Genomic DNA, 129,165 nt, shown 5'->3' with positions numbered 1-129,165 from the left:
TATGATTTGTAGTATTTTTGAGTCTCCAACGAGCCTCACAATGATTTATAGTGTTGTTCGATCTTTTAACTATGATTTATAGTGCTTTGCGGTCTCCAACGAGCCCCACAACGATTTGTAGTGTTTTTCGGTCCTTTAACTATAATTTAAAGTGTTTTCGGGTCTCTAACGAGACCCACAGCGATTTATAGTGTTGTTGGACCTCGCTATAGCGATTTGTAGTGTTTCTCGCTAAACACTATAACGATTTATGATACAAATCGCTATCCGAATCAGGACCAACTTGTCAGGGTCATATCTCCCTAACCAGAGATCGGATTTCAAATCCGTAAAAAGTGGTGTCTTTGTTATGAAGTCTAGTTTATTCCTGTAAATTTTCAGCGATTTCTATGGTCATTTGATACCTCATTTGGATCTAAAACTAGACCCCTATCAGTCTGCCTTATTTGAGTGACATAGGTTTTTATTTCATTTTGTAAGAGTCATATCTCCCCAACAGAAGATCATTTTTCAAATCCGTAAAAAAGGTTTTCTTTTTCTATGTGTCTAGTTTATATCTGAAAAGTTTTATAACTTTTTATGCTCATTTGATATTTCGAACCTGTTAAAAACCGAGACATGTTATAAAATGTTATAAAACTTAAAAAGTTTGAAACTTCCTTTATGTGTCTCGATTTTTAACAGGTTTGAAATATCAAATGAGCATAAAAAGTTATAAAACTTTCTAGATATAAACTAAACACATAGAGGAAGAAAACCCTTTTTATGGATTTGAAAAATGCTCTTCCGTTGGGGAGATATGACTCTTACAAAATGAAAAAAAACCTATGTCACTCAAATAAGGCAGACTGATAGGGGTCTGGTTTTAGATCCAAATGAGATATCAAATAACCATAGAAATCGCTGAAAATTTACAGGAATAAACTAGACTTCATAACAAAGACACCACTTTTTATCTTTGGTTAGGGAGATATGACCCTGACAAGTTGGTCCTGATTCGTATAGCGATTTATATCACAAATCGCTGTAGTGTTTAGCGAGAAACACTACAAATCGCTAAACACTACAGCGATTTGTGATACAAATCGCTATCCGAATCAGGACCAACTTGTCAGGGCCATATCTCCCTAACCAGAGATTGGATTTCAAATCCGTAAAAAGTGGTATCTTTGTTATGAAGTCTAGTTTATTCTTATAAATTTTCAGCGATTTCTATGGTCATTTGATACCCCATTTGGATCTAAAACCAGACCCCTATCAGTCTGCCTTATTTGAGTGACATAGGTTTTTATTTCATTTTGTAAGAGTCATATCTCCCCAACGGAAGATCATTTTTCAAATCCGTAAAAAGGGTTTTCTTCCTCTATGTGTCTAGTTTATATCTGGAAAGTTTTATAACTTTTTATGCTCATTTGATATTTCAAACCTGTTAAAAATTAAGATACATAGAGGAAGTTTCAAACTTTTTAAGTTTTATAACATTTTATAACATGTCTCGGTTTTTAACAGATTCGAAATATCAAATGAGCATAAAAAGTTATAAAACTTTCCAGATATAAACTAAACACATAGAGGAAGAAAACCCTTTTTACGGATTTGAAAAATGATCTTTCGTTGGGAAGATATGACTCTTACAAAATGAAATAAAAACCTATGTCACTCAAATAAGGCAGACTGATAGGGGTCTGGTTTTAGATCCAAATGGGGTATCAAATGACTATAGAAATCGCTGAAAATTTACAAGAATAAACTAGACTTCATAACGAAGACACTACTTTTTACGGATTTGAAATTTAATCTCTGGTTATGGAGATATGACCCTGACAAGTTGGTCCTGATTCGGATAGCGATTTGTATCACAAATCACTGTAGTGTTTAGCGAGAAACACTACAAATCGATAAACACTACAGCGATTTGTGATACAAATCGCTATTCGAATCAGGACCAACTTGTCAGGGCCATATCTCCCTAACCAGAGATCGGATTTCAAATCCGTAAAAAGTGGTATCATTGTTATGAAGTCTAGTTTATTCCTGTAAATTTTCAGTGATTTTATGATCATTTGATACCCCATTTATATCTAAAACTAGACCCCTATCAGTCTGTTTTATTTGAGTGACATAGGTTTTTATTTCATTTTGTAAGAGTCATATCTCCCCAACGGAAGATCATTTTCAAAATCCGTAAAAAGGGTTTTCTTCCTCTATGTGTTTAGTTTATATCTGGAAAGTTTTATAACTTTTATGCTCATTTGATATTTCAAACCTGTTAAAAATCAAGACACATAGAGGAAGTTTCAAACTTTTTAAGTTTTATAACATGTCTCAGTTTTTAATAGGTTTGAAATATCAAATAAGCATAAAAAGTTATAAAACTTTCCAGATATAAACTAGACACATAGAGGAAAAAAACCCTTTTTACGGATTTGAAAAATGATCTTCCGTTGGGGAGATATGACTCTTACAAAATGAAATAAAAACCTATGTCACTCAAATAAGGCAGACTGATAGGGGTCTGGTTTTAGATCCAAATGGGGTATCAAATGACTATAGAAATCGCTGAAAATTTACAGGAATAAACTAGACTTCATAACAAAAACACCATTTTTTACGGATTTGAAATCTCATCTCTGGTTAGGGAGATATGACTCTGACAAGTTGGTCATGATTCGGATAGCGATTTGTATCACAAATCGTTGTAGTGTTTAGCGAGAAACACTACAAATCGCTATAGCGAGATCCAACAACACTATAAATCGCTGTGGGTCTCGTTAGAGACCCGAAAACACTATAAATCATAGTTAAAAGACCGAAAAACAATACAAATCGTTGTGGGGCTCGTTGGAGACCCCAAAGCACTATAAATCATAGTTAAAAGATCGAAAATACTATAAATCATTGTGAGGCTCGTTGGAGACCCAAAAATACTACAAATCATAGTAGAGACTCATTAGAGAATCAAAAAAATCATAACAATAATTTGCTGAAGAATATTGCCAATCAAATAACGATTTGTTGAAGAAGTGCTACAACAGTCATGATATGGGGGCCAAAATCAGAACATTTATAAAATCTGGATATAAGGTTCTGGTATTTAATCAAAATAAAATAATAATTGACCATAAAAAATTTTGAAAATTTACAGGGATGAACTAGACACATAAACAAAGAGAACCCGTTTTACAGAATTGAAAAATGATCTTCCATTAGGAAAATAAAATTCAAACAAAATGGATTAAAATTTGAGCCGTTAAAATGACACAGGGTGACAGGGTTATGGTTTTTGACCCGAAACTAGTACGAAAACACCATAGAAATCGCTAATATTTGGTATGAGAAAACTAGATTCAATTTAGAAAACAACCCTTTTTACGGATCGGAAAGATCATCTCTGGTTAGGGAGAAATCACTTCCGCAAGTTGGTCCTGATTCTGCTAAAATCCTGACGGTGCAAAATAACAGGTTTTGAATCTCGATTTTTAAAGTCGGTCAAACAAACTCAGAATGATCTGATTTTTGGTGAAGAGCATGAAGACATATGCATAAAGTTGCAGTAAAAATTTAAAATTAAAATGAGCTCTGGTTACATACAAATCGATAGATCTAAAATACACAAGAATTCAAAGTATAATCTAGAAAGCAACTGAACATGATGAAAGCAAACTGCACATGCGTGGATGTTCAAACATGAGATCTAATGCCTTAAAATATGAATGGGTAAAAACTTTGAATCAGACTCCACAACTCTTCAAGTTGAATGATGCTACCCACGTTGGGAGGAGCCCCCAGATCCCTCTCCTATAAGGGTAAAAACTCTGAATCAGGATCTACAACTCATTTAGTTGAATGATGCTACCCACGCTGGGATGAACCCCCGGACCCCCCTCCTGTAAGGGCAAAAACTCTAAATCTGACACATAAGTAGAGAGAGAAGGGAGAGAGAGTGAGAGGGTTGGTGTTCATGGCCTTCTCCAGGAGGAACCCTTTACCTCCCTTGATTTCTTCTCTAGAGAGAGAGAGGGTTTTACAGTGTTTTACGAAGAAGGAAGAAGAAGAATATGACGATGGAGCAATGTAGGATCGTCTGTTGGATGTGCACAGAAGTAGAAAGAGAAGAGAGAGAGAGAGAGAGGGTTGTTGTTCATGGCCTTCTCCAGGAAGAACTCTTTGTTTCCCTTGATTTCTTTTCTAGAGAGAGATAGGGTTTTACAGTGTTTTACGGAGAAAGAAGAAGAAGACATGTTTGTCCTTTTTTTGAACAGAAAAAGAAGAAGACTTTGAAGAGTCAACATCATCCTCGACTTTCTGGATGGAGGACATGTTTGTCCTTTTTTTGAATTGTTTGTTTTTTCTTTTTTGAATGAAGGGCATTTTTGTCATTTTCTCAAACCATCACTTTATGAAAAGAATAGCAAGAAAGGGTACTTAAGTCTTTGCAACAACACCAGAGTCTGATGCAAAGTTATGTCAACATACACGGGAATACGATCCCCATGTGCTTGTATACGTGGTGCTCATTCAAAGCCCCGAACACAGACGTGGGATTCAGTGAATCATCGGGGGCGAACATACACAACCCTCTCCTCATTCGAAGTCCTTTCATAGCATGGCACCCACTTGTCGCACATCTGGTGGTTTCACCCAAAGCTGCGCACTTCGAGGCAACGACTTTTGCACATCGCCTCATCTGAATTCCTTTCGCCCGCATGGGTTTAATTGTTTCTGTCTTCCGACTCCTCCAAAGGCGTGACCGATGAATCGATCGTCCACGTGTTTGCCACATTTGAAAGTGATTTGGCACCGTCGCCCACAGTACCTTCCGTCGAATGGGACTAACCGCTCCCACGCTCTGACTCCTTCGGAGGCATGTGTTGTCGTAACTGCTTTCTTTGCCTTAGTCGTGTGATCTTCGGTTATTTCTTCATTTGGGTCTTACAGGCCTTTCCCACCCATCTAGCTTGACGTTCCTGGCGAGCCAGTAGGAATTAACTAGCTCTTCAAACTGCCAAAGGGTAGCATCACGCTCTCAACTATTCTCAGTCTTGGGTAAATCTTTTCAGTTGACTAAGAACTCATGAAATCGGGCTTTCTTGCCATGGCCCTTCCACCTATGGCTAAGGATTCGATCTACTTGCCGATTGTACTACATATTTAGGTTTGGTAGAGCTTGGCTGGACACTCCTCGTGCCGGCTCCTCACCATTGTCATGATAAGGCTTTAAGAAACTTACATGAAAAACTGAGTGCGACTTAATCCTTGAAGGTAACTCCAACCTATAAGCCATTGTGCCTATTTTCTTAAGCACTTTGAAGGGTCCATAATATCTTGCAACTAAGCCATGGTGAACCAACTTGCTACTGATTTTCATCTAAATCTGAGAGGTAAATTTAAGCATCACCAAGTCTTTTTCCTTGAACTCTAAAGGCCTTTTGTTTCAGTCAACTTCCTTCATTCTTTTGACAGCTTTGGCCAAACAGTCGCATCCTCGTCTATAGCCTTCCTCCTATCACGAATAATTCTAACTGTTGCAGGGCACTTTCCCTGTTCAGTAAGACCCAAGTATATAGGAGTGAGGGGTTGTTGCTCCATCACAACTTCGAAGGGACTCTGCTCAGTGCTGGTATATTTTTGCAAGTTGTAACAAAAGTGAGTCATTTCAAGAAGAGTCACCCAATTCTTTTGGTTCACAGTCACATAGTGCCGCAAGTATTCCTCCAATATTGCATTTATCCCCTCAGTCTATCTGTCGCTTTGCGGATGATTGCTTGTCAAAAAGTTTAACTTAGTGTCAAGCAACTCGAATAGACAAGTCTAAAACCGCCTAGTAAATCTGACATTACGGTCACTCACTATGTCAATAGGGATGCCCCAATACTTTACCACATTGCTGAAGTAGAGTCTAGTTGTTTGCTCAGCAATGCATGCCTTCAGAGCTGGGATGAATGTCCCATACTTAGAGAACCAATCAATCACCAAAAGAATTAAACCTATATCGTCCACCTTCGGCAATCCCATAATAAAATCGAGAGACACCCTCTGCCAAGGTCGATCTGGAATGGGGAGCGACTGAAGTAGCCTGCTTGACCGCAGTCGCTCCACCTTGTCTTGTTGGCATAATAAGCATGCTCTAACATAATTTTGACATCGCCTTTCATTTTTGGCCAAAAGAACCCTCGATTCACCAAAGCTAAAAAGGGACCATCCTTAATCTCTTAAATAGATCCCCTTAAGCATTTGCTCTAAAAACAGTCTTGTCTTATAGAATTTTCTTGTTGACCATCAAGTCTCAGACAATTCACCTTTATGTGATCTACCAGATGAAGATGTGTTAATTATAAAGGAAAAGCCTTCATAAAAATTGTATTTTGATGGGGCATCACAAAACAACAAAGTTGGAGTTGGCATAATATTTATTATGCCCGAAAACACTATGATACCCCATGTATATATAATTCCTACCTCTTGTTCTAATAATGAGGCTAAGAATATTGCTCGCTTTAGGATTATCAATTGCAGATACCATAGAAATAAAGAAACTTGAAGTTTATGGTGATTCATAGTTGATAATCAATCAATTGAAAGGCATATATGAGGTTCAAAAACCCACTCTTGTGTCTCATTACTTAAAAGTAAAAGGTTTACTGAATAATTTTGATGAAGTCAACATTACTTGTATACCAAGAAGTTTTAATTCTCAGGCAGATGCACTTGCAAAGTTAGCAGCATCATTTGACATCAGCAAGGAAATATAAGAAAAAGTCTCGATGGCATTATATCGCACACTACCAAAAGATCAAGAAATGCAAATTTCATAACCAAGTCAGCAGCATGTTCCTAATGCATCTGTGAACATCATCACTTATATAGATGACACAGACCTGTGTGATGTTACTAGAGAACAACTTATTTAGAAATTGCATTACAAAGCAATTACACATAAAGAGGATATGTTGGAATCATCCTATCTGGGGCAAAAGAGTATTTGCATGCCTTCACTCTCACGAGTGTAATAGATTTGCCTTCAGTAAGCTATAAGGCATTAATAGTAGGATTAAAAATAGCTAAAAAAAAAAGAATTTGGTGTCTCATCATCCATGAAAATTATCAAGTCAAAAGGGCACACATCGATGCTTTAAATGGCATTGAATGACCTCAATTTACCATATATCATAGGATACTCAAAGAACTAGCATATTCATTTGATATCCTAACTTTTGGTATAAATGACCCAATTTCACTTGATCATGCTCTATAATTATCTCGATATGCCAAAAAGGCCTCGATTCCAAAAGAAAGTGAATTTCAAATAAGTATAGGAACTCAAAAAGTCCAATCCAGGATGTATAATTATATGTCAATACCATTTAGGCCTCATTCCATGCCAAAACATATTGAGCATGAAGGCAATATAATGGAGCAAGCAAAACCTTTTCAAAGAGCTAGCATAGTTAGCCGAGCAGAATATAGAGCAACCTATCAATCACAGCCAAATGAAATCATCTCTCGAAGCATACAAGATAATGTACAATATTCTAATTTTATAAAAGTTCAAAGTTCTTAAAGTAGTTGTTCCCAAATCCCTGACGAGGATGAGGTAGCCACAGTTAATATGGTATCAGTATAATTCATTGAAAAGGATTGGAAACAACCTATTTATGACTACCTACAAAAGGGGAAATTACCTCAAGAGCGAGAAAAACGTATACAAATCAAAAGGATGGCCCCCCAATTCGTGATGCTAAATAGCACCCTCTATCGAAGATCTTATGATGAAATTCTTTTGAAATGTCTCACAAGAATAGAAGCTATTATAGCATTGCATGAAGTACATCAAGGACCTTATGGTGCTCACCAACTCGATCCAAAATTGGGTAATCAATTACGAAGAATTGATTACTATTAGCCCATCATGATGTTAGATGCAATTAATTTTGCATGAAGTTGTAAGGTTTGTCAAATTCATGGTGACCTTATACACCAACCACATGACTACTTACATGCCATGGCCTCTTCCACTACAACAAAGTAGTAGATTAGCGACGACCACATTCCGTCGCTAATCCGTCGCTACGCATGTTAGCGACGGATTAGCGACAACAAGGCGACGGTATGCTTACGTCGCGAATATTTCGACGCTAACTGGCGACGGATTTATTCTGTCGCCTGGTTCGTCGCTAATTGCGACGGACTAACGAGCGCTATATTTCGTCGCCAATCCGCCGGTACTAAACGGCGACCATGGCTTGGCGACGGATTTACTTCCATCGCTATGCCGTCGCTAGATTTATATGAATAGCGACGGATGGTTCCGTCGCAAACACGAAAAAAAATTAAAAAAAAGTTATTTGAAAATTAAAAACCAAGAACAGTATAATTTATATTTCCTGTACAATTTATATTTCTTGTAAATAAAAAACAAACCACACAAAAAATTCCATATAACAAGAATCTACAACAATTAATCGTTCCACCTTAAAATTAACAAGTTTAATTATTTACAATTCAGCAATTACAATCAGGAAACATAAAAAAATAGAACTTCTTCAACACAGTTCTCTAATCATTACCAAGATTTTGTGTGTCTTCTTGTTCATTGTCTTTATCTGTCCCTTCAGCTCCACTACGCTGATTATCGCTAGCAGCCTACACAAGAAAAGAACAGTCAGTATTGATAAACAAAATATAATGAAATAAATTATACACTATATGTGATTCTATCATGTGCTCATGTGTGATCTAAGACAATAAAAAAACTCTATATGTGATTCTATCATGCTCATATGTGCTCTAAGGCAGACAAAAAGTTATATATATATATATATATATATATATATATATATATATATATATATATATATATATATATATATATATATATATATATATATATGTGATTCTATCATGCTCATATGTGTGCTAAGGCAGTTAAAAAATTGAATATGTGATTATAGCATATTCATATGTGTTCTAAGGCAGCTAGAAAAACTCTATATGTGATTCTACCATGCTCAGATGTGCTTTAAGGCAGGCAAAAAACTATATATGTGATTCGATCATGCTCGTATGTGTGCTAAGGCAGTCAAAAAATTGAATATGTGATTATAGCATGCTCATATGTGCTCTAAGGCAGGCAAAGCAAAAAAATTTATATGTGATTTTATCATAAATGATATATGTTCTAAGGCAGTAAAAAAACTCTATATGTGATTTGTGCATGCTCATATGTGTTTTAAGGTAGTCAAAAAACTAAATACGTGATTATAACATGCTCATATGTGTTCTTAGGCAGTCAAAAAACTGAATATGTGATTATAACATGCTCATATGTGCTCTAAGGCAGGCAAAAAAACTTTATATATGATTATAGCATGCTCATATATGCTCTAAGGCAATAAAAAAACTCTATATGTGATTCTATCATGCTCATATGTGTGCTAAGGCAGTCAAAAAACTGAATATGTGATTATAACATGCTCATATGTGTTCTTAGACAGTCAAAAAACTGAATATGTGATTATAGCATGCTCATATGTGTTCTTAGGCAGTCAAAAAAACTTTATATGTGATTCTATCATGCTCATATGTGTTCTAAGGCAGTCAAAAAAACTTTATATGTGATTCTATCATGCTCATATGTGTTCTTAGGCAGTCAAAAAACTGAATATGTGATTATACCATGCTCATATGTACTCTAAGGCAGTCAAAAAAACTCTATATGTGATTATAGCATGCTCATATGTGCTCTAAGGCAATAAAAAAACTCTATATGTTATTATAGCATGCTCATATGTGCTCTAAGGCAGGCAAAAAACTCTATGTGATTCTATCATGCTCATATGTGCTTTAAGGCAGACAAAAGGTTATATATGTGATTTGATTATGCTCATATGTGTTCTAAGGTAGACAAAAAACTGAATATGTGATTATACCTGAGAGGGATCTGGAATCGAAGATCTCCTGTTTAGAACAAGATTGTTGATCTCATTTCGAAGAAAGGGGGCGACGATGTATTGGAAGTAGTTATTCAGTGATTCATTAACGATCTGGCGTACATCATCACCAGAAAGAATAGTCAGCTGCTTGGAGCTTATGTCGGCGCAAGAAGTCGGTGAGCCGTAACTGGAAGAACCAATAACTGGTGAAGTGTTCATATTACTCTCAAACCCGAACACGCGACCTTTTTTGGGTTCACCTGCTGCAGTCACCCATGCTGTAGGATCAAATGATGGATGTTGAGTAGCGTCATCGCCATATCGCTCTATCATCTGTTGCTCATATGCCTCCTACAAAATAATGTTTAAAGTATTCATTAATAATTAATGATAACATTATGATAACTTGCATATATATTGCAATGATTATTAATAGAATTAATACATACTGTTGTCGTTCTCGCCTTCTCTGATACGAAAACTCCCGTGGTCTTCCGTTTATGTGTTTCAACAAACACATCCTTATATGGTACACTGCCTCCTTTTTTTGCTTTCTGCGAAGTTAAATAACAAAAGATTTAGTACACAAGTTTGCAACAATACTTATAAAATTAATATTATATATTAATGAGTTATCATTTTCTTCAGGTGGCTCCCAAATGTCCTAGATCCACCTGTGTGTAGATGGGCTTCGGGCATCTTCGATCGATTTTGTGCAGCCTTCGCAGAGCGATTTCTAAATGCATCTCCCGCCCACTTATCGCACATTTCATCCCAGTAATCTCTCCTGATAGTAATAGGACCATGGCCCTTCCATAGTAATGGATCATCTACTACGCCAGATGCTTTTTTTGCTGCAGTCTTCATAGTGTGCAGCATGTCTGCAAATCGATTGGCAGCCACCTTCTGCCACACCTTCCTTGCATCATTTTCTTCCACCGTAGTTGCGAAGTGATTCGAAGCCTACAAATATTTTCAGAAAGTTAGTAGACATTACTTAAATAAATTAAATATGAAACACATTAACTATGAGGAACAACTGTATACCATGAATGAGGACCACAATCTGTCTAACACCTCCTTTGGGTACTCTTTCCATTGAGCAACTGGTCCTGGTAGATGTTGAAGAAGTGAATTCCTAATCTCTCGTACTACTTCTTGTGGTTCAAACCTCATGCTGCACATGAATTGTTACACAGTAAATATCAATATAAAATATTTAAAAGATATGCAATAATTGAAAACAAAATACTTATGGATGATTATCGATATACACTATTCGAATGAGTATTCTTGTGCCAGCCTGAGAAGACCCGGTTGCCTGTGTCGGCTCTTGACTTATGTGATCAACTAGTGTAGGTGGGTCGTGTACAGGCGCAACATCATCTGTAAAAAAATATATTAGAAATTCTCAGAATGCGCATTTGAACTAATCAAGCATCCAATTAGTTATATGATATACCTATCACAGGAGCCCATGAAGATGAAGGCTGAGCCTGGCTACTACTGGATGAGCGACCACTATAACCTCCATGAACCATATTCTAACAAATAACATATGTCATACAATATATTCAAATAATTCACATCAAGTATTACAATGCATTCAAGTCATTCACATCAAGCATTGCAATGCATTCAAATCATTCGCATCAAGTATTGCAATAATTCAAATCATTCGTTGCATAAATTATAATACATTCAAATAATTGAAATCATTCACATCAAGTATTGCAATGCATTCAAATCATTCGTATCAAGTATTACAATACATTCAAATAATTCAAATCATTCACATCAAGTATTACAATGCATTCGAATCATTCGTATCAAGTATTACAATACATTCAAATAAATTTTTTAATCATTCACACCAAGTATTGCAATACAACTCACATCAAGTACTGCAATGCATTTAAATAGAGGTTTTTAGTATAAGATTTTGCTCACTAGCTTGAGAATTCTTCCTCGTCACTAGTTTGACTTTCTTCTTCTTCTTCTTCTTCATTGTTTGCCCATCCACTTGGTACATCATTTGGATCACATTCCTCTATGAATGTTTCATCGGCCAATGGAGATATGACATGCATATCATGCGCAACATCGTGACCATAAGCGAAGTCATAGACATCATCTGATTGATAGTAATCGTTGTCTTCAGCTAACTCATCTTCCTGTAACTGATCATACTCGGGGTATAGTTTGGACTTCACCTTGCAAACTGCCCACCATTCATTTCTATCTGACTTTTTTATACTCGGATATGAAGTATAATAAACTTGTTGAGCTTGCGAGGCTAATATGAATGGTTCATATATTCCAAACCTGGATTTATGATTCACCTCCACAATGCCTGAAGCTTTGTCGAGTCTTGTTGCAGTTGGATCAAACCAATGACACTTGAATATCGTAACCCTGTTATTCATGCCTAAGTAAGTCAACTCCATTATTTCCTCTATAACACCGTAGTAATCATGTTCATTTTCACCGTAGCTGCTACCCTTGACACACACGCCACTATTTATCGTTGATTTGTTTATACCGTAGTCTTTTGTATAGAATCGATAACCATTTACGATATACCCGTTGTAGCATTGCACAACTTTGGTCGGACCATTTTCTAAATCACATATTCCTTGATCTTTAACATCACCATGGCGAACCTACGCACAGACATAAACAATGATTGTGATCACGATCAATTAAGTAGCTTAGTGTTGTTTATAAGTACAAAATTTATGTTAGCTTCTTTACCAACTGTTTCAACCACTCCACAAACTTAGTTTCACGCTCTTTTTGTACTTCTGCATCAGTGAGATGTGAAACTTTGTTTTTCAACTCCAGATCAAATCGTCTGCAAACCACAAATACTTATATTACCGAGCCATGTATCCACATATAGAACATAAAAGGATTTATAATTGAGTTGCATATACATATACTTACTCGATGTATGGGTCGATCGCTGAGCAATTAAAAAGAATATAGATGTGTGCTGCATCTTGCTCTCGATTTGTCAATAGCCTTGATCGGCAACTACCAAATGCATGCCCAAGTGGTTGAAATATCGACAGCTTGTCAGCTACAGTTACTTGTTCTCCATCATCGTTACGGGGCGGGCATGTGTAACGTGTTGGAATATGAGGTTCGAAGTACATAGATGAGAAATTTGAAATTTCTTCTAAAGTGTACGTCTCACAAATAGAGCCTTCTACTCTTGCTTTATTACGAACCTTTTTTTTTAGGTCGAACATGCATCTGACAAGAATATACATTTCAAATTTTAAATATCTGTCATTAAAGAGACAAATATAAAAAAACATATACCTTTCAAATGGGTACATCCATCGATATTGCACAGGGCCACCAACCCTTAGTTCATATGGCAGATGTATGATCAAATGTTCCATAACATCGAAAAATGCTGGCAGAAATATCTTTTCTAGCAGACAAACAGTGGTGATGACAGAGTCCTCGAGATTCTTTACATCTGATACAACGACATCCGATGCGCACAATGTTCTGAAAAATCCGCTCAACTCAGACAATACCCCCCATATAGGTTTGTCTAACATATCATGGAATGTTAGGGGTATCAATCGTTGCATAAAGATATGACAATCATGGCTCTTCAACCCATATAACTGTCCATCGTCAATCTTCACAGCTCGAGCAATGTTAGAGACATATCCATCTGGAAATCTCAGTTGTCTCAACCATTGACATACATGTTTTATTTGATCAGGTCTGAGCACGTACTTCGCCTTTGGTTTCAGTACTTTGCCATTATACTCTTTGAGTTCCAATTCTGGTCTTTTACATATTAATTTTAAATCCATACGGGCCTTCGGATTATCCTTCGTTTTTCCTTTAATATTCATTACTGTATTGAACATATTATCAAACACATTTTTCTCTACATGCATCACATCCAAATTATGTCGTATCAATAGGGTCGGCCAATACGGTAGTTCCCAAAAAATAGATTTTTTCGTCCAATTATGATCCTTCCCAAATCGACGGAAGGGTGTAGGACTGCGGGCATCTGTTAATACATCTCGAAAGTATCACAATCTTTTTAGAATCTCTATGCCGAACAATCTTGAGGATGGACCTTCTGTTTCAGTTGTGCCTGCTTTAAATGCATTCTTTTGATGTCGGAACGGATGATCGCTGGGTAGAAATCGACGATGGCACTCAAACTAGCAAGGCTTCCTTCCATGCCTCAATCTAAAAGCTTTGGAATCCTCCATGCAGTACGGACAAGCCAACCTCCCATGTGTGCTCCAACCAGATAACATACCATATGCAGGGAAGTCACTGATTGTCCATAGAACAGCGGCCTTCATGTTAAATTTTTGTTTTTTGTGGGCATCATACATGGTAACACCGTCATCCCACAGTACTTTTAGTTCATCAATCAATGGCCTTAGATATACATCAAGATTTTGGCCAGGTGAGGTCAGACCAGGGATCAACAGAGACAAGAAAAGATTTGGACGTTTCATACACAAGCTTGGTGGAAGGTTGTATGAAGTTACAAATACTGGCCAGCATGAGTATGGAGTTAATCTACCCCCAAATGGATTAAATCCATCTGTACATAGACCGAGTCTAACATTTCGCACTTCCATTGCGAAGTTCTGATGAGTACGATCAAAGTGCTTCCAAGCTTCAGCGTCAACAGAATGCGTGATCTTGTTTTCATCGTGCCGAACTTTATTTGCATGCCATCTCATGTGTTTAGTTGTCCTTGAAGACATATATAATCGCTGCAATCTAGAAGTGATAGGAAAGTAGCAGAGCGACTTGTATGAAATTTCCTTTGATCTCGTGCTACCATTGCCTCTTGTCTTTGGCTTGAACCGAGGATGCCCACATGACGGGCATGATATGTTGTTTTCCTGCTCCTTGAAATACAACATGCAGTGATTTGGACAAGCATCAATCTTTTTGTAACCCATACCTAGAGCGTTGACCATAACTTTCGCACGATAGAAATTTTGTGGCAATTTCTCATCTTTGGGCAACATACTCTTCACAATCATGCACAAACGGTCAAAACATGATTGACTCAAATTATACTCGGACTTTAAATTCATTAGTTGAAGAACTGCAAACAAGATAATGTGACTCTCACAACCGTTCCAAAGTGGCTCATCAGCATCTCTAAGTAAATCATAAAATCTACTAGCTGTATCGTTTGATGATTCTTCATCTACGGCAGTTCTTACATCACTAGAACTCATAGCAGAACCCAGTTCTGTTCCTGCGGCATCAAATATCAAATTCGTATATGGATTATCGTGCACCACATTCACCCGTGCATCAAAATCGTTTCTAAATTCTTCTCCATGAAACGTCCAGTTCTGATAATCACTCACAAAACCCTTCCTGTATAGGTGATGTCTAACGCCATGAGGTTCTACAAATCGATTATTCTTACAAATCTTGCAGGGACACCTAATCTGACCTGTGGGATCTACTGTACTGACATTTGCCGTTGCAAATTCAATAAAACTGTCAACACCATCCATATATTCATGCGATAACTCATTGTCCACTATCCTACGGTACATCCATTCACGGTTTGCAGTCATTTTGTCGTATGATGTTACGAATAGTATCCTAACCAGTTAAAAGAGAACCATCAGAATGCTATGATGAAGAAAATATCAAATTTATCATGCAATATATGATGTCATACAATCACAAGAATTGTGATACATGCATTGATAACTTAATATTTTCATGTGCAAACTATTCATGACACGATACATTCATTTGAAGCATGCTTTCAGTATACAATTTCACATGGAAGACATAATCAAATTGAAAGTAACTACATGTAAGCATGGATACAATCACATCAAACATTGCAATACATCGAAATAATTCATATCAAACAAATGTCAAACATGTACCTGCAGCAAACACACTTCAATATCCCACTAACTACTACCATGCCTAGCATGGACTGCGTACTCCAAAAATAAGAACACTTCCATATTCATACATTAAAATCATGCTCAGCATGATCTCCGAACTCCAACAAAGCAGTCCTAGATATCAACAAGTGAGTGTGTGAACAATAAAGTGTTACATTCAATAAATTAAATAACATGTGATGTGCTTGCATCACTTACTCACCACGGGTATTTACTCGATTTGCATTGTTTTTGTCACTTACTTACCACGGGTGGCGGGGCACAAGCGAGTTCCGTTGAGAAATCTGCAAAAAACATTGTGTTAAAATGAATATTGAAGCTAATTAGGGAAACACAAATACTTATGCAATGCAAAAAACAACTAAACTGATGATGATATATCTAATGATGAAATGCGATAAAATAAAGTGTGCAAGTAATATACTGCAATGAATATTGAAGCTAATTAGGGAAACACAAACACTTATGCAAAGAAAGCAAAAAGACTAAACAGAACTTTTACAAGAATGAAAAACTAAAAGATTAACAAAAAATAGCAGAACAAGAAATGCAGACAAGAAATTATCTAAACATGAAATGCAATGATGAAAAGCAAACACAGAAAAATGAAACAAGAAAATAACGAGAAAAACACAATTGGAAATTGAAATACAGGAAAACAGAAAAATGAACTTGTAAAAAAATTCAGGAAAATAAAATTTGAATGAAATAGACTTAAAAAAATCAGATAAAAGCATGAAACATAAAACTGGACAAACAGAATTTTGAATGAAAGAAAAGAAAACAGGTAAAAATTAAAAACAGGAAATTAGAACCTAAAAACTGTATTTCGTCTGCTGGAATATTTAAGTCAAGAGTAAATGCAATGGCTGCACCATTCTTATTATGTGCATCATTAGTGCACATATTCACTTCTTCAGATGCATCGATAGTACGAATGTTCATTGCTCCATGACTTTTCAATGATTGAGATACATCATCTTCACTACAACTAATTGCTATGCTTAGCACTGTTATGAGCAAAATATCAATTTATGTCAGCCAGCGCATACATTTACTATGATTTATTCAAGATGCATATAACAGTGGCTACCGATTAGTTAAGCAAGTCAAAGAAATGATTGAATGAATCACAGTATCAAAGCAACAACATAATAACTTACAAATTGATAATAACAAACAAACCGTATCTCACAAATTGACACTAGAAAACACATAATATCTTACAAATCGATATACAACAATTCAGCATAATATATTACAAATCGGTATACGGTAATTCAGCATAGTATCTTACAAATCGATATACGACAATTCAGCATAATATATTATGAATCAATATTAACAAACAAAATAATATCTCACAAATCGACACTAGAAAACACATAATATCTCATAAATGGATATACAACAATTCAGCATATTATATTACAAATCGATATGGTAATTCAACATAATAGCTTACAAATCGATAATGATAAACAAAACCATATCTCACAAATTGACACTAGAAAATACATAATACCTTACAAATCAATATACGACAATTCAGCATAATATATTACAAATCGGTATACGGCAATTCAGCATAATATCGTACAAATCGATATACGACAATTCAACATAATATATTACAAATCGATATTAACAAGCAAAACAATATCTCACAAATTGATACTAGAAAATACATAATATCTTACAAATCGATATACGACAATTCAGCATAATATATTACCAATCGATATTAACAAATATAACAATATCTCACAAATCGATACTAGAAAACACATAATATCTTACAAATCGATATACGACAATTCAGCATAATATATTACAAATCGCTATTAACAAACAAAATAATATCTCACAAATCGACACTAGAAAACACATAATATCTTACAAATCAATATATAACAATTCAGCATAATATATTACAAATCGATATTAACAAATAAAACAATATCTCACAAATCGATATACATGTTACTATAATCGTGATTTGTGTTACATTGCATATACTGAGTGAATGGACGATACAGGATGAGGTAGAGGCCCTTGCTCGCATCTGTAATCAAGCATTTTTGTCAACAAATCCCACCGCCTTACAAATATCTTCAAGTTTCCAACCGTCAAAACGATAAAATCTACATGCAATAACAAAACAATGCCTTAATGACACTCACGGCGACATACGTTCTTCAACAATAGCATGATGGCATGAAAAAATACTCACCACGCTTTAATGACACTTGTTAAAATGTTTGTGCGTCATTGCTTTTTTCCATACTGCCTAACGAAAATGAAGAAGAAGAGAAGACTGTAAAAAGAGATGACCGACAAATCTCTCTATGACACCCACCAATGATCGAACCAGTCGTTCAATTTATAGCTATCTCCACGATGTAGAAACGAACCTGAAAAAGTTTTCTATCTAACATAAGGCAGGAACAAGAAGGCAACCATGTATTGTAACACAAGCCAAAAACAAAGGCGGAACACACAAATCTATTTACGGGAAGTGGGAGGACATTCTCGTCCAATGCATATCTATCTTACGGGAGAACATTTCAGTAAAAAGCATATCTACCTTTTTTATATGTTATTTTATTATAAAGTCATCGTGGGCAACATTGGCATATGAATTATCATGGGTCCCAAGATATTCCTCTGTACACATCGAAACACGCGAATTTGTGTTCTTCGGAGAACACACAACACCCTCTCCCTTTGGGAGGAAGTGTAACAAACGCCACCCTTTTATATAAAGTAATAGATAAAATTTTAACAAATATTGGGGAAAAATACAGATTATTTTTACTACTCTTTTTAATTTTTTAAAGTGGTTTTTGTGAGGTTTTTCTCCAAAACCCAAGAAAATGGAATTTTTGAAAAATCATTGGAGAAAAAAAATTCAGATTCTTTTTTACATAAATATATTTAATTTGCTTTTTTCTTTTTTCTTTTTATTTCTTAAAGTGGGTCTTTCACTCTTTTGTGAGGATTTTTCCCAAGAACCCCGAGAAAATGATTTTTTTTTTAAAATCTCATCTTAATTTAGCATTGACTCTTGACAATCAACTGTCTTGGATTGGTAGGCATTTATGGGAAGGCAGCGGTGAAGCAAAAATCACTGTGAAATCACCTATCTCATCCCTTTAAAACAGAACCACAGAAACGGGAGATGTCTGCAGCACGATACTGCAACTACTTGAAAGCTTGAGAAGAGACGAATGACTACTTAGAACGGCCCACCCTCATTTCCAAAATGCAGAGAACTACCGACCTCTTATTTTATGATTTTCATCTGTGAATTGAATAAGCAGATGTGCCTTCATAGCCTGTTGACATGTTCACCACTGTACCCACAACTCCTTTGACCGTTTTCTTCGCCCGTCCGAAGCTTTTCCGACGAGAATTCCGACCACTTCTCGACCACCATCTTCATACCAAGGAAGAGTCTTCCTCCCTTTACAGGAGCAGATTTGTTGGTGGGGAGTCTTGGTTTCTTTTGGTCGGAGGACGAAGGGGGAGTTTGACACCCAGAGTTTCGATGCCGACTCTTGTGACTCCCGGCAACGAGCTCGCTTACGACGTCGCCGTTTCCGCTCTCACTGCCGGAGTGGCGCTCGCGCTTCTGCGTTTCTGGGATGAGGTTGCGAAGCGTAGCGTGATCGATCAGGTGATTGTCATTTTCCTTCTTTTCGTCCCTCCTTCTCCACGTTTTCTTTTTATGGCTTTCTTTTGGTTGGTTATCTTGGCAAGTGCTTAAGAAGGTGAAATATGAGTTGGGGATACGGAATTCTGCATGTGCGAGGGGTAATTTAGGAGGGGTTGTTTGTGTTTGAGAGTTGCCCACTTGTTCTACTTGGTGGTTGAGTTGATGAGTAGCGTAAACATGAAGAATTCACTTGTTTCGGAGCTTGGTGATGGCTAAAACATCTTATGTAAAGATTTTTTTTTTTGGAATTGAGAGTTTTGGCTTTGGGGGACTTGGTAATGGCCTAATGATATAGTGTAGTGAATGTAATTCATGTAACCACTTTCTCTTTCAAGTTCAAATCCGATTCACGGTATACTGATTATGGTCTTTTGTTGGGAGTAGTTTTGGGGAATCTAGCTCTTTTAGTGAAAATTATACAGCATCATGGTTCCATGTGTGCAATGGTTTAAATTTTGTTGCTGTAACAAGTCTTTGGGAAAATCTTAACACGTGCAGGAGGAGATTAGCACGAATTGGACTGATTTTAAGAAGAAAACGGATCTTTACTGTGAATGGTGCATAATATTACAAATAGGGAGCACAAAGTAGGGTTCGGAAGAGCAGTAGTAGAGAATAGAGATGTTCCTTCGTCTCTTTACCTAAAATGAATGCATTAATGGGATTGGTTGCATTGGGGCTTAGGGGGGCCTCACACATTGAAGAGTTTTCGAATGGGGCTTTGATGGCTTAGCGAGCCTAACTTTGTGGATCTAAGTCGGGTATGGTGGGAGGAGGCTCCTTGTTTCGAAAGATGGACTGCATTGAGAATTCATTCCAAACTATCATCAGTGAGAGCTAAGTTAATTGAATGGAACAAGCACCATTGTCAAGCTAAATTCAAAGATATCAACAAGTGGGAGTCTAAATTGAATATGTTGCAACACATGGAGGAAGATGGGGTCGATATGGAGAGGGTCACCACCATCAAGATGAAAAAGGAAAAATTAATATTCGATATTTGTGAATGGTGGACTCGGAAGTGCATTAGATGGAAGTAAAGGGCCAAGGCGCATTGGCTTAAGTTAGAAGAGCTCAACACCAAATTCTTTCACATGTGTGCATTGAATAAAAGGAGAATGGCCCATATTCCATCTAGGGAGATTGAAGGAGTGACTTTCACATGATTGCACATTCTTTCCTGTGGAACTAATTATTTTAAAGAACAATTCTCCTATGTTGTTGATGCTTCTTATGATATGTCGGGTATGAATTTTAAGAAATTGAATGAGGCTGCCCGTGTATGTACCATTGGGCCTTTCTCATTGGAAGAATTGAAGCATGCGATGTGGAGTTTGCCCAATGGCAAAACCCTGGGTTTAGATAGTTTCCCATCGAATTCTTTAAAGAATCATGGAAATGTGTTAAAGGGATCTCCAAATGATGGCTGAATTTCACAATTTTGCAAAGCTTCCTCAAACATTGGGTAAATCAATGCTTATTCTCATTCCAAAAGACCCTTTTGCGGAATTGATTGAATGGTTTAGACCAATCTCTTTGATGGGGACAGTCTTCAAGATTATATCCAAAGTACTCACATCAAGACTCAAGTTCGTGGTTGGGGCCCTTATTTCAGAAGTGCTTTCATTCTCTGAAGAAGGTTGCATGATTCTTATGTTGTTGCTCATGAAGCCGTGCACTCCATCAAATTGCCAGGTAAGAAATCTTTCATCTTGAAAATTGATTTAGAAAAGACTTTATTCTTTGGATTGGCGCTTTCTTATAAATTGTATAAATCATATGTGCGTGGGGGGTAAATGGCTATCATGGTTCCAAAGATTGCTTAATACCTCATCTATTGTGGTGTCCAATGGGGAAAAGGGTGACCTCTTCAAAACCTAAGAGGGAGTTGCGCCAAGGAGACCCTCTCTCTCCACTACTCTTTATTTTGGCTTTGGAAGCCCTCTCGGTTATGATTTCTTTGGCGGTGACACAAGGAAAATTCGTGGGCTGCAAGGTCTCGGACAGTGTTATTAGAATATGGATCGGATATGGATCCAATAGAGAATCCATATCCGATATAGCCTCTTATACATGTATATGTAATATGTTTCTCTTGTAAAGGGCAGTTTTGTCCATGTAATATTGTTTTGTAACCCTATTAATGTTAATGAAGGATTAGTGCAGTAGTGTGGCTGCCGATTCCCAACAAGAACCAGAGAGTTCTATCATGGTATCAGAGCAGCGGCAATTCTGGGCGTAAAAGTGTCTTCATCGGGAACGTGAAAGGGTGAGTTAAGCTGAAGCGCATCAATTTCACATCACCTTCTGCTCACGTCTGAGTTCCCTAAGCGTCATCAGTCTGCTAAACAGCTTCACGACACTTTTTGGCCATGATCTGCCTTTTGGTCACGCCTGCTCCATTGGCCACGATCTGCCTTTTGGTCACGCCTGCTCCTTCTCTTCTTCAGACGAGTTCACAAGATCTTCATAAGAGCCGTGAAAAGCCGAGTCCTTCAGCCGAGAGGGGGGTCCAACGTCTCTATGTGGGACCCCCTTTAACAATAAAAAGAAAGAAATAAAAAACAGAAAAAGGAAAAAGAATAATGAAAAAGAAAAGGAAGCATATCTAGGATATGCGTGTACATGTGAAATGACATAAATACCCCTATCGGGTATTACAATATAAATATATATATTTATATATATAGATAGACATATAGACATATATATGTCAATATATATGTGTATATGTCATAATCTAAATATATAAATATATATATATATATACAACATATTTTAACACTTGGTGGGAAGAAAAACTATCTTATGACCCTTAAAGATAAATGTGTACGTGTTCCTACGGCCATCATGGATGGTCTTAAGGTCAAACTGCCAAGGACACCCCAAAAGGATGTGACACGCACTCATAGGGGTCACATCACACCACACTTCATCGTGGTAATACTCCCCCATGGAAAACCGAACTAGACAACGTAGGGTGATAGGTACCTCGTTTCCTTTCTTGAACCATGTCATCTTATAAGGTTGGGACAATTTTTTTGTTTTTAGGTTCAAGGTAGACACGACACTTTCGGACACCATATTCTCGCACGCCCCGGTATCAATGATAACATCACACACGCGCCCCTCACAGTTGCACCGGGTTCTAAAAATATTATTCCGCAACCAGTTTGTCGGTGCTGACTCTCGGGATGTGGTCAAAACATGACGAATGGTTAACAAATTTTTGATGCTGCCATCGAACTCTACGACTTTCATCCCATCATCTCCCTCAACAGGCGACTCACCTTCGCTCTCACTATTGGACGCAGACTCAACAATTCCCTCTGCTAGATGGGTGTTCTTACTCATGGTAGGACACTTGGACGCAACATGACCAGACTCTTGGCACCTAAAACAACGAATGGTAGACTCAGTGGGATTACCTTTGGATCTGGTGTGGTATGCGGGTCCAGACTGATCGAGTTTGCTAGGGTCGACTCCTGGGGTGGACTTTGAGTCTTCTTTCCTAGGGGAGCTCGCTCCCCTGGTTGGGAAACTCGACTTCGGTTGACTGGACTGATCACTACGAGATGTCCTATGTTCCTGCCTCCTTTTCAGTTTCTCCTCCACATTCATGGCATAACTACTTGTCTGATCCAATGACTCGACTGTGATGCAATTGAAGTCGTCAGAAATAGCAGGACGTAGACCAGAAATATACCTCGTGACCTGCTGGCGGGCAGTCTTCTCGATCTGCACTCGTAGGGAAAGACTATAGAACTCAACAGTGTAATCTGCCACAGTATTGGTGCCTTGACACAGGGTCAGGTACTCCTTGTAGGCTCTCTCGGCGTGATCTGACGGCACGAACTTAGATTACATCAACCGCTGCATCTTTTCCCAAGTCTGTACGTGATCTAAACCCTACCGCTTCCTCGTTCTCTGCAGCTCAACCCACCATGTTTGTGCTAGGCCTCTCAACCGGGTAGAGACTAGGGAGACACAATGGTGCTCGGCGACATCGTGGTAGTCGAAGAAGAACTTGACGGCATATGACCAATCGAAGAACTGCTCCGCATCAAACCGACCTGCGAACTCTGGAAGCTCCAACTTCACAGGAGGAGTGGCCTTATGGCCTTAAAAGAAGAGCCACCTAGGGGCTCCCATGGAGTCGTTGGGAGCCCCCAACGGTCATAAATGTGACCGTTGGGGGCCCCATCAACTCCATGGTGGGGCCCCTTTTAGGTGGGCAAAAATATAAAAAATAAAAAGGAAAAAAAGGAAAAAAGAATTTACAAAAAATAAAGAAAAGAGACAAGTACCCCTATCGGGTACTTGTGAAATGACTAAAATACCCCTATCGGGTATTTTAGATAATACATATATATATATGTATATAAACATATACATATATATGAATTATATATATTTTAACACCCTCCCTCAAGCTTTACGGGGATATAACCGAAAGCTTGTTAAGGAGAAACAAAAAACGAGGAGCAGCAAGGGCCTTAGTGAAGAAGTCTGCCAACTGGTACTCAGATGTGACGTAAGGTAGTGCTATGGTTCCTCTCAGGTATTCATCACGTACGTAATGGCAGTCCATCTCAATATGCTTAGTACGCTCATGGAAGGTGTGATTGCTTGTAATATAAATTGCACTTTTGTTGTCACAACACATCTTTGAAGGAGTAGAGATGACAATGCCCATATCACTGAGGAGACTTCTTAGCCATACAAGTTCCATGGTTGTAGTGGCCATAGTACGATATTTCGCTTCCGTTGAGGACAATGATACTTTGTGTTGCTTCTTGCATCTCCAAGAAATCATAGTCACCTAAGAAAACACAAAATCCCGTAGTTGAGACTCGGTCATTGGGATTTCCTCCCCAATCAGCATCAGTATAAGCAATTAAATCAAGTGATGAAGAGGAGGAAAGAAAAACTCCCTTAGTTATGGTGTTTTTGATATATCTGACGATTCTTAAGATTGCACTCATGTGCACGGTTGTAGGTGCATGTTGAAACTGACTGACAGAGTGGACAACATGAGCTATGTCTGGCCGAGTAATGGATAAGTAGGTTAGAGACCCAACAAGTTGCCGGTAGGGAGTAGGATCCTCGAGAGGTGTTACATCTTCCAACCTTAACTTTGCATTGATGACTTCAGGGGTTTCTGTCTTCTTATCATCGGAGATACCAGATTTAGAACAAATGTCAGCAGCCAGTTTCATTTGAGAGAGAATGTACCCTCAAGGAGAGTACGCCACTTCAATCCCTAAAAAGTATCTTAAGAAACCAAGATCAGACATGTCAAAATGTTCTTTTAAAACTTTCTTAATATCATAAATTCCTTGCTCATCACTTCCAGTGATGATCATATCATCAACATAAAGTAGTAAAATAACTACTGAAGACCCTGCACTTTTCACAAACAAAGCAGTGTCAGTATAACATGAACGAAAATTCAAACTTGTCATTACATTACTAAATCTATCATGTCAAGCCTTTGCGGCTTGTTTTAAACCATATAATGCCTTTTTAAGTTTGAGAATTTTATTTTTACCAATATATACTCCTGGTGGGGGATCCTGTAATGAGATATTGCGGAAATATAAAGAGTGCATACAAGCACATACAACAATGAATAAAAGAGAAAATATCACAAGTCCACGAAGGGACAATACAAGCACAAACCTTTAAGAAGGCAACAATATACAAAACCTCTTATTGAAAAGAGAGAGGAGCTCTCCAAGATGAGAATACACAAGGGGATCACCCCTATTTATACAAGAGGAGGAGGAAAAAGGAGGGCCAAAGGGCCTCAAAAGGAGAGCCAAAAGGGGGCTCCCATAGAGTCGTTGGGAGCCCCCAACGGTCACATTTGTGACCGTTGGGGGCTCCAACGACTTCTATGTTGGAGCCCTTTTAGGTCCTTAAAAAATAATAAAAAAAGAAATGAAAAAATAAAAAATAAAAATTACATTTGTTCAAAAAAGAAAAAATAGTTGTTTTCTAAAACAACTATGAAATTACAAAAATACCCCTATCAGGTATTGATGTAATAAACATAATATATATATATATATATATATATATATATATATATATATATATATATATATATATATATAATAGGTACATTTTAACACCCCCCCTCAAACTTTACGGGGGAAGGACGGAAAGTTTGCCGAGAAGAAACATGAACCGAGGAGCCGGAAGAGCTTTAGTGAAGAAGTCTGCCAACTGATATTCTGAAGTGACATATGGCAGAGCAATAGTTCCTCGTAAAAATTCGTCACGAACATAGTGGCAATCCATTTTGATATGTTTTGTACGTTCATGAAAAGTATGATTGCTTGCAATATAGATGGCACTCTTATTGTCGCAACACAGCTTGGAGGCTTCAGTAATATCAACTCCCATATCTTTAAGCAAACTGCGAAGCCATACAAGTTCCATTGTTGTGGTTGTCATTGCCCGGTACTCAGCTTCAGTGGATGATAGTGAAACTTTCTGCTGCTTCTTGCATCGCCAGGCAATCAATGAGTCTCCTAAAAAGACACAAAAACCAGTAGTTGAGACTCGATCATTGGGATTACCTCCCCAATCTGCATCAGTATAAGCAAGAAGATTCAAAGGGGAAGAGGAGGATAGAAATAGCCCTTTATTGATGGTATTCCGAATGTAGCGAATGATTCGGAGAACCGCACTCATATGCACGGTTGTAGGAGCATGCTGAAATTGACTGACTGAGTGAACCGCATGAGTGATATCTGGTCTGGTGATGGTTAAATATGTAAGAGACCCAATGAGTTGTCTGTACGGTGTAGGATCTTCCAGAAGAACCCCATCCTCTAACCGCAACTTGGCATTAATAACCTCGGGAGTCTCTACCTTCTTATCATCAGAAATCCCAGACTTAGAACATATATCTGCAGCAAGCTTCATCTGTGACAAAATATATCCTCTAGGAGAATATGCAACCTCAATTCCAAGAAAATATCTGAGAAAACCTAAATCAGACATATCAAAATTATCTTTTAACATATTTTTAACATTAATAATACTACTTTGATCATTTCCAGTGATAATCATATCATCAACATAAAGCAACAAAATTACGATACTAGAACCTGCATTTTTAACAAAAAGAGCAGTGTCAGTATAACAAGAATGAAATCCTAATTTTATCATGATATCACTGAAACGATCATACCAAGCCTTAGGAGCTTGTTTAAGACCATATAATGCCTTTAAAAGCCGAAGTGTTTGACCTTGCTTAATATTTATTCCGGGTGGTGGATCCATATAAACTTCTTCACTTAAACTTCCATTTAAAAAAGCATTTTTTACGTCAAGTTGATAAATAGGTCATTTTTTGGTTGATGCGACAACTATTAAGGTTCTGACACTTGTCATACGAGCTACGGGGGCGAATGTTTCTTCGTAATCAATACCATATTCTTGGGAGTATCCCTTAGCAACCAATCTTGCTTTATATCGTTCCAAAGAGCCATCGCTTTTAGTTTTAACTTTGAAGACCCAACGACAACCAATAGGTTTTTTGTGTGAGGGTAGATCAACTACTTCCCAAGTATTGGCCTTTTTTAAAGCATTTAGTTCAACTTGCATTGCTTCAACCCAATGAGGTATAGATTTAGCTTGATTATAGTGAGTTGGTTCAAAATAAGAGTGTAGAGTTATCAAACATGCCCGATAGTTGGGAGTTAAAGAGTCATAGGAGACAAACCTATTTGGGGGTATTGATATTCTAGAAGAATGCCTAACTTGTGGTTCTTCAATGGATTCAGAAATTTGAGAGTATTTTTCGAGGGCACTAATAGGTTTTTCTTGATTTCTTCTTGAGTAAACATTTATATTGGCATTGCTATCATGAACATTTGTATTTGAATTACTATCATTTGAGAGTGTTATGTCAAGAGGGGATACCTCGTGAGTGTCATCTATGTTTTCAAGAGAATCTTCTTGTATGTCATCAATAAGATCATATAAGAATACATAATCGATTTCATTTGTCTCTTCTATTTTATCAAAACCGTTTTCTTCTTCGAGAAATGTTACATCTTTTGAAACATATAGTTTATCATTCTTAAAATCATAACATCTATACCCTTTTTTATTTTCACCATATCCAAAAAATACACATTCAATTGCTTTGGGAGATAACTTATCCCTTTTATGTAGTAGGACAAAACATTTGCAACCAAAAATACGAAGTCGATTAAAATCGGGTGAAAACTTAAAGAGTTTCTCATAGGGAGAAGCATTTTTTAACTTAGAAGAGGGCATTCTATTGATTAGATAGGTTGAGGTAAGAACGGCTTCCGCCCAAAATTTTTTTGGAATATTTCTAGACACAAGCAATGTTCTAGCGGTTTCTATAATGTGCCTATGTTTCCTTTCCGCTAGGCCATTTTGTTGAGGAGTCCTAGGACATGACTTTTGATGACAAATGCCATTTTGGTTTAAATAGTTTTGGAATTCGTGAGATAAGTATTCACCACCGGAATCGGATCTTAAAATAGATATGTTACTTTGAAATTGATTTTGAACCTTTTTATGAAAATCTTTAAAGAAAGTAAATACTTCCGACTTATGACTAAGGAAATAAATCCAAACATACCGAGTAAAGTCATCAATAAACGTAACATAATATGAATAACCCCCTTTAGACATAACCGGAGAAGGACCCCACACATCCGAATGCACCAATTCAAAAGGCCTTGATGAGAAAAAAGATCTAGTTGGAAAAGGAATAGACTTCATTTTTCCAAAAATGCAATCTTTGCAATTAATTTCTTTTTCCTTACAAAATTTGTTTCCAAAAGGAAAGAGATACATTTTGGAATAACTTGGATGACCAAGTCTTTTATGCCAAGTTTCCATATTTTTTTCTTGGACATAAGAACAAAAAAAGTTTGTAGGGAGATCAAGATGGTCCATATAATAGAGGTCTCCCTTTCTATGGCCTTGCCCAATCCGCTTCCCGGACCGGAGATCCTGCACAAAGCAACCATTAGATGAGAAAGATATTTCACATCCATGGTCGGCAATTTGAGAAACCGAAAAAAGGTTTAAATTTAATTTGGGAACAACTCTTACTTTTGGAACACAAAAATTTTGAGAATCTTTAAAAGAGCCAATACTTGAAATTTTCAAAAAGGTACCATCGGCCGTTGAGACACAAGAGTCCTTTGAATTGATGCAAACATCACTAAGTGCATTCTCATGAGGGGTCATATGAAAAGAAGCTCCGGAATCAAGGATCCAAGAATACGTACCGGGTGATGATGTTGAAGCAATGGCCGCACCCGATGTGGAGGAAGAAACTTTAAGCATTTGTTGGAGAGCCATAGATATTTGTCCAAGAGTTTCTTTAATGTCATTGTTTTTGCCTTCATCTTCTTTGGAGGTGGTTTCTTCAAGAGAGGCTACTTTAGGCTTGAAGGCTCCCATAAGCTTTGGACAAACGGGTCTAATGTGACCCGGCTCATTGCAATAATGACAAACAATCATTTTTCTTCCTCTATTGTAGTTCCCTTGTTTCCCAAAATGAGGAGGCTTATAGGTTCTAACATTGTTACCCGGTTTGGATACGGCAAGGACTTCATCAACATGCTTACTCATGCCAAGCCTTGTCTCCTCTTGAGTGATTTCGGCAATAGCATCCTCAATAGGAGGAAAAATAGATCTATGGAGAAGTGAGGATCTCACTTGCTCAAATTCGGGGCGTAGCCCAAAAAGAAATTGAAACAATCGCTCTTGTTCCATTTGTTTTTGTCTTAAATCAACATCTTCCATAGAAACCCACTTTGGCTCTAAAAGAGCCAATTCATCCCATAGTGGGTTAAGGGCACTATAGTAGTCTTGAATGCTAGAATCACCTTGCTTGGTGGTTCTAACTTTTTCTTGCAAGAAGTATGCTCTTGCAAGATCCTTTTGGGTATACATACCCCTCATAAAGGACCAAGCCTCATTGGCTCGACGAAATTTAGCTATATTAGCACATACCTTAAGCTCCACATTGTTCATAAACCACGCAAGGATTTTTGCGTGATTGCTTTCCCAATCTTCTACTTCCTTTTGATGATTTTCAATGGCCTTGAGACGAGCATCTCCCTCAAGAGCTTTTTCTTGATCTTCTTCCATTTTTGTGAGCATAAGCTTAGGTTCTGGAACGGTCCCCATGACATAACCCCAAAGCTTCTTCCCTTTGAGATTATTCTCCATTGCCGATGCCCACATCATATAGTTCTTTCCATTGAGTTTGAAAGAAAGATCAATCTTTGTCTCCATGATGTTGCCAAGAAGTGAGAAGATGTCCACCAAAATAAGAGATACACGAACCACACCTTTCCTTCAAGAATCGAGTGGCTCTGATACCATGTAATGAGATATTGCGGAAATATAAAGAGTGCATACAAGCACATACAACAATGAATAAAAGAGAAAATATCACAAGTCCACGAAGGGACAATACAAGCACAAGCCTTTAAGAAGGCAACAATATACAAAACCTCTTATTGAAAAGAGAGAGGAGCTCTCCAAGATGAGAATACACAAGGGGATCACCCCTATTTATACAAGAGAAGGAGGAGGAAAAAGGAGGGTCAAAGGGCCTCAAAAGGAGAGCCAAAAGGGGGCTCCCATAGAGTCGTTGGGAGCCCCCAGCGGTCACATTTGTGACCGTTGGGGGCTCCAACGACTTCTATGTTGGAGCCCTTTTAGGTCCTCAAAAAATAATAAAAAAAGAAATGAAAAAATAAAAAATAAAAATTACATTTGTTCAAAAAAGAAAAAATAGTTGTTTTCTAAAACAACTGTGAAATTACAAAAATACCCCTATCGGGTATTGATGTAATAAACAGAATATATATATATATATATATATATATATAATAGGTACATTTTAACAGATCCATGTAAACTTCTTCATTTAATTCGCCATTTAGAAATGCATTCTTAACATCTAGTTGATAGATAGGCCATTTTTTCACTGACGCAATGGCAATAAGAGTTCTAACACTAGTCATTTTAGCAACAGGTGCGAAGGTTTCTTCATAATCTATACCATATTCTTGAGCATATCCTTTAGCTACTAACCGTGCTTTATAATGTTCTAATGAACCATCACTCTTAGTTTTAATTTTGAAGACCCATCTACATCCAATTGATTTCTTTCCAGTGGGTAACGAAGTTATTTCCCAAGTTTTTGCCTTTTCAAGGGCATTAAGCTCTAAGTTCATGGCTTCAACCCATTGGGGAATGTTTTTTGCCTCATTATAGTGTGAAGGTTCATGAAATGAGTGCAACGCAATTAGACACACTCTATATCTTGGAGTTAGGGACTCATAGGAAACAAACCTATTAGGAGGATTGGAGATCCAACCGGATCTCCTTAAAGAGGTTTCTTCTATGTTGGATCCTTGAGAGTATTTTTCTAAGGCGCTCATTTGAGTTTGTTGACCACGCCTAACATAGGTTTGGATTGGTCTATCACTTTCATCTATAACATTGTCAAGAGGAATATCCTCTAAGTCATTCAAAGACTCATTAGAGATTTCCTCTTCTCGAGCAGTCTCATCTTCTTGAGATAGAAGATCAAATAAAAAAGCATATTCACTTTCGTCAATATATTTAGTTTTCACAAAACCATTTTCATTTTCCAAAAAGATTACATCTTTGGATACATAGAGTTTGTTATTTTTCAAGTCAAAACATCTAAAACCCTTTTGATTTTCTCCATATCCCAAGAAAACACATTCAATAGCTTTAGGAGATAATTTGTCCTGTTTATGTGTAAGGACAAAACATTTACATCCAAAAATTCTTAATCTATTGAAATCGGGTGTTCTTTCAAATAGTTTTTCATATGGAGATGTATTTTGTAAGGATGAAGATATCATTCTATTTATTAAGTAAGTTAAGGTTAAGGGCGCTTCGGCCCAAAAACTCTTTGGACTTTCTTTGGAAATAAGGAGTGTCCTAGTGGTTTCCATGATTCGGCCAAGCCGTTTTGTTGGGGAGTCCTAGGACACGATCTTTGATGACAAATTCCATTTACTTCTAAATAATTTTGAAATTCATTTGATAAATATTCTCCACCCGAATCAGATCTAAGAGTAGAGATATTACTTGAAAATTGATTTTAAACTATCATATGAATTTTTTTAAAGAAGTCAAAGACTTCGGATTTTAAATTGAGAAAGTAGATCCATACATACCTAGTGTAGTCATCAATGAAAGTAACGTAATAGGAGTACCCTCCTTTAGACATGACCGGGGAAGGACCCCAAACGTCCGAATGGACTAACTCAAAAGGTCTTTTGGACACAAAAGTTCGGTTTGGAAAAGGAGTGGATTTCATTTTGCCAAAAATACAATTCTTGCAAACAAAATGTTTCTCATTACAAAATTTCTTTCCAAATGGAAAGGAGTACATTTTTGAGAAACTTGGATGTCCAAGTCTTTGATGCCAAATTTCAATATTTTTATCTTGGACATGGTTACAAAAAGAGTTAGTGGGGAGTTTCAAGTTGCTCATGTAATAGAGATCTCCCCTCCTATGGCCTTGCCCAATCTGCTTCCCGGACCAGAGATCCTGTATAGAGCAATCCTTAGTTGAGAAGGAGATTTCACATCCATGATCACATATTTGAGCAGCAGAGAGGAGATTTAAATTAAGTTGAGGTACAACTCTCACGTTTGGCACAAAGAAATCTTTTGAAAAGTTTAAAGTTCCAAAACTTTTTACTTGTAAAGATGTACCATCGGCAGTTGAAACATAGGAGTTTTTATAATTATTACACAAATCGGAAAGCTCATTTTCAAGTGGGGTCATATGAAAGGAAGCTCCAGAGTCAAGGATCCAAGAAGACATACCTGGAGGAGAGGAAGAAGCTATGGCGGCACCCGAGGTTGATGGTGTCTTGAGTAGAGTTTGTAGTGCTTCCGATAGTTGAGCAAGAGAAAAAGATTCCTTCTCTTTGATGGTTTCTTCTTTCTTTTGAGTAGCTTCTTCAACGGAAGCAACCTTATTTTTATGCCCTTCATTCAACTTAGGGCAATTAGGTCTTATATGACCCGGCTCTTGACAATGATGGCAAATGGCTTTTATATAGTTGCCATTATAATTATTTTGCCTTCCAAAATGTGGAGGTTTGTAAGCTTTCATATGGTTGCCGGGTTTTGATACGGCCAAGACATCATCTCCTCCTTTAATCATGCCAAGACGAGTTTCTTCTTGGCATATTTCGGCTATGGCATCTTCCAAGGGAAGAGGCTTAGATCTATGTAGGAGGGAAGATCTAACTTGTTCATATTCGGGCCTAAGCCCATGTAAAAATTGGAAAAAGTGCTCTTTTTCCATTTGTTCTCTCCTTAATTCCACATCCACACTAGAAACCCATTTTGGTTCTAGTAAAGATAGTTCATCCCATAGGGGACCAAGAGTGCTAAAGTAATCCCTTACACTCATTTCTCCTTGCTTGATAGTCCGGATTTTTTCTTGAAGAAAGAATTGACGAGCAAGGTCTTTTTGAGTAAACATACCTTTCATAAAGAACCATGCTTCATTAGCCATCCGAAACTTGGCAATGTTGGCGCAAATCTTGAGCTCCACATTGTTCATGAACCAAGCAAGAATCTTGGCATGCTTACTTTCCCAATCTTCCACTTTAGATTGGTGATTTTCAATGGCCTTCATGCGGACATTTCCTTCAAAAGCTTTTTCTTGATCACCATCCATCTTAGTTAGTTGGAGTTGTGGTTCCGGAATGGTGCCCATAACGTATCCCCAAAGTTTTTTACCTTTGAGGTTGTTCTCCATGGCGGCGGCCCACATCATGTAGTTGGAGCCATTGAGCTTGAAGGAGAGATCAATCTTTTGTTCTCCTTCCATTTTAATCACTCACAAGAGGATAAATGAAGAGAGATACAACAAGAAAAAAATATAGCTACACAACTAGATATATTAAGAAGAATAGCATACACAAGGCTCTGATACCATGTAATAAAATATGCGGAAAAGCAAAGAGTGCATTAAGCACTTACAACATCCACTAATGAACAAACAAAAGGGCTAACACCCAAACCCACAAGAGACAACACAACATAAAAATATAAATGTCTCTTATTGAAAAGGCAGAGAGAGCTCTCGACAGTGAAAAATACAAGAGGGGTTCACCCCTATTTATACACAAAAAGGAGAGGAGGAGTGACCTTATAGCCTTAAAAGAAGAGCTACCTAGGGGCTCCCATGGAGTCGTTGGGAGCCCCCAACGGTCACAAATGTGACCGTTGGGGGCCCCATCGACTCCATGGTGGGGCCCCTTTTAGGTGGGCAAAAATATAAAAAATAAAAAGGAAAAAAAGGAAAAAAGAATTTACAAAAAATAAAGAAAAGAAACAAGTACCCCTATCGGGTACTTGTGAAATGACTAAAATACCCCTATCGGGTATTTTAGATAATACATATATATATATATGTATATAAACATATACATATATATGAATTACATATATTTTAACAGACCCTTCCCGGGTCGAGCCGACAAGGCCGGGTCCTGCAGTACCGACCCGGCCTGTGGCGGGTCCCCCGCGATGCGGGGCCATGAGCTCACCTGGTCGGCAGGACCCAACGTGACACTGGGGCCCTGCTGGCCAGGTCTGACTGGCGACGGGGTTCCAGTGACCTGAGTCCACGAACCCTGGCCTGCAACTGGACCCAGCATGACGTTGGGGCCCAGCAGGCCCGGGTCGACCCGCGACGTTGGGGCAGATGGGTGTCGGCTGCCCAGATTCATCGGAGGTGGATCGGCTGTGCGAACCACAACCGGTTCAAGGTGTTGAGGAGGTACCGAGGTCGCGGTGATGACACAGTCAGGCTGACGGATCTGCTGGTCTGGGTTGACTGTCACAGTTTCAATGAGGACGACAGCTTCGTCGACCGGTCCTGAACCCCTTTGACGTGGGGTTTCCGTGTGGGGCTCCATCTGCGACTCGATGACCGCGATCCGAGTTTCAACCCCATCGAGTCGTTTTGACATGCTCGCCACGTCTCGGCTGACACGGAGCAGATTTTCGTCCATTCGGGTCATCATCTCCATCATACGCGACATTTGATCGTCGTTGTCGGTGTCTTCCTGCTCCTTTTCCTTCGCCGGATCGTTCCTCATGTTTGGTGGCATGCTGCCGGCAACGAAGGATGCCCGGTGCTTTGATACCATTTGATGCAGGGGACGTCAACTGTTGCAGCTCTTGGGTATTGAATGGAAGAACTCGGCTCCCACGTCGTGCAAGGCACAGAGATAGCAAACGACAACCACAGAAACTCGGCTTGATCGTTCCTTGATGTCGACTGACAGAACACGATTCTAGTATTCGTGCAATATGCAGAAAGAGAAAGGTAAAGGCCCACCGAAAACGACCTCACGTCGTTTAACACACAGAAACGACCACTTGAATGCCACCAACCAAAAAGTTGAAACTTTATTTCAATGAAAACCTTGATTGAAACAAATGACTGAATTTAAACAATGATAATATCACCAACGACAATGCAAAACAGTCTAATGTAATTAAACTACTGACAGGAAGAAAACAAAGAAGGAAAAAAGTTGTTGAAAGGGGAAAACTGTCAAAAGAAAGGCTGCAAACAAAAAATAAAGAATAAAAGAACTACAGGAAAGGAAAAGACCGCTGCTGCGGTTTCTTAAATTTCTCTGTCCTCCGCATGAAACCCTAGAGGGGTTTTTAAAGGCTTTTGGCTGGATCCAAGTATCGGGTCTGGCCCCGGACCCGATGTCGCTCCGGTGTGCTGCTGGATCTGGAGTTGTCTGTCCCGTACTCTCTGGGCTCATGATCTGGAATTGGCACGCAACGGGACCTCTTCCCTATGTCTTGGAACCAATATCTGGATTGGATCTGATTCCCAGAGTGTAGATCTGGTCTCCGGCTTGGGTCACACTGTATGGATCCGGGTCCATTCCTGCTCTGCATCACTAGGGATCTTCGCCTTAGACAAGAACAACTCAAAAAGGAACAAATTCTTTATGTTCCTTAGGTCTAAGGTCCAAATTTAAAGGGGTGAGAATGATTATACTCCATAAATCCAAAATTTCTTCTCTCCGTGAGACTCTTATCGAGGTAAGTATGAAGGAAGGAAGATTGAAGGAGGATAAGGAAGACAAAGTTAGTGACACCAATCTTATCGCCTCCAAACCCGATGCCACCTCCAAGACATATAGACCTCGACATTTTGGAAAACAAAACAATGCAGGATTTAGGGAAATTATTTGTCACTTTTGCAATGAGCCGGGACATATAAAGTTGGCTTACCCAAAGTTGAAAAAGGTGGCTTCGGTTGGAGACCCTTCCAAACAAGCAATTGTTAAAACACGTGAGAGAGAGAGAGAGAAAGAGAGAGAGAGAACTCTTCTTGAGAAATCGGCAGCCCAAAACTGTCTTGGTTGCTGCACTAGTGCTTCATTAGTATAGCGTTACAATTATCTTTTACAAGGACAAAAGTGCCCCTTATAAGTAACACATGTTACATTATAATACAACTAAAGCAAAACTCATGAATGGATATGGATCCGATATCGGATTCATATCCAATCCATATTCCACATTCTAATACCCTCCCTCAAGTTGTGCATGGGGTTGAACCATGTGCAACTTGTTCTTCAGATACCAGAAACGGTGACTTGTAAGACCTTTGGTAAACATATCAGCAACTTGGTCTTCTGAAGGCACATAAATTGGTTCAATCTCTTTGTCAGCTATCTTTTGTCTGATGAAATGTTGATCGATTTCAATATGTTTAGTCTGACTGTGATGAACGAGATTGAATGCAATTTGTATATCACTTCTATTATCACACATAAGTGTCGAATTTGAGATATCCTCTCCCATCTCTGTAAGAAGATGCCTAATCCAGGTCACTTCTGCTGTGGTAGCTGCCATAGATCTATACTCTGCCTCTGTGCTAGATATTGCCACAACCTTCTGTTTTCTGCTACTCCATGAGACAAGATTTCTCCCAATGACAACACAGTATCCTGAAACAGACATTCTCTCATCTGGATCCCCTGCCCAATCTGCATCTGTATAGGCCAGTATGTCATGTTTTGGTGATTTTCATGAAGGTTGAGTATATGTGAGTCCATCACCCACCGTTCCTTTTAGATAGCGAAGGATGCGTTTGACAGCATCCATGTGACCAGTCTTTGGTTCATGCATGAATTGAGATACTTGATTGACAGAATACACAATGTCTGGTCTAGTGAAGGTAAGGTATTGTAGCATACCTTCTAAACTCCGATACTTGACTGCATCAGGATATAACTCACCATCACAAATACTGAGCCTTTGGTTAACAACACTGGGTGTGGGTAGAGGTTTACAATCTGTCATTTCTGCTTTAGCCAGAAGATCAAGAGTGTATTTTGTTAGAAAATGACATATATATGTATATACTGAATATATATATATATATTTATATATATATATATACATACTTTTCGTAATACAAGAGTATGTATATGTATATATATATATATATGTATATAACTATATATTTAAAGTATATACTTATATTCTTGTAATACTTTTTTTTTTATTTATTTTTGTAATTTTATTTCTTTCTTATTTTTTGTCTTTTTGTCAAACAGTCATAATTGACTAGAGCTGTTGGACTGTCAAAACAGCCAACAACCTTTTTGTCAGGTTCTGTCAAACAGTCAAAATGTTGACTGTTTGAATAGAGATGTTGGGCTACTCCCAACGGCTCTAATTAGAGCTGTTGGGAGTAGCCCAACAGCTATCCCAACAGCTATTTTAATAGCTCCTCTCATGTAACCTCTCTATAAATAAGGGCATGCTGCCCATTGTAATTTATATACAAAGGTAGAGGGTTTTACCTCTTACATATTCAGATTCAAGTGCATTTATGCACTATTCTTATGTTTGTGCTGTGGAGCATTTTGTATGCTATTTTGGTTTACCATATTGGGTGAATGTATGTTTTGTCAAGTTGTTTGTAGACTTGATTGTGTGAAAGACTCTTTACATGGTATCAAAGCTTGGTGTATGATCAACCGTGCATTGGTGAGCTGCCTCGTAAAGCATGCCTTCTTTCTTTCGTGATTGTTGAATCCAAAGAAAAAAGGAACCACCGGGGATTTGTAAGAGGTACTATTCTTGAACCCACTCCCAAAATTACATTAGGTGAAAATGACGTTGAGACTAGTCTTGAAGAAAAAAAAAAGCCATGAAAGAATACTACAAAAAATTAGATGAATGAGAAATGAAAAATGCCAAAATTCTTTCATGGATGCTTAGTGGAGTTGAGACAAAAATTGCCTCAGACCTTTTGTGTTACAAAAAGGCAAATGAAGCATGAGAATATCTTAGAGGTATGTTTACCGAAAAAGATATGGCTCACAAGTATTATCTCCAAGAAAAAGTTAGAAACATTAAACAAGGAGATAAGAATATAAGAGATTATTTTATGGAGTTATCTTCCATTTGGACCCAACTTGCCCAATTTGAACCCAAATGGGAAGGAAAGTGTATAGAAATGCGGAGAGTTCAAGTTGAAGAAGAGAGACTTTTCGCTTTTCTCTATGGTTTGAGACCCGAGTTTGAACAAACAAGGGCCTCCTTGCTATCATCTTCATCACCTCCTCCTATTCATGAGATTCTCACTAAACTTAGTGGAGAAGAGACTAGGCTAAACATGAGTAAAAATGTTAGTGTGCTTGCTACTTCTAGCAATGGTCAAGAAGAGTATTGCGCACTTGCTGCATCAAAACCAGGACACTATATCAAGCCATATAAACCTCCTTATTTTAATAAGAATCGAGGAGAATAAAAAATCATTTGCCATAATTGTAATGAGCCCGATCATATTAGGCGTCAATGTCCTAGATACAAATATAGGCCTCAAGAAAAGCGTGTTGCGGCTGCACCATCAAAACAAGATGAAGATACTTTGAATCTCAAAGACCTCACCAAATCATTATCTCAACTGACGGAGGCATTACAACCACTGCTTAAAGGATCTACCTCAGGAGCGGCCATTGCAACCTCTTCTACTCCTGGTATGTGCTCTTGGCTTCTTGATTCAGGAGCTTCTTTTCATATGACCCCACATAGATCTATACTATCCGAATGTCAACCTAATTCAAATGCATCATTTGTTTCCACTGCCGATGGTACTGCCTTGGAAATAGAGGGTGTTGGGATTTTTAAAAATGATTTGTCAAAACATAACAACTTTTATATTCCGAAAATAAGACTTATACCAAAACTTCATCTTAATCTACTTTCTGTTTCTCAAATCTCGGATCATGGATGTGATGTCGTTTTCTCATCAAGTAAATGTTGGGTGCAGGATCGCCAGTCCGGGAAATTAATTGGGGAAGGTTCTAGGCAAGGAGATCTCTATTATATGGATTTCCTTTGTATTCCAAAGGAATCATTTTGCAACACTGCCCAAACAAAAGACATACGGACTTGGCATCATAGACTTGGGCATCCAAATATAAGAAAATTAAATTTTGTACCTATTACCAAGAATCTTTGTAAAGATAATTTTAAATGCAAAGAATGTTTACTTGGTAAAATGACAGTCTTGCCTTATGGTCAAAGAACTTTTTACTCCTCAATGCCTTTTGAATTAGTTCATTCGGATGTATGGGGTCCTGCTCCTGTAGCCTCTAAAGGCGGATTCTCCTACTATGTTGTGTTTATTGATGACTTCACTAGATATTGTTGGATTTACTTTCTTAAGTATAAATCAGATGTATTTGCAACCTTCAAAACATTCCATAACATGATTAAAAATCAATTTGAAAGTAAACTCAAAATTCTCAGAACTGACTCTGGAGGAGAATACTTGTCAAATGAGTTTAAACAATTTTTAGAAAATGAAGGAATTTTACATCAAAGAACATGTCCTAGAACCCCACCACAAAATGGAGTTTCAGAAAAGAAACACAGACATATTATGGAAACTACAAGAACTCTTCTTATTGCTAAAAATGTTCCAAAAAATCTTTGGGCTGAAGTTGCATTAACCTCAGTATATCTTATAAATAGGATGCCTTCCAAAACTTTATCTAATGAAATTCCTTCTGAAAAATTATTCAAATATCAACCTGACTATCAAAGACTGAGAATCTTTGGTTGCAAATGTTATGTTTTGAATGATAAAGGAGATAAACTATCTTCTAAAGCTATTTCCTGTGCGTTCATTGGTTATTCAGAAACACAAAAAGGATTTAAATGTTATGATACCAAAAATGATAAACTTCTCATTTCAAGGAATGTTAATTTTGTTGAAAATGAAAGTGGATTTGAAGAAAACATGCCGGAAGACATAAACTCTGATTATTCTTTCTTGTTCAAACTATTGTCTAATGATGAAAATATTTATGTAGAACCTCTTATTGAAAATAAAACAATAGTTGAATCAATAGTATACACTAGAAGAAATCGAAATGCATTCAATGAAGGTGTAAATCAAAGTAATCATGAAGCATCAGAAATTCCTTCAGAACAAACCACTATTCGTAGATCAGAACGAACCTCAAGAATCCCAAATAAATTTGTGTCTTATGATTCATTCTCTCCTAAACATAGAGCATGTCTTATAGCTATCCACTCATATTTTGAACCCTCATGTTACAATGAAGCAAAAAATTTACCTGAATGGATAAAAGCTATGCACATAGAATTAGAAGCTCTTAAAGATGCTAATACTTGGGAAATTCTGGATTTACCTATAGGAAAAAAGACAATAGGTTGTAGATGGGTTTTTAAAGTAAAAACCAAAAGTGATGGATCCTTGGAAAGGCATAAAGCCAGATTAGTTCCCAAAGGATATTCTCAAGAATACGGAGTAGATTACGAAGAAACTTTTGCTCCTGTTGCCAGGATGACCACTGTTCGAATGCTTGTAGCTATTTCAGCTATTAAAAATTGGAATATATTTCAAATGGATGTTAAAAATGCATTTTTAAATGAGAATCTCAATGAGGAAGTATATATGGATATTCCACCTGGATTAATAATTCCTTCAGGTAAAGTGCTTAAATTAAAAAAGGCATTATATGGCCTCAAACAAGCACCTAAAGCTTGGTTTGATACTTTTAACAATGTTATTACAAGGTATGGTTTTAAACCATGCTATACTGATACAGCTTTGTTTATCAAGAACTCTTCTGCTTGTATTATAATTTTACTTTTATATGTTGATGATATGTTAATTACAGGTAGTGACAAGGAGGGAATCAAGAAAGTAAAACAATTTTTGAAAAATTCTTTTGAAATGACAGATCTTGGGTTTCTAACATACTTTCTTGGTATAGAAGTTTCATACTCTAACCGAGGATACATATTGTCACAAACAAAGTTTGCTTCAGATATTATTGACAGGTCAAGACTTTCAGATGATAAAGTTGTTGATACTCCAGAGATTGTTGGAATGAAAATGCGAGCTGATGATGGAGTTCCTTTGGACAATCCAACTCCCTTCAGACAGCTAGTGGGATCTCTTATGTATTTAAGTATTACAAGACCAGACATAGCCCATGTTGTACATATAGCCAGTCAATTTCAACATGCTCCAACATCAGCTCATATGAGTGCAGTCATGAGAATTATTAAATACATCAGAGGCACTATAAATAAGGGAGTCTTTCTGTCTTCTTCTTCCTCCTTAGATCTTATTGCATATTCTGATGCTGATTGGGGAGGAGATCCAAATAACAGGCGCTCAACAACTGGTTTTTGTATATTTCTAGGTGAATCTTTGATTTCATGGAGGTGCAAGAAACAACAAAAGGTGTCATTATCATCTACAGAAGCTGAATATAGAGCAATGACAACTACTACTATGGAAGTCGTGTGGCTCAAACAACTGATTTCAGATATGGGGATTCACCTTCAGAATCCTACAAGATTGTGCTGTGACAATAAGAGTTCGATATACATTGCTCGAAATCATACATTTCATGAAAGAACTAAGCATATAGAGATGGATTGCCATTTTGTTCGTGAAGAATATTTGAAGAAGACTATTGATCTTCCCTATGTGACATCAGAATATCAACTTGCTGACTTCTTCACCAAGGCACTATGCTCACCAAGATTCAACTTTTTACTTGACAAACTTTCGGTGATTTCACTATAAGTTTGAGGGAGACTGTTAGAAAATGACATATATATGTATATACTTGAATATATATATATATATATTTATATATATATATACATACTTTTCGTAATACAAGAGTATGTATATGTATATATATATGTATATAACTATATATTTAAAGTATATACTTATATTCTTGTAATACTTTTTTATTTATTTATTTTTGTAATTTTATTTCTTTCTTATTTTTTGTCAAACAGTCATAATTGACTAGAGCTGTTGGACTGTCAAAACAGCCAACAGCCTTTTTGTCAGGTTCTGTCAAACAGTCAAAATGTTGACTGTTTGAATAGAGTTGTTGGGCTACTCCCAACGGCTCTAATTAGAGTTGTTGGGAGTAGCCCAACAGCTATCCCAACAGCTATTTTAATAGCTCCTCTCATGTAACCTCTCTATAAATAAGGGCATGCTGCCCATTGTAATTTATATACAAAGGTAGAGGGTTTTACCTCTTACATATTCAGATTCAAGTGCATTTATGCACTATTCTTATGTTTGTGCTGTGGAGCATTTTGTATGCTATTTTGGTTTACCATATTGGGTGAATGTATGTTTTGTCAAGTTGTTTGTAGACTTGATTGTGTGAAAGACTCTTTACATATTTATGTTGAGTTAATGACATTTTATCACCTTGTCTGTCTACCTCTACTCCAAGAAAATATCTCAGCTCCCCAAGGTCTTTCATTTTGAACCGCATACTCAATAGAACTTTAATTCGCTGAATGTGGTCTGGAGCATTACCAGTGATAACAATATCATCAACATATATGAGTAAGAAAACCATAGTGGTACCGTTCCTATATATGAACAAAGAATGGTCAAGTTGGGAACGAAAGAAACCATGTTTATGGATTTCTAAGGAAAAACTTTCAAACCATGACCTAGAAGCTTGCTTCAATCCATACAAAGCTCTGGTTAACTTGCATACATATTCTTTTGGGCTTTCATCTACATAACCTTGAGGTTGCTCCATATAGACCTCTTCCTTTAAGTCCCCATGAAGGAATGCATTCTTAACATCAAGCTGACTGAGGATCCACCCATGTTCAATTGTCAGGCCAAGTATAATGCGAATAGTTCCCATTTTCACCACTGGGCTGAATGTCTCATCATAATCCTGACCATATTCTTGAGTGAAACCCTTGGCCACAAGACGCGCCTTGTACCGTTCAATGCTACCATCCGGTTTATATTTAATTTTATAAACCCATTTGGAACCAACAACATTTTTGTCTGGAGGACGGCCAACTATCTCCCATGTTCGACATTCATGAAGTGCCTCAATCTCCTCATTCATCGCTTCAATCCATTTGTGGGATTGGATAGCTTGATGAAAACCAAGTGGTTCATCGTGTTTTTCAATCTGGGATAGAAAAATCTGAAAGTCCATAGAAAAGTTGTCATAACTAACCCACTTTTCAATAGGATGCCTTATCCTGCCTGATCTTCTTGGTGCTTCTCTGTCATTAGACAGTGCAATGTGCTCTTCAGCAGGTACATTCGTTTGCTCTCTAGATCTTCTGGTATACACATTTCCTTTGTATCTTAGACACTCTGCTTGTGATGCATCATCTGAAACTGTCTCACCATGTATGCTTTCAGGAGACAGAATAGTATGCTCGGCAGCATGTGAAATAAGTTCAGCACTAAGCCATGGATCATACCAATTAGCAACTGCACCAGTAGGTTCACGATTGGCCTCTGTTTCTTTTCCCAGAAAATTATTTTCATCAAAAACAACATTTCTGGAAATTCTAATCTTCTTATTGGCAGGATCATAGCATCTGTAACCCTTGTGTTCATCTGCATAACCTACAAATTGGCATATAGAGGCTTTGTCTTGGAATTTAGTCCTCATGGATTTGTCAATATGAACATAACATATGCATCTCAAAACTCGTAACTCATTATAATCGGGATGTGCACCAAAGAGAACATAATAGGGAGATTGATTTTCAAGAATAGGCATAGGAAGGCGGTTTATCACATGAGTGGCAGTGTGAAAGGCTTCAGACCAAAGACTAATGGGTAAGTTACTCCCATGCATCATACTCATTGCACTTTCCATAATATGTCTGTGTTTACGTTCAACAATTCCATTTTGTTGTGGAGTGTACGGGCAAGAAACTCTACGATGCATCCCATTATCTTGGAGAAAATCTAAAAATTCTTTGGAGGAATACTCACCACCTCTATCACATTGGAGAATTTGGATATTTTGAGAGAATTGATTTTTAACATAGGCATGAAAGTGACGGAAAATGGAAAAGACCTCTGATTTGTGTTTCATAAAGAATATCCAGGTAAAATGAGAGAAACTGTCAATAAATGATACATAATATTTACTTCCAGAAGATGAAGGATTAGGAGCTGGGCCCCAAACATCTGAACATATTATCTCAAAGGGTATAGAAGCTCTTTTATTTATTTGATGAAAAGGAAGTACATGACTTTTGCAGACCTGCCAACTGGGACATATTTTATTCCTCAATAAAGGTGAAACAGACTCCGAAAGAAGACCATTGGACACTAACTTTTCAATAAAGACTTGACTACAATGGCCAAGACGAGAATGCCAGAGATCTGACTTATTACATTTGGATGTACTTAGGACACTTTTGGAGACGAGATCAGACTGGGGCTTCAGGACACTGGAGGCTGGATCTTCATTAAAGACATACATGTCTCCACGTCGCTCTCCTTTAGCGAACATCTCCTTCGTTTGAAGATCCTTGACAAAGACAGAAGTAGGAGTAAATTTCACAGAAGAATTGGTAGAATCAACAAGCTTGGAAACAGATACAATATTTTTCTTTATATTTGGTGCATGAACAACATCAGATAAAGGAATAGATGACTTAGACAAAGGAATGACGACATTGCCTATGTTTGAAATAGGGTGGTGAGTCCCATCTCTGGTTACAATATTAGATTTTCCAAAATAGGGAGTCAGAGTAGAGAACTTACCTGCATTACCAGTGACATGGGTTGCTGCCCTAGAGTCAACATACCATATTCCATCATCATTTTGCTTCAGATTCAAGTTGGCCATAGCAGATAGAAGGAGATCCTTAGCATCTTCACTGACTCGAAACGTACCTGCAGTTCCTGATATACCAACATTTCTGGTGTTTTGCATTCTATTCTGATTTTGTGGGTTGAACCAACAGTTGGCCTTGATATGACCTCGCTTGTTGCACTGATAGCATGTAGAACATTCTTTGAAAAATTGGCATTAGAATTTGGTGTAGGTAGTATCCCACGTCCACCCTGGATTGGATTTCCCTTGCCTCTGCCACGCCCTCCCCGTGTACGATCAGCAAACGTCCATGTGACAAGAATCTCATGCGTAGATGATTGCCCTGCTGAAACATCAGATATGCTTTTCAAAGACATCTCGTATTGGAAGAGTTTAGCACGTAATTCCTTAAAACTGGGCAACAAAGGCAAGCATAATAAAGAAGTGACAAGAACATGATACTCTGATCCCAGGGCATTCAGTGTTTGTTGCACCTTTTCTTTATCGGACACTGGATATCCAACAATGGCTAATTGATCTATGATGCTTTTGACTTGATTTAAAAATTCAACAATGGTCATTGCTCCCTTCTTTAAAAGCTGAAATTCACGCTTGAGAAACAACACCTTAGCCTCTGATATCTGAGAGTAGGTTTGAGCTAAAGTTTCCCACAATACTTTAGATGTGCAATCATCAGGGATAGAAACCAAAACTTTTTGCGACAGTGTGGAAGTGATATACGCGACGAGAGCCTGATCACGTTTCATCCAAGCAGTAAATACAGGATTGCGAATGGTGCTTGACATTTCTCCATCCCCTTTTTCTTCGGTGGTGACAAATTCCGGAGGTATTTGAGTGGAGCCATCCAAGTGACCTGAAAGATCTTGACTGCGAATAAAAGGGGTAATCTGCCTTTTCCAAGTCAAATAGTTATTTGTATTCAGTTTTTCCGAAACCAGTTGCCCCAGGAAATTGGAGGAAAGACCAGAATTGCCTGAAGAATCCATTTGTAGGCTTATGACAGAAATGTGGCTGAAAACAAAGAATAAAGTGACGCAACTTATGACAGAAATTGGTACCAGAAGAAACGAACTCAGCCTTTTTGTGTAAACTGTGAATGAATGAAGAAGAAGTGACCAACTGTGAATGAATGAAGAAGAAGAAGTGACCAACAGTTGCTGTGTGTGAATTAAGAAGAGGAGATGAAGTCAGCCTTTTTGTGTAAACTGTGAATGAAGTCACGAAGAATAAGAAAAACTACAGCAATTGCTGTGTGTGAATTAAGAAAAGAAGATGAAGTTACGAGGAATAAGAAGAACTATAAGAAAAGAAGGTGAAGTCACGAAGAATAAGAAGAACTCGGCCCCCTTTTTTAGTGAACAAAAAAAAAATGTGCGTAAAACACCCTATTGTGCATAAAACAGGGTGTAATACAGTAAACGAGTGAAGATCTAAAATTATTTCAGATCAGTTGGAACACAGACAACAAATCTGAATGTCTTGCAAATCTGCGATATAGATAGCTATTCGTTGCTGGAAAAGAAAAGGTGAAGGGGACAAATCATGTAGCCGACGCTGACAAAAAGGAATAGGGGAATAGGAAGACAACCTGATTCACGTGAACTAATTCACGTTGCTGAGGAAGACCAGATTCACGTGTTCTGAAAGGAACGAGGAGAACTTAAAGATCCAATCCATATTCCACATTATAATAGCAATGAGGTCAACAAAGGTGGTGAACTTAAAGATCTTTCAATTGCACAATTGACTGTGATTGTACAACAATTCATAAAAACATCTTTCACTTCGGGTGCCGCGGTCTTATCATCTTATCCTCCAAGTATGTCACTTTGGATCCTTGACTGAAGGGCCTCTTTTCATGACATCTAATGGATTTCTATTATCCAATTGTCGCACCAATAAAAAAAATTCTAGTGTTTCTATCGCCAATAACACTTCTTTAGAAATCACAAGTATTAGAGATTTAAAAAATGATTCCAAAATTTTCTTTGTTCCAAAAGTTAGAGTTATTTCTAAATTAAATTTAAACTTACTTTTGGTTTCTCAAATATCCGATCATGGGTATGAAATCTACTTCTCATTTAAGGGTTGCTTGGTGTAGGACCGCCAGTTAGGGAAGCTAATTGGAAAAGGCCATAGAAGAAGAGATTTATACTACATGGACTTTTTATGTATTCCAAGAAACTCTCTTTGTAACTATGCTCAAGAAAAAAATATTGAAACATGACAAAAGATTAGGTCATCCAAGTGTATTTAAACTATTTCTTTTCCTTTTCTGAAAAGATTTTGTAATGAGAAACAATTTGTGTGCAAAGAGTGTATACTTGAAAAAATAAAACTCTCTTCTTCTAGATCTTATGAAACTAAGAGACCTTTTGAATTAGTGCACTTGGATGTGTGGGGACCCGCTCCGATCATGTCTAAAGGAGGATTCTCCTATTATGTTATCTTTATTAATGATTATACTAAATATACTTGGATTTATTTCCTTAGGCAAAAATTGAAAACATTCTCGTTTCAAAGAATGTCATAATTTAATCAAAAATCAATTTCAAACTAACATTCACATTTTTCATTCCAATTCAGGAGGCAAATTTTTATTAAATGAGGTCAAGTGTTATTTGAAGAAAAATAAAATTTTATAATCAAAGATCTTGCTCAAGAACCCCACAACAAAAGTCTCACCGAAAGAAAACATAGACACATTATAGAAACTACTAGAACATTACTTATTTTGAAAAATGTTCTTAAAAAATTTTGGGCCGAAGCCTCTCTCACTGTCGTCTATTTAATAAATAGAATGCCATCTTCCTCTTTGAAAAACATCTTTCCCTTAGAAAAGCTTTTTGATATTGAACCGGATTTTAAAATATTAAGTTTTTTTGTTATAAGCGTTTTGTGCTTTATGAAAGAAAAATAAATTATCTCCTAAATCCATTGAATGTGTTTTTCTTGGTTATGGGAAAAATCAAAAGCGTTATAGATGTTATGATTTAAAAATAAAGAATTTATATTTCGAGAAATGTTACTTTTCTTGAAGATAAGAATGGTTTTGAGAAGGATATGACTAAGGAAGATATTGATTATTCCTTCTTGTTTGATTTATCGCCAAAGGAAATGAATGAATCATCTGACATTGATGAAATTTGTGTTAATGATGTTGGTAATGATTGATGAACCTACTAATAATGATGATGTGAGTAATGACCCTCCAACCATTTTTAGTAATGAAGGCAATTTAACAAAGTCAATTATGTAATAGTTTATGCTCTATTCTTGGTGTAACAATGAGGAACATCTATGTGCACTTGATAAGTATATGCAAAATCAATCCATAGATGAGACCAATCTTAGGAGATCAAATCATATATCTAAGGCCCCTAGTAGATTTGTGTCTTATGAGTCATTTTTTCTAAAATATAGAGTTTGTCTATTAGTCATTCATGTCTTTCATGAACCATCTACATACAAAGAAGCCAAAGATTATCTTTATTGTGTAGAAGCTATGAAGGTTGAGTTAGATGCCCTCTATAGTGCCAAAACCTGTGAAATCCGTGAACATTCTCTTAGAAAAGAAAACCATAAAATGTAGATGGGTTTTCAAAGTTAAAACCAAGAGTGATGGAATTTTATAAAGGTATAAGACTATGTTAGTAGGTAAAGAATATGCTCGGGAATATGGAATCGATTATGAAGAAACCTTTGTACTTGTAGCTAGAATGACGAGTGTTAGGACTCATAGTTATAGCCTCTATTAAAAACTGACTTATTTACCAACTAGATGTAAAGAATTTTGTTCTTAATGTAGATCTTAATAAATAATTGTACATGAACCCTCCACATGGGTTTGATATTGAGGAAGATAAAGTTTTTCAACTTAAAAAAGCATTATATGGTCTTAAACAAGTCCCTAAAGCTTGGTATGATTGTTTTAACAAAATTATAATTGATCTTGGTTTTATATCTTGTTATATTGACACTGCTCTTTTTGTCAAGAATGTAAAAACATGCATAATTATTTTGCTATTATATGTAGATGATATGATTATCACTGGTAGTGATAGAAAATGAGTTGAATTTATTAAAAACGTTCTTAAAAACAATTTTGATATGTCTGATCTTGGTTTTCTGAGGTATTTTCTAGCTATCGAGGTTGCCTACTCCCCTCGAGGGTATGTTTTGTCCCAAATGAAATTGGCGTCTAAGATTGTTGCTAGGTCAGGATTGTCAAACGAAAATGTTGTGGATGCTCATGAAGTCATCAATGCTAAAATGAGGGCCAATGATAGAACTCTCTTAGAGGATCCCACGCCTTACAGATAGCTGATTGGATCTCTTACATACTTGTCTATTACTCGATCTGACATAGCACATGTTGTACATAGCGTCAACTAGTTTCAACATGCACCTACTTTAGTTCACATGAGTGCAGTCATGCGGATCATTTGATATATCAATGGCACTTTAACTAAAGAATTATTTCTCGCATCCTCTTCTTGTTTAAATCTAATTGCTTATACCGATTTAGATTTGGGAGGCAACCCTAATGATCGTATTTCTACTATAGGTTATTGCATTTTTTCTCGGTGACTCACTGATCTCTTTGAGGTGTAAGAAGCAATAAAAGGTGTCACTCTCTTCCACCGAAGTTAAGTACCAAGGCAATGACAACTACCACCTCAGAGATTGTTTGGCTGAGAAGTCTATCTAAGGATATTGATGTTATCATCTCTATTACATTAAAAATGTGTTGCGACAACAAGAGTGCTATCTATATTGCTAGCAATCACACCTTTCATGAGTGTACGAAAAATATAGAGATGGTTTGCCACTATATTTGGGAATATGCACTATTGAGCTTCTCTATGTGACATCCGAATACCAAATTGTGGGCTTCCTCACCAAAGCATTGTCAGTGCTTTATTTTTCCTTCCATAGCAAACTTTCGGTGATTTTACCATCTGTTTGAGGGGGAGTGCTATATATATATATATATATATATATATATATATATATATATATATATATATATATATATATATATATATATATATATATAAAATAGTAATGATAAGGTGCTCTCAGAGCACCTACTCCCTCCTAATAATATCTTCAAAATTTCAAAAAGAATTGAGCATTTTTTGTTTATCAAACCCTATAGATATGATCTAATATCATTATTTAGTGGAAAACAAGTTTTGGATCATGTGATTATGGCATACATATAGGTTTTTTAAGATCTTCAAAAATCAATGGCTCACAATGTACCAAAATTTTATGACTTAAAAAAGCCTATTTGATGTCCAAAAAACGTGATTCTTATCGAATAAACTATGTTTAAATCTATAAGGTCTGATTGAGAATATGCAACCTACAACTATGATTTCTTCTAAGTGGGAGTAGGTGCTCCCGGAGCACCTTAGCATTGTAAGAAAATGAGTTCCTCCGAAGATATACACTTAAATCACCAAAAGTGGATACTCAAAAGAGTTTCACCAAAATACCAACAAGAACACACAAAGAACCACAAATAGGTTCACTCACAAACACCCACTAAAGGGTACAAGAACAAAGAATGAAAAAATAATATTGTTATTGATGTCAACCCATAGAAGAAGCTTACAAATGAGAGGGGGTTTCACCCTTATTTATACACAGCCAAAGGTCTCCCAAAAGAGACGTTGGGAGAGATCCCAACGGCTCTAATAGTGCCGTTGGGCCCTCTCTCCAATGCCGCTTTTGGCTGAAAAGAAACTAAAAATAAACAAAAGGAAAACTAACCTAGTTAGACTATTTACTAATTAGATACTAACCTAACATATATATATATGTATATATACAAATATGTATGTATATACATATACATTTTTAACAAGCATTACTCTCTTTGGCTCTCTCTATATATGTGTGTGTTTTCTTCTATATATACATATATATTTGGTATGTATATATACAAATATGTATGTATATACATATACATTTTTAACAAGCATTACTTTCTTTGGCTCTCTCTATATATGTGTGTGTTTTCTTCTATATATACAAAACTTTGTAGATTGTATTTTAGGAAAACGTGTATTTTTTTGTTTCTTTTATTTTTTATTTTTATATTTTACCCCTTGTAAGGGCTTTTTTGTCATCCTTTTCTAGCCATTCAGCTAGGTCTGACGGCTAGCTAGTTAGCTGTTAGACCAAGCTAACAGCCAACTAGCTAGCCTAGTCCCAACGGCTAGTCCTCTCCTCCTTTCTTGTATATATAGGGATTAATCCCCTTTGTTGTGACATGCTTCTCTTGAGCATTTTATCATTAATAAAATAATATTTTTATATTGTGTTTTAAGCCCATTAGTGGCTTGTGTGTGTGCTCTTGAGTGTTTGTTATTGCCCTTAGTGGACTTGTGTTTGTGCACTTCTTTGCCTATTTTCATTACATATGATAGTCATAGATCTTATAGTAAAATTCACTGGGCACTTGAGACTAAAATTCATTGGGCACTTAACTTTCTGGTTATTGTGTTAGTGAAACAACGATTTTTCGTATGTTTATGGTGTATGATTTGATTATTATTATTATATCTGTAATTCCATAGTTGTTAGAAGACTATGTATGATTTATAAAATGAAAATATTTAATCTAGGATATTGTTTTACCCTATGATATTTTTTAGCCTTTTGACCTTGGGATTTTAAAATCTTGTATTTTACTTTCCAATTAAATTCACTCATCATTTATCTTGGACCTAGAAATGCCTGGCTTCCTGCTTCTGGTTCTCATTTCACTCACTTGTTCTTGGTTCCGTCCCACCTTATCAAGTCTGATCTATATTATCAACAGTTAGGAAACGATTCACCTCTATTGAAAGAAAACTCAACAATATTCAACAAGAACGTTAGGAAACATGCCGTTTCATTCTCAGTGGCATGGATTCCTTGCTTACCTTGACAGTATAGGTTCTTCTTGTTGTCTTTGAAAACTCACCTTGTAATCGAGGTCAGATCACTTTGCAACTTACCTACCCAATGCAAGCCTGTTTTTACAGGAAATATAATAGAAGCTATAAGCAAGTTCAACTTGCTGGATGATATGGTGGTTAATTGAGCTACTCTAAAAGCTAATTAGAAGGATGGTTCCTTCTGGCTGCTAGAGTTGGATTTGCAGTAGAATATCTGATATTTCTAAAACTTGTTTTTTTGGAGGAAACTCTAATTTTTGTAATGACTCTTCATACTATGTAATTGTTATAAATTATGTGATTTCCGAAGTCTCCTCTTGTGGATGGCATAAGTTGTCTTCATGGCAGGGGCGGAGCCACCTTAGGTCTAGCATTGGCACGTGCCCACCCTGACCCAAAAGTTACCCCATAGTGGGGTTTGGGAATGCCCACCTTGACCCTGTGAAATGTTGGGGCAAGGTGGCAGTGCCTACCCTAACCCTAACCCAACTTCTAAGTGCCCCCTCCCCCGACTCTCTCTCTCTCTCTCTCTCTCTCTCTCTCTCTCTCTCTCTCTCTCTACTTGAGATCCAATGCTCTCGGCTCTGCCTCTTGGATGTTTTAAAAATAAATAAAAAGGATAGGAAACATATAGCTTTTAACAGTATTTTTTAATGAAAACATAAAGAAACAATTAATTTTTTAAATCAAATAAACAAAAATAGAAAAATATACTTAAAATATACAAAAGGAAGATTTTTCAATATCATGATACTATTGATATATTTATGTTATAACCACTATTTGAAAATATCGTGGTATTTCTATTTAATATAAGTTGTTAGGGTTTTTTCCTTTTTACTGTCCATTTGTGCCCACCCTAGTTTTGATTCCTGGCTCCCCCGCTGCTTCATGGTATTATCTAATTTATTCATCATTAGTCCTTGCTTTGTTCTGTATCCCTATCCTACACTTGGTTATATTTTTTATCTTGCTAGTGTTGTAGGCGACTGTCATTCTTGGAAAGACAATACCCAGGCTGGAAGAGTCCTTGTATTAATTGATGTATTTTTATCGTAATCAAAGGAGATGGCCTTTATCTCCTAGAGTGATTTACTTAATAAAAAGGAAATTAAATTGGAAGGGCGGTTCTATTGCATGTGTCTTGTTTTTATTTCTATTTTTCTTAATAATAATCCCTATGTCTTATCCTATCAGATGTTTGGGCAATGTACTGTTGGTTAGCTTGCTACTTACACTCTTATGCATGGAAGCAATTGAACCTCAAGTCATTTAACATGAATTTCTGAAAGCAGCTAGCCATGTACTTGATACATTTAATATTCTTGACCAATCAAGGTTCTTGATAATTTTCAATGACATGAAAATGGTCTAGGAACACAGGGAGAATGGTAAATTGTACCTTATAGTGAATGATTTGTTTCCTGTCAACAAGTTACACAGATGTTATCATCTACAATGATGCTGAATGATAATTCCTTAATCCCAAATCCTTGTCAATTGGTGCGAGTTGTGTGGGAATTCTCTATGACCTGAAAATAAGCTTAGCTTACGTGATATATATCCAATGACCCAAAACTGAGCCAGTTTAAAATCGAGAATCATCATGTATTTTTCTCTAGAAATTCTGATTGGCTTGATCGGTTAGGAATTGTATGGCAATTATATATGATCTGAAAATATGTTTAGCTTATGTGGTGTGCATCCAATAACCCCAAACTGAAGAGTTTAATGTTAAGAAGTATGCTGTATTTCTCTCTAGGAATTCTGATAGACTCGATCAGAACTGGAAAATATCATGTCTTTGATAGCTCTTAATCAAATCATCAATTTGGTGTTCGTTTCCTGCCATATTTGAAAATTTATTGGGTTGTTAGATGTCCGTACTATGTATGCTACATTGTTCTTTTCCTTAAATTAAACTGTTGCCAATATTTATTTGTTTTTTTGTAAATTTAGAAAGAATTATAGAACTTATGTATTTCCATTTTATGAGTTATTCCACCATGTTCATGTGTTCAAGTGCAAGGAGTGCATATTTTGTTCTAATCACCATTTTGTTTGTTCTGTGCTTGCATTTTCAGTGTATGGATTCATAATAATGCAAAAAATATGCAAATTTTTAGACAAAATGCTTTGTGAACTTGTGGTTGGTACTGAAAGTAAAAGTATTTCACACTTGTCATGTTTAGAGTTCTGAATCTTCTGATATTTCTTGTATCAAAAGATTCCACTTATCAATTTAGTCTGATTATGCCTAGAAAACAGTTTGTCACATGTCGAATGCAAATATGGATTTTTGCCTGTTCTTTTCATTGTTGATGGATGTTTTCCATTTTATAGAAACTGAACCGCAAGCTTGTTCATATAAGTGTCGGGCTCGTCTTCATGATTTTCTGGCCTCTTTTCAGGTAATCTCGTGGGCAGCACTATCCCCTTCTTTTATCTAACTTGATTCATTTGGCTGATGATTTTCTCTCTAGCTACTGCAGTCCTGGACCTTGGGCATCTTATCTTGCAGCATTTGCTCCTGGAATCAATGCAGTGAGGATGATTTTGATGGGTATGGGCATATTAAAGAATGATGCTATGGTCAAGTCCATCAGCAGACATGGAGATTACAGGTATTTGCAATTAACTTGACCAGCATCTTCCTTAAGGATGCTTAAGTCTGCTTTGACTGATTGTATAAATGTATAATTGAAAAGATACTGAATTCATCTTGATCTGCATGTCTAATACACTTGACATTAGCTTCTTATATCTGGCTATTTCAGGGAACTTCTAAAGGGGCCACTGTACTATGCTTGCACTATAACAATAGTCACTGCAGTGTTCTGGCGAACCTCCCCTGTTGCCATTGCTGTAATTTGCAACTTATGTGCCGGCGATGGTATTTTTATCTTTAAAATTTGTGTTCCATTGAATTTGCTTTTACCATTATTATAATCATGCATATACCAAAGCCAATGTATTGGCATTAGCCTTAGTCACTATTCTTTCCTTGTGCCTACAATTGCATAAGTTCACATCCATGATTCTGGATAACTGCACTTTTTAGCTGGCATGCGGATATGCACTTGCTCATGAACATAGGCATGATCGCATATTTCTGTCTTACATCCCAAGCATGTGATGCTGTTATTTCATGCATTCATTTTTATGTTGGGTTGTGTCTCGTCTTATTCTAGGGATTGCTGACATAATGGGAAGACGATTTGGGGCATTGAAGCTTCCTTACAACAAAGAGAAGTCTTTTGCTGGGACTGTGTCAATGGCCCTTGCAGGTTTCATCACATCTGTGGGGTATGCGTTCACAAATTACAGTAGCTCAAACAGTCAACCCCATCTAGTTATCTTGTTCTCTTTCTTTATGGTCCCTTTTTTATTTGAAATCTATATATCAGTGACTCTTATTTATGTTTACCAGGTACATGCACTACTTATCGAGCTTTGGTCTGTGCGATGATAGTTGGTCAACAGTAGCTGGTTTTCTTCTTCTTTCTTTAACAGCATCAGTAGTTGAATCTCTTCCAATAAGTACAGAGCTTGATGATAACCTAACTGTTCCATTAACTTCGTTGGCCATGGGTTATTTAATTTTTTAAATGGTTATCATTTTGGTGCTTCATAACTTTTATCAGACGTTCCAGCTATTCATTCTCGAAGATATATGCTGTATTTAAAACTTAGTGGCCATATTTGGCAAATGATATGTTCATTGTTCGAGAGATTGGGAAATATCAAGAAGCATTGAGGAAGTAAAGCCTCAATTTTATGTTGGCAAATTAAGATATTTAAGAATAAGCCTTTCATGGATGCAACATGGATGTACTTTTCACCAACAGGATACTGTGAAGCATTCAAACCTAATTAAATCTAATTTTAGACACATGTACATTGGATAATTCTACATATAAAAACAGAGAAAAAATGTCTTTTTGGAAATAGAATGTCCCTTGATGTTAAACAAATGATCAACAATATCATCTGGACTTCAGAACCTTTCAGTATGCAAGTGATCTACATAAGTGAGCTTATGGGTTACCAATTGCAACTAGCTCTTATCTAGAATCTCAGATCATATTTCTTTACCCAGCAATCTTTGAATATGAGATGTGGCAGTTTGGGAGTTTCCCATGAATGGATGATTATCCTGTTGGCCTTTGTTTTTTGATGTAGAGGCCATGAGCTGATTCAACTCATTGTACTGATGTTAGGTATTGATTTTTCTTTAAGCTATATGGTGTAAGATGGCGTGTGTTTGGTTTTGTAGTTGTAATTTCTGGTTTCGTATAGCTGTTGCATTTTTTTTGGTGTGTTTAGTGTGCATTTGTATTTACTGTTGACTGGAGAAATGTGAATATATATGGTGTGAACCAGTGTTGTCAACATCAATCTGAATCAGCTCCCAATTCAGATCTATTTTGCCTTTGCCGAAATGAAACAGAAGTCTATTCGGGTTCCTTAAAAATCGGCTTGTTTTTGCTGAATTACTTTGATTCTGCCTTACCCCAATTGTTTTGGGATGAACGCGTAGTTGTTGTTGTTGTTGTACTCAGATTCTGCCCTGAATCAATTCATTTAAATGGTTGTAAAAATATATTTAAAAAATTAAAATAATCTTGGAAATAGTCGGATTAAAAAAGCATTTAGCTAGATTCAATTTAAAACCCATTCACTTCGTTGGTGTGAAGTGAATGAAAATGTGGGTCCTGCTTGTTTGAAGAACTGAAATTGCTATCTTTGTATACGGTAAGAATTACAAAAGTGGGAGGCCTTTTACATCCTCTTTTTTTGGGGACAAAGCCGAATTCTCATGTAACGTAACCCAAACAAAAGAAATGCGAAGTCCAGTGAGAATTCTCAATTCTCATATCCAAATGTGTGCTTCCTATTGGAAAAATATTTTTTATCTGTTTTCAACCGTTCTTCATTATTCAAGTCAGTCTCCAACTTAAATGCATAGAGTCTACATATGGAACCCAGATCCAATTAGAGCATGTACCCTAATGCATCTGACTCACACATATAATTCACTCTGATCTTATTGGTCTCTAAGTTGGACTCGGTTGTGGGAATGATACACCCAAATGCAAGTCGGTTTAGATTTGGTTAGATATCCAACTTGAACCCGAACCATTTGCATCATTAATAAAGTGCAGTGAAGTTTCAACCTACTTATATATATAACCTCATTTTTTCAACGGAAAATGTACGTGTAATTTGACACAATTATCTAAAAAACTTATAATTTTTGCTATTCTCTCGATGTCCGAAATTGTAAGTACCCAACTTTGTTATAACCTTTTTACTCTTTGCAATTGCGAATTAATGAGTTATTGCGACTAAATTGTACAGCTCGTCAGTTAGTGCAAACTCTCACTTAAATCCATAACCACACATTTTCTTATGCGGACCTCATGAACTTGCATAAATTTATTTGCGAAAATTTGGTGAAACTAAAACCCTTAACATCACAAATATCATTCATAATTTATATATATAATACGAGCTTTGCATAAATTTATTTGCACACATCTTGTTAGATTGAAACCACTAAAATCATAAATATTTTACTTATTTGCATTTACTTCACCAATTTGCATAAATATATTTATGAACCTCTACTTAAATTGAACGTCTTAGCATCGCAAATGTCTTACTTAAATATTTATGAATTTATGACATATATGTGAATTTTTTACATATATGCGAACTTTCTGACAAATACACAAAATTTGTTGATTGCATATGTTTTGGATGAATATTATGTGAGTTTTCTTATTATTTGCATAGTTCTTGAATAACATATAAACTAGTTTTTGTACTTAGGTTTTTTTTTTCCATTTGTGTATGCCCTGTAGAACCCTATGCATTGTTCCTCTCCCCTTACAATGATTCTCATGTAATTTGGCATTGCATTCCGTGGAGATTGCAGTATCATCCTTTTTTTTTTTAGTACTTTCAACAACTATTAAGATGAGACTTTATCTTCAAGTATTTCAAAATAATCAATAATGATTTTTTTTGGTAAGTACATGTTTAACAATAAAATCATTTATTTTTTTTAAACAAATTTTTTCTAATTGTTTCAATGATTCGTATGCTTCTATTCCATCCTCTAGTTTTGTTGTTTATATTGTGTGGATCTTGTATAATAAATATGTTATGTTGTGCACATTGTTTGTTTGTTTTTTCTTAATGACCTGAGTTTTTGTGTTGTTTATATATATTTATTTGTGTTTGGTGGGTTTTCAATTTTTGTGGATCTTTTTTGTGTTAAAATGTGTTTAGCATTTAGGGTTTACTATGTTTATATTTTTCATATATATATTTATGTATTGATATCATTTTCTTACGTGTTAGGGATACCCATATGCTAAGTAGTGGAAACTTGAGCTATAATGTTTTTAATTGCGGTCCTGGAGTGGCTTTTATGTTTTCAACATATTGCTTATTATAATTGAAATACTTTTTTTATCACACTAGGAATAGTTCTGACCTCATTTTATGGAGGATATTAAACCTATGATGTGATATGCGGAGCTAAGCGACATCAAGATCTAGGGTTTCTTCAGATTTTGTTAAGCATTTCATTTGCAAACCCAATGTCTAGTACTAAATAATAACTCATTTTTACTTGCTTAAATAAAATATTTTAGTAGACAATGAGCGATTGGCTACATGTCTGTAACTTGCCCAACATATTATCATCGATTTTTGCTATTAAAGTATTTTCTAAATTCTACTGAAAAAAAATCCATAAAATTTAGACAAAGAGTTGTTTTGAAAATCCAAGGCGTTACAACTATATTCCCTACAACTCCACGACAGTTGGAGGTTCTATCTCTAGGTAAATCGAGATATGAATAGTTTGATTTCTTGGTTTTTTTTTTCTTCCGGACCTTTATTTTTTATTTGCCTCTTCTTCTTCGTTTGGTGTTATGTTTTTTTTTTATGCAAAAATGAGAAAATTACCTTCACATTCGGAAACCTAATCACGCTGGCTATGCCCGTCGTAGCATTGGCTTGAAGCTAAGGTTCTGTAACCCTGATCTGCATCGTGATCGGGTCCAGCCCGACCCGTTGAGAGGCCCAGGCATCAGGGCTAATATCGTAGAACGCTTGTGAAGGTCCGTTATATGTTTACCTAGGGAGAACGGGCATCTGTGGCGCTGTTGCTTTTGGGATTTCCTCTTGCCAAATAAATCCCTCCTGTCAAACAAAAATTTTTGTTCAAAGTTGCAACCTTCTTCTTCCCCATCCCGTCTTCTTATTAGCGTTTGCACGTTTCTCAGATTGGAGCATGTTTGAGAAACCATGGAACGCTAATCCTTTTCATTGAGTCTTCTAACAATCTGCAAAATATACGACCCATGAAGTACAAATTTGTAACCCTTTTCCACGATTTCTTCGGCTTCATGCGCATCTCAAAGTGATGACTAATATTGTTACTTTGTTTTTCTTTTCCCCCATTGTTGTTTGGGTGCACAAAATCCAGGAATTGGAGTAGGTGATAGTCCGGTGGAAACATGTCGGACTTGGACGCTCTTGATGATGCCCTCGCTACTTCCACCGGTGAGCTTGTGGAACCACCGAACAGACGGTCTGTGTTTTTCAATTCTATTGTTCATATCCTAAGTGCTCTTCTCTTGATAGGTCGTGGCGGCGGCCCGAGCAAGTTCCGGCCCAAGGTCAACAAGTTGCAGGAGAAGAAGACGCTCAAACCTTCGTTTGCAGCTCAACGTATTGATACTCAGACGCGTATCAATGCCCAGGTGCCTTCTTCTCAATCTGGTGTTACAGATGTTGTTGTTGGCCCTGTGCCTGACGGTGAGCCTGGAGTTACCAACAAAAACATGGTTTTAATTAAAAAAATTTTCATCACTTTCTTGTTTCTGCTTGGTTTTTCAATTTTTTTTTGTGTTAAATACAAAGTATAAACTTTTGACAGGTCAAGATATAAATGGATTATTACCAAATGTTAGCAATTTGCAGGGCAAGAAATCATATGAACATTCGCCCGCAGTTCATCATGTTGATTCTAGGGTTCCTTCTACTCAATTTGAGAGTGGTAAGATTGGTTCTTATATATTCTCTTCCTATAATGTGCTTTGAATTTCACTCTCTTTTGTATATGGCTGGAATTTGGTTGTAGAAGTGAAGTTCATCATGTTCATTTGATTGCAAAGTGGGGTGCTTTTTATAGGCCAACTTGTTATCTCATGCCAATCAAACGAGGACGATCTTGGGGACCAGAAAATGCTTGTTTCTTCCTCTATAGCTCCTAATGTCGGTGCTGAGACGCCTCTTAATGTAGAGAATGTTGGGGAGGGTTCTTTTCTCTATTCTTCTCATGGGTTGGGCTCCCACATGGATGTTCTTGATGTTGGATTTTCAGAATGCATACCCAATGGTAGGGTTTGATTCACTAGCGGCGTGTTACCAGTTTCATGTTTTTACTTCTGCTTTCCTTTTTGATTCCTAATATTTTTGATAGGACTTGAAACAAGTGACGTTCAGCCAACTGTGAACGATTTTCAAGAAGAGGAAGTTCCTAAATCTTCCTCTGCAGTTCCAAATGTTGGTGCTGAGGTAGATTCTAATGTTTTAGAGAACCCTCTCCTCGTATCTTCCGAGGATGTTTCGTTCGATCTGGATGCTGTTGTTGTTTGTGTCAAATCCACATCTGATGGTAAGGCTGACAACAACAAATTCGTGTTCCTTGTCACAATTCCGTTTTTAAGTGGTGTACTTTGAACAGGCCAAGAGACTGCGAGTCTGCAGGGAAATGAGCTCCCTGAATCTTCCGCTGTAGTTTGTAATGTGAATGCTGAAACACATCGCAGTCAAGTTGAGAATGTTCGGGGAAACACAACTATATATCATTCCAAAGATTTACATTCAGACCTTGATGCTCTCGATGATATTCTCGCTAATTCTTTACCTACTGGTAAGCCTAGAATTAGGGGACACTAGTTCCCTCTTTTTCCTCGTTGTGTTCTTTGGTAGCTGCTGAAAGGTGTATTTTTAACAGGCCATGGGGCAAGCAGGTTTCAGCCAAAAATTAAAAATTTGCGGAACAAGAAGATGGCCACAGCTCAATCATTAGTTACAAATTCCATCGTCCAGAAGCCTTCTGATCAAGTCAACAATGATAGAGAAAAATCTTCTCTTCCTTCTCATGGCGTGGATTCTGACTTGGACGTGCTTGGGGATCTCCTTGTTAATTCTACATCCATTGGTAGGGATAGGTTCATCAAACCACATGATTACATTTTCATCATTTTCATTCTGGCTTTAATTATTGCTAAGTATAGCACACTTTGAACAGGTCAGAAAGAAAGTAAGTTCCAACCAAAAGCTAAGAAATTACATGCCAAGAAAAACATGATAACTCCCTTACTGGATCCTGCCATGTATACTTGTATGCCTTCTATTCAAGCCGACACTGTTGGCGATGATACTCATCTCATTTCTTCTCAAAAAAGCCATCCCATGGAAACTTCAGCAAACTTTCATTCATCATTTGATTTTTCTGCCGATGTCTCTCTAATTAATGGTTTCACATCGGAGAATCCATTGCTGGACAGCCAAGCTGACGAGCCAGCAGCTCACACCCAAGAAGATCAATTAGTTTCTGATGTTTACGATGCATTTGAAGAACCACCACTCTTGAGCTCTCCATTTTCTCAGAACATATTTGAAATCAGCCTTGAGAGATATCCTTTGCATCCAGCACAAACAGGTCTATCTGGTATGAATGATGAGGTTAGTTTTTGCAACTTTGTTGACACTCTCTCTTGTTACAACCATCTCGTGAGCTTTTTGCATATTCCTTATGTAAAACTAAAACATACATATCAAGATGGTGTTTTTTCTATTGTGCCTCAGCTTTCTGAAGATGGTGGTGATGATGGAGTTTTCCCTGCACCTGGTTTGGATAGTGACAGTAGTAGGTGTGCAAAATCCTCAAGAGAATTAAGGAAGCGAAGAACAGATGTTCTTGACCGTATAGACGAAACAAGTGAGGGAAGCAAAGATGAATGCATTGGAACTACTCGTGAAGCCTCAGACAATTCTGGGAATGACAAAGATAGTGACTATAATTTCTCTGAGGGGAATTTGACCAAGCAGAAGAGGATTTCTAAAGGCAAGAGGCAACTTTCTGAGGAATCACGACCAACAAATTGTTCTAAATCGGCACACAAAGCTAAGAAGATCAATGAAGGGCTTGACTCAACCAAAAAAGAATCCAAAAGGAAGTTTTCTCACTCTACAAGACAAAGCAGAAAGCTAGGTATCTTCCCTTGCTATGTCTCTCAATGTTTGTTTAATGAATTGATGCTCTATGTGTGTTCTTGCTTGCATAATTTAATTGCAATGCCATTCTCTCCCGTTGAACTTTTCTCTAGTGGACCAAACCTTGCTGGAAACCACTGAAGATGAAATTGACCCCAGGAGGCTCGCCTTGAAAGACCTTATCTTGTTGGCAGAGATCAAGGAGAAGAGATTTGTAAGACCATCTTCAACCTTGCCACTTGGTTTCAATTGCCAAACTGTTACATCGTTAGGGCATGTTACAAGCTGCTGAGAAAGCGCCGCTTTCTCAGGTTTCTGAGAAAAAAGAAGCTCAGTCCAGCCATTAGCTCAAGTGCTTGTAAACTTGAGAAAGTTCAGGCTGAGAAACTGGTGGATAGTTGAGTGAGAGAGTTGGTGCCCACTTACCTGAGAAAGTGGGATCACAGCTCTGAGCCCGTGAATCAATGTCATCAAAATGCACTTGAATTGACCCCAAATTGATTCACTTCACTGCCGAACTGGCCCCTATTAAAAAAATCAGCCGATTCAACTCCAATTTGGCAGAATCAACCTGATTCTAGCTGAATCTGGGTTGAATCGGACTCTTTTTTTGTATTTTTTTTATTTTCGAGAAATTTTAAAACACACACCTAAACTTTTGGGAGTAATAAAGAACACACCTCAGTTTTAGACGTTGTAAAAGACATACATAAATTTATTCACTGTTAATTAAAGACACATTTTTGTCATGTTAACCTGGGTTAACATTAGCCCAGCTTGAGTTAATAGGACGAAGTTACTGATTTCCCCTCAAACAAAGGCTTTTTTTTCTTGGTTTCCCACACTCATTCTTTCCCACCCCATCATTCTCTCTCACTAACCGAACCTCCATTATCAAAAACTCAAAGTTGCCTTCAGCAGGGATGACTGCTCCCCATTTTGATACTAACCATCATATTGGTAGGTGTTATTACAATCTCTCTCTCTCTCTAAATCTCACGTGTGTGCATTAAGTCGAGCTATGGCGTTCTGAATCCTCCTTTGCTTGCTGAACACTGAACACTTGTTGGAAATATCTTCCCTCAACCCATTCTTGGCATTGGGGTGCACAGACTGTGGATGAGGTATTTTCAGGGAAAATTCCTATCGGTCCACACTTGCTAGGATTTGAGACACCACATTTCTATCTGCTAGGTTTAGTTCTGGTTCACTCTTGTGAACAGTTGCAGTGGATGTGTTGCTGGACAGCAGCTTGGGTCATTAAATTTGCTCCTGCACTCAAGGAGAAACTTGACATTCTGTTTCATAGCTGCTTGGTGAGGGCAAAATCATAATTTCAATGCGCATTTAATGGCATCTTCGATGGAAGTGAATATTGGGCTCTTTTAATTAACCATGAAAAATTTGGGTGTGATTTCAACAATTTTTAAAGTGTAATTGTGTTTTTTATTAATGCTAAAACTTTAGGTGCAACTTTTTAAAATTTCCCTTTACTTTTTGATGTCATGATTTTTTGAATTTTTAAAAGATTAAATTAATTGATTCAGCTCGATTGGATTCAAGCGTGGATCAGCCAATTCTTTCGGTCCTTTTGAAAATTGATTGGATTTTGAAACGAATTCTGACAACATTGTAACAAAATGATGATATTCAAATATCACCACCAAAGTCCACAAAATACATAAGTGGACAATGAATAAGAAAAACACTCACAATGGAGTTCACACACAAAACCCTCAAAGGGGTATTCTCACAAAAGAGATAAAAAATATTATTTTATTAATCAAAGAAATGCAAGAAAATGCATTGTTACAAGTGGGGTTTCAACCCTTTTTATACACATCATGGAACACTTAAGAGATGGCTAAATAGAGCCGTTTGACCTGCTCCAACGTCTCTATTTGACTAGTCAACATTATGTTGACTAGTTCAAATATAACTAAAAAAACTAAATCCTAATACTAACTAACCTAATACTTAATTATACTATATATATACTTTTAATACTCTCCCCTCAAACGTTACGGGTGAATAACCGAAAGTGTAACTAAGAGAAAGTGAAATCTAGGAGCAACGAGAGGTTTGGTGAAGAAATCCGCCAACTGATATTATGAGATAAAATAAGAAAGATCAATAATGCCTTGTAGATACTCCTCTCGTACATAGTGACAGTCTATCTCAATATGTTTGGTACACTCGTGAAATGTCTGGTTATTGTAGATTAAACTTTTGTTGTCATAAAACATTCATGATGCTCCTTTAATCTAAACACCTATATCAACCAACAATCTTCTTAACCAGACCACCTCCATAGTGGTTGTAGCCATTACTCAGTGTTCTGCTTCAGTTGAAAAGAGAGAGACCTTCTGCTGCCTCTACACCGCCATAAAATCAATGATTATTTTAAGAAAACACAAAAACCCATGGTGAGTGTCGATTATTGAGATCACTTCCCCTGTCAATATCAGTATAAGCAGTTAAATCTAACATGGAAGAAGCAAATAAAAAAATGCCTTGATAAAAAGAAGACTTAATGTATCTAATAATGCGCAGAACAACTCCCATGTGAGAAGTGAGAGCATTATATCAGGTCCACTAATTGCAAGATAAGAAAGTGCTCCTATAAGCTATCTATAAGGGGTTGTATATGCAAGTTGTTCCCTATCTTCAATTCTCATTTTTTAATTATCGAGTATCAACTTTATTGTCATTTGTAATACTAGACCTGAAAACTACATCAAAAGCAAACTGAGACCGAGACAATAGATAACCTCTAGGAAAATAACCAACTTTAATTCCTATAAAATATTTTAAAAAACCCAAGTCGGTCATTTCAAAATATTTTTTGAGAAGTTTTTTAATGTTTTCAATTATCTGTTTATCTCCTTTGGTAATAATCATATTGTCCACATATAGAAGAAGGATGATAATACCTGCATTAGAGAGCTTAACAAATAATGTTGTGTCAGATAAACAAGATTGAAATCCAATATCAGGCATGACCCGACTAAACCTATCATACCAGACTTTCGGGTCTTGTTTAAGACCATAAAGAGATTTGTCCAAACAACGAGCTTTTCCCTTAAGAATAGTGATACCAGGTAGAGCTTTCATATATACTTCTTCAACTAGGCTTTCATTAAGTAAAACATTTTTTACATCCATTTGACATATATTTTTAATAGAGTCTAAGAATGCTGAAGTCTTGATAATGGTCATCCTAGCAACTGGGACAAAGGTTTCTTTATAATCTATGTCATATTCTTGAGAATATCTTTTTGACAACTAATCTAGCTTTGTGCCTTTTTAGAGTTTCATCACTCTTGGTTTTCACTTTAAATATCCATCTATGACCTATGTGCTTCTTTTCTTGTGGGATGTCTTGAATAGTCCAAGTCTTAGCTTTTTCTAAGGCTTCCAGTTCAATTCTCATAGCTTCTATCCATTGAGAATGTTCTCTTAGGTAGATGGTTCTATATATAAATGAATTAGAGCAATCTATGCTTTATACTTAGATGAGAAAGAGTTATAGGACACAAATTTCCCAGGTGGTTTTGAGATTCTGGATGATCTTCTGGTTGAAACTTTGGATTGACTTTCAGTGTTATAATATTTGTAGAATGAGATGGGGTTGTACAGTCACCTGTGAGTGTAGAGAGAGAGAGAGAGAGAGAGAGAGAGAGACGGCTGCACAATGGAACTCGTTAATTGAGATTAGGGCTTCTCTCTATATTAAATAGAGAGAGGCAAAACAGAAAAATTACATCTAAGTCCTTATGAAAATAATATTTCAGAAAACCTCTAATATAGGAGAACTTAACCAAAAACCACCTATTCTCAACACTCCCCCTCAAGCTGGAGCATAGATATCTATCATGCTCAGCTTGTCACAACATCTGGAGAAATTTGGCCTAGCAAGAGGCTTTGTAAACATATTTGCAACTTGGTCTTCAGACTTTAGGTATTTTGTAGTGATATGATCAGCTTGAATCATATCTCTTACATAGTGGCAATCAACCTCAATGTGCTTTGTTCTCTCATGAAAGACAGGATTGTTTGCTATATATGTTGCCGCTTTGTTATCGCACATCATGGTCATTGGAGAGGAAACCTTCACCTGGAGATCATTAAGAACAGTGCGAACCCATATCAATTCAGCAGCTGTTTGGGCCATAGCCCGATATTCTGATTCTGCACTCGACCTGGAGACCACATTTTGTTTCTTACTTCTCCATGAGATCAAGTTGTCTCCCAAAAACACACAGAATCCTGTGGTAGACTTTCTATCTACTACAGATCCAGCATAGTCAGCATCAGAATAGGCTACTATCTCCAGAGTTCCACCTTTCCTGAACAGTAACCCCTTTTCAGGAGAGGATTTTAGATATCTGAGAATCATTATGGCTGCATTCCAGTGTACCTCAGTTGGTTTGTCCATGAACTGACTAACTTTGCTTACTGCTAAAGCAATATCTGGTCTGGTCACAGTTACATATAATAACTTCCCTACTAGGGAGCGATAGCTTTTGCTATCAACAGGTTTTGACCCTTCTTCAAACAACTGAACTTTATGGTCCATGGGAATATTTGCTGGTTTAGCTCCCAACATGCCCGTTTCCTTTAATAAGTCAAGAACATACTTCCGCTGAGACAAAACCATCCCTTCACGGCTTCTAGCAACTTCTATACCCAGAAAATACCTGAGTGAACCAAGGTCTTTTGTAACAAAGTGTTTTTGAAGATGAGCCTTTGTGGCTTCAATAGCTTTCACATCATCTCCTGTAAGAATGATGTCATCCACATATACCACCATAACAACTATGCCAGAGCTAGTTTTCTTTATAAAAAGTGTATGATCTGCTGCCGATCTATTAAAGCCAAAGCTTGACATCACTTTAAACAACTTTTGAAACCATGCACGAGGACTTTGTTTCAAGCTATAAATCGCCTTTCTCAATCTGCACACCTTCTGACACTCCCCCTCAACCTCAAAACCTGGAGGTTGTTGCATGTAAACGGTCTCAGATAGATCCCATAAAGAAATGCATTTTTCACATCTAATTGACACAAGCTCCAACCATGCTGAACAACTACTGAGAGAACAAGACGGATGGTACCCATCCGTGCCACAGGAGAAAAAGTTTCAAAGAAGTCAATTCCACATGTCTGAGTATACCCTTTCGCGACTAATCTGGCCTTGTACCTGTCAATAGAACCATCAGATTTGTACTTTATTGTATATACCCATTTACATCCAACAATGTTAGCATATGCTGGGGAATCAACTAGATCCCAGGTATGCTGAGAGACCAAAGCTGTCATTTCTTCTTGCATAGCCAGCTTTCAGTGATTATCGAGTGCTGCCCGGTGATAGTTCAGATGAATGGTTTCAGCAGACAAAGCTAAAATAAACGACTTCATTTGATGTCCAATTCTGGCATGGGAGACATAATGAGATATGGGATATAAGGTGCATTGTCTTGTCCCCTTTCGTAGAGCAATAGGCCTGTTATCATCATCCTGAAGATCACTATTGTCAGTATAACTTACCTCAGGAGAAGAAGAAGATGAAGGCTCTTGCGGACATGGAGCTCTACGCACATATACCAATGACGGATTATTAAATCTGGAAGAGGATAAAGTTTGGTTCGGTAAGGAGGGCACAGATTCCAAAGGAAAAGGAGGGATAGGTAATGGAAAAGATTCAGCTGGATTAACCTGCAGCGGGGAACCAGAACTAGAGTAATATGGAGAAGATTTCAAGAAAGATACATCCGCACTGACATACTCTCGGCGAGAAATAGGATCATAACATCGATAGCCCTTTTGATTTTTTGGATAACCGATAAATATGCATTTTGTAGCTTGAGCGGCTAATTTATCACGGTCAGGGCCAAGTTTGTGTAAAAAACAAACACATCCAAATATTTTTGGTGAGAAAGAAAAAAGTGGGGCATCAGGTTTTAGGATATGTAATGGAATTTGATCACCCACAGAAGACGAAGGCATGCGGTTGATCAGATAGCAAGCAGTGGTAATCGCATCACCCCAGTATAAGGCAGGAACATTTGATTGAATCATAATGGTCCTGGCAACATCAAGGTGGTGCCGATGTTTTCGCTCAGCCACCCCATTTTGTTGAGATGAATAGGCACAGGAAGTTTGGGGTTGGATGCCATGATCTTGGTAAAATTGTAACAGACCTTTTGATTTAAACTCGAGAGTATTATCAGTGCGAACAATCTTGACAATAGATTCAAACTGAGTTTTTATTTCAAGAATTAGGAATTTGATAAGACTTGGAACTTCAGATCGTTCTTTTATTAAAAAAACCCATGATAACTTAGAGAAATCATCAACAATAACAAGATAATAACGACACTGAGTCCTAGTAGGAATCTTACTAGGACCCCATATATCTGCATGAAGAAGTTCAAAAACTTTATTACTAGACTGACTCTGACTCGAAGGGAACGAGCTTCGATGATGCTTGCCCAACTGACATGCTTCACACTGAAATGATGTGGTGGAAGGAATCTGAGGAAAGACCGACCGAAGCTTTGACAATGAAGGATGACCAAGACGACGATGCCACTGAATAGGACTGAATGAATTTTCCACTGCAGCATGAACAAAACCCATTGGATGATGTAGGTAGTAAAGTCCATTTTCTTCATAGTCTCCACCAATCTTCTTCCCCGTCAGCAAATCCTGAAAATGACAACCCATTGGATCAAATATTACTCTACAGTTTTGTTCTTTTATAAGGCAACTAACAGAAAGTAAACTTTAAGGAAAGTTTGGAGCATGAAGAACATTTTTCAACTGTAATGAGGATATAGAAATATTTCTCTGACCAACAATCGGGGAGGAGCTCCCATCGGCTAATGAGACTCCAAGTTGAGCCTTAATGACCTTTAGATCTGAGAAAACACGTGAATTTCCACACAAATGTCTGGATGCACCAGAGTCAATAACCCACTTACTATCATTCGGATGGAGATGATTTCCGGTTGAAAAGGCAACCCCAGCTATAGGAGTGGGGGAACTCAAAGGTCGAAGAGCAATCAACTCATCATATTCCGCACGACTAAGGGTGATACTACTTTCATTTGCAGTGATAGTCTCTGGTGCATTTGTTGCCTCAATAGTAGTAACATTTGCTTTAGGGTTATATGACTTTGATGAAGAAGAGATTGGCCGACCATGCTTATCCCAACAACGATCTTCTAAATGTCCAGATTTTCCACAGAATGTACATTGAAGCTTTTCTCTGCCTCCCATACCACGTCCACGTCCTCGTCCTCTGATATTCTGAATATTTCCACGCCCATAACTAGATGGGACAACTAGAGCAGATGACTGAGTCACATGCTGAGATTGTGGCAGAGAGATCGCAAGTCTACTCAGACGATTGTAAGCATCAGCAAGAGTGGGAACATCTGAACCAGTCAACATTTGAACTTTTGCAACAGAGAAATCTGAAGAAAGACCTGTAAGAAAACGAGCAACCATGGTTTGTTCTTGATGATCCTTTTGCTTCGAGCAACAAAGAGGCCTGTGAGCATTAAGTATTTCAAACGCAGCTTTAACAGATGCATAGTACTGGGCCAAGGTCTGATCTCCCTGTTGCAAGTTATATATTTCCTGTTCAACTTGCAGGATACGACTCACATTCGTTTCTTGTGAGTATGTATCACGAAGATTGTCCCACATTAGTTTGGCTGTATTATAGTAGATCAATCCATCGGCAATATGGGGTTCGACACTATTCATGATCCATGACATAACTATGTCATTATCTTCATCCCAAGTGACATATTTTCCCAATTTCTCAGTGGGTTCGCCTTCCAACAAAATATGTTTTCGACGATGTCCAGATACAGACATCATAAAAGTTCTGGACCACCTGACATAGTTGGTTTCATTCAACCTTACGGAAGAGCCATATGAGAAGGGGTTGACAAAAGCCTTATACTCCCCAATATGTTCCAGTTTGGAATCACATTTCGAAGTTTCAGCCATACTGAAAAAAACCAGAATACCTCACTTGAACAACAAGTGTTCAAGAGGAATTTTTTTCTTCAACTCAGCAGGAAACCACACCTGCTGTTTCCACAGCAAACAGCAGCCCACACACGAAATAAAATTCAGTCCAGCAGGAAATCACACCTGCTACTTTCCACGACACAGAAGCATAAGCTACCATGTTTCCTTTAAAAAAAAAACTCGACACAACAGCCACATTTTGAAATAAACCAACCCACTGAAACAACTAAATTTCAGTTGATGTTGATAGCACAGAAATCACGAACATTGATGGCCCAAACACATCACGATAAATGAGAGACTGCAGTTGCAAACCAAAGTATTCACTACACTTGCTGTTCTCCAACATATAAGGCACGACATTCAGTAAGTATCACAAGTCATCAGCACAGAAAAGGAAGTTGCATTCACGGCAGAATTCTGATAACACGCAATCAGCATAGGCGAGCACTCAGCAATCACGGCAACACAGAAAAAATAATTTCTGCTGCTCCCAAACAGCAGGAACACACCTCGACAAGAACTCAACAATCACGGCAACACAGAAAAAAAATTCTGTAACAGCAGGAACACACCTCGACAACTCACGAACAACAAAAAAATAATCACGTCATAGTAGAAACAAGTCTCGGCAACACTCGGTCGCTGTGGATCTTCTCCTTAGATCTGACGACAGATCTGGGTAACATCCCAGATCTGTGATCAGATCTTCCCCAGTCAACCCCACCGAACCTGATTTTAAAAAGTCGTAGGGTTGTTGCTCCTCGTTGATGAAAATCAGTCCCTGTTGATGAAAATCACGCTCCCACGATCGAAGGCTTTGATACCATGTAGAATGAGATGGGGTTGTACAGCCACCTGTGAGTGGAGAGAGAGAGAGAGAGAGAGAGAGAGAGAGAGAGAGAGAGAGAGAGAGAGAGAGAGAGACGGCTGCACAATGGAACTCGTTAATTGAGATTAGGGCTTCTTTCTATATTAAATAGAGAGAGGCAAAACAAAAAAATTACATCTAAGTCCTTATGAATAATATTTCAGAAAACCTCTAATATAGGAGAACTTAACCAAAAACCACCTATTCTCAACAATATTTTTGTAATGCACATGGTTGTTTAATGTCTCCATGCCTAGATTATTGTAAATAATTTTTATCTTGAAGGGATTGCTCTTCATTACTTTTATCATTATGAATTTGGTTTTCATCTACCAAATCATTTTGAAGCTCATATTCTTTACTAAACTTATACTCACAATCATCATATCGTAAAATTAAATCCAACAAAAAGGAATACTCAGTTATTTTCTTAGTATTTTTAAAGTAAAAAAATCTTTCTTTTACCAAAAATGACATTCTTGAAAACATACAGTTGTCTATTTTTAAAATCAAAACACTTATAACCTTTTTGGTTACCTGCATAACCCAAAAAGACACAAGGAATAACACAAGGAGAAAATTTAGCATTTTTGTTAGTAAAAACAAAACATTTGCACAAAAAACTCTTAATCTAGAGTAATCTGAAGCTAATATAAAAAGTTTTTCAATTGGAGATATATTTTGCAAAACGAAAGATGGTATTCTATTGATAAGATATACAACAATTGTGTGATTGTGCTCTTGTATTGACCCATAAGTGGTCTTGATTGTGTATGTTATTGTGTTCTTGTATGCTCATAAAAGATACCCATTTGTACTATTTTTATATTTTCATTACAAAGCACTCCACCACTAAGTAAGCACCACTGATCTATAACTTGAAAAAGTATAATCATGATAACACAAGCACTTGCACAATCACGATCTCATGAACACTTGTATAAGAGTCACAAACGAGCTTTAACACCTCCAAGCTTTGAATGGCACTTATATTTTTTACTTGTGTTTTATCCCCTAAGTGGTTTTTGTGTGGTTGTGCTCTTGTATTGACCCATAAGTGGTCTTGATTGTGTATGTTCTTGTGTTCTTGTATGCCCATAAGAGCGTTTATACTATTTTTATATTTTTATTACAGAGCACCACCAAGTAAGCACCATTGATCTATCACTTGAAAAAGTATAATCACAATCACATGAGCACTTGCACAATCACAATCTCATGAATACTTGAATAAGAGTCACAAACGAGCTTTAACACCTCCAAGCTTTGAATGACACACTTCCCGAGGCACCAATATAAAAAAATGCAGCTTGACCACCAAGCTCTGGTACCATGTAATGAAATGGTGATATTCAAATATCACCACCAAAGTCCACAAAATACACAAGTGGACAATCCACAAGAGAAACACTCACAATGGAGTTCACACACAAAACCCTAAAAGGGGTATTCTCACAAAAGAGATAAAAAATATTATTGTATTAATCAAAGAAATGCAAGAAAATGCATCGTCTCAACCCTTTTTATACACATCATGGAACACCTAAGAGACGTTGGAGCTAGCGGTTGGACCTTCTCCAACATAATGTTGACTAGTTCAAATAGAACTAAAAAGAAACTAAATCCTAAATACTAACCTAATACCTATGTCACATGGGTGCGGGTGCGGGGATGCGGCACTTCCAAAAAACCCGGGTGCGGGGGTGCGGTAGGGGCAAAAATGTAAAAAAAATTTATATATATATATATATATAATTTTGAAGTTTTAACAATTTAACATTTAACAGTTAACATTGTCATAATATGATTCATCATGCATGCAGTATATCAACCTAAATATCAAATTATCAATCAAATAAGTACAGCAATTACATAAATCGACCTAAATATCAATCAAATAAGTAAAGTATAAAAGAACTAAATTACATACCAAAGTATATCCTGATGAAGTAATGGATGTTAATAATTTTCTTCTTCATCATCAAATGCATCATTAGAAGGAATACTGGGCTCAACTAAATCCATGTTTGTTATGTTGAAATCATGTTCTCCCTCGAAGTCACACTCTTCTGTGTTTACATCCCAAAATTTGGATGTTCATTGTCTGCGTTATAAACCCAATTTGAAAATGATAAATACAATACAAGTATATTTAAATAAAAACTAAGAAATAATCAAATAACTAAGAGAGCAAATTAGTACCTGTATTCATCATTGCTTCGCGAAAGTAATCGAAGATTTGAATGAACATATACTAAATCCTCTGCACGCTTGCTGGTGACTTTGTTTCTCTTCATGTTGTGGATTTGAGAATATGTGCTCCAATTTCTTTCACAACAAGATTAACTAGCAGACTGCGATAACAATCTTAATGCAAGACGTTGAAAAAGAAGTGTTTCTGATCCAAATGTTGACCACCATGTGATAGAATCTATATTATCTTCTTCTCTCGCGAATAATGCCGGTCCATATAATCTCGAAGATGAAAATTTTTCAAACTCTTGTGTGACTTGATGTAAAAGATATGCTTATGGAAAAAGTCTTGTCATACACATATTTTTATGTCTTGATAGCTTTGGGTCTAAATTTGGAGGAACACGATCAATACCACAAGCCCGCCACTTATTTGCATAATATTTTGGATTAAGAGAATATGTCATGCAATGTAAAGGAGTGTTGCTCTTATACCATCTTTTGACTAAAATTGAATGAATATGATTAAAAAAATCTGAATCATCCAATGCAGGATTTTTTTCTTCATGCTTGAAAACTATTGTATTTTTTCAATCATATTATCCCACATTTCATAAACTCTGTGAAGCATAGGCTCATCCTTATCAACTTCTCTTAACATTTCCCAAATAGGTTGCGTAAATTGAAGGAAGTATACTACTCTGTCCCAAAACTCATCATCAAGAATGATTTTTTTAATTTCTTGAGCCTTGATATCATCATCAGCACGATAGAATGTCCAATTTTCATCAGTCATTCTTCACTCTTTTAATCCTCTTCATCATCACAATGATGGACGCAAAATGTGTTTTAGCGACCTTCAACAATTTCAAATCAGAATACCTATTAAATATAGCATTAGCACGATGGTGGTTAACAACAAAATTCCTAATGCTTTTGACATTTCTTTCTAAATCTTCAATCCATGAACATAAAGCATATGCTTGTGAATTTTCTTCTTCTTTGGGGTTGCAGATGCTCTTTAGGGCTAGATTTAAGCTGTGTGCTACACAGGGAGTCCAAAAAATATGAGGGTACTCACTCTCCAAACTCAACGCTGCACTTTTACAAACTGCAGTGTTGTCTGTAATGATTTGTACCACTTTCTGATCACCCACTTCTTTTATCACTTCTATAAACAATCCCTTCAAATACTCTGCATTTTTATATTCCTCAGATGCATCAACTACTTTCAAGAATATTGGACCACTAAGCGAACAAGCAATGAAATTGATTAATAGACGCCTTTGAATATCTGTCCATCCATCAGACACAATAGAAACTCCATTTTGCTCCCATGAATATTTTTTAATCTCTAGCAACCTCTCCACATTTGCCCTCTCTTCTGCAAGAAGTGTGGTTCGTATTTTTTCTGAACTTGGAGGCACATAACCACTCAAATTACAATTTGCCAAGTATGTTACTAAATCCTTCCAATAAGGATTTCTAGGCGCATTAAATGGGAGTGAACCAGAATAAAAATACCTCCCAACTTTTCTATCTAATTCTTTTCTTCCATATGTATTGAATGATGCTTGTATCGTTCCTCTACCTCCTACATTGATTTTTTTTTTCAGCATCTTCTTGGTGGCTTGCAAATGGCACACTGACTGTAGAAGAATCGGTCATTGCCTTTCTCTTCTCATATTCTTCTTATATTGTCTTCGCATTGCCTCATCAACTTTTCTGCAAGCTGAAATGTCATGTCCTGGTATCTTCAACAAATGAGCCTTCACTCTTGTGTAAGACCCAACAAAATCTCTTTCGTAGAACTTGCATCGAAATCTCTTGTTTCCACCACCTCCTTTTCCAATTTTTGCAAGTTTATCTACATGTACCCATAGTGGCCCCACATCATCAATCCCACTGCAACTATCAACAAAACTAGCAGCAGAACTCACATGTTGGGATGAGGATGACGTAAGTCCTTTCCTTTTATCCGTCATTTTTATCCTGAAAACACATAAAAAAATACATTAAAATTTTCAAATCAATTATACTCGACCCTCTCCCCCTGTCGAAAACACGGGGAGAAGGGGGGGCTCAGCCCCTCCCCTGCCAACCCAACAAGAGAGCTAGGGGGGATCGACCCCTCCCCTGCCGAAAACAGAGGGAGCAGGGGGGTGGGGGCTCGGCCCCTCCCCTGCCAAAAACAGGGAGGGGCTCAGCCCCTTCCCTACCGAAAACAGAAGGAGCAGGGGGTGCTTAGCCCCTCCCCTGCCGACCCAACAAGTGTAACGACCCCAATCCATACATTTAAAAAAAATGCGGATTTTTTTTTTCTAAGAGTTGCGGAAACCTTCCCAGAGATCTGGGGTCCTCACAGTTCCACTTTCCATTGGATAGCCTCCACCACAAACGAAGTTGCAATTATCATCCATATCAACCAACTAAAACTCTTTTATTAATGAATAAGAAAATTTCAAAGACAAGGTTTTCTTCAACTGAAAGTAAAGTAACAATTGCAGAAATTAAAATAACTGAAAGACAAACGAAAGAGCCACTATATCCTCTACTGAAGCTGACAAGTCCAAGTATAACTCATCCATCCCCAGATGCATGTCCAACTTCACTGTTCACAATTTCCTGCGAAAAACCAATTAAGTAGGGTGTCAGAACCGAAATTCTGAGCACAGCTACTTCTAAAGAAACCAGGTGAGAGAAAGAACATGGATAAGATTTCATGCAGTGATTTGAGTGAGTGCAGATATACAATTTGCAACATTTAAATATCTATAACTACCAACAGTTGCATATACTTACCAGTCAAGAACAGTAAAGCAATGTCACATATCGATAACTAAATAACCAAACCTTTGCATAACAGAAAAATGCATGATTATGTGCAATGTATGATTTCTTCTGTTATCTTTCATTTAAGTTCCATCTTTCCATATGCATGCCCTATTAGATGCACACATCTTTAGGTTCCTCTTTTTAATTACCGTGACCCGCGGATACACCAAACGGGTACAAACCCCGAGGTCAAGTAGGTTTCCAGGGTAGCTTAACACACAATTTGTATTTTATTACTGGGTTCCAACTTAATTCTCGACCGATATCAGGAAACAACACTATCTATCGGAACATTAGACCTCCACATCTAATGTCGGGGACACAACGAACACCCCACACCCACAAGTGCCACTTCCTTGGTACCATAAACTCACAGCTGTGACTAACACACCACTCCCGGGTAAAGTGGCGGGTTCTCCATAAAACCGTGGCCAGGAGAAGAACCTCAATATCGGGTTCAGGGGCAACAACGCACACGGAGTTTTTGTATCCTCACAGTCTCCCCAAGACCGGATAACTAAGATTCTCATACTCCAGATGAGATATCCCAGAAGGTATATTACACTGTTCTTATTCATTATATTTTTAATTAAGTCCAATTCTTTAAGTTTGCCACACATATGCAAAAGTAAAGTGAAAAAAACGCGTCCTCCCTTGCGGGGACCCATTCGGGACTCCAGCCCGTATCAACCACTAGAACAGTGTAGTAATGAGCCAAGTGATGCATTTAGAAACATATGGGAACGAAAACCAAACTCACGGCTCTCCAGGCCGATGATGGTCCAATTAGGCCATCAGTGCATCTCATTACAAAACCCAAAATAGTGTTTCATTTATAACACTAAGCCAAAATACCAAAAGCATATATATTCATGCAAATATAGACCCAAGCATATGCATGTCATAATTCATTCATATGCATTTTCAATATGTGTGTGTTACCTACATCACATATGGGGATTAACCAATCCATGGTTTCTTTAAGTGTATGAGTGTACATGTACCATTTCACATACAAATCAAGCATACATGTTCAAGAAGACTTACTAATAATTGAATCATGCTCACACTCATGTAACTACTGCTTAATAAAGTCAATCACATATACATATCACTGGCAGAACTTATAAGCACATATATTAACCTATCATAGAATATACCGTATTATAAGCAGCATTAACCCTGACGAACATAGTTATGATATTGAGCGTGTTCCAACACGCATTGTACTGCTGCTATGCCTGTTATAGCATCGCTCCAGCCAACGCACCTCCATAGTTTCATAACAGAAGTTTACTTTCTTTTTGGCACCGAAGAAACCCACAATATATGAAATTTCATGACAAGAATATCATTTTCTGTTCAATGCTGAAACAGCCCACACATATGCAGTTTAGCAGGTAAAATATTTTAGGTATGGTCAATATTTCATAACCAATTTCAGAGCGAGTCTAAGTATTTAGGAAGATATAAAGAATACAAGCATGCTGGCATGTGTACCCAAATATTCAGAACACGACTATATAGATAATAATAAATAAAGCTATCAGCATATACTTATTAACATTGTATTAACCTAGGTATTGCAGTTATTATTCACAAGCAGGGAACATAGCAACTTTTAGAACATGTTAGAAACAGTAGGTCATACCTGTGTTGCCCACTTAATATTAACATGCATCGATCATTCATATGCAAGTACTTTTCGAACTACTTACTTTGGGGTGGAACACAACATAATGCAACTTTGCAACACAATACACCCGAAAATCACATTAAATCCTACCAAGTTGGATTACCTATGCATGCCGAGCAAAATTTTCCCTTTTTTTTTTTCATACTAGTCACAGGCCAGCACCCAGCCGACTGGGTTGGCTGGGCCTGCTATGACCCAGTCCAAAAGATGTAGGGCACCCAGCCGACTGGGTCGGCTGGGCCTGTCGCCTCCTACCAATGCACTGGTGGCCAGCAACATGAAACAACGCATTTTTTCCTTTTTTTCTTTTTCATAAGCATATACGATTACTGTTTTCCAGAGAATGACTTAACTAAGGGAAGGAAAGACCCCCAAACTGTTCCGATTTCAAGATTTAGGGCATATTAAGAAAACCCCCAAATCAATTTGATTTGGGTATTTAGGGTTTATCAAGAAAACCCCCAAATCAACGTATGGAATCGAACCCCTGTTCGATTCCTCACCCAGATTCGAAGAAGAACCGTACCTCGAGAAGACTTTTCCGGCGATCGGAGGCTCGAGACGTGCAGGCACAGACGGTTGGTGTCGCTCCCCGCGGCTGTCGTGAAGAAGGGAGCTTGCTGGAAGACTTTGGTGGCTGTTGGTGGCTACTAGTGGCTGCGGGTTGCCGCAGCTTTTTTTTCGGCGACCTCTTCTTTCTCCGGAGCGCGCACGCAGACAGGGAGAGAGAGATTGAGTAGAGAGATGGGGGACAGAGTGAAGCAAGAGAGAGACGAGGGGGGAAAACCCCTAACCCTACTCCTCCTCTTATCGGCCCTCCTCCAGCCGAGATGGGGGTTTCGGTTACGCCCCTTGCGTAACCCCCCTCCTGCCCCCTTCCTTATCTGTTACGGTATTTTCGGGCAACCCTTATCGGGTTGCCCTTTCCTCTTAAAAGGGTTGACATGGGGTGGGGCTTGGGTCCGAACCCGTGACCCGTAACCCGGCCCCCAAAATAATATGGATCCACAAGTGGATCCAAATGGATCCACAAGTGGATCCAAATGGATCCACAAGTGGATCCAAATGGATCCACTATGGATCTTCCAATAAATTTTTAAAAACTTAAAAAAAAATTCATTTATTTTTAATCTCACATTAAACATAAAATTTTTAACCCCCAAAATATGGATCCGCAAGTTGGATCGAAGTGGATCCAACTGTGGATCCTCGAATTTGCTTACTATATATATACATATATATATGTATATTTCTAATTTATTACTAATATTAATATTATTTTAGTATAACGCAAACATTTAAGTGTAAATACCCCTTTATGGGTCCTAGATCCGAAATATGGATCTAGGCCCAATTTGAATTAATTTATAAAAATTTCGGGTTTTACATCCCTACCCCCTTAAAAGAATTTCGTCCGCGAAATTAGAATGTACCAAATAAAAGAGGATAGTGTTGGCGCGTATCTGCCTCTGGCTCCCAAGTGCATTCATCTAGCCCATGATGCTGCCAACGCACCTTTACGAACGGAATCGTCCTACTGCGTAGTACCCTTTCCTGACGTTCCACAATCTCTATCGGCTTCTCGTCCGTAGTTAAGTCAGGTTGTACCTCGATTGCCTCATAGTGAATTACGTGTGAGGGGTCAGGTACGTACTTTCTCAACATCGAGACATGAAAAACATCGTGAATCTGCGAAAACTGAGGAAGGGCTACTCGATACGCAGTCTCTCCGACACGTCCAAGGACTTCGAAGGGTCCAACATACCTAGGACTCAACTTGCCTTTCTTCCCAAACCGGAAGGTACTTTTCGTAGGCGATATTCGAACAAACACGTGATCGCCTACATCAAAACTGAGCTCTCTACGCCGCTGATCGGCATAACTCTTTTGCCTACTCTGAGCTGCAATCAACCTTTGCCGAATTAAACACACCTGAATCCGCATAGTGCTGGACAATTTCTGGGGACTCCATTGCCCTCACTCCAACCTCATCCCAACAAACCGGAGATTTACACGGTCGGCCATACAGTGCTTCATACGGGGCCATGCCAATACTAGCATGAAAGCTATTGTTATAAGAAAACTCTGCAAGCTTCACATGTTTGTCCCAATCACCTGCCCAATCCAAAGCGCACGCTCTCAACATATCCTCGAGCGTTTGAATCGTCCGTTCTGACTGCCCGTCTGTTTGTGGATGGAAAGCAGTACTAAACTTCAAGGTAGTGCCAAGGGCTTTCTGAAGCTGTCGCCAAAATCGAGATGTGAACCTCGGATCCCGATCTGACACTATCGAACGAGGCACTCCGTGAAGCCTAACAATCTCCTCTACGTAGAGATCAGCCAAGCTCTCCAAGCTTTGACTAATCCTGATCGGAAGAAAATGAGCACTCTTTGTCAAACGATCCACAATCACCCATATGGCATCTCGTTGTCGTCGGGTCTTAGGCAGCCCTACGATGAAGTCCATTGAGATATCATCCCACTTCCATTCTGGAATCTCAAGAGGCTGCAAAAGACCACCTGGTCTCTGGTGTTCAATCTTCACTTGCTGGCAAGTAAGACACCGAGATACGAACTCCGCGATGTCCCGTTTCATCCCATTCCACCAATAAGTCCTCTGAAGATCTTTGAACATCTTGGTGGAGTCAGGGTGAATGGAATACTTCGACCTGTGAGCTTCACTCATCAACTCTTCCCGCAACGCTTTTGGAACCTACCATCGGTCTCTGAACATAATGGTTCCGCCCTCCTCCCTGCGAAACTGCGCTTCTGGCTTCTGAGCACTTTCACACAACTTTTCAAAGTCCGGATCTTCTGATTGGAGTTCCTCAATTCGATCTATGATCTCTGGTCGTGCCTGCATTTCGGCACAAAGAATGCGCTCAGAGTTATCAGAAAAAGGTTGCCATCGTACGAACTCCTCGACCAGATTCCAACTGCGTCCAATCAAGCCAGCCGCTGTGACTGACGCCTTTCTACTAAGTGCATCAACCACCACATTCGCCTTACCCGGATGGTAAGCGATGGAGAAGTCGTAATCCTTTAGGAATTCCAACCACCTACGTTGCCTCAAATTCAAGTCTCTCTGGGTGAAGATATATTTGAGGCTCTTGTGGTCAGACATGACCTCAAACGTTTCCCCATAAAGGTAGTGGTGCCAAATCTTCAACGCATAAACCACTGTCGCTAACTCCAAGTCATGTGTGGGATAATTCTTCTCATGCACCTTTAGCTGTCGGCAAGCGTATGCTATGATCTTTCCATGCTGCATAAGAACACAACCCAGTCCAGTCCCCGACGCATCACTGTATACCACAAAACCGCCCGTACCGGAAGGCAATGTTAAAACTGGCGCTGTGGTCAACCTCTTCTTTAACTCTTGAAAACTGTCTTCGCAGCGAGAGGACCACTCGAACTTCACTCCTTTCTGCAACAACCGAGTCATCGGAGCCGCTATACGCGAGAAATCTTGAATGAATCGACGATAATAACCCGCCAATCCCAAGAAACTTCTAATGTCTGTCACCGTCTTCGGTTGTTCCCATGACAAAACGGCTTCCACCTTGGCTGGATCAACCTCTACACCCCTCTCGGATATCACGTGACCAAGAAACATCACCCTATCGATCCAAAACTCACACTTGGAGAATTTAGCGTAAAACTGATGTTCTCTCAGTGTCTGCAGCACGAGTCGCAAATGCTCTCGGTGATCTTCCACACTCTCCGAATATATCAGGATGTCATCTATGAACACGATGACAAAAGAATCCAGCCACAATCTGAAAACCCGATTCATCAGATCCATAAATGCCGTAGGGGCATTTGTAAGTCCAAAGGACATCACTAAAAATTCATAATGCCCATATCTGGACCTGAACGCTGTCTTAGGAATATCTTCGGTTTTAATCCTCAGCTGATGATAACCCGAACGAAGATCGATTTTCGAGAACACCTTGGCCCTTCTCAACTGATCAAACAAATCATCGATCCTAGGCAAAGGGTACTTGTTCTTCACCGTTACTTGATTCAACATGCGGTAGTCAATACAAAGTCGCATTGAACCATCCTTCTTCTTAACAAAGAGGACCGGGGCACCCCAAGGGGACACACTCGGTCTAATAAATCCTTTGTCAAGAAGCTCCTGCAACTGCTTTTTCAGTTCCCCTAACTCAGTAGGTGCCATGCGATACGGAGCGCGAGAAACTGGTGCCGTACCAGCCACTAGCTCGATCGAGAACTCAATTTCTCGATGCGGAGGCAAACCCGGCAAATCCTCGGGAAAAACATCCGGGAATTCGCGGACAACATCTAACTGATCCAAGGGCGTCGCCTGACTGTCTTGAGCAGAAACACTGGCCAAGAATACCATGCAACCCTTCTTATGGTACTTGGAGACCTTCAAAGCTGACACGATCCTCACCCCATCGGTCGGTCTCGTCGAATGGCACAACAATGCAGACAATTTGGGGTGCTCCAAGATTACCTTCTTGCCCTTACACTGGAGGGTCGCATTATGCTTGGACAACCCGTCCATACCCAAGATGACATCATAAAATGTCATATCCAAAATGACCAAATCGGCGGACAACTCATGGCCTTCTATCACCACGCATACGGATGGAAAATACTTTCCGCAGGAAGAGGATGCACCCATAGGTGACATCACATCAAGAGCCCTTTCGAGGCTAGATGGAACTAATTCAAGCAACTTTTCAAACGAAGAAGAAATAAAGCTGTGTGTTGCACCTGAATCAAACATAACACGTGCAAAGTGTTCGACAACTAAGAATATACCTTCGATCAGATCAGCCTGATCATCCTGGGAGGTTGCTGTCGCTGCGTAGACCCGTCCATTGATCTTGTGCTGACCTTGCTGCTGTTGAGGCCTCTGCTGTTGTGGTTGCTGCGGCTGTCCACCCGGAACCGCAGGCTTGTTCGGACAGAAAGGGGCGATGTGCCCTGGCTGCTGGCACTGGTAGCATACCCCCTTAAACGATGGGCAAAAACCTAATGGATGATTCTTGCCGCATCTGCGACATGCCGGTTGGGCCTTCCTCTGTTGTCTCTGCGGCTGAGGTCGGCCCTGTTGCGCGCCCTGCTGTCGCCCGTCACGGGTCCGCTGCTTCTTCCCGTTCTGCACTCCCCCTCCTGTTGGAGGATTCTTCCTGGTCCCGCCTGAAGAACCCCCTCCGTTGCCACCCTTCTTCTGGAAGCCACCTTTGGATCGTTCCTAGTCCTCGGTCAGTACGGTGGCTGACTCGATTGCCTCGGCCAGGGTAGAAGGACGACCCCCGAGCACACGAGTCCGTAACCCATCCTTCAGTCCACGCACGAATCTAGCCGCCCTTGCCTTCTCATTCTTAAAGAGGTTCGGGCTATACTTCTCAAGACTCCGGAACCTAGTAGTGTATTCCACGAGACTCATGGTCCCCTGAGTCAGATCGAGGAACCTTTGTTGCATCTGCTCCTCGGCGTAAGGGGGAAAGTAGGCGTCGAGAAACTCCTCCCTGAACGTCTCCCATGGAATCTCATCCCAATCAGCAAATTTCACCCTTCGCAGGGTGTCCCACCAGTTCTTGGCATCGCCCTTCAAGCGGCATGTGCCAAAGGTTGTCTTTCTCTCCTCAGGGACAAGTAAGACGTCAAACACCCTCTCAACCTCCTCGACCCAGCTCGTAGCAGCCTCTGGGTCTGCCTTTCCTGAAAAGGAAGGCGGGTCTAACTTCAGAAACCGCTCGAAAGAAACGCCACCTGCGTTTAGAACAATATTGACCGGAGGGTCACAAGTCGCTGCCTGCGCGGCTGCCTGTGCAGCCTGTGCCGCTTGAGCCGTTTGTGCAGCCTGTGCCGCCTGAAGGTTCTGTGCCGCTTGCAGCGCTTGTGCTGTCTGTGTCGCCTGAGCCGTCATAGTCTCCGTCAAGGTATGGATGGCCTCCATCATGAAATCTCTTTGCTCCTGACAGTTCGTGGGAGCAGCAGTAGAAGACGAAGCGCCTCTACGGGTATAATGCGACATCTACAATGCACATCTTTTTACAAATTAGACTTTTACTTATCCTACCCCCTTAGGGTTGATCACGAACAATAATCGTTCACGTAATCATACCAAGACTTATTAAATTAATACCAATAGAATATTAAACTTTAATTTCATTCAATCACACAAAATTCACATACGTAAAGTAAAAGTATTAAATAGCCATACCAGTGGAGAGAACTGCTCTGGAGGACGAGTCACACTTGTCGAAGCTTCAGGACAGTGCTCATAAACCAAAGTAAAAATTTTTAATACTCAAAAGATGATCAAAATTGCAAGTCTTTGTGGTGGGCTTTGATACCAAACCTGTAACGACCCCAATCCATACCTTTAAAAAAAATGCGGATTTTTTTTTTCTAAGAGTTGCGGAAACCTTCCCAGAGATCTGGGGTTCTCACAGTTCCACTTTCCATTGGATAGCCCATCCACCACAAACGAAGTTGCAATTATCATCCATATCAACCAACTAAAACTCTTTTATTAATGAATAAGAAAATTTTAAAGACAAGGTTTTCTTCAACTGAAAGTAAAGTAACAATTGCAGAAATTAAAAGAACTGAAAGACAAACGAAAGAGCCACTATATCCTCTACTGAAGCTAACAAGTCCAAGTATAACTCATCCATCCCCAGATGCATGTCCAACTTCACTGTTCACCATTTCCTGTGAAAAACCAATTAAGTAGGGTGTCAGAACCGAAATTCTGAGCACAGTTACTTCTAAAGAAACCAGGTGAGAGAAAGAACATGGATGAGATTTCATGCAGTGATTTGAGTGAGTGCAAATATACAATTTGCAACATTTAAATATCTATAACTACCAACAGTTGCATATACTTACCAGTCAAGAACAGTAAAGCAATGTCACATATCGATAACTAAATAACCAAACCTTTCAGCATGATTTCACAAAGTAAAGCGTATGCTACCACCAAATGATGTCATGATATCAAGAATGATCCAAACATGCATGATCTAATGCATAACAGAAAAATGCATGATTATGTGCAATGTATGATTTCTTCTGTTATCTTTCATTTAAGTTCCATCTTTCCATATGCATGCCCTATTAGATGCACACATCTTTAGGTTCCTCTTTTTAATTACCGTGGCCCGCGGATACACCAAACGGGTACAAACCCCGAGGTCAAGTAGGTTCCTAGGGTAGCTTAACACACAATTTGTATTTTATTACTGGGTTCCAACTTAATCCTCGACCGATATCAGGAAACAACACTATCTATCGGAACATTAGACCTCCACATCTAATGTCGGGGACACAACGAACACCCCACGCCCACAAGTGCCACTTCCTTGGTACCATAAACTCACAGCTGTGACTAACACACCACTCCCGGGTAAAGTGGCGGGTTCTCCATAAAACCGTGGCCAGGAGAAGAACCTCAATATCGGGTTCAGGGGCAACAACGCACACAGAGTTTTTGTATCCTCACAGTCTCCCCAAGACCGGATAACTAAGATTCTCATACTCCAGATGAGATATCCCAGAAGGTATATTACACTGTTCTTATTCATTATATTTTTAATTAAGTCCAATTCTTTAAGTTTGTCACACATATGCAAAAGTAAAGTGAAAAAAACGCGTCCTCCCTTGCGGGGACCCATTCGGGACTCCAGCCCGTATCAACCACTAGAACAGTGTAGTAATGAGCCAAGTGATGCATTTAGAAACATATGGGAAAGAAAACCAAACTCACGGCTCTCCAGGCCGATGATGGTCCAATTAGGCCATCAGTGCATCTCATTACAAAACCCAAAATAGTGTTTCATTTATAACACTAAGCCAAAATACCAAAAGCATATATATTCATGCAAATATAGACCCAAGCATATGCATGTCATAATTCATTCATATGCATTTTCAATATGTGTGTGTTACCTACATCACATATGGGGATTAACCAATCCATGGTTTCTTTAAGTGTATGAGTGTACATGTACCATTTCACATACAAATCAAGCATACATGTTCAAGAAGACTTACTAATAATTGAATCATGGTCACACTCATGTAACTACTGCTTAATAAAGTCAATCACATATACATATCACTGGCAGAACTTATAAGCACATATATTAACCTATCATAGAATATACCGTATTATAAGCAGCATTAACCCTGACGAACATAGTTATGATATTGAGCGTGTTCCAACACGCATTGTACTGCTGCTATGCCTGTTATAGCATCGCTCCAGCCAACGCACCTCCATAGTTTCATAACAGAAGTTTACTTTCTTTTTGGCACCGAAGAAACCCACAATATATGAAATTTCATGACAAGAATATCATTTTCTGTTCAATGCTGAAACAGCCCACACATATGCAGTTTAGCAGGTAAAATATTTTAGGTATGGTCAATATTTCATAACCAATTTTAGAGCGAGTCTAAGTATTTAGGAAGATATAAAGAATACAAGCATGCTGGCATGTGTACCCAAATATTCAGAACACGACTATATAGATAATAATAAATAAAGCTATCAGCATATACTTATTAACATTGTATTAACCTAGGTATTGCAGTTATTATTCACAAGCAGGCAACATAGCAACTTTTAGAACATGTTAGAAACAGTAGGTCATACCTGTGTTGCCCACTTAATATTAACATGCATCGATCATTCATATGCAAGTACTTTTCGAACTACTTACTTTGGGGTGGAACACAACATAATGCAACTTTGCAACACAATACACCCGAAAATCACATTAAATCCTACCAAGTTGGATTACCTATGCATGCCGAGCAAAATTTTCCCTTTTTTTTTTCATACTAGTCACAGGCCAGCACCCAGCCGGCTGGGCCTGCTATGGCCCGGTCCAAAAGATGTAGGGCACCCAGCCGACTGGGTCGGCTGGGCCTGTCGCCTCCTACCAATGCACTGGTGGCCAGCAACATGAAACAACGCATTTTTTCCTTTTTTTCTTTTTCATAAGCATATACGATTACTGTTTTCCAGAGAATGACTTAACTAAGGGAAGGAAAGACCCCCAAACTGTTCCGATTTCAAGATTTAGGGCATATTAAGAAAACCCCCAAATCAATTTGATTTGGGTATTTAGGGTTTATCAAGAAAACCCCCAAATCAACGTATGGAATCGAACCCCTGTTCGATTCCTCACCCAGATTCGAAGAAGAACCGTACCTCGAGAAGACTTTTCCGGCGATCGGAGGCTCGAGACGTGCAGGCACAGACGGTTGGTGTCGCTCCCCGCGGCTGTCGTGAAGAAGGGAGCTTGCTGGAAGACTTTGGTGGCTACTAGTGGCTGCGGGTTGCCGCAGCTTTTTTTCCGGCGACCTCTTCTTTCTCCGGAGCGCGCACGCAGACAGGGAGAGAGAGATTGAGTAGAGAGATGGGGGACAGAGTGAAGCAAGAGAGAGACGAGGGGGGGAAAACCCCTAACCCTACTCCTCCTCTTATCGGCCCTCCTCCAGCCGAGATGGGGGTTTCGGTTACGCCCCTTGCGTAACCCCCCTCCTGCCCCCTTCCTTATCTGTTACAGTATTTTCGGGCAACCCTTATCGGGTTGCCCTTTCCTCTTAAAAGGGTTGACATGGGGTGGGGCTCGGGTCCGAACCCGGGACCCGTAACCCGGCCCCCAAAATAATATGGGTCCACAAGTGGATCCAAATGGATCCACTGTGGATCCTCGGATAAATTTTTAAAAACTTAAAATTTTTTTTATTTATTTTTAATCTCACATTAAACATAAAATTTTTAACCCCCAAAATATGGATCCGCAAGTTGGATCCAAGTGGATCCAACTGTGGATCCTCGAATTTGCTTACTATATATATACATATATATATGTATATTTCTAATTTATTACTAGTATTAATATTATTTTAGTATAACGCAAACATTTAAGTGTAAATACCCCTTTATGGGTCCTAGATCCGAAATATGGATCTAGGCCCAATTTGAATTAATTTATAAAAATTTCGGGTTTTACAACAAGAGAGCAAGAGGGAGGGCTCGGCCCCTCCCCTGCCGAAAGCAGAGGGAGCAGGGGGGGCTCAACCCCTCCTCTGTCGACCCAAAAAGAGAGCCAGAGGGAGGAGGGGCTCGGCCCCTCCCCTGCCGACCCAAAAAGAGAGCCAGAGGGAGGAGGGGCTCGGCCCCTCCCCTGCCGACCCAAAAAGAGAGCCAGAGGGGGGAGGGGCTCGACCCCTCCCCTGTCGACCCAAAAAAAGAGCCAGGGGGGGGGGGGGGGGTTCGACCCCTCCTGTGTCGAAAAACGAGGGAACAAGGGGGGGGGGGCTCAGCCCCTCCCCTGCCGACCCAAAAAGAGAGCCAGAGGGGGGAGGGGCTCGGCCCCTCCCCTGTCGACCCAAAAAAAGATCCAGAGGGGGGGGGGGGGTTCTCGGCCCCTCCTGTGCCGAAAAATGAGGGAGCAGGGGGGCTCAGTCCCTCCCCTGCCGACCCAACAAGAGACCGAGAGAGGGGGGGGGGGGGGGGCTTGGCCCCTTCCTTGTCGACCCAACAAGAGAGCGAGAAGGGAAGGGGGTGCTCGGCCCCTCCCCTGCCGACCCAAGAAGAGAGTGAGAGAGGGTACATACCTGCGAAAGGAGAGGAGGAGCCTGGGAGGCGGAGCTGGGGCGTCGATAGGAGAGAGCTCGAGCTCAAGGGAGAGAGGAGAGGAGAGATTATGGCAAAAATTTTTTTTTGCCCTAATCCTCCTTTTCATCGGGGATTTTTTTTATTGCCAAAACAGTGGACAAAAATGACCCTGGGTACGTTGACCGCACCCAGGGTCGTGTTGACCGCACCCGGTGCCGCACGCGCACCCGCGTCGCGTTGCGTCGACGCGGGTGCGGCACCTGTTTTGCCGAGTCCCTGTGACTTAGCCTAATACTTAATTATAATATATCTATATATATAATACATATATGTATATGTACATAATATATATACATACATATCTATGTATATACATACAATTTAACAAACATTGGAATGAATGGCTTTCTCGGGAGGATCTGAGAGTTGCAAATATGCCCTTAGATATTATTCTTTTAATGGTTTAATACATTATATATGAACTGGAGCGTGGTTGAATATGATTCAATTCTGAATCGAGGGTAGGACGGAGTCTTGTAAGTTAGTTATACTGTATACTCTACTATTATTTGCATGTCCCATGCTGATCTGTAGGCTTTGTGGAAGTTAACTTCCATTGCTTGCACAGTTGTGGAATTTCTGATCCTTTTCATTGGAAAAATGATACTTTTATGGTATCTTTGGTATGGTTTGGTGTTGGTTTATGCATTGTTGATGAACTTGTGTGTTTGCTGAACTATGCAGAATAAACCAGCAGCAGCAGGAAATAACTCTGCCACTACTGAGAGGTATGATTGTATATCGCGATTAAAATTTGTGGTCCCCTATCCAACAAAAAGCACCTTTTATTATGTTGGATTTCTAGATTTTACATTTTGTTGCTTTATGAGTGTAACATTCACAATCGAGCTGCCATCAGTGAGATCAATTCTTGCACAAGCTACTCTTAAAGCTTTTTATGAGAAAATTCTTGCAAGCAATGACATGCATTTCTAGTGTGTAAATTGGGCCAGCCTGACCTGTTTGATTTGATGCCTGTTAGGGCCCGATGGTCCAGGTCCTAACCTGGAACCATTGACAAAGCAACTCGGTTATTATTCTGGTGGGCCTGAGTCTTATGGGGCTTGGGCATTAATTTTTTTCCACTACCTGCTGGACTATGTCACATAGACATGGTTACGTATGTGGGGATACAGCCATTTTTATGAAGCTTTCAATGTGACTAGTATATAAGGGGACATGGAACGAGAGCCAAAATGTCGCCACTTTCTGCTAGAGAATTTTGCTGCTGCCACATAAGCCTGTCCTCCCATTTACCCAAATCTCCCATTGGCACTCCCCATTTCTAAGGTGGGCAGTCAACCTAGGGCCTTTGGCTCAATGAGCTCACTTGTCTAATAGATGAGCCAAGCTCAAGGTGAGCATGGACTTGTTTCAGCAAACTCATTACATTAAAAGATTGATTTAATATAATGTAATTCGCATGTGCAAAAATGTGATGGTTAATGCACTGTCCAACTTAGAATGCTGATGTGTAGGCAGTGATGAGTTCTGCTGTTCCCTTTATGGATTTTTAATGCAAAAAGCAAAAGAAAAATTAATTCTTAATCAGGCTGGCTCAAATTTAGCCAAGCCAAGGTTGAGATTGTTTGAGCTTAGCAAGTTGTGAACTCGAGTCTGGTACGTGAACTCGAGTCTGGTACAAGCTGTACTGCTATATACCAACTTGAGCTCCAACAGCTCAAGTCGTAGCCCAGTTTCTTTAGGGTCCTACCCACCTCATGGCAGTGATGTGATCAGTGTGCCATGTGCTGTAAGCAGACGTACTCTTGAAAACATTTATCTTTTAGTAAGGTTTTATTTCAATAATAATTGTCCTATGGAAGTGAGGCATTATATGTGTTACTGCTGCTATTCTTTTCTCTCTCTCTTATATAAATAAACAACATTGTTTTTGTAGAAATGGAGCTAGTGTTCAAGGAGGGGTATCTTTTGATGGAACTTTTCAAGATTCTACACCAAGTCTAAACGCGGATGGTGATCAAACTAATCAACCAGATGTACCGAACCAACCTAAACTCAACTATCACTCATTCATGAAGCGAATACGTTCTGAGAGATGGTCAGAAGCAGATACTGAGTTGTTCTACAAGGTATTTCTGAAAACAGGTTTAGCCTTTTGGTATTTTTCTTTATCATAGGTGATGTGCAACGACATGCAATTGTCTAGATGTCCTGCTTAAGCTTGCTTTCTTGACTTAGATAGTAAGGTATTTTGCTTGTGCAAGAATAACATATTCTATCTGATTCTACCATCAGGCTGTTCGGCAGTTTGGAACAGATTTTGAAATGATCCAGAAACTTTTTCCAGGCCGTTCACGACACCAAGTGAAACTGAAATACAAGAAGGAAGAGCGAAAACACCCTTTGCAGCTTGCTGATGCTTTGGTTAACAAATCAAAAGGTTTCGACTTTAGATGTTGCTGAATCTGTTCTGCTTAGACTCTGTGTGTGCATGTGTGTGCGTGTGTAAAGACTATTTTTTGTTGGTATACCTTTCAATCATTAGATCAGATGTACTATTGCTGTTTATGTTGCCATTTCTGTTCTATTTTTATTTGGAATTTTATACCGGACAAACACTCTTCTGTATTGCATTATTAAAGTGAATTTCTCTTGTATATGTGGCATGGGAATCTTACTATTGCTTGCTATGACTGGTTATCACAGAAAAGTTGGTCATTACTGCTCACATCAGTCGGTTTTAAGGTCAAGAAACTTCTATTGTAGGCTGTTAACACCTGATAAGTGGGTCCGTTTTATGATCCTAATAGCTTCCACTGTTTTGCATCCTCCCTTTTTTTTCTTATCTTTTAATTAAAGCAAGTCAAAACTAACATTAGGGGCTTCTTGTCAAGAAGGTGTTTTCAAGTGTCATCAATGGATGAGTGATGCCTTCATTTTTTGAGTAAATTGCATCTCAACTTAATTCATCTCATACATGGGCCTCTTTACTGGATGTGCACCATATACCCTTTTTGAACTCCTTTTTTGAGCGTCACCCTTCTATGATTGCTGTTTATCCCATCATGCTTGGTCCAAATTCTTCATAATTGTCATCGATCTTCATAGCTGCTTAAGGGAGGTGGCATGGGTTTTGGTTTTGGATTATCCGGTTTATCTCCCTGGTACTTCTGGACTTGATTAACTTGTTCCTGCATGACTTTTTGATGCAAAGGATGAATTATGGGCACCGGCATCTCCTTATCTACTCCATATTTAATAAGTGTCAACAAACTCTTTGAAATTTTGAATTTCTTTTGATCTTCTCGATGAAACCATCTGCAGCTTTTACAGCAAAGTTACATTCCTGATGGAACTTTCTAAGCTATGGTTAAAATATTATTTTGTAAGTATTGTTTACATTGCCATTTTTACTTGTTCCTGCATTCTATGTAGTCAAAATTGGTGAACAGGCACCTAGTTGCCCAATTGTCAAGTCAGCGCCTAGTCCAGGGCACCTAGGAACCCTGGATTTAAAAGGTCTCGACTAGTTCAACTAGTCCCCACCTAGGCGCTGACTAGTCCCCACCCAGGCCCAAACTTGTCTTTTTTCTTATCACTATATAATATATATTATATGTTTTTCCATAATATATATTTATATACAAACTATTTTTTCGATGTATATCTATTTTTCTTCAGATATATAAATATATATTCTTTGTTTTTTCTTTCATATATATGTATACATATGCTTGATATATATATATATATATATATATACAGTCGTTTGTAGGTGCAAACGACTTAGCAAATAAGGTGGAACCCCCTTGTTTGTGTTTTTTTTCTCACATCTAACACCATAGATGTGATCTACAGGTTTTGTTTAGTGGGAACCAGCTTTTGGATCACCGGAATCCGACTTGTATACAGGTTTTTTCTGTGATCCAAAAATCAACAGCTATATAAAGGCATCTATTTTTTCCGACTCATAAAAACATGTTTTTTCAATGAAAAAACATGATCCAAAAGTTTATTCCTATTAAATCAAGCATGCTGAACACATCTATGAGGTTAGTTTGTGTCAAAACAACTCGCAACTTGAGATTCAAATTAGAGTGTAGGTACAATCGTTTGTACCAAATATAAACCCATATATATAAGGGTGCACACGAGCTGCGCTCCAGCCGAGCTTTGGCTCAAAAAGCTTGGCTCGGTTGAGCCGAACTTGAATTTTAAATGTACAAACTCAGCTTGGGTTTGAGCTCGAGCCTGACTCGGCTTGGCAAAATAATTAAAACAAGGGATAGGAGGCAGGATTTGAACCTCAGACCTCCTACATAAATGACCAACACCCTATCCACTTGAGTCAAACCTCTTTTTATGCTTATTATTCAAAAAAAAAATCTACATATCCTAGATCTAGCTGCTATATGACTTTATTAGCCGAGCTTAATTGGGCTAAACGAACAAGAGTGCTTCATCAAACTCGGCTCGTTTACTTATTCCGACGAGTCCGAGCAGGATTTAAACGAGTCAAGTGTGTGTGCGTGTGTGTGTAGATGCTATTAAGTCTTATACAAATATATATTATTATAATTCTGCATTTTCTTAATCTTTTGTTTTGAGTTCCAACTAGGCCCTGACTAGGCCTTTTAGACATCTGCTGCCTAGGCGCCAGCTAGCGGTTTTGACTACATTGTCTGCATTTATTAAAAATGTTGTAATCACATATTATATTGTACAAAACAATGAACACTGTATATGATTCTCCCTTCCTCAGCCTTTCTTGCTAATGTATCTGACTTGAGAAATGTCTACAAAACAAGGTGTTCAAATCAGTTGTATTTTGTCTGAGGAGTCTGGCCTGTTTAATTGTGGATGCTAAGTTTAAACTTTTCATGTTCGTCTTGGATGCACGGAAAAGTCCACTCAACATTCTGGGGCATAAAATTGGTTGGGGTAAACATTTGATTGCTGCAGTACAAATTATTTTTTAGGGAATTTGAGAGATGCTTTGTCTATAAGGGCCTTTTTGGTTGATGCTGCATATTTCTAGGTAAATCATTGTTTCTTTTATTGTTGCAGTTTATGGGAATTTGGTATGCAGTACTGATAGAAAATTTTACTGTCTGAGTGGTTTCAACCTTTGGTCAATGTCCTTATGGATTGGTGGTGTTAATTTGTGGTTTGCCTATTAGTTCAGAATATGATGCTTGACCAAGATTGTAGGTCTGGATTTTCAGTAAATTATGTTTTACAGAAAGTAGGAGGGAAATGCTAAGCTGTACAACACTTTCATTGCAAAAATATTGTTCATCTGGTTCATTTTAGGGACACCATTTATCTTTATGGTCTTATGGATACTTTTGTTTTTCTTCTGCATTTTAGATGCCATAGGCAGAACTGTTATCAATTTCCTGTTTTTTTAAATTGAGTTTAGAAATGTTCCTCAGTTAAGAAAAAACTAATTCTTTTGCAGATCATACCCATTTCCAGTTGGTGATCGATCAATTGCAATCTCAAGCAGAAACTATGTCCTGCAAAAGTGCTGAATCTCCTGATATAGATGAGCAAACAGAGGTCTCTCTCTCTCTCTCTCTGCAAATGTGTTGGGTGCAGGATGGGGGTTTTGCAATTTTTTGATGTTTCGTATTCGATTCTGATCTGAATCACCATGTATTTAGCCGTTTCGGATCCGAACTGTTTGCATCCCTCACACACACACACACACACACGTGTTCATACATGTGCACGCACATATGCGCACTCACAAATTGGTTTCTTTTGAAACAATGTATACTGATATTGATAAGATTATGACATTTCATTTTGATTTCCAGGAAGATGATGGCCAGTTCAAGAATTATAGTCATCTAGATTCTCATGAAACTCATGATGCTGATGAGTGGAGCCATGAATTTTTTGACAACACTTCAACTGATTATGTTGGAAAAGATGATTATAGTGACTATAATCTGTGACTTAACATCTGCAGAAGCTGCCCCATCTTTTCATTCCATTTGTTTCATGAGGGCACCTCATGGCCTGTACAATTCCTGACAAGAAATTCATATGATGCTGATGATGATGGATTTCTCATGGAGCGGACTTTGAATAAATGAAAGGCTTAGCCAAGTTTAAGGCAAAGTTATGTCCAGTCTGAGACTTAGGTTTTAACTATACAATGATTTGCTCAAGTTGGTTATTGGTAGCCCCATTCACCAAGCGATTTTACATGATTGGGCTTGATGAAGCTGAAAAACTAGGGTTCTGTTCACAGAACTGATGCGAGTTCAAAGTTCTAATCTTGAACTATTGCAACAAATTTGGATATTTCCAATTTGAGTCATAGAGCCTTCCTATGTTGGTGGTGCATTTCTCCCCTCCTAAAAGCAAAAACCCATATCCTACTCCTGAAATATTCTCTGCTTGTTTCTCTGCTATTCCACACTATTTCTACTCCACTATCTCCCTTCATGTTCCTCCTTCACCACCTCACTGCTGCCACCACCACCATTATCAACCTAGAACTCAATGAAAAACTGAAAACTTCCTAAGCCCAAATGCTCCTTGGCCTACTACAATGAGCAGACGAATGAAGTGGTGAAGGGTGATGCTCTCTTCTTGAGCAGATTCAGAGACGGCGTCCTCATCACCATGATACCTTCAGGTCATCATGGTCCTGAGAGCCTCCCCTTGCTGAAACAGATTACACAACCTGGCAGCACCAACTGTGGTACCCTTGGCAAGAAGAGCACGGTCAACTGCTTAGTCACCTCTCTGCAAGGATCACCTTCCCGACAAGGCGCAGTCAGATGATGATCGACTGCAGTATCAGCGCAAACATGGTCCTCTTCCTCACCGTGGTCTCAATCCACGGCCCAGTGAAGGCAGCGAAGGTGGAGATCTTCTGGTGGATGGACTCTGGGTTTCCACTGGATACATTGTGCTGCAATTATGTACTCCCTATGTACTGCATTTCTGGATGATTCTGTGAGACTGAAGAAGTGCTGAGAAAGTTGGAGATATTTGTTTGTCTCAAGGACGTATGATGCTTTGGTCTTTGCGACATGCGGAATCAGTAGGTTGGAAGAGGAGTCAATGATGGGTTAAGATTGTACTCTGTGCTTATGTTCATGTTGTTGAGAAGGGCTTGTTTCAGGAGGCTCTAGTTTGTGGTGGTGTGAGTGGGAGAGAATTCTGGTGCAGATGCAGAGATTTTTGGGTTCTTGGATAAGGGGTGTGAGGGAGAAACGGGTGGTGCAGAGGATGCTGGTGTGCAGGGAGTTGAAATGGGGGAGGTTCAATATTGAGGGCTTTGGTACACAACTTTGCTGACACTCAACTGTGGACCCCTTGGTAGAATGCTGTTAAAAGCACGCCTTGAGGCGCAAAGGGCGCGCCTCAAGGCGCCAGCATGAGGCGTGAACAAAGTATTATGTTTTTCAGAAAAAGAAGTTTTTCAGTTATATAATTAGTTTTCAGATTTTTTTCGTTATATAATCAGTTTCTTAGTTACTTTTATATGTTAATCTCATATTTTTTAGTATTTATTTGAGATTTTCTATTTTTTATTGGTTGTTGCTTCATCAATAAAGTATTTTTTTATTTATTTGTATTTTTAGGTATTTTTTTTTATATTTTTTTAAGTTTTCAAATTTTTTTTTTGAGGCTTACGCTTTACGCCTCGCCTCAGTTTTTGGTGGAGCGCCTCGCTACACCTCAATGCTTTTCACAGCACTGGTAGTTACTAACTGTCGGGCAGTAGAAGCATCAACAAGCACCATCTTAGTCTTGGTACTTTCACATCCAGAGGTACTATCTTGGAATAGTGCTTAGAATACTGCCCCCCATGCCAGAGAAGCATTGACAGTTTTTTTTTTATAGTCAAGCTGGGGGGATAAACCCCGTGAGATATTGAACCCGAGGCCCTTTCTTTATGACATTTTCCACTAACCATCTGGCTATCTAATTAGACCCTAGATCACTCAACTTTTACCTTTTTATTTGTGGGTTGTAATAATGTTGCAGCCTTCAACAGGGTGATTATTGTTTTTCAGTTTTGTGATTGTCCCTGTTTATGGGATGTAAAATATGACATCAATCTCATATTTGAACAAATTGATTTTTCATGATTAATGCTTATAGGCAGGACGTTGATCCAATCTATGACAGTTGAATGTTACTAATCGAGAGAATACATTTTGGGCTATGCAATCACAACTGTTCATTTATGCTGGGCTTCACACTGGAAGTGAACTCTACGCTTATATATTTGCTTGAAAGTTCATCAGGATGTCTTTTAGTATCTTTAGGTGCTTTTTTTAGCTCTGTGCTTGCTTTGAAGCTGGATGAGTTTGGATTTTCGATCTCTTAAGTTTAAATTGTTTGGTCTGCAAGAAATTGCTCCTCTTTGTCCTTGTCTTGATCACCCCGTAACTCAAGTCACTACTGAGTTTTGCATTGTTTTTATTGTGTAACCAAGATCTTATTATTAGTTGAAATGCAGTATGTTAAGATATAGGTTAACTGGATATCATTGTACCTGGGCGCAAACGATCTCTTGCACAAGTTGTATGCTCATAGGCAACCTCCCAGTCTGCCCCTGGTAATAGGTTTGTCAGCATGTCTGGTTGGTCTGCTATCAACGATCAGGAAGATGTCTCAAATCAGTTTCTTGATCATGGGTATTGCAGAATTGGCTCGTCTTGCCCATAAAAAGGGAGGAGCTAGGATCAGGTGATGTTCTAAGCGTGTTGCCTTGATTGTGGCAAAATAGCGGCAAGCCCAGCACCACATAAACAGAATGATGGATGGTGACGATGCCATGGCCATGTTGTCCACCTTAGCTCTGGAAGCCCTCCAGGTCTGTCTGGAGCCCCATGTACTTGGCCTTCATGCTCTCCATTTTAAAACTTGCTGGTGTCGATGTCCTTTGCTGTGGCTCATCCTTCCTTTAAGAACTCTGGTGTGCCTTCCGGCAGGCCGCTTGCAATCTGGAAGAATATGATAAACTTATTATGGGTAAAAAAGCCTGATGTTTTTACACCTGATTTTCTTTATTCCATGAAAAACAGGCCAAAATTGACAAAAAAAATCAGGTTAAAGTTTTTTCATGTTTGCTAGAAACATGCCGGAATGGTGGGCCTCACCTGCTGCAATCAAATGGGCCCTCATGACATACAATTAGCTAAGGCTGGTAAGCCAGACAAACATGCAAGATTAAAAGTGCTCAAGCTTGGCTTGTTCCTATGGCAAGCGTAGTCCAGTTTGAGCTTATAATGAGCCCCAAGCTAAACAAGCTGAGCTCGAGCTGACTTGTTTACAAAAACACAAAACAAAACATTCTTTTATAGGTAGAAGTAATAAGAGTACAAAAAAATATATTGTTTCATAACTGGAAGCAGTAAGATTTTATCTCTAAACCTATTGATTGAAATTCAAATACTTTAAACATTTGCGCTACACTTGTAAAATATATATAAATATATTTATTGCTACTTAACAAGCATATACGAGGCGAGCTGAACCGGGAACCTATTTTTCATGTTCGGTTTGCTAAGCCTATTTTTGAGTTGAAATGAACCCTTTATAAGTTGAACACTAGCGGCGCAACTTGTTTCCCTATGTGGTGAGAATGGCCCTTGGTCCGAGCTGTTCATTCTAAGCGGCACATGTATGTGGCTTTTGGCAGCCCACAATGTACAGTTGCTTCCTTTCATGTTCTCTTGGATGTTAGTCACCAATAAGGCTTAGAATTTACAAAAAATAACCGTTCAATATAGTGAAATTGACACATTTTCTGAAATGTTTCATAATTTTCCAAATCCGCTTCATGTCCAAATTCGCAAATGTCCGACTATTTTAGGGCCATTTTACCCTTTCTATGAGCAAACCTCTTGAAGTTTGCGCGATATATCGATACCCTCTCTGGGTATCACAAATTCACACTAAAAGATAGATTCTCACATTTTTTTGGCGTATCTCATGAAATTCGTATAACCAAATCCATGAACTTCTTGTAATTGAAACATGTTGAGATTTTACAAATATTTTACTAAATTTACATATATAATATGAAGTTCACATAACCAAATTTGTAAACTTTTTGTAACTAAAACCTGTTAAAGCTTCGCAAATAGTTCACTAAATTCACATATATAGTACGAAATTCACATAATCATATCTGTAAACTTTTTGTAACTGAAACCTATCAAAATTTTATAAATATTTTACTAAATTCACATATATAATACAAAGTTCACATAACCAAATATGCAAACTTTGTATAACTGAAACCTGTCGAAACTTTGCAAATAGTCTACTAAATTTGCATATATAGTATAAAGTTTGCATAACTAAATTTGTGAACCACTTATAATTGAAACCTGTCGAAACTTCATAAATATTTCACCAAATTTGCATATGTAGTACGAAGTTCACATAGAACAATGCGGATCTCCCTTAAGTAACCGATCATTAAGGAGATATGCAAATATGTGGCAATTTGTGCATATAACACATTGTGAAGTTTACACTCTAAAATGACTATCACAAATAAGGTATTAAATTCACAAATAAGGTAATTGTGAATATGCACTTTATATGACAAATTTGAGAATTTTTATAAATATTGCAAATATTGGAGATGAATAAAATGTGAATTTCCTTTTTTTTAGGAGTTTCTTATGATTATTAAATGTGACCCTTCGATTGTTCATAACCAAGGGTTATTTTTTGCACAAACTAGGGCTTTTTTGTGATCCCCAAGCAGTGGTCTCTAAAGTGCTTTCCCCTGTCAATAATTTTTGGCCACTATTATCGACAACTAACTCTGGTGAGTTTTTTCGAGAAGTTTTGGCAACAATTTCTAGCCACTATTACCAATGGCAGTTCACTGTTAAGCTTTTCATAATCATCGAGTTTTTCCAGTAAGCACATGTTTAACGGTTGAAGTAGTTATTTTTTTGAAACAATGATTTGAATCAGTTAGTTTTTTGAAACATTAGCATGAGTTACTTATTTTGTGGAAGAATTGTATGGCTTTCAAGTTATCTTTTCATGTTCAATAGTATATTACATTGTTTTCATTGATGAAACCATTTGTGTGTGAGTGTTCATTTGTTTAGCTAGTTCCTTAATGATTCATATGCTTTTATTCTCCAGCTTGGTTGTTTATATATTGTGTATTTTGTATTATAAACATGATTAGGGAACACTATTTGTTTATTTTTTTATGTTGTTTCCTTAATGATTCAAGTTTCTGTATTGTCAATAAGCTATTTTGTTTGTTGTTTGCAATGCTTTTTTAATAGCCTATGTCTTATCTCTATTGCTTGCTTGTTTATCTATATTTTCTGTATTCCTATTATAAGAAATCTTGAATTTGTTTATTACAATATGGTGATTGAGAAAAGTGTCTCGAAGGGGTCCATACCCACATCATTTGCTAGTGTTGGAACATGATAGAAAATTTCAAAGAAGAAAATTTATGACCAGGGTGATACTTTCTACTATAAAGTGCGGAGAAGGTTGACACCTAGATAGGGAGGTAGGGAGCCTGCGTTGTTGATAAAAGTCTAGGTGTATGATATTTTTCATAAAAAATACATCACTAATCGGAAACCCAAAAATATATGCTCAAACAAGAAGCATCAACTAACAATTTCATTGTGGCCTAAATCTAAGATATAATCTACAAAAAAAGGTGAAACAGTTTGTGGCCACAATCATGTCTCCCATCTCAGAAGTATCTAAGGAGGAGGAGGGGGGACTCAGTGGTAAAAAAGTTTAACTCATTGGCTCACTCTAAAGTTGTTGCTAACCTCAATACCCGAAAGAGTATATGACATGAGATTTCCAAGTAACAATTGCAAGATTATGAAAGAAGATTGTTTGATATTAGGAAGATTCTTCATAATATCGAACATTTTCATGTTTGGCCTTTTCAAGTAAGAGAATCTGCACATGCTTTTATGGGAGGAATGGGCTGTGTTGTTCAATAACGAATGCTTCAACTCTTTATTTCCTTTTAGGGCTGGCTTGAGACGGATAAAGCGGCATATCTTCTCAGCAATACTTTTTCTGCAACCTCCATGATCAGATGAGCACCCGACCATTTCTCAGCTTGATTGAGAAGAAATGGATTGCTTTTCAGGTAGGTGATGCTGGAGTTTTTTCCTTCTTTTTTTTAGAACTTGTGATGAATGGTATACCCATGTGGGATGACTGTATGTGCAGCTTCTTTATGCAGTGAAGCAATGTCATGAAAATGGTGTTTGTCATGGTGAGCTTCTTATAACAATTATTGCTTTATCAAGTATTTGAATGTTAAAGACCTAACCTTTCCCTTGGTTAGGTGATATTAAGTGTGAGAATGTTTTGGTGACATCTTGGAATTGGGTTTACCTTGTGGATTTTGCTTCATTTAAGCCGACATATGTACCTGATGATGATCCGTCAGACTTCTCATTTTTTTTTGATACTGGTGGAAGAAGGCGCTGTTACTTAGCACCAGAGGTTTTCATTTTGAAACTTTCAAATTTTAGCTTTTCCTTATGTCCTAACATTGAAGGATTAGTTGTCATCTGGTTTATATCGGTCCTTTTGAAATCATACTATTTTAAGTCATTAACTATGTCACAGGGATTCGGCTAGCAGGGTGCCGCACCCGCGTCGACGCGACTCGACGCCAGTGCGTGTGCGGGTGCGGCACCGGGTGCGGTCAACCCTATCCTGGGTGCATTGACCGCACCCAGGATCATTTAGGTTCATTCTTGTTTTGGATTTTTTTTTTTTTAAAAATTTGCCCAAATGGGCTGCGATTTTTTTTAAAAAAAAGTAATGCTGCCAGCAGCTGACCCCCTTTATATATATATATATATATATATATATATATATATATATATATATATATATATATATATATATATATATATTCATTTTTGCCCCTGCCGCACCCCCGCACCCGGGTTTTTTGGAAGTGCCGAATCCCCGCGCCCGCACCCGCACCCGCACCCGCACCCGCACCCATGTGACATAGGTCATTAAGCAACATATTCAAATTTTGAAAAAGAAAAGATCATTAATCATTTGTGAGTGGTTTGTTAATGATATTTATATTCGCATAATTACATTGTGTGTGTATGAGCATGCACATGTATGTTATATATGGGTACGACATGACAGTTTTTTGAGAAGGTGCAGCTATAAAGCATGCCACAGTGCAGAAGCAAGAAAATGCTTATCTGTTGGAATGCAAGTAGATTTACACTTAAACTTGCCTTATAATTCATTTCAATGGGAATCATATCTACTTGTCTCTTTTAATCTCTTTGTAATTTTGCTTCTATATGCTTGGCAAAAGCTTCCTCCTACCTTGCATGAGGAAAATAGAACCAAAGAAAAACGGAAAGAAGCCTAAACTGAGCAGCTTTCGTAAAGCTTAAGTATTATAATGCCCAGGTGACAGGTTAATTGAGTGAACTAGCGATAAGTGTATCCTGGAAATTGGTTCAGCTACTTACAAAACTAGGCATAACTAGAGTGGCCTCCTCATAATCAGAAGTGGAAATGGATTATTCTTATATCATCTTTGTGAGAAATTAGTGGGGAAGTGACTACCCGTATTCTTACATACACAAACATAATTAACCATCATCATGCTCCTGTGCGGAGTTTCATTGGTCGGTGAACTGCCATGTATTATGGGGGTACCTTAAAAGGGTCTCATTTGATGTGATAACCCTGGCAATTTCAACACTGAGTGCTGGCTGCAACTAGAACGATCATGATGATGGAAAGAATGAGAATGGAACAACTAATCCCAAACTTGTAGGGAACTTGAGAAGCTCGTGTTATTATATGATCTGAAGTATTCTGCTTGATTCTAGACCATGGGTTGAAGTTGTTCCGCAAAAATGGGATCCTAAACTGCTTCCTGGTTTAATCATGCTAAACTAAAAATGAATGAATCTCGGATAAATTCTATTATGCCTTTTCACCAGTAGCCCAATTGTTGCTGAAGTACCTCAAACCTAGTATAAAACATTATCTTATATTGAACACTTACAACCATATAATCTGACTTTGCACATTGATTGAGGATGGACTTGTCAAAAACTAATAGACATCCATTATTATGAACTATGAAGTTTGTCCATGTGCAAACTTTTTGGAACTGCCATGCCATTGGAACATAGGCATGATGGCGTAATGAATTAAGCGGGAGTTCGTGAACAAGAGCCATGAAGGGCATACAATAGCACAAACACAATGTGCACAAGCACAAGTCCACTATTGGACAATACAAAGAGCCAACAAAGGCTAAAGAGAACACAAAAGATAAAAATAATCTCTTTATTGAACAAATGCTTAAGCACCAAGCTTTGAAGAATAGGGGGAGGGAGGGAGGGGACACACCCCTATATATACAACTTAAAAGAGAGTAGAGGGGGACCATTGAGAGCTCCCAATAGGGGACCATAATATGTCTATGTTTTCTTTCGACTAGCCAATTTTGTTGAGAAGTTTTTAGACAAGATTTTTTTGTAACAAATTTTATTTTATTTTAAATAATTTTAAAATTCATTGAAAAGGTATTTACCACCTGAGTCTGATCTAAGGATGAAAATATTATTTTGAAATTGTTTTTTAATAATCATATGAAATTCTTTAAAGTAAGAAAATACATCATATTTGAGATTAAGGAAGTAAATCTACACATACCTAGTGAAATCATCAATGAATATAACATAGTATGAGTATCCCTCTTTTTATATGACCTAAGAAGGCCCCCAAACATCCAAGTGCACTAATTCAAAAGGTAGACAAATGTTTTATTTGGAAATTGAATAGCTTTCATTATTTTAAAAATACAATTCGTGCAAATTAAATCTTTCTCATTACAATTTTTTTTTCTAAAAGGGAAAAAATACATCTTTGAATAGCTTGGATATCCAAGTCTTTTATGCCAAGTTTCAATATCTTTATCTTGGACATAATTACAAAATAATTTTGAGGAGAAATTTAAAGAATCCATGAAGTAGAGATCTCCTCTCCTATGGCCTTGCCCAATCCGCTTCCCCGATCAGAGATCCTGCACAAAGAAACCCTTAGATGAGAAAGAGATTTCATACCCATGATCAGATATTTGAGAAGCTGAAAAAAAATAAATTTAATTTTGGAACTCTAATTTTTGGAACAAAATTTTTTTTGAGGAATCTAAATTTCCAATACTTTTAATTTGTAAAGATGTTCCATCGACGGTGGAAACATATGACATTTTTGAATTAGTGTAACACCCCAAAATCCAACACTTATAATTTTTTATGAAAAGTTTGAAAAGTTTTATAATCATTCGTTTATCAGAGTTTTTAAATAATAATTCAACAAAAAATGATGTTTGAAAAGCTTTATAATCATTCGTTTATCAGAGTTTTTAAATAATAATTCAATAAAAAATGATATTTGAAATAACAAGTCAATGGACCTTGGGCGCATTACAATGCAAACTTTTCTTCATAACCAGATTTGAAACCCGTACATTTAAGAAATCCAATATAATTTTTAATAGTTTAAGACTTGTACAAATGAAAGATTTTCAAGAAAACTTTTATGCAAATTTACTGAAATGTCCTCAAGAGCGAAACGTCAGGAAAAGAGTCTCATCTTGATCTCATCACGCCATCGTACCATCACAGTCCGTACAGATCCAATTATCACTTGTGCTCATAAAATAGGTCAGTTTCACAAAAAACTGGCAGGTGCATAAGTGAGACAATATGAAACTGAAATAAGCAACCTTAACAAGTAATACACTACAACTAGCATGATTAGATGATTTACTTCAAGCAAGTAAGCTATCTCTAGCATGATCAATTAAGCTATCAACCAATACAAGGTAAGCAGTTCATCCATTATAAGATATAAGCAATTTCATGACAACAGTTACATTAATCACAAGATGTAAGCAACTTATAAGACAAACATTTACATTAGTCATAAGATGTGAAAAGTTCATAGATTACAAGTTGTAAGCAATTTCATAACAAGCAATTCTATCAATCACAAGGTATAGGCAATGCGTAAATTACAAACTGTAAGCAATTACACAACAAGAAATTGCATTAGTCATAAGAGATTCGAACAAACAAGTGCTCCGAACAAGATATTTATTGTTTTGATATTAGCTGGCCTTGTAAGTATGCACAAGGAATGACACGTAGAAACAACTGATACTAGTTCAAGGGTCTATTATGCCACGTATTTTCATTACCCCAAATAGCTAGTTGAGTCCGCTCCCAAGGAAACAACCAGTGACCGAGAGAGAATTCTCCGAAGGCATTCGTAGACAACGGATGCATTCTACTTTTGTAGAACCAACCACACAACATATCATTTATCTAATATAAATATCATGTGAAAAAGGTTATCTATATACACTTTATATATTCAATTAGCACAACTACCTACAACCATCACTCTGAAAGCCAACTACCCATAATAACCCCTAACCCATAGCCCTTATTCAATGCTTGTGCATAGTCAACCCTATCCCTATTATACCAATACAAAAACACTGAATATTAACCAAAAGACAAGTAACCAAACATAAAGCATATACAACATAAATAAATAAATATATATATATATATATCTATGAAGAAACCTAAATATAGTAAACCCTAAACAATAAATTTGGTAGTAAATATTAAATAAAATACAAAAAAATATACGAAAAACATTCACAACAACAACCAAACACAAATACACATGGGGCTATTAAATGTTTATCTCTACAAAAAAAAAAAAGTTCAGAATGAAGTAAAATATAGTTATATTTTTATAAAACTTACCTTTCGATCTAATCGGGGAAGTTGATATGAAGAATACCACAACCTTATCAGAATGCAAAAAAAAAAAAATCACGAGAATCTTTAGAATGGGAGAGGAAAAATGTTGAGGGTTCTAAAGAGAAAATGGTTAGGGTTCTTTCCATAAACAAATAAAAAAATAAAATGAACAAAAACAACTTTATATATGATTCAACAAGAATGCAAATATACAAAAATTCACATGCCAAAAATTTGTGCAGATCACTATCTATTTGCAGATCTTCTTGAGGATCAATTACTAAAGGAGGTTCTCATGGTATCTCACAAATTTTGTATTATATAAGTGAATTTAATATGGTATTTGTGAAGTTATGAGGTTTAAGTAACAGGAAGTTTGCACAAAATCTCTTAAATTTCATACTATATATGCAAATTTAGTGGAATATTTATGAAGTTACAATAGGTTTTAGTTACAGAAAGTTCAGAGTTTTGGTTATAAGAACTTTGTATTATGTATGCGAATTTTAGTAAAATATTTTTTAAGTTTTGATAGGTTTCAGTTACAGGAATTTCATAGATATGGTTATAAAAGCTTCGTACTATATATGTGAATTTAATGGACCATTTGCGAAGTTACGACATGTTTCAGTTATAGTTCACAAATTTAGTCATGCAAACTTCGTATTATATATGTGAATTTAGTGAATATTTGTAAAGTTTCAACATGTTTCAGTTATAGAAAATTCACAAATTTGGTAATGCGAACACCATGAGGTCCGCAAAAGAAACTTGTGAATCTACCTTTTTAGTGAGAGTTTATGATATCGAAGAGCGTACCGATATATCATGTGAACTTTAGGAGGTTCGCTCGTGTGAAGGGTAAAATGATCCTAAATAAGTCAGACATTTGTGAATTTGGACATGGGGCAGATTTTGGAAATTGTGGGACATTTTGAAAAACATGTCATTTTTGCCGTACAGTGTGGTCAATTTTTATAGAATTTATGGAGTTTTAGCAGCATTTTGCAATGGCTGGATATTATGGGAGGGTAGTAAAAGGAGGATCATCTCTGATCCACAACCATTTCTGTTTTGGTATAAGTTAAGCTTCTCATACTTGGGTTTGGGTCTGGGTCTTTGGCACCATACTGCAGATCCAGTTTTGGTTCTCCTTAAACTCGATACTAGATCAAATAAAACTGGTTAAATATACATGCATGTATGGTTTCATACTATATTTAGGAGAATTTTAAGCAAACCTTGATTTGATTTAGTTTCAACTATTTTCAAAAGATTAAGGTGATTTGAGAAAGAAGCACCTGTAGCAGTGAGAGAAATAGAAAACAACAAGCTATGTGACAAAGTTGCTGCTTGCTATGACCTGATTTTATCATTTTTCCAATTTGGTAAGCCCAGAAGTTTAAGTGGCTCGGGTTTATTAGACTCGATATTTAATCAGGTTTAAAAATTAGGACTGAAACCTGAATTGATATGGATTAGTTTGGGTCTAAAGAAATCATAAATTTAAGGGTAACTAAGAGAGGTGTAACATCAAACACTCAATGCATTGAACAGTGGTTGGATGCACTGTAATGCCTAGAAATTTTTCAGTAATTTCAAAAATTTAATTGAATTTAATGACAATTTTAATGTGAATTCATTAATAATTAATTAATTAATAGTGTTTAATTGATTAAATGGTGTAGGGTATCACGTTGGAGCATTTTCATCAGTTGATGTTGATGATATTAAGAATAAAGCTCCATTTTTACGTTGGCTTGCAAGATATAGATAAAGATAGCCTTCGACATGCAAAAGTTTGTAGGTTGTCTAAGGAAAGTTCTGCTTGTAGTGTGACAAAGCAAACTGAGTGTCATGATTTTTTTCAGTCTTCTGTTGGCTGGTACATCAAGGCAGTCTACTTTGAGGTCTGGTTCTTCTTCTGGTTATGGTAAACTAGCAATAAATTGTGATGCAGATGGTAACAACAAAGCTGATATAACAATCATTGATGTTGGGCTGGATAATACAGATTTGGACATGCTGGTCTTTTCAGAGAAGTACAAATGGGCATGAATAACTTGCCTAGCAATGGTATTACAGAGTTGAACAATGAGTGGGGTGGAAGGATTAGGCATTCTAAGTTGGAGAGAGTGGCTTGATATGTCTTTTGATGTTGATTCAAAAGATGTATCTATTCACCTTCCTCTGCATCCTCTGTTTTCTTTGTTATTGTGTAAAACAATAAAAAAGTATCATGAGGAATCTGAAATGATGGAGACTACTAATAAAAAATGCAACTAACTCGCCTGAAAATTTAAAGATTTTTTTTTGGGCTTGTATTGGGTTGGACTGATCCACATATGTCTAGACCTGGATCTGAATTGGAGGTGCCATCACCAAGTTTGGGTCTGGGTCTGGGTCTGATGAGACTTGGCTTAGTCATGACCAGATATGAGTATGAATTCCAATAGCAAAACTAAAATAAATAAATGTGTATTTTATCTTTTAATTTCAGATCTTAATTAGAACTCTATCGGGGATCTTCTAACATGTTTTGTTAATTTAACTTGTTGCATTAAGCCTAAATGTTCATCCTATTAAATCTGATCTGGTTCAGTATCGGGTCATCTCAGACTTGTTGACAATTCTACTTGGACTAGTAACAATAAGAGAGGAGGGTAGGCCTATCGATAGGTCGGGTAGATGCTGACTTGAAAGCTTAATAAAGAAGACATTTTGGAGAAGCCTGGTCCAAACATAGCATGCTTAAGCATTTTAGAGAGTCCAAGCTTAGGAATAAGCCCAAAACCAGCAAGTTCCCTCATGAAAAAAGAAATCTCGTAATCTTGGGATGAAGATATTTAGTTGTAATGAGAAACCTTTTATTAAGAAGTCATGAAACATGAAAATTTTAAAACACCTATTCGTTATTGTATCTGGTAAGAGGTTATAAATATAACCTCTCTCACTATTTAAAAAACCGTTGGAGAGAAAGAGAGAGAAGAGTGTAGAGAGAGAAGAAAGAGAAAAAAAGAAGGAAAGAAGAAGAATCAAGGAAGATAAAGAATAGGTTGACCAAACCTTTGTGGCCAAGCACTCACTTGAGTAGGAAAAAGAGATCTACGGTCTCTTGCATTGTTTAGGTGCAATTCATTCGTCGTTCATGTACACGGTATCATATTTGTGAGTTTACACATCAAAGGTTTAGAGTTTCTTATTATTCAACATATTCAGGGTTTAGAATAGGTTCATCAAGTATGGAATCATGTTTCTACATTTTGATTTAAGATATATTTATTTTTAAACCTAGTTTTGATTATATATATATATATATATTCATTTTTAATCATAGGCTTGATTTGATTTGTTTTTTATTCTAGAAAAATGTAGATTGATGTTTAAATTCATGTTCACGCTAGATTTGATATTTACAATATGTTAGATATGTCCATGCATAGATTTAATATGGTTTAGATGTATTAAAAATATATTCAGAGGTTTTTGTAAACCTGAAATCTTTTTTGAAAATTATTTTTGAGAAAAATGTGTTCTTACAAAGAAATGTTGGACCTTGTGTTATTTATGTATCTGCAATATGTTTAGATGTTGATATACATGTGTATAATGTGCTTATGATTAATTCAAAATCGTTGGATGCATGATTATGGTGTTTTCTTTATGAAAAACATGAAATTAGTTATGTGATTATTTAAAAAGTATGTTCTCCTATTATTTTTATTCCATTCGGTTTTAAAGAACTTTATCATGATCCAAAATGATGAGCCCAAAAATACTTAAAAATTAAAGGGATGTTTCTGATATGTAAGAGCAGTCCCATAAAAAAATTGGATTCATTTAAGGTCCAGATGAGGGAGATATGACATCTGCAAGTTAATTTTTTTTTTTTGTATTTAACTGCACAATCTTGTTGATTTTATTTCTGTCAATATACTCTATGTTTATGACAAATTTTTTTATTAGTGTTAATTTATATATTAAAGAGGACACGATAAAAAGTTGGTGGTCAAATTCATTACAATTTATGAATTAAAAAAAATCACGCAAATTGGTTCCAAATTCTGAAGTTTTTTAAACACAGTCTGTCAAAAACCATAAATAGGCTATGGTGCTTGAATTTTTATTTACAGATAGGATGAAATTTAGACCTAATTTCTAGGAAGATTATTTTAAACATATACATCCAACTATAATAAAATTTATAGAATTTATCTTATTATGTAAATTCATGGGCTGATGGTTATTTGGTATAACATAATCGGATAGTTCTATTATGGGAACAAAAAACCAGACTCAGTAAAAGATATATTTCTCCCTGATGTAAGATTTGATTGAACCAAGGTTTATGGATATAGTTAGCTAACATATATGAAAATCTACTACAAAAATTTTAGAATTTATTTCATTTACTAGGATGCACGAAAAAAATTATAATAATAAGGGAAAAATCTGTTTTTATAATTCTACATGTAAATTGTTTTGGCATGTTGCATAAGATGTGTTGATTTACATGCATGTGTTGGTTCCATATTTGAACCATGTGATTTATGGTTAGCATGATGTGTGATGTTGTATGTAGGCTTAGGTTAATCATGTGTAGCATACAACCATGGTATGTGGTTTGTGAGCATTATTTGTCATCTAACAGGTGTTGTCTATTTAAATGCATTATGTGGTTCAAAAGGGTGAACCAAATTGTATTGTGGCTTATGAGTAAGCTACATATAAGCCTATGAATGACTGTGTGCTAGTGCAAAATTGATGTATTAATCATGTGAATACATTGTTCATTTTGTGTTATGATGCATATGATTTATTTGCAATTGTTGGCACACAATGGTAACTGTTGTGACCGAGCAAAGATTTCCCAATTAGATGAAGCATGACGATGTGCATGTTTGAATTAATGATACATACAATGTGCATATTTGAGCCGATATGGAACTCATGCAGCATACTGATGTGTTATGGATATTGTGGGCCCAATTTATTCTTGACAATGAAAACAATCAATAATTAAGAAGTAAAAGATGCTTAAATAGTGTACTTATTTTTTATTTGGTTGCCTTACGTGTATTGTGAGATCTTTGGAAGGGTGTTGTGGTGGGGAACAACATGGTATTAAACTTTGTGGTGTTGTTTTCTACAAAAAATTAATATTGATATTCTTGTTCCCAACCATGGTAGTAGAAAACATTTTCACTGTTTTGGCTCGATGATGGTTAGGGTTGACTTAAGCTATTAGTGTATTAGTATACCAGAAAAAAAGTGGACTAAGGTGCTGATGTTCGAAGTTGTCCAGGCATGAGGTGATGATGCTTGTGTCATAACCGACATTGGGTGAAGGTGTTCGATGTTTTTGCTAGGGTGACGATGCTCGACGCTGGCTGAGGGACATGTACAAGACCCAATTAATAAAATACAATTGTGTGTGATTAAGATACACATGAGAATCGCATTGGTCTTCAGAGTTTCACTGTGATAGTACCCGTGGTGGGGTTTGGATTGTATAGGACATGTGTAGAACCCATATCTAAATTGTTGTATATGCTCAAATGTTTTCCAAAATCTATATTTGTTCAATTTATACTTTATCCTTTATTGTTGGGTAATGAGAGATTTTGTATAAGAATTGAGTTCTTATCTGTTATTTAATATTTTTAGGTAGTGATGCTCAGGCTTAATTAAGCATCGTAATGGCAAAACTAGTTTGGTGAGTGTGGTGATATTTATGAATTGGTGGCTGAATTATAAACAGTTGGGATGAATTTGTTTTTAAACTTGTGAATTTAAAGTTAAAATTTATTAAGTTCAATTATTGTTTGGAACAATTTCATTTCAAATATAGTTTGACATGAATGGTTAGTGTATTAGAAAGTAAATATGTGATAGACCCCAAATCCTTGGGTTATATTTTGCATTTGAAAAATAAAGCAATGAGTTGATTTTTGACAAAAGGTCTTGGCTTTGGTAGTTATGTATTGGACATGGTACTAGAAGGCTAAGAAACGCTCGTGCTTGTGCTCAAGCGAGCTGTCTAGTGCTTGGTACGGTTGAAACAAGACCATAGATTAGTCTTGGAGATAATTCACTTCTTTTTAAAAAATCTTATATTTTTGGAGGTAAATTTGGGGTTGTTGCACACACGCTTGTGTGATGCGTGTCCACCTGCTACAATTAAAAAAGAAAAAGAAAACCCTTTAATGACGTGCAAAAAATGTTAGTAAAGGTCTTGGGGAACCTTTAATATTGTTTTTTGCACATCATTGTTGATTTTGTTTGAACAAGAATGGTGTTGAATGTGACACCCTTCTAGGGTAACTAATATCGAATAAAGATATTAAGATAATTTTAATTAATAAAACATACATATTTTTGTAAGGTTTAACATAGTTTTAGGTGTAGCTTTATTTGGGTTTTAATTCATTTGGGAACGAATGGGTCCGGTCTTGCCTTATTTTGGTTCTAATCAGGTAAATTTGGGTTTGGTTTAGGTTGGTTTGAGTGCATATAAATAACCAATTGGGTAGGGCATATGGGCAGACTAAATACAAATGGCTTTGAGATCTAAACTTTCATACCCAAGAACAAAACCTGTTTTTAGATAGGTCTAAGTTTTGGAGTGGACCTACTCCTGGTCTACTAAATGGGCTCAATCTTAATTGATTTGATTGCCTGGTCTAGTTTGAGTTTGCCCTACTTTCTTACATGCTACACCATATCTAGTTTCCAATTTTCTCAACCCAAATCATAAAAATCTTGGATTCTCTTATCTTATTTGTTTGGATAGTCCAAGAAAAAAAACCCCTCATCACCTACCGCACATTGGCTGGCCTACTGTTGGTAAAACCTTTGAGGTCCTCTCTGCCTAGGGATGTAACTAGGTCAGGTATACTCGAACCAAATAGATGTCTCATACCTATTATACCCGACTTGAACTGATATTAGCGGACTCATGGGTTTGGGTCAGGTCCAAAATATAGACCCATAATGAAAATAGGTTGGGTCTTGGGTATTATAAATGGATACCAGAACCTGAATACACTCAACTCGATTATGTATTTGGATCCAAATGGTTTTTCATATTTTAAAACTGAATCAATCTGAACCCAACCCGACTATATACCTGAGCCGTTTTTTTACCTAAATCGATTATACAATAGAACCTGAACCGATCTATACCCGACCTAACTATATACCTGAACCGACTCCTACCCAAACCCACTTCATACCCTATCCATCTGAACGTTTCTAATTGGTAAATATTATATATTTAATTAAACATTTAAAGAAGTTGATAAACTTAGACTTAATATGCATTACATTTAGTAATCTAAACAATTCATTTTTGCATATACTTCCTATTGCCCTTTTGTCAAGGAAATTGTCATATTGAAGGGAATCCCAAAATAATACTTGAGAAGTCATTGAATTTGATCCATTTTGAATATGATATATGATTATTTTTTTGTTTCAACTTAAAATGTTTGATTGACATAAATATATTATTTTTATATACAAATTTTGGCATTAATTAGAATAGTTACTAAGCTTTTATTTTGTTAATATATGATCTTAATAACAATTGCTTTTAGGGGATAATTAGGTCTAGAATACTGATCATATCAAAACCTGAGCTGAAACCCAAATCATTAACACCCGAACCCATTAACCTATATAAGTCTACTTTGTTCAGCCATACTTAAACCCTAATGGGACATGATAATGGATCTGGAACCAAATCCACATCTAGATATTGATTCATGTGTTCTTATGTATTTATTAATACTTTTTGTTTCTAGTTTTACCCCTCACTTAAATGTTATGTTGTACATTAAAGAAATGAGTAATAATGTACTTGTAAAAAAAATCAGTTACATAATATTAAAAGGAGGATCTGTCCCACATGTCCCACATTGGAAAATGTGCCTAGGGATTTGCACAGCCATCTCTCTCCTTGTTCTCGCTTTTTCCTCTCTTCTTCTAATTCTTCTATGGTGGTGTAGCCTTGATTAACAAGGTATCAAAGCACATATGATCCTGATTTCTTTGTCAAGGTGAGTCCAAAAGGCTTGGCTATTCCCTTTCTCTCATTCTTCTTTCATCTCCCCTCTTTCTTGATTCTCTCTTCTTGAAAAACCCAAAATAGTGAGTTTTTGACAATAAATATTTTATTTCTTTATTCTGGGTAAATATCTAGTCTAGATTATTCATTGCATAAGATCCCTATGCTGCATATCAATTTTTCATGTGGGTGTTTTATTTTCACATGAATACCCTTTTATTGCCTCTCTTAATCATCTTTTACCCAATTCCTTTATAAAAATCGAACTTGGTTGCTAAATCATGTTCTTGATTTTATAGCTATTTTTTGATCTACAAAAAAAACCATGCAAATTTGTTTATTATTGAAGATTGATTTTCTTCAATACAGTTTCAACTTCAATGTTTTTTAGCGACTTGTTTGAAAAGAAAAATTAATCTCTTATATTCTTATCTTATTTGAAAACCGTGTCACCCTCTTAAATTTTCTAAGATTTAATTTTACCTCATTTCTTGTTTCCTTTAATGGATTCTTCTTCCACTTCCTCTTTTGTTCATTCTACCAATTTTCTTGATCAATTCGTTTATGAAAAGTTAACAATTTTTAATTTTCTCACATGAAAAAGATAAATTTTTTTTTTATTCATAGTCAAGACCTGTCGAGCCACATGGATGGGTCAATCACAATCCCACTAGAGTTTATTATGTAGGAAAAAAGGATGAAAAAGGGGTTGTTGTCATTATACATGTTTGAAAGCCAAATTACATATCCTGGATAAAATGTGATCAGACACTTGTTGCCTACATCACATCTATGTTATCTCAAGAAGTGTTAATCGATATTCCTGATTACTGCACAACTATGAAACTTTGAGCAAAGTTAGTTCAAATATATTATCAAGTCTCAGAAGCAAGAATTATAATTTTAAAGAGAGAGTTCCAGAATCTCAAGAAGGGTTTTATGACTGTAATGGAGTATTTAAACAAAATGAAGAAGATTATTGACCAACTAGCATGGTCAAGTATGAGGTCTCAGATTAAGATAAAGTACAATAAGCCTTCAATGGACTTGGGATAAAATACAATGTCCTCTATATGACTTTGACTTGCTTTCTTATGTTACCAACATTTGAAGCATTGCTTCCCAAACTACTCTAGTTTGAGATGAATTTATCTTGTACAATAAAAAGCTCTTCGACGCAATAGAGAACCATAATGTTCTCATTTCTAGGATGCAATAGAGAAGATGCCATGGGGGTATGCGAGGAGGATGAGGACATGGATGTACAGAAAATCAGAGAGGTCATGAACTTCACCCTCTTCCAAACATCTCACCATTAGCCAATGAAGGTAAAAAATATGATCAACTTTATCTATAAAAGGTCAGGCCATATAAAGGACAATAGTTGGTTTAAGGATGATTTGAGGTATAACACTGAGGCCAACATGCAAGAAAAGCCTTCAAATAAATCAGAAGAATCAGAAGCAGAGGCACAAATGCATGTGGATAAGCAGCTTTTACTGGCAGCTCTTGCAAGACTAAATCTGAAACAAAATGATAAGAGTTTAGTATGTGGATTCAAGGGCATCAAATCACATCATCAGTGATAAAGGTAAATTTAAAAACTTGATCTCTTATTTTGAAAAAGTTACAGTTATCATTGGAGATGGTACTCACCACCCCATCACACATACCCAAAAAGTTTTCATTCTCATGTATAATTCTAGTCTTCAATTATCTAATGTCTTTCTTGCTCCAAAAAAAAATCTTGTCTATGTTTTTAAGCTAATTGATGATACCAATTCGTGCATCATTTTTACTTCTTATATTTATGTGAAGGATTTCAAATGAAGAGGACGTTCACTGAAGAAGAGAGATTGAGAGAATATGTACCTTTTCAAGGAAGATCCAACAATAGAAGTCAAGAACAATCCATGTAGAGTCACAAGTTCTTCATATTCTTCTTCTTGTTTTGTCAATGAGTCTGAGTCAAATAAGTCGCATGTCTGGCAAAGTCGTCTTTCACATTGTAAAAAAACTTTGATTGAAAAGCTTATTTCCAGTAATTTGATTTCAAAGTCAAGTTTGAGTCAAGAGTCAGACAATCATGTTTGTCCAAGTTGTCATATGTCCAAGAGTCGTGTATTACCTTTTTTATCCATTCATAAAAGAGCTTTCAAGTTGTTTGAAATTGTTCTTTTAGGTGTGTGGGGATTAACTCCCAATATTTCTTCTTATGAGAGTCGATACTATATGACTTTTATTGATAACTACTCATGACATGCTTGGATATTTTTCATGAAGCACAAGCATGAATTTTTTAACATCTTTAAAAAATTTTATGATATGGTTCACAACCAATTCTCTCTTCTTATCATAAATGTCCAGTGTGATGGTGAGGGTGAATACTCTTCGAATTACTTTATTGAATATCTTAAAAAAAATAGGATCTATTAGAGAGTGTCTTGTCACCAGACATCTCATCAAAATGACTTTATTGACAAAAAGTATAGGTACATAGTTGAAAGTGCCTTAGCTATGATGCATGAGGAAGCCTTTCATACCGTAATCCACATCATTAATATGCTACTCATGAAGATACTCCAGGATAAATCACCATACTATGAAATGTTTGGAAAGCATCCTTATTATCATTTTTTAAAGGCCTATGGATGTATTTGTTATGCTCACATTGGTGTTTTTTTAGAAATAAATTTGATAAGAAAGTGCATCCTTGCAAATTCATTGAAAATACTGATGATTATAAGGGGTATAAATGTTATTATGTTAAGAACACATGCATTCAAATTTCAAGGAATGTTGTCTTTGATAAAATAATTTTTGAGCATAGAATTTTATCAATCATGGATGAGTGCAAGTTTTTTTACAAAGGAATTTGATGGGTCCAGCAAAGAACACATGGAAGAAACTAACTGCGAAGGTGATGTTCAGGGACAACATGATCCGGGGTATCAAGATATTGACATGAGTACAATTGGGTTTCAAACATGTATTTATGATTCAACCCAAAAATTGGTAGGTTCAAAGGGTTTGTATATAGTCGCAAAAATAAAGAAACACCTGACACCCTTTTACAACAACAAAATACAGCCCCTCATGATGATCAAATACCTCTACCAATGTGAATTTGACATCCTATTGAGATATGAGCCAATTATGAGAGTTTCTACACAAAACATCAAGCATTCCCAATTACAGTGTAAGGCAAGAACCCAAAATATAAAGTCAGGCATCCAAGTCTGACATGTGAAAGGTTATGAATGATGAGATGGAGGCTTTTTACGAATGCCAAACATGTGATATTTTATGAAGGCTTTAGATAAAGTTGTTGGATCAAAATGAGTATACAAGATCAAATATAAACCAGATGGTAAAATAGAGATGTATAAAACTTGACTTATAGCAAAGGGTTATTCTCAAGAGCATAGGTTGGATTATGATAAAACCTTTAGTCCTATAGTGAGGATGAGGATAATTCATGTTATCCTATCTCTTGCTGTAGATCATGGCTAGATGTTGAGTCAATTGAATGTTAAAAATGCATTTTTGCACGGAGACTTAAAAGAAAAAGTCTATATGAAACAACCTCATGGGTATAGTGAAAAGGATCCCAACAACTATATGTGCAAGTTAAATAAGGCAATATATGGGTTAAAACAAACCTTCGGGTCATGGTTTAAAAACTTTTCTCTTGAAATTCAAAGGCATGGGTTTTATAGATCGGCTCTTGATCATTCACTTTTTATTTATAAAAGTATAGGCTGGATAACTTATTGATGATTTATGTGGATGACATAATTGTTGCAGAAAATTCAAAGAAACATATTATTGAAACCAAAGAAGTCTTAAGTCATAGGTTCAAAATGAAAAATCTAAGGAGGCTGAAATACTTTCTAAGAGTGGAGCCAAGATCAAGATGACATGGCACACTTTGAGTGTGCCTCTCCACCTGGTTGGCCTCTATCTGCTTTTGGGCTCCACAACTGACACACTGTCAGCCAAAGATGGATGGCATCATGTGCAACAACGCACTTTAAAGTGTGCCATGTGATGGCACTTGATCCAGGCTCCTATGAGTGAAGGTTGATAGAGGAGACAATACTCTAGTGTTGACCCAATACAAGTCTATCATTGATATGCTGAATAAGGCTAGTATGAGAGTCTGCAATCCCTTGCTGATTCCTAGCCCACTACATAAAAAACTCAACTATGATGGAGAGATATATGATGACCTTACTAAATACTGGAGTATTGTATGTAGGCTTCAATTTCATACTTTCACTCGCCCAGATGTTTATTCAATAAATCAGGTATACGTAGAGATAAGCTTTGTTACAAGAAAAGAGATAGAAACGAAGACATGCTTACAATAATGGCCTTTCTCAAATGCATATTGGCGAATGTTAATTTTAGGATATTGTGTCTTTATCAGGTAAAATTTATTTTTATGGAGCAGTAAGAAGCAAAAGGTAGTTGCTCGTTCTAACACAAAGGTTGAATATCAAAACATGGTTATAACCTCCTCAAAAGTAACTTGGATTAGATACTTGAGTGATTTAGATAAAAAAATATAAAGTCTCACAATCAAAGTATGATTAAGATTTCTCGTAATCCAATTCAACGTGAAAGAACAAAACATATTAACATAGACCAACATTTCATTGGTGAAATTGAAGCTAAGTTTATTGGGATAAAAGATCAAGTGGCAGACTTGTTCCAAAAGGAATTGAGCAAATATCAATTTTGGTATTTGAAAGGCAAGTTGTCTATGATTCTAACCATGTACAAATTCAGGAGCCTAACGAGACATGAGAACATATCTAGATATAATTCAAGTGTTCTTATATATTTTAGTAATACTTTTTGTTTTCAATTTTATGCCTCACTTAAATTTTATGTTATACATTAAAGAAAGAAGTAATACTGTACTTGTACAAAAATCAATTACATAATACTAAAAGGAGGACCCATCTCACATGTCTCATATCTAAAGAATTCCTGCAGCCCCTCTCTCCTTGTTTTCTTTTTTCCTCTTTTCTTCTTCTCCTTCTATGGTGGTGCAACCCTGATTAACAAATCTGAACCCAACTCGAATCAAAACAGGTCTACTAAAGACATGACCCAATGTATACTTGAACCCGTTAACCCATTTGGGTTTACAGTTTCTAGATGTACTCAAACCCAAATGAGACTGGATCAGGTTTAGGTCTTACTTTTAGACCTGACCTGGTTACACCCCCATCCCTGCCCACTGAGGAGTACACCCAGTTTCTTGTGGCAATGAACACCACCTATAGGTTTGGAGCTTGTGACGTTCTGTCAACTTTGGTGATATTCACTAGTAGCCCCTACCAGATGACCCGAGCCATTGTAGTCAAATCTCGAATCTCCTGATTAGAGGTAAAACCACATTCGCAAACTGGCCAGGGTCTGAAGGAAATCGAACCTGGACCTTGTAGAAGCCCTCCCTATCTGAATTTGGAGTTTAGTTGGGATAACTCCACATCCAAATTTGAATCCGAATCCAAACATATTGTCGAACTCTAGTGTCAGAGGGTGCAAATGCATCAGATTTGACCGGGTTAAGAATGAGGTCAATATTTTCTGCTAGTTCTACCTTCAGTCCCGGGTCAAAGCTATTCTTTATGTGAAATCCTTTTTACTGTTCTTAGATCGAACCCAATATTACCTTTTAAATTTCGGATCAGGATTTTCAACCCATTATCCTGATCTGGATTGTTATTTAGTATTTATTAATATTAGGATTCGAACCCGGATCTACCACGACCCGCCGCCCGCAAGATGCAACCCTAACACCCCCCCCCCCCCCCCCCCCCCCCCCCCGCAAAAAAGAAAGAAAGAAAACAAAGCGCGTGCACTCTCTCTCTCGTACCCACCACGCCCGCCGAAGAAGGCAGAGCGAGAGCGAGAACAGGCGTACCACTTCTCCTCCTTCACCACCCACCACCATGCCTAAATCGAAGCGCAACAAAGTCGGTGAGTTACCCATTTCCCTATCACACTCTCCTGCTACCTATCATCGTCTGCGGGAAAGGTTCATGGTTCAGCTAGGGCGTTTGATGGTGCGGAGATGATTGGGGTGTTTGAGATTTTTTGGATGAATTGCAGTGACGCTGTCGAAAACGAAGAAGAAGGGGAGGGAGCACAAGGAATCGATCGTGAGCGCGATCAGGGAGGCCGCGGAGAGCTACACCTCCCTCTACGTCTTCACCTTCGAGAACATGAGGAACCTCAAGTTCAAGGAGTTCAGGGACCAGCTCAAGTCCTCCAGCAGGTCCTCCTTCTTTGTCGTTTTCGTTGTCATCGCCATCGCCATCGCCATCGTTTATCGTCTTCTTTTCCTCCTCCTGTGTGTGTGTGTGTGTGGTGCGTGTGCAATGGCATAGCGGAAGCGTTTAAGGCATTTGTTGTGTTTCGGAGTCTGGACGGGTGTTTGTTGATGCGAAGCTGACCGTATGAGTTTCGAATGTGTTTTTGTTGCGCGGGCAGGTTCTTCCTTGGTTCGAACAAGGTCATGCAGATCTCCCTCGGCCGAACTCAGGCCGATGAAGTTAAGGAAGGAATTCACAAGGTGTCCAAGGTAGTACAGGACCTGTGGTATTGTTGTGTTCTAAGAGTAGAACCATTCTTCCTGTATTTGTGCTCATGAAAAGTTGTGGCATTTTTTTTTTGTTTTTTTGGTCAGATGCTTCATGGAGATGCAGGACTTTACTTTACCAACTTGCCGAAAGAGGAGGTCGAGAGGTTGTCAATACTTTTTAAGTGTGGATGCATTTTACTTGCTCTTGATATAATGCAAAGTGTTGGAGGTTTATGCATTATGCGGTTTTTCACTTCAATCTTTTTGAATTAAGATGTGGGGTATCACTCTTATTTCAACCTCTGAGAAGTGCTTGGGTGCACTAATCTAATCATCTAGATGTGGGATAGGTTGTGACATTATGTTCTACTTTGTAATGAAATGTTCCAACTTATCTCTCGCTCTCTCCCTCTGGGATAAGTGGAATGTTTGGGTTCAATCAGATTATATTTCTTCACTCTATTTGTATTTCATATTTCACTATTCTTTTTTTTTTTCTCGATTCAATACATGATTGACAGTAACTATTCAAGTTTTCCTCGCTAATTCCTTTCGAAACCTTTGAACTCTTTTTAGCAAAATTTTGTGGGGCACTAATTTCTCTACATTCTCGGATTTTAATTTTTTTGGCCTTGAATTACACCTAATTTTTGCAAGAGAAATTGCGTCAATCAGCATGCTTTCAGACCTTTGGCCTTGAATCACATTTAATTTTTGCAAGAGAAATTGTTTCAAGCTGCATGCATTAAAACCTTTTGAAGTGAGCATCTCCTTTTGTTATGGAATGTCTGATTTGAAAATAATGTTTATTATTCTTTGGAAGTATTATTCTTATTTTGTTTAATCTTTTTGAAGTGCTTATTTATGTACATGATTATTCTTATGCAAGCATGCACAACCAACTTCATTATATATACTTCTACCCTTTGTTGGTTTTTTTGATCTTTTGGAAGGACATTTTCAGTTCTTACTTTATGCAAGACATGATCCAACTCTCCCATAACCAAGTTGATCTGGATATATGATAGTTCATCTTGTTATGTGGATGTATTATAAATGCACTTATGAATATACGGAGGCTTCATATTGGCTGTTTTAAGGCATTAACCAATATTAGATGGAATATAACTAGTCCTTATACTGCTGTTTTTTCTATATTAATGTTGCAATTAATGCAATGTGGCATGATAGTAATGTTGCACTTTTTCAAATTTCTTATCTAGGATATTTGAAGAATACGAGGAACATGACTTTGCGAGGACTGGGACTATTGCAACAGAGAAGGTTTGGCACTTTCAGCCACATATCTGGTCTTGATTAGCCTGCATCCAGGAAGTAGTTTATGTATCTATTCTATAAGTATAATTTTCAGGAAAGGTTCTTGCATTACAATATGATAAGTTTGGTGAATACCTATCTCAAGAATTTATTTCATATCTTCTATAATGGTATTGAACATGAAAATCTTTGCCCTAGGATTGCAGTGCAAAACATAATGTTGATTGAAAGCAAATGCGTATTTCTATGAAATGAGGATGATGCATCTTGCAAATCTAAGAATTGGTCTTTGGCTGTTGCATTTCATATATCTATGTATCTAAATGATATAATGCAATCGACTTTGAATTCATAATCCCACATAGTTGGTTGATTAGGTCCCTTGCAAGTAATCAGTGCCTAGGCTCAGGCATCTAGTTATTTGACTTGGTCCTCATCACTAGTTGGTGTCTATGCTGACTGGACTAGCTGTCCTTGCCTAGGTGTGATGATAGACTCATCCTCTTTTTTCTTTTTTTGAAATATATAATGTAATGAGGAAGGGGGAACTGGGGTGGGGGGGGTGGGGTGGGGTTGCCAAAATTAATGATGATAAATGTGGAGGGGTGTGTATCAACTTCAAGGATAGTCTTTTTCATTGTTTTTGGAACACAATGTCATTGTTTTGATTTTCTGGATGCTAATCAAGCATAAGATAAGATGTTCCTGCATTTTTCCATCTATGCATCAAATATGGATGGGAAAAATCCATGGAAATTATTGTCTAGGAAGAAGTAGTCTCAAATGGCTTTCACCAAGGGGGGAATATTTTGAACAAATCAAATAGCACCTTAGCTACTGAAACTTTTTGTCCATCTGATATGATGGAAAAGTTTGGAAACTCAGGAAAACCACATTCATGTATCTGTCACTGCTATTTAAATGTAGATTCAAGCTTCACTCCACTGGTTGTATTGTGAAGTATTCAAGGCATAAATGAATATTTGGTTATAATGCTATTTTTAAAAATTTTTATGGTTGAGGGAGGATCCCGAGAATTTGTTGCCACATGATTTGGAGAGAGAGATGTGGCATATGTAGCAGTAAAGAGATTCTTGTGCTGTCCGATTGTTGGTATTGATATTAATTGCTTGTTAGGTTGAACTAAAAGAAGGACCACTGGATCAATTTACCCATGAGTTGGAACCTTTCTTGCGGAAACAGGGGATGCCTGTGCGCTTGAACAAAGGTAGTTCATCTTGCAGTCTGTTTTATTGTGAAGTTATCTGTTGAGTGTTGATTTCTTTCTTTCTAGTATTTATGAATAATTTAATATCTATTCTAAATACTTCATTGCTGTGGTACAGGAGTGGTTGAGCTAGTAGCAGATTATGTAGTGTGTGAAGAAGGAAAGCCATTATCACCTGAAGCAGCTTGCATTCTGGTTTGTCCTATATAACTTCACAATGTGTCTGTGTGTGTGTATTGCATGCATGAATGCACATTTGAGGGCATGCATGCAGTATTTTGAAAATATCTCCTTTTTTGACAAGATTTTTCAAAATAATGAATCTTGGAAGTGCCACTATATTTGAACAAGATGCTAATATCATGACACAGTATAGAGCTTCTTCCAGGGCTTGAAAAAGGATGAACTTTCCAAATATCTTCCTGTGGTTCTCTCTTTTTTTGGTTCCTTAAACATTTTTGTTGTGTTTCCTCCAAGTTTTTCTCTTGAAAGTTTTCTGAATTTGATAAAATACACATGTGCATGCACGAAGCAACCTGTGTTGCTTGCTTTTTTATCATTTGTCTACTCGAAGCAAAAACATGCTTTATATTAAGTATGGGACAATCTGTATTTACCAGAGTTACCGGAAGCTTCTTAGATAGGTGGGAAGCCCGCTTCCCGGAAACTCGCTTCGGAACAGCGATACTCTTCGATTCCGAAACTTGATGAGAATCTTGATTCCCCCATGCCCTTTCTATGCTTTACACATGCTTAATCTATTCTTATATGTTCTCTTACTCAACTTTTCATGTTTTTTATGTGTTTTATTTCTCTTCTCACTCATCATTTTTAGATTTTGTTAAAAATTTAATTCTTGCACTAAAAAATCATGAAGTTTAATATTAGTCATTTTATTTTAGTTTTTATTTGTGTTTCGTTTTGATTCCCATTCAATTCTTATATATATATATATATATATATATATATATATATATATATATTCATCTCTTCCCGCTTCCTATACATTTTAAAATGCATCACTTCTCACTTCTGCTTCCTGTATCGTTTTCTGCTTTTGCTTTCTGTATCATTTCCCGCTTCCGCTTCCTAGTCTGACAACCTTGATATTTACCCTATTGCAGCGTTTGCTTGGTGTGGAGATGGCGACATTTCGCTTGCACCTCTTATGTCGGTGGACCATGGGCGATTTTGAGGTATACAGAGACGGTCTAAATGTTTCTGATGTTGAATCTTCGTAAAGCTGATCATGTTCATCCCTTTGATTCAAAGTTCAACGACTTATTTGTTGAACACCAGGCAAGTCACAAATTTTGTTTCAGTTATTGTATCAAATGCTCATGGAGAAAAACTGGTAGCTATGCTTTTCATTCTTTCTGTCTTTCCCTGATCAAACTGCTCCTTACTAGGGTTTGAACTTTGGGGCGATGCTATTCAACTAATATGTATTTTATGAGGGAAGAAGAAATTTGACCTTTTTTTATGAGTTGGTTAATTACCAAAGTGTAGTTAAGTTGGGCTTTGTTCTGGATGGTTGGTTATACATGATTTTAGTTAGTCTTAACATGTTGGGTACTGATGTTAAGCAATTATCTACTATATTACATTATAGATAAATGGGAATGAGATTATGTAGATTAGATTGATTTAAGAAGAAACTTGTGCAAATATAAAAAAACGAGTTTTTTTTTGAAAGGCAAGCTGGGGTTAGGCAGACCCCCACCAGTTACTATTCAACTTACGACTGGGGTTTTTGACCCTGCAACATCCCACTACACTACAGGGAGACGTGCACTGACAGCTCTTACCAACCATGTGGAGCCCCCCGTTGGTAACAAAAAAAAGAAGCCCGACTTCATGAAGCATCATCCAGCTTTGCAGGTGATCTATTTTGGTCTATCCATACCTTGTGAAAAGTGGAAGGTTTACCACTGCTGTGGTTACCCATGTGGTCAGCAGGGTCCTGTGTCAAGCTGAAGGCCCAGGATTGAATCCTGCTGGTGTGCTGCCGTTGCATTATCAAGGTTGGGGCATGCAAGGTTGGGTGGTGGTCATGTCCTCAACTCACAGTTTTACCTTGCAGAAAGGCAGGCTACTCGGTGAGGGTTATTTCTTCATAAAAAAAAAAAATTGGAAAGGTTGAGCTTGTAGAGATCATGGTCTCAAATATTTCCGATAGTTTGAGAACATCGCAATAAAGCAGAAGTCAATATTGTATTGAAAAAACCATATATTTTCAAAACATTTCTTATCTTGGAAATGTCACGTTTTCAACCCAACAGCAACACAATCACTTTTTACAGTTTTTTGTGCTATATTTGTTTATATATTATAATTTTATAATATAATAAAATATTCTTGAGATTTTCCTAGGATAGTAGATCCTTTCAAATATCATGGGATTTTTTCTTGCTCATATTTTCCTGTCAACAATATGAAGGTTTTTTCTACAGAGAAAGCTGGGGTTAGTCAGATCCCTACCAGTTATACAACCATACCATAGATAGGGATTTGAACTTGCAACGTTCCAACACAAGGTGACGTGCACTAACTGCTCCTGCCAGTCTTGTTGCTATGAACCCTGAGTTGGGTTGTCTCTTACCTTTCCAAAATCTCTGCATATGTAACAAAACAATGAAAAATATGAATTATATGAAATTGTTCATTTCAAGATAGCATCGCTATAATAATTGCAACCTATTAAGAAACAATGATATTTTGCAAAATATTGTGATTTCTGGAAAGATTTTTGTTGTTGTTGGATATATCAAGATAAGTTTAAAATATCAACTGGATTTGTGAATGATATTTTAGGCAGGCGGAGAAGCAGAAAGCATCGAGGATTAAACAAATAAAAAACTGAGGAATTGGTGTAAAAAATGGTCCAAAAAAGGGAAATTTCAGTGCGTGGGTGGTGATTGACTTTGTTCCCTTGTGAGCGGACTTAAGTTTGACTATGAAATGGGAGATGATGGTTTGGGTCAAAAGTCTCGATGGATCGAGGATGCGAACGGTTTGAATTTCGGATCAGAAAATACATTGGCGAGTCAGATAAGATAAGATCAGATTTGGGACAGCCAAAATTTTTAAAAGCCCCATCATGAATCCGACCCGGTTGCAACCCTATTTGTGATCCCTTTTCTTGACCATAAAAAAAAAAAAAAAAACTAAAAATGAGGGTTCAGTATTAAAACATAAATATTTTTTTTTTACAACAAGAAAACCCTCACCGAAGCCCAATAAAACCCCGGGTGAGGCCCCATGACCACCCTTCTCTTATGTGGCCCACCTTTAAAAGCTATGGATACACTCGTCCTCAAAAAGGAGTTTGGTCCGGCGCTTTCATCTCAGCACCCTCACAAACACCCTGCAAGATCCAAATTTCTTCAGGGCATAATAATTGAGTTTTAGACTCGTTAGATTGCTTCTCTGGTATTATTTACCTTTGAGGCTTCCATTACTTTTTCTCGATGACGAGGAACCTTTTCAGGGAGTGCATCTGATAGAAGATCAGATGCAATGTGATTGTACACTTTTTGGTGTGCTACTGCACCTAATCACTCTCTATCTGCTGTTGCGCCCTACAACTGACACACGAGGCAGGATCAGGTGCTATCACATTGCACAAATGCAATGTGCTGCTGAACCTGATCACCCTCCATTTCCTATTGTAAATCTGTCAGAGTAGGGTGAACATCAGATGGATGGTGTTAAGCTGTATCCTAGACAAACATTGCACCTGATTCTTTCTCTGTGGGCCATTTAATGAGTCATCTCCTTGTGAAGTAGACCCCAGGTAGTCCATTAGTTGGGTTCAAGATTTCTTATATGTGCACCCACCCATTTCGCTTTTTATAACCATGTTAAGTATATCATGGATCTATGGGATTTAAACATAAAAAGGAAAAGAAGAAAAATAGCTTAGCAGAAAAAAACAAACAAGAGAATATATCCTAAATTGCATTCTCGAAGTCCACAAATTCCAGGAATAAAGCCACAGAGAGCATTGCTGTCCATAGTAAAAAATATTACCAATTTTTCACTTTTTTTGCGATTTTATCATGAGATTTGCAAAAGCCAATATAATTGCAAAAATGCATAATATTTTGAAACTATCACATTTTTTCATCAATATTATGGCATTATTAATGTGATATTTATATTTTTAATGTTTTATATTTTCTTATATATCTATTAAATTTAAATGAACTGATATTTTTTCCATATTTTTCCAAAAATACAAAATTTTTGAGATGGGATTAGGTCAGATATCCCTTGGATGTGGTGGATCTCAAAGCAAATGACATCCAAACAACTGTGAGTGAGATGCCCATAATTTGGATGAGCCTCACCCTTTTTCCAAATTTGTTCATGTTTTGGATGAACGACACTAGAACTGTTTAAAATTAATGAAAAATGACTTTACTGTCTTTGCAAAATGACATGTTTCCTAAAATGCCCCACCATTTGTGAAATCTGCCCCATGCCCACAATCACATATGCCTAACTTTTTTAGAACAATTTTACCCTTCACACTAGCGAACCTCTTAGGTTCACGTGATATATAGGTACATTGTAAGAAGCTCGCAACCTCTCACTAAAAAGTAGTTTCACACGATGATTTCATAGACCTCATGAATTTTGCATAACCAAATTTGTGAACCTGGCTAGTTTTCATCCCAATAAAGGAGATTCACACATTAAACACTCACATCTTCTCTGTTTTGCAACCCCATGCAAACTTGTTTTGATTGAAATGTTTTACCTTGGATGGTTAGCCCCTTGTATTTGTAGAATCCAAAATTCCAGCGTACGTCATGTAGACCTCTTGTAACTGAAAACCTACTAACCTTCAAAAATATTATATGCTATTTGCATATATATTATGTCATTCATGAGCTACCATGCAAAGCGCTTTTAAATAACTGATCTTCAAGGTGGTCCGCAAATGTGTAGTGACATTCACATATATATGTTGCAAATTTTTGTGATGTAAGCACTATGATACAACTTTCGCAAATACGGTATTACCTTTTCAAATGAAGTATGACATTTGCGTAGAGATCTTGCGAATCTCCCTGGACAAAATTCTCTTTAATGAGTTTCGTAACTGTGTATTAACTTATGCAATTTTTTTCTTCAGATGTTCATATATTCACATGCTTGCTTATTCATATATAAAGTCATTGCGGTTCAGTTTTTATTTGTTTCTGGTTAGAACCCTAGTCCTTTCCTCTGTAGAACCCTAACCCTTTTCACTCTCTCCTTGTAGTGATTCTCGTGAACTTTTTTTGTAGCATTTCGATGATGTTGCAGTATTCTTTTTATCGATTTTTCTGATTAGGTCGAAAGGTGAGCTTCATACAAATAATATATATTATTTTATTTCATTATGAAGTCCTTTTTTGTAGATATGAGCATTTAATAGTCTTGTAGTATTTGTGTTTAATTGTTCTTATAAATGCTTTATATATGTTTTCCTATATTTTATTTAATATTTGACATCAAATTTATCATTTAAGGTATATATATATATATATATATATATATATATATATATATATATATTTGTTGGTATTGTAGATAATTTATGTTTGTTTACTTGTCTTTTATTTAATATTCAGTGATTTTGTCTTGGGGTAATGGGTCTAGAGTTGACTGTGTACAAATATTCAATTGGAGTGATGATGCTAGGATTGACTGTGCATAAAACATTGAATAGAGATTAGGGTTATTATAGATAGTTGGTTTTCAGAGTGGTTGTTGTAGGAAGTTTTGTTAATTGAATGAATAAATGGTAAACAAATAACCGCTCCTCACATTTTATTTTCATTAGATGAACGATATGTTCTGTGGTTGGTGTATGTAATTAATAATGATATCTAAAGGTTTAAAATATATTATTGTAATATCGATCACCCTATTTGGAGATTTATAGTGGTATAAAAAAATAATAACTTTAAGAAATTTATGGCTTTGATGTCTCATAAAATGGGATATGTAGAAGAGTTAGTGATTCTTTGATATAGTTCTCCAAAAATATATAGCCAACATATATGAATAGATGTTTTGGACAATGATGATGTAGAATCAATGTTATTTAGTAGCGATGTTTACTTAGGTACTTACAAAGTTAAACAAGTAGTTGTTTTAAAAGTTAAATAAGAAGCACTTCGAAGTGATGTACAAGAAGAGGTTGATTAAAATCTTGTGGAGAATGTGTATCTATCTCATACACCACTTATTGAGCTCAGTCCTTTATCCAATATCCAACTATTTTAAATAGTGGGTGATATTGATGTCCCAAACATTGAGCATAACCACACAAATGGTATGCAACTAGCATAACCAATTAGGAATATAGATGTTCAACGTGCAAGCAATTAAGAATTTACATAAACAATTGATGTTGTATATGATCAGAGTGCATATGATATGGAACTACATTGGCAAACCAGTCCTAGTGATTTTTACTATAGTAATTTGGATAACATTTAGCCTTATTGGGTATATGATATAACTAAGTACAAGGTGTTGAACTTTGTAATTTATGCTTGAGATATATGTGTGAAGATGTAAATGTTATTTTTATGGTTAATTTTGAAAGTTAAAAATGCAGAATTATTGCATGCATGAAAGCAAATGAAACAATAGATATGATGAATTTTGATTTAGTTTATGCATTCAAACAATCAATTAGTGATATTATCGATTATATTGATAGTGGAAGATCGAAGGC

At 37.4% G+C, this 129,165-nt stretch overlaps 4 protein-coding genes across 5 annotated transcripts; all 4 read left to right on the top strand.

The window, feature by feature from the left end:
* The first annotated feature begins 19,005 nt into the window (after nucleotides 1-19,005).
* LOC149846389 (putative phytol kinase 2, chloroplastic) lies at nucleotides 19,006-55,619 on the top strand. 2 transcript variants are annotated; one of them, XM_089996334.1, is made up of 6 exons: nucleotides 19,006-19,559; nucleotides 54,166-54,233; nucleotides 54,315-54,446; nucleotides 54,600-54,715; nucleotides 55,014-55,128; nucleotides 55,253-55,619. In XM_089996334.1, the coding sequence occupies exons 1-6, from the start codon at nucleotides 19,227-19,229 to the stop codon at nucleotides 55,428-55,430; spliced, it is 942 nt and encodes a 313-aa protein (XP_089852460.1). In that variant the 5' UTR covers nucleotides 19,006-19,226; the 3' UTR covers nucleotides 55,431-55,619. The 2 variants fall into 2 exon arrangements, with proteins under 2 accessions (XP_089852460.1, XP_089852459.1); XM_089996333.1 differs by having other exon boundaries at nucleotides 19,016-19,559; nucleotides 54,306-54,446.
* A 3,375-nt stretch (nucleotides 55,620-58,994) lies between these two features.
* On the top strand, nucleotides 58,995-61,155 carry LOC149846388 (uncharacterized). The gene is made up of 8 exons (XM_089991137.1): nucleotides 58,995-59,206; nucleotides 59,327-59,403; nucleotides 59,485-59,658; nucleotides 59,780-59,899; nucleotides 60,035-60,241; nucleotides 60,326-60,520; nucleotides 60,590-60,778; nucleotides 60,863-61,155. Exons 2-8 carry the CDS (start codon nucleotides 59,358-59,360, stop codon nucleotides 61,153-61,155), a joined length of 1,224 nt encoding a protein of 407 aa, XP_089847263.1. The 5' UTR covers nucleotides 58,995-59,206; nucleotides 59,327-59,357.
* A 10-nt stretch (nucleotides 61,156-61,165) lies between these two features.
* LOC149846387 (uncharacterized) lies at nucleotides 61,166-95,955 on the top strand. The gene is made up of 8 exons (XM_089997968.1): nucleotides 61,166-61,596; nucleotides 61,720-62,125; nucleotides 62,241-62,341; nucleotides 89,137-89,180; nucleotides 90,353-90,545; nucleotides 90,712-90,856; nucleotides 93,878-93,978; nucleotides 94,239-95,955. Exons 1-8 carry the CDS (start codon nucleotides 61,216-61,218, stop codon nucleotides 94,377-94,379), a joined length of 1,512 nt encoding a protein of 503 aa, XP_089854094.1. The 5' UTR covers nucleotides 61,166-61,215; the 3' UTR covers nucleotides 94,380-95,955.
* A 23,230-nt stretch (nucleotides 95,956-119,185) lies between these two features.
* On the top strand, nucleotides 119,186-123,953 carry LOC149846386 (uncharacterized). Its single transcript, XM_089997967.1, has 8 exons — nucleotides 119,186-119,316; nucleotides 119,449-119,614; nucleotides 119,830-119,920; nucleotides 120,026-120,084; nucleotides 121,144-121,204; nucleotides 122,336-122,426; nucleotides 122,545-122,621; nucleotides 123,551-123,953. The coding sequence occupies exons 1-8, from the start codon at nucleotides 119,289-119,291 to the stop codon at nucleotides 123,665-123,667; spliced, it is 690 nt and encodes a 229-aa protein (XP_089854093.1). The 5' UTR covers nucleotides 119,186-119,288; the 3' UTR covers nucleotides 123,668-123,953.
* Nucleotides 123,954-129,165: the final 5,212 nt, after the last annotated feature.

Source organism: Nuphar pumila, chromosome 2, assembly GCF_984573655.1.
Source record: "Nuphar pumila chromosome 2, dmNupPumi1.hap1.1, whole genome shotgun sequence".
Classification (NCBI taxonomy): Eukaryota; Viridiplantae; Streptophyta; class Magnoliopsida; order Nymphaeales; family Nymphaeaceae; genus Nuphar; species Nuphar pumila.
The sequence above is the reverse complement of the archived record's forward strand: the minus strand, read 5'-3'. Positions and strand labels throughout refer to the sequence as shown.

Bases quoted from the DNA above. Each gene is read 5' to 3' on its own strand.
- LOC149846389 (XM_089996333.1), top strand. From the start codon at position 19,227: ATGTTCACCACTGTACCCACAACTCCTTTGACCGTTTTCTTCGCCCGT. The intron at 19,560-54,165 runs GTGATTGTCATT...TCCATTTTATAG, and splicing joins AGCGTAGCGTGATCGATCAG to AAACTGAACCGCAAGCTTGT. The intron at 54,447-54,599 runs GTATTTGCAATT...TGGCTATTTCAG, and splicing joins AGCAGACATGGAGATTACAG to GGAACTTCTAAAGGGGCCAC.
- LOC149846388 (XM_089991137.1), top strand. From the start codon at position 59,358: ATGTCGGACTTGGACGCTCTTGATGATGCCCTCGCTACTTCCACCG. The intron at 59,404-59,484 runs GTGAGCTTGTGG...TTCTCTTGATAG, and splicing joins TGCCCTCGCTACTTCCACCG to GTCGTGGCGGCGGCCCGAGC. The intron at 60,242-60,325 runs GTAGGGTTTGAT...TATTTTTGATAG, and splicing joins TTCAGAATGCATACCCAATG to GACTTGAAACAAGTGACGTT.
- LOC149846387 (XM_089997968.1), top strand. From the start codon at position 61,216: ATGATAACTCCCTTACTGGATCCTGCCATGTATACTTGTATGCCTTCT. The intron at 62,342-89,136 runs GTAAGACCATCT...TGAACTATGCAG, and splicing joins AGATCAAGGAGAAGAGATTT to AATAAACCAGCAGCAGCAGG. The intron at 93,979-94,238 runs GTCTCTCTCTCT...TTTGATTTCCAG, and splicing joins ATATAGATGAGCAAACAGAG to GAAGATGATGGCCAGTTCAA.
- LOC149846386 (XM_089997967.1), top strand. From the start codon at position 119,289: ATGCCTAAATCGAAGCGCAACAAAGTCG. The intron at 119,317-119,448 runs GTGAGTTACCCA...GATGAATTGCAG, and splicing joins ATCGAAGCGCAACAAAGTCG to TGACGCTGTCGAAAACGAAG. The intron at 121,205-122,335 runs GTTTGGCACTTT...ATTGCTTGTTAG, and splicing joins GGACTATTGCAACAGAGAAG to GTTGAACTAAAAGAAGGACC.